The sequence below is a fragment of the Drosophila santomea genome, chromosome 3R (genome assembly GCF_016746245.2).
Source record: "Drosophila santomea strain STO CAGO 1482 chromosome 3R, Prin_Dsan_1.1, whole genome shotgun sequence".
NCBI lineage: Eukaryota > Metazoa > Arthropoda > Insecta > Diptera > Drosophilidae > Drosophila > Drosophila santomea.
This window is the reverse complement of record NC_053019.2, coordinates 22,620,309-22,734,789: the sequence shown is the minus strand read 5'-3', so window position 1 is coordinate 22,734,789 and position 114,481 is coordinate 22,620,309. Positions and strand designations below refer to the sequence as shown.

General features: G+C 43.8%; 1 protein-coding gene across 5 annotated transcripts; it reads left to right on the top strand.

Annotated features, from left to right (window-relative positions):
- Nucleotides 1-39,002: 39,002 nt before the first annotated feature.
- Nucleotides 39,003-95,798, top strand: LOC120452216 (RNA-binding protein 208). Of its 5 annotated transcripts, none has more exons than XM_039636342.2 (9): nt 39,003-39,740; nt 52,077-52,260; nt 79,978-80,065; nt 82,600-82,675; nt 83,028-83,124; nt 87,602-87,791; nt 87,948-88,340; nt 89,243-89,396; nt 91,723-95,798. In XM_039636342.2, the coding sequence occupies exons 1-9, from the start codon at nt 39,018-39,020 to the stop codon at nt 91,762-91,764; spliced, it is 1,947 nt and encodes a 648-aa protein (XP_039492276.1). In that variant the 5' UTR covers nt 39,003-39,017; the 3' UTR covers nt 91,765-95,798. The 5 variants fall into 5 exon arrangements, with proteins under 5 accessions (XP_039492276.1, XP_039492275.1, XP_039492272.1 ...); XM_039636341.2 differs by having other exon boundaries at nt 90,236-95,798; XM_039636338.1 differs by lacking the exons at nt 39,003-39,740; nt 52,077-52,260 and adding exons at nt 56,226-56,358; nt 57,954-58,954.
- Nucleotides 95,799-114,481: the final 18,683 nt, after the last annotated feature.

Below are 114,481 nucleotides of genomic sequence, written 5' to 3'. Positions count from 1 at the left end.
TCTTTGGATGGTGTCAACGGAAGCCGTCGCTGTGTTTGTTAGGTGGCTGCCATCGAAATTCCGGGCTCAACAGCAAAGTAACCAAAATGCAATTGTTTTGCAATTGGCATTTTGACCACATTCTGACACCCCACACACACACACACACACACACAGATACAAGCACTAATACATACGGACGGCGAGTGGCAGTGGCAGCCACTGTAAATTGCGAAAAACTAAATATGCACAGACATGACCAAATGTATGTGCGAAGTTTGGCGTAATTTAGTTAGCATTTCAAATGTTTTTCCATTGCCGGGCATTAGGAGACATAGGACATTTTCTGTCGATATGCCGAAAAATTCTTAATTGAAAATGAATTTGGTTTTTCGGCCAAGTGCGGCGTGCCCCATGCCCCATGCTGCACTTTTGGCCAAATCTTTTTTCCAATGCCTTGTTTTGCATTCGACTAATTCGGGGATTGTTTTGTGTGTGTTATCTGCATGTGATGGCCGTTCGCACAGATCGAGGGTCTGCTCCACGATGGGATACAATGGGGCATATATCGATGTGGATTGTGCAGTTTTTGGGGGTCTGTTGGCTGACATTTGCATATTTTTCGAGCCTGCCAGCCGACGAGTGCTGTTATCCTTTGGCACAGCTGCGCTGCTGTTTACTTAGTGTCGCTGAATCTGTATCAGAATCCGAGTCCAAATCGGGCTGGAGGTATCCTCTCCTCTTTTAACCGAAATGGCACCAACAACACTCACACACACACACACACGAGCTGGGCAAATACAAAAATTGTAGTCTACATATTTGAATTCGAAAATGAACGAAGCAAATGCCTCTGTTCTGTCTCTGAATTTGATGAATGTGGAAACGGACATCGCATCGAGGCACTCTCCTTCTCAACTGCCTGCGGATATTTACACTGTGATATGGAAAACAATGCTACAAAGTAGCAGTTCAATTTACAGCAAATCAAATTCGACAATTTATATATTTTAAATACATATTCTAAGGGGTTTATAAACAATTGTTGCAGTACTGAAAATCCCAGATAAATGCCATAAAATTGGACTAGTTTTCCACAGTGTAGCTGGATCTGTGTATTTGTTGTGGATATAATAGATGGGCTTGCCAGTTATATAGACGGACAGCTGGAAATCTGGACAGGCCGGAGGCTTCATCTGGCTGTTGGCCATATTTGCCGTTATGCATGCAAATTGCACTAATGAGCGTCACAAAATTTTGCATAGACAAATGCTTGAAAGTGCAGCGAAACCGGGGAGGGGAAGGGGCCAAGCACTTGCCCATTGCGCTGCTTGGCTAAAAGGTTTTGAGTTCTTGGCCCTTAAATGAGGTCGACCTCCGAGAAAACAGGACCGAGACCACAAAAGCTACCCCCCATTCGCCAGCTGGAGGGCAGTTTTCACGCACGGTTTCCCTCGTTCACGGAGCTGTGACAGTTTTTTGCCACTGCATCTGGAGCTGGAGCTACTCTTGCTGCTGCTGGTGCCATTTTTGCTCATTAGAGTAAATGCACTTAATTAGAGCATACCAGCCATCGGGGGATACAGCCAAAAAAAAACAAAAAAAAATAAATAAAAATAGAAGGGCACTAAGAGGAGCAGCAAGAGGAGCTGAGCGGAGCCAACGGCTATGATTACGCCGTTCTTAATAACAATGATGCAAACAACAGGGGTTGTGGATAAAAAACAATGCAGTTTACACTTTAAATGAGTGCAAATAAATAAATGGCTAAGCGAAATGCGACAAATAGCTGGGAAATGGCAAAAATGGCTTACAAAGTTGCGCATTTCAGTGGCCACCGGTCACTGGCCACTGGTCACTGGCCACTCTTCATTTACCATTCTCCACGGGCTCTCCACTGACCAGTAATTTGTGTGCGACAGGACCCCGACTTATTTGCATTTCCCGGCAATTGTTGCTGGGCATCATTAGCGCACGAGTAGTGTAGTGTGTGGTTCCGGCAGATAAAGAGTACTGTGAAAAATAATTTGCAATCTTGCAGCGTCGCAGGTGTGAGTCCAAGTTAAAATTTACTATATGCAAGCAGGGGTTCTTAATTGGAAGTAGGTAAGTTCATGGCTTAAAAAGTAATTCAACGGCTTACATGTTTTTATGGAAGGAATAATGGTTAAGCATTTTTCTCTCTGTTTTCTGCAAGGACCTTTAGGCCTTGATTGCAATTGCAGGCAATTGCTCATTAAAAACCATTAAAATTGATTGCAGCGGATGGGTTTCTTTCTTTATGCCGCTGCAACTTTGTGGCAGTCATAAGGATCGCAGCAGGAGCTTACAAGCCAATCCAATTGTACAGTCAACATACATATGTACTATATACTATAAAACGATATGAATTGGAATGATTTTTGAATTTCGGACAAAAGAAATGACTGGTGTGTTAGCTTTAGTGACTAACTGCCGATGCAGCTCGAGGTCCTGTCTCTGCGTCCAATTGCGTGAGTGGGGCAAAAGCGCTGGGGGCAGTGGCAAAGCCAAATGGTGCAATGTGCGAGGGGAAATTGTTTGCCTTTTGCTTGTCTTTGTCGTTTAATTAACTAAAAAATTGCTTTTTAAATAGTTTCCAGCTGAAAGTCAGCCAGAAACGCAGACACAAGGGCCAAGGGCCGAAGGACGATGAACGATGAACGCAGGACGAAGGATGATGGGGGGCATTTCCGCTGGGGCGAGTCTCCATTAAAGAAACGCTTGAATAATTTCAGCCTTAGGCCAATGGGGAGCAGCCATTGGAATATTATGCTTGCCATTTGCTTTGACGCTCGCTTTTAGCTTATTAGATGTTCTGTGCCTGCCTGACTGCCTGACTGCCTGCTCTGGTGCCCTGTCCCACATTCCGCATTTCACATCCCGTGCGCTTGCCCCAATCTAGTCGTTATGCAATATTTATTAAAGTGAAATAAAACACTGAGCTCTGCTCTAGTGGCTGTTGTTGATTGCTTAAGTATTCTCTTTTGGTTACCTCCGAGCGTGCCATTTTTTCACACATCCCTACACATTCCCTACTCTGCAGCCCCTGCGCTCATCAACAAGTAGTAGTTGTAATCCAGCGCATATCTCCATTAAATATTCGCAATGTAAATACATAAATACTTAAGTAAGACGCTTAACCAGCGCACACTCATTCCTCAGATCTCCCACACACAAACGCACACATACACCCACACACCTACACACACTCACACATTCCAAGTGCCTAGCTTAGCGTAGGCTTTGTCCCGCCCCCAAAACTCCTTGTTTGCGTATACGTATCTACTTAGCATTAGTGCATGTACTTGGGCTTTGTATTAATTTAACTGAACAGACACGAATCGTGGGCCAGCGATAGTCTATGGCAAGGCTTCCATGTGGTTGGGGAGCAGCAGGACCGATTTTCCGGCCACCCAAGCTATCGGGAGCCCCAAGTGGGGGGCGAGAGCCGATTGGGGCGATTTCGAGTGACGCACATAATAATTAAATTTCAAGCTCCGAAGCCAATTTGCGGGCGCGATTTGAAATGCTGAAGCTTGTTTGATTGAAGGTCGATAGCGAGTGGATTTATGGGCAAGGACAATGATGTTCCTCAGACTTATTAAGAACTCTTGTATTGTAGCTACTTGGGTGGAATCAGTGTACTTGAAGCTGTTAAATGTATTTGAGGAACGTCTGATGAGGAGAAGGATAATATTTTGAGAGATATAAACATTTTTGAAACCTACAGGACATTGAAAACACCTCGGACATGGCGCCCGAGCAGGAACCATCATATTTAGAATTTATCTGTTTGTGTAGTACTTATATCCTAAATTCTAACACTTAGGATTAAATTTAAATGGTTTTCTCTCAAGTTCGGTTGCATTTTTTTTCGAGCACTTGGCCTAATTAGCAAACCGCCAGGTGGTCGTCTTAATTGCTTGGGGCTCTGGGGGCCTTCAGACTCCTACTTGGGCAGCAGTTGAAGTATCCGTACTTGGCCTATAAATAAATATATTTCCAGCAATTTCCGCTGCAGTGCTAGGGGCGTGTCCACTTGGCACCGGGGTAATGAAGTGCCCCAATGCCCGTACACATGCATGCACTCACTCTCACCTATGACGTCTACAAATTGCGTCACTGTAACTTCTCATTTTGGCCATTATTTTGCCGGCCGTTCAGTGTTCGCCGCGTTTTTTTTTTGTTTTTTTATTCTGGCCAGCTTTTCCTCTTTTAACGACTTTGGCCGGGGTGGCTGGCAAAACGCAAATTTTTCGGTGCATAAATTAAAATGCAAATCCTCCGCATGGAAAATCCCCCTGTAATTAACATACATTAGCACGAGGAAATGCAAAACTTTTCTTGCCATTCCTTTTTCGCTCTTCGCCGTTTTCCTTTTGCCTGCCTTTTTCCCCATTTTTTTCGCTATTTTTGCATTTTTGCTCTCGCCATTCCCTGTGTGTTTGTGTATATATTTTCGTTAATTTCTGGACAATGACAGTTAGGCGCGGGCAACGGGGGCAGGGGGCAGGGGGCAGGAGGTCCTTTAGGTGTCTGTGTGCTAATATAAAAATACGGCGAACCTGCGGCAGAAGGTCCTTTCATGCATATGCAGTATGTAAAATGAGCAGCACTCTCGCACACACTTACGTAATGCACATAAGGTTGGCGTACTCTCTAGTATAATGAGTGAATTACACAATCGCCTCTGTCCAAAATTTTTGGGTGGCGCGCCTCACTTGACTTTCTTTTATTTTTCGACTCTCTCTCTGTTTTGGGTCTTCAGCCAATGGCTCTTTTTTCGTCCTATTTTAATTTTCAGCTCGATTTTTTGTGCTTGAAAATTTTTCCACATGGAAAATTATTTGATTTATTTCCACTTGGACACACTGGCACTGCAATAAATCTTCGTTCAATATGCCAGAGTAGCGCAGCGGGTACGGGGGCCTTTTCCATATGTGTGTGTGTTAGTGTGTGTGTGTTAGAGCGCCCAAGGACATGCGTGCGTATATGTGTGTGCGTGCGTGTGTGTTTGCTCTCACGCAGTTGAGAACTGAAATTTTATTTAGTGTTTAGTGCGCCTCCTCTGACAGCTGCAAGGCAACAACAATTGCAAAACTTCGGCACAAGAATTCCAGTTTTGGCCAAAAACCGTACAATAGCAACGGGCCACAGTAATGCTTTCAATTTTCTTCTTCTGTAAAATTCGGGCCACATTTTCTGCTGCCGCTGCTGATGTTGTTGCAGCTGCAGCTGGAAAAGCGGGTTAGGGAAAATTCGAGGGTATGCGGCAGGAGTCTGATGGGCACGAGTTATGCTTTTGAGGCTGCGGCTGCGACTGCGGCTCTGGCGTCGCCAAAAGCTGCCCAGACGTGCTGGCAGGTCTATAAAATGAAACTTTATTACACATCACACTCAGGACCCCACACACACACACACACACTCAGCACACACACATACACACAATACATGGGCGCAGCCATTTTGCAACGTAATTGAATTGTTTCTGGCTTCCTTCCGGGCAACATATGTGCATGGGTCAAAGATGAACCGAAAAACGGAGGTAAGGTGGCTCAACGCTTTTCTCTGGTGAATTTCACACATGCCACGCCCACCCAAAATACCACATTTTTTAACCACTCGTCTTCATTTGCCTGCCAGCGAAAATTTGCCTATGCCCTATGCCCTGCTGCTCACTGGATTTTTTTCCCTTTGCTCCCTGGTAGTTTAATGAAATTTTATTATTATGAACAGGCCCATTAAAGTTTATTATGGTGAGTGTGTGGGTGTGTTTGTGTGTGTGTGTGCGAGTCCTTTGGCTATTTGCTTGGGTTTGGTGGTGTTTTGTCCCAGGTTAACCGCCGAAAGTTAGTGCATAGCTCAAGGCGTCGCTTGTGCAGCATTAAAAGAATATCTGAGAATCATTTGACCATGAGCTCAAAGGAATTCCCAGTAGCATCAGGATCAGCAGCCGCAGGAGCAGGAGCATCTGCCACGGGACTCGAGTGGATGGGGCGGCAAGCAACCTGCCGCTTTTGAAGTGGGTTGTAACACAAGGGCGTTGGAGCATTAAAATAAATACAAATTAAAATATTTCCCCCGATATATGTGAGTGTGTGTGCTCTTCAACTCGTAGACCAGAAATTGTTCGAATGAAATGGCTCGGAAATGTTTCTTTGTGGCTGCTGAAGTAGTTGACGTACAGGATTAAAACATGGCCGGATTTTGTTGTGGAATTCAGAAGGCATTCAGGTGAATACGTACATTAATGAATAATACCATACTTTACTTTAAAATGTCTAGGCTTATGTTTAAAAGGTAAATGCTCGTGAATCATTAATGCGATAAGGCCCAGCTGAGCTGTTGGATCTACATCAAATATGCCAAAATACAACTGTTAAATACATATAGGAATTAATGTTTTAATTTCACGCTCAGCTTAGCATTTAATATTTTGATTTGGGACAGGTTCTTGGGGTGGTTGGCTTTGTTTACTTATTTGGGGCCAGATTGGCTGGGCGAAAATGAGTGACAGCCAGTTGCAACCTCTGCCTTATCGAACACCAGCAATCATACAATAGACCCACACTTCGGGCACAATTTCTGTGATAGAAGCTACCAATGTGAGACGAGACCAAAGGAAAGTGGCCTAAGGAGCAAACCGTTGCGTAATGAGAAAAGGGCCATTTAGGGTGCACTCGAAAAAACATTTAAGGTTTTCCAAAAAAAAGTAACTTTGGTTATTCATTATATTAAAAACGTGCTTGAACATATATATTTAATTGGCTAGAATACAGTATTTCTAAGAAAATGAAATGAATATGCTTTAAGAAGCTTTCAAGTGTACCAGCTCATCAAATGATTACAAGTCGCCCAACCACACAATGCCACCAATGCCACCGCCCATTCCCATGGCCAGGCCCATTGCGAATCCCATTTCGAATCCCATTTCGACAATCCCACTTCCAGTTGCCACTCTACCGCAATCAAGGGGTGCGGCAAGAATATTCAAACCTGTGCCCCTCTAGCGCTCGTCCTGGTCTCCTTTTGGATCCTTTGGCACGTCTCTGAAGTTGAGTTGAGTTTCATTTTGCCTTTTGTTGCGCTCGACTTGAGCACAAATACCGGAAATTGTTGTCAAGATAATTATTGTTATTTGTTTTTCAACAGGGGGCACACAATATGAAGCAACATCGAAGCAGGAGTTGGGTTCCTGTTTTCCTCCAGCGACGCCTTGTGGCTTGTCCTTGTCCTGGCCCTCAACTCCATTTTCATGCTGCTGCTCCTGCTCCGGCTCCGTCTCCGGCTTCCTTCCACTCGAAACCTTGTTTTTGGGTATATGTTCATCAATCTGGCAAAAACATCAAAATTCGCCAGGACTTGCTGCGGCATATCCTTGGCCAGGGCAACGTGCAATTTGCGGTTTTCCGACGGCCAGTGATAGTGGCTCGAGGGCATCCGGGTGTAACTGGCGGACAAAGGGTGCTCCGTTGGCGTCTCCTTGTGGCTGTGGCATCAAACTTTAAGAGTGGATGGAAGTACTTGAACGGGCAACTGATTAAAATTTGAACACTTGATTGATTCTGAATCTGGCCGACGACGAGCTAGTTGGCTTGGTAGTGCTCGAAAATGTAATAACCGAGGCAAAAATATTTACCTTTTGGCAACCGGAGCATGGAGCATGGAGGATGGAGCATGGTGAATGTTGAATGAAACTGATGGTGTATGGTGCACTTCATCGACATGGCCGCCGACATTGCCCATCGAAACTGGGAAAGTGTTGTCCTTGCGGCGCACTTAAGATGGAGTCTCGTTTACATGCTCCCGTTGTCAATCACAAGGCTCATTCACTCCACAGGTCCTTGGTCCTTGGTCCTTGGTCCTTTGTATCGGCAGCGGAGTGCACTTGACATTTGAACTGCAACTGTCAAAGTGGCGGCGATATGGGCCTGCAAAACGAGCCTGTCTCCCAAGCCCAAAGTACTGCACATCCTGTGTGCCATGTAATCACCGGCTGAAAGACTGTAAGACTGAAAGTTTTACGGCTTTTAATTAACCCTCGGCACATGGAGCATACGTTCCCAGCACGAACATCAAGATTATTGGGTCTTCATCAGCGGAATGGGGAGCCAGCGAAATAAAACTTTAGTAATTAGCAAAGGGAGTTAACTGATTTTGCAGAAGGCCAGTGGCACAGTAACTGCAAATGAAGCATGCCTTAAAAAAAGCACACACACACAAAAACAACCAAGACACGAAACGTAATGAGGCGAAAGGAATAAACTGCAGAGAGAAATAATATTGCGATTGTTTACGAAACAAAAGATGCATTACAAAATGTCAAAGTGCTTTTTTTTTATTGATTATTTAAACATTAATTAAAAATCGGCAGTACTGCAGTTATGGATAGTTCGCATATAAATTATATTAAAACAAAAAAATCACTTGAATTTCCCGCTGTGTAGCGAAAAAGAAGTGAAAACAGTAAACAGCAGGGGACGCTGGCAAAAGTCTCAGAAAACAGAAAGCATTTAGCGCATTGCGGAGGATCGCCACTCGCTGTGTCTAGATGAAAATATAACGAAATTAAATTAATTACAATCATTATCGCCCCGTGCACACCTGCTGAAGGTGGGCAAGTTGGGAAGGTGGTATAAAGTGACTACGGCGACGGAGTTAGCTGATAATTTTGCTTCATTAGCGGCTAGGATACGACACTGCCTTATATATATATATGTATATGTATGCAGTCGCAACTAAACCAGAAGCGGTAAAGTTAATTTGTTTCCGATCCTGGAACCTCTGGCAATCTCTGTTTGTTGGACTCGAAAGTAATTAAAGCAGTATGTTTGATGCATTTTTGCTGGAAAAGTAACGCAAAGGCAAGGAATTTCAATAACGGGGACCATCATATTTCATTTGCCAGCATAAAGCGAAGTTCAATTGGTTGGGGGCAGTAGGTACTAAAAATTATTATTTGTTGTTTAATTAAAACTGCAAATGTCATTGAAAAATCCAGGACATTGCTGGGAGGCCATGAGACGAAGACAAAGATCGAAGGACAAAAGGCGAAGTGCTTGGCAAACAAATGCCCTGTGGCCATGACAGGTTTTTCGGAAGAGTTGTAAATAAATATTTATGACCAGCAGCAATGGAATTAATCGCATGCATGTAAAAGACAATTGTAATTTACTGATAATAAATATTAGATGTCCTGGCCTCCGTTTCAGATTCAGATTCTGATTCCGATTCCGAGGACTAAGCCTCGAAAGCTTGAGTCCTGGCACGATATGTTTTTGTACATTTGCCTCACTAATTACGACCTGCATTATGCATAAACTACATACGGCTGGCCGCATAAATCAAGTGCGGGCTGAAAACTAAAAGTTGTACTTTAGTACGAACGCAAAGTGCAAACCGAAAGTCCTATTGCCACCTGCATTTGTTACTGGTCCTGTTTTCGTTGCATTTGCCGGCCGTGTGTTTGCTATTAATTAAGTTGAAAATAGCTACACGCAAAAGCACTCTTAGGCGACTATTTTTGGGCCCCAGCATGCATGACGGCCAGCGAAAAGCAATTAAAATGGCGCACTCGCATTCCGAATGGGCAAAAAAAAAATGAGAATCGAGCTGGCCCCGCTCGCCTAATGGCCGCCCAAAACAGTTACAGCTTGTTATCGACGAGGGCGAAATGTGTTAAATGCCTGCCACGCCCCTCCAAAAAGAAGAAGAAGAAAAAAAAGAAACCAGATGGGCGGCTATAAAGCGAACTGCGGCCCGCTTCACGCTTAATTTACAAAGCTCATGCAAGTGCAAGCGGTGCACGCGGCGTATGCGCAATGCGCCCGTGTACATGTGATATGTATTTTTAAAAAATATTTGCACGCACTCACACCGAAACTGAGCGAGTGTGTGTCTGTGTGTGTGTGTAAATACAGCAATTTTAATTACAGTGTAATTAGCGACACGAAATGCTTAAAGTAAGGAGCGTGAAAAAGACTGAGTGGGCTGGTCGGCAGAGAAATAAAGGGGGCGTGCTGCACAAATTACACGACAATGAATTCAAATCAAACAATGTCTGCCAGAATTGCGACATTATGTGGGCACAGACAGACTTTATTCAAACAGAAAGCAGAGCCACGCAGCAAGCCAAGTCAAAGAAAAAAGCAGGAGGTGGGATTTCAAAAGGAACTCGAAGGATGCCTGGGAAATACCCTTTCAAAGGAAATACTAATTACCTGAATCACATTAGATATGATTTATTTTCTAAAAATCTTTTTCTGGATTTTTTGTTTTAATCAGTGATGTTACTAGCACTCCATTAGATTCATTAACAAGCGCAATAATAGGTCTGAAAATATTTATATATTTATGGCAGAGCTGAGAGCCATTTAAGCGCAACGAAGGTGACGCCAACAATCGAGCCAGCAGCTGTTCATCCGGCAAACAAAGCCTGCAGTGAAGCATGCTCATTGAGTGCTCGTCCTGGGTCCTTCGTCCTTCGTCCTGGGTCTTTGGGTCCCTTCAGTCTCCTTTTACCAGTCTCCCATCTCCATGAAGCTGGTGTTGCTGCTGCTGCTGCTGCTGCTGCTGCTCCTGGCATCCCTGCCGAGCGTCCTGTGTGTGTGCGGAGCGACGCGACAATCTGCTGAATCTCGAGTACTTTGGCATGTCATTCGCATTTTAGAGCAGCTAAGCTCCAGTGATAAGCAGCGAAATTAGATTGAATGAAGGTGCAGCAACGTCTCGGGGAGAAAAGGACTTGGCGTGAGGTTAACAAGCATCCTGGCTTGTTGTTGTCACAATTGGCAGGGCATGGCAGGGCAGGTTTGGGCATCGCAGGACGTGCCAGGACATCTTGGGCCACACGCAGCCACCCCCGGGTGTAAAAGTCGCAACCCTCCCTCACTTATTTCAATTATTTCGCTTTGCTGCTGCGCTTTAAATATTTATCAATCACAGGAGTTGGTTAGCTTTCACCCCAAAAAGCAGCACAGGCAGGAAAAATTTGCTGCCTTCGTGTGCTTTCAATTTGCCTTCCCGGCATCTGACTCCTGATCCCGCACGACTTTTTTGCTGGTACGTAAATCAGCCTAACCGTGTATCCTGGTGGCGGTGTTGCCCCGAAATTCCCGGCTTATTGTTTTTCCGCAAACTCCAAGTCCTTGCTCCATCGGCAGCAGAGGCTTAGTTGTCAGTCCTGTGGCCTTGGGGCTAAGCCACCACCCGTTCCGCCTTGGAGCTGCTCCCCCGCAGACAGAATACCTCATTTCCCACTCATTAATAAATTTATGCAGTTCACTCGGCGACTCCCGCATTGCGGACTCCGGCGCTATGTTTATTAGCCACATGAAATATGATGTTCTTCAACCCCCCAGCTTTGTCTGTCCTTTGTGTTCATATGGCATACCTTATGGCGTAGCGCACACGCCCCCATAATGAAGTTACAGGTACGCGGAGGGGCGGGGTGCGTAGGGTATTCAAGGAACTGAAAAGTGCAGTGAGGGCATATCTGTTGCTGGGAAAAGCTTGAAAAATACCACAATCTCTATGTAGTTTGTTGATGATATTTATTTCTTTATAATAATGTTTCTTCTTTAATGTAAATGCACAATCAGTTTTATAATACTTATATATTTTGAGAGTGTTTAAAGACTTTAAATCTGTGTTCTTTGTAGTGAATTCAGATTCCGCATGGCAGGTCCTGTGATGATGCCTCCTTTGAAGAGTCCTGACTGACTGTTGCTCGCTGATATACGAAGTGGGCGACGAAGTTGGGCGAAGGGGCGGTTCCGAGCGCACTTTTACTTCAGTTTGAACTTAAGCACTTCCTGTTTGATCGGAAGCGCCTCTGGGGAAATTGAAAAAGGCACTTCAGAGCCGGCGTCGGTGAAAAAATTAAGTACAATATGGAGCACAGAGCACGGCGCATGGAGCACGAAGCCACACAGAAGAGGACAGCACAGGACAAGACGGCTTGTTAGCCAGGTAGCTAACCATTCAGGTGTGCAGACCTGGCAGGATGAGGCCTCCTTCAAAATTATATGTAATACGCCCCTGCGAGTGTGTGTGTGTGTGTTGGTGTGCGTAGTTCATTTTGGAAGGACTCGAAGGAGCTGAAATTTAGCCTGCTATTTGTCCGTCTTTCGCTCTAAATGTGCACGTGGGTGGATGTGGACTTTGATGCCTTCTTGTTTTACATTTTTGCCTAAGGAAGTATTAAGTTTGCTGAGCAGGAAGCTTGTAAGGAAGCGCAGGTGATTTGCCAAATAACCATCAACAGCCCACCCATCCACATGGCCTAAATGGCCACGAAAACAAGGCAACAAAATACAGCGATAATAATATCAACCACAAATGGGGGACCATAAAAAATAAATCTCAGCCATTATGTCTTTATTAACTGGCACATCCAGATGCCTCCAATCCCGATCCCCATTCGAGATTCCTATTCCAAACCGTGTCAACTATTCCGCACACATGGCGCACACGCACACGGTTATTAAAAAGATTTGTCCCTTTGACTTTTCGGACATGGTCAGCAATTTGGCAGCGTCTTAATGGCCGCAATTGTGACAACTGTCTGCCGTTGTTTGTTGTATGCTGTTTGTTGTATGCTGTTAGCTGTTTGTTGTTTGTTGTTTATTGTTTGTTCTTTGCATTACGCTTGACACTTGACGGAGCTTAGGCCCAATTGCTGTGACAGGAGGTTTGGGGTCAAGGGGCAGCCATGTGTGGCATAAATGTATTTAATGGTCGGCAAATATGATGTTAACGGCTTACTGGCAACGGCGTAATTAAGACTGAAAGCCAGGGGGATTACTGAGCCTTCATGCCAAATATGCAGCTTTAAACAAATCAGTGAAATTTATATTTTATATTGTACTCTCAAATTAAAGGAAAAGTAAAAGTATAGATATTTTTTAACACGATTTCATAAGCACTCGTTATTCTTATTAGATAAACAAAAGTGATTTGCTAAACAGCAGCTGCAAAGTTCCCACTCTATTTGGTGATTTATTATCTTGCATTTACTCTTCGTGGAATTTATTTTATTATTACTGCGACCAAGGACTCACCTTGCGTCTTGCGTTCGCCGCATATTCAAATTCCATTTAAGTTTTTTCATTACAAGCCGCGAAAGGAGTCTGCCGCCTAAGGATTTGCATTGCTTTCAATTTACTGGCCGGGATTCCAAAGGCTGAATGAGGAGAGGGGGCGGTTGACAGGACCATTTCAATTCTTGTTTTCATTTCCGTTCTTAATTTAAGAATAATACAAATTTATATTCGCATTTTATATTTTCTCCGGCAGCCGCAAACGATGCAACAAAGTTTTCGCTACCTCGAAGTCACCGCTTTTCCCTGTGTCTCAGAGCTCGGGCTCTGATAATTGTGTTCTGTTACGTTTTTCCGCTGCGCTACAGTCGCATTTACTCGCATTTTCCGCATTCTTTATGCAAATGCGCATCAAATTACATGGGAGGCAAGTTTGGAAAGCTCCTAAGGCGACCAGTGTCGCCCTTTATGCGTTTTTATGGCATGTGACGCAGTTGCTCGCCTTGACTTGTTGCCAAGGACCAAAGAGAGCTAGACCAGGCACATGGACCCCAGGATCCATGGATCCGCCTCAAAGTGCCTCCAACCGGCTGCAATTGGCATGCAAATGTACGACATCGATTAAAATTTTATTACACGCCATGTTGCAAACGGTTGGCCTGACATGCTAGGGCAATAAATCAAGCCGAGTTTACAGGTAAAGCCAAAGAAAATTGTCAGCTGACAGTGGGAGGAGGTGCTGGGTGGTGTTCCCCCTTTTCCACCACATCCACAACTACATCCACATCCACATCCTTGCAGCAGACAGTCAACGAAATGCGACAGCAAGGAGCTGTTCTAAGCACATCAAATGTGGGATTTAACATGCCAAACACAGCAGAAACAACAACTGCAACAAGGGGTCCTGCACTCACACTCCTGATCCTTCACTTGGGAAAAAGTTATATTAAAAAGGCTTATAAATAATATCCTTGCTATAAAGGTGGTTCATTAAGATAATGAAGGTAGCCCATAGAATATTACATTACCTTAAAATACCAAATTATATAAATACGAATATAAGTTATAACAATTATAAATAAATCTTAAAATCTACTTATCCAACAATTTTCTTTTGGTGTATCAGCTGGGTTCCACGAGGTCCTCGTCCTGTTCGTCCTGCTTTGAAGCAGACACTTGATGGCGGCACTCTTAAGGTAATTGAATTGAGTGAAATGTTGTCGCTCCTGTTGTTGCACTTCTTTGTTTTTGTTGCCGTCGATGAGACGGATATTTAGAAGGCGATAGGACAGGACAAGATTGCAGAGGACAGGATGGCAAAGGGGGGGCGAATGGAGGGGACACAGCGAGGACATCGCTCCGTCGTCGCCGGCAAGGACAAATATTTAATAGCTGCTCGTAAAGGTTGCCCCTGGCTGGATGCAACATTATGGCCAGCATATTTTTACAATATTCAATTTAATTTTGTCAATGTGAAATCGAGCAGCCGAGGCAACAGCGCAGCAGGTGAAATAGACTGGGATCTCCGTTTTTTCCCCAGATGGGATTTTGTTTACTTTGTATGCGGATCAGCGATAGGGATTTGAATGCATCTCGGTTCGGATTGCCTGGAGGATAGAAATAGCCGGATGGTGGGGTCAGTGATTGGATGGATTCCGGTAAGGAGATGGTGAAAATCTTGCTGGCTTTCATTCTTCACTATTTATTCGACTTCCGGAAATCAGCTTCAGCTTTGATGAAGAAGGTAAATTGAAAAATGCCATTAAAATTGGCCATACCCCTAATCATTTGATACATCATTTTTCATCTTTGTGAAGCACTAACGACGGCTGAAATAATAACCACATCTTGTGCTACATAATGAGAGCAATAGAGTGCAAGCCGGAGCAATAATAAATATGGAACAATAAACAAGCGCATAAACAAGCCGGATCGGACCAATCAGATGGGTAATTGAAGGAGGTCATGTATGAGCCTCCCGCCGGGTAACTTCAGTCCCCCGCTGATAAATAAAACATGGATGCGGATATGTGAGCAGGAACAGGATGTCTCACCCCCACCAAAGTCAAAAACAACAATGAATGAAACAACAAAAAAAGCATTGCGCCAGAGGACATGTGGCCATGCCGGAATACTCGGATACTGGGATACAGGGATACTTGGATACTTGGGTTTTCTGGTCTGAGCCGGGCACATGTTGGCCATGTTCACCAATTATACGGGTTATTATTTTGCCTGTACCCAGTACCAGGACGAGGGTGAAACATTTTTCGGCCCCGGGGCTAAAGATTTTCAATTTTTGCTAATCTCAAATGAATATACAAGACCGTGGCCGGCGGCGGCGAGTGCCAGGCAAGCCAAGCGATTGTTGGCCCGAATCGTACAAGATTTGTGGACGAAGACACACATACACACCCCAGTACATTCGTACGTTCCGGCATTCCAATAATTTCAATATTCCGGCAGTCGAACACATCCATGGACAGTTGCCGTAAAATGACAAAACAATTTATGCCACATGCATGGCGAAAATCGAATTTAATTAGAAAATTGTTGTGGCCAAGCTTGGCGAGGACTGCAGTTGAAGGCGAGCAGGATATGCACGTATCACAGGATGTGTTTCGGTATTGGCCGTACACACCCCTCGCACACCCAAATTGTAGACCCCCCCTCTGTGATCGAATCGGAAAAATGAGAAATATAAAATATCTTCAATTTATTTTGACAACAAGGACGAGGGCAAATAAAACAAAAATATTGCAGTAAAATGAAATTAGAGCGACGCATCAAAGCCATATGCCAAAAAATATATAATTTTAATGGATTTAGTGGCCAAAGAAAAATGTCAAAAATGCAATGAAACTATTTCGAATATCTAGCATATATATCCGCACAACAAAAAAATGCCCACCGAAAACTATTTGTGTTGTCACGTACACGTGGGGAGCTCGAAAAGATTTTCAACCCAAACAATTTTCCTACGTGACCATGCCGAAGAATGGCTCTATCTTTGCTACTGTGTGTGTGTGAGAAGGACGTGCTGTGCGCCTGTGTGTTGGTTTGTTGCAATGAGTGGTCAGCATCGCGCTCAATTGCACGAAATGAAAAAGCCACAAATTGAAAGGAAATAATGCAGAGCGATTAGCGAAAAGTAATCATAAGCAGCGCTGTGAGAAATACGTTCCTGAATTTACAATGCCCCCCCCCCCCAGGCGAGTTGGCTAAAAGGAGTCGGATATGCTGGTTGGCAAAATAATTGCCAGCACGATCTTAATTTCAGCTTCCTGTTTAACGTGGGTGCATGTTTTTGAGATATATATAAGTGTGTGCTTCGCTTCGCACAGAACACACGCAATTGTACTGAATTAGGTTTTAGTTTCCTATTCTTACTGATACAAGTTAAAAGTCCTTAGAAATCTCCTATAACCTCTACCCAAATGCTCAACGCTTTGGCATTAATCTAAATCAAGGCTTAGCCCCATATTTATAGTTGAAAAGGCATAAACCCAGGGCGGAGCAGTAAAACGCAGCAAAAATAAGTTATGTCAGATGGGCATCCCACTGCAGATGAACCCCTTCGCTGAGGGGGCGGGCAATGGCAGTTTGTTAATACTGCTAAGCTCTCACGGCAGCGGAAATTGCTTTGTGCCTTTCACTCCAAATGCTGCAATAAACATCGAAAGCCGTCCGAATGCCAAACGGAGTCGAGCCAGAAGCCATGGTTATATGGTGGCTGTCAGCTCTTGGCTCCCAGCTCACGGCAACCAGGACTCCCTGTTCCCAGCTCCCAGCGCCAAGCTCCCAGTTCTGTCCAGTTGGCGTCGGCATCGCCGAAGGACCCAGGAGGGTCAGGGCAGCAGCAAGGACCAAACAGGAGTGGCCGCACGCTGAGCCACTGACTTTGGGCCAGAACAATGGGAAACAACACGGCGGAAGCGCACAATAAATTGCTTATTTATGGCTCTGCTTTTGGCCATAAGAAACACGCTGCTTTTATTGTTTTTAATCAACTCGAAAAGATTTGGCAAAGCTTATAAAATAGACGCAGTGCACACGGCGATGGATGAGCTTCCGGTTCTAGTTGCTGTTGTTGTGCTGACTTTTTTCCTTTCGGAACAGGAAATAATTTTAGTATTCCTCCTTTTGGACCGCCCCTCCCCCCCAAACCCTTTGTATTGGCCACTAATGCCTGGTCCTTGTCGCCGAGTATTTAAATTTATGACTGTTTTAAAGTTGCGAGGACAGCTGGAAGCCTTGCTGGCTCTTCCCTACCTTTGAGTTCCCTTTGCCAACTTTGTGGCTTTGTTAGTCCTGCAAACTGTGTCTACAACAAGAACATCTGAGGTACGCGCGTCAAAGGCAGCCATTGTCCTGCGGTGCTAGCATGTGTGCGTGAGAGTTTGTTTACACATTTATGCATTTTATTCAGTTAGTTATTTATCTGCGGAGCCTGGGACAAAGTTGTGCCGCACTCGACAAACAAAGGGGCGCCCAGCAAGATGGGCGTGGCCGCAGGACCTGCTAGCTAATCGCCATTTTGTAGGATGCACCTCCGCTCCGCCCATTTCAAAGGACTAGAAGCACTGGGAAAAAATTCTATACAACTTTGATATACAAAAAATTCGGAATTATATACAAAATCATCGAAAGAGTGATTTTTTCTATTTTCTATGTAATAGATGGTGTATTATCCTGTGGAACATATTTAAAATATGCTATTATTTGATATTTTCTTTTCTGTGTAAGTAGTTCTGCTGGCAAGAGCAACCTCACAAATGATTAATTAAAGCACCGCAGGGCGCTTTCTTTTCCCTCAGCCTGCCAGCCATGCAAATGGCAGCCGAAATGAAGTGACTGCAGCAGACACAGATAGCAAAAAGGGGTGGATCAGGAAGAGGCGTATTTATTTACTTTGCATTGCGGAGTGCAAACAATTTACGAAATAATTTAACGCTTAATAAAAGGGCAAATCTAATAAACCTTTGAGCTTTTGGCAGCAGCAGCCATTCGAGTCACTCGAGTTACCCAAAAGTGTGCGCACAGCGATGTAATTGCATTTTGCTTGGCTTCCACAATTGTTTTGGCTGTAAATGTTGGTTAATTTAACTTTCGTGAATTATGCATCCTTGGTGTGCATTGTTCTTGGCTCATGGCACGTTGTTGGCTGGGAAATTTCATTTCTGGCCAACCGGAGAGCAACAATAGTGCATTGGCCGTGACTAATTTAGTGCTAATTTTGCACGCATTATGCGCAATTAGATTATTAATGGAAACATTTGTTCGACAATTATCAGCAAGCACGCGAAAATTTTAATTAAAATACTTCACATTTTTTGCCCCCCCGGAAATTACATTTTGGTGCATTGATTAGCTCATTAGACTGCTGATTAAAATCGCTGCCAATAAAACAACCGAAATAATTTTAATTACCCAGCGATAAGTGATATTAAAAATTGAAAAGCGCCATAAAATGCGGCCTGCATCCACACGTTTTAATTAAATAGCTCGTTTTCATTACGAAAAAGAAGGCCATTAAAATCACAAAAGAAACTTTCGGCAGTGCCATTAATCGCGCAAACACGGTAAGGGCGTCAGATGGCCATTATCAAAAGTCGGCCCACTCATTAGCAGCCAGAAAAATACACATTCGAAGGTCCTGCGAGCTGTTGCATTGCCAAGTAAGCATCTGTGTGTGTGTGTGGGGATGCAGCAAATTCCGGCGCACAGGTGACCGGCACCTGCCAGCAGTTACATAAGATTCGCTAATTAAACAGACAAACCGTGGGCCAAGAGTGCCAGCTGCATTAACAGCCCGCGGCGGAAGCAAATCCATTCAGCACAGGCATCTCTAAAAGTAGGAGACGAAAGCGTTGCCTACTTTGGGGCGCAACCAGTTCATGTGCAGAATGGTCAAAAGGAGACTACGAATTACTCTTACTTTGGATTACTGCACTTTGATAAATATTTGATAATGATTATAATACCAGTATTGACTTCGGTAGCTTTCTTCAAATTGATATATTTATTCATTTATAGAAAGAGTATTTGCCGAGTCGTAGTGCATAGAAATCACGGCCCACGCTGAGTGTCCACTTTCGGGCAGCTTCAACAATGCGAAAATCCTGTGCTGTTCTTTTCCCGCTGCAACTGTACGTTTTTGTCTAATGGTTTCCGGTGCACGCACACAGCCGCACTCGCACTCGCACTCGCACACGCACACACACACACATTTATGCCCATTCACACGCATTCACGCACGAATGCTCAGCGCCGCGAATCTTTGTTTTCAGCAACAACTGCGCGCACATCCGTTTTAGTTTCTGGTCCGCGCTCCTTTTTGTATCTGTATCTATAGCTGTATCCGTGTATCTGTGCACTTGCAGCGATTTTTGCTTTCGCCCCTGGCTTTTTCTGTGGTTGTTGCTGGCCTTCGTGCCGCTGACGGCCTTTCACAATTTCCCAAAAACTTATCCGCGCTGGCGTCGCAGTTTTTCTTGCACCATCGCATTGTTCGGAGGAGCACACATAATGGACAGCCAGCGAGACGTGGCTGCACTCGCAACTAAGAGCCTTTGCACGCTTTTCCCAGCGCCCGCAGCTCATTGGGCTTTGAGCTGCCTTTGTTTTCCGATTTTCCCGCTTTTCCGCTCCCCAAGTGGCAGCACTCGCTTTTGCCTTGCCATAGTTCTCAATAGTTCTACAGTTGACCGATGTCATGGCGAATGCGTGTGTTTGGGTGCCCAAGTGCCTCCTTTTTTTTTTTGTTGACAGCCATTTGGTTTGCCGAGTAAACTTTTGTCTCTCGCTGGGCATTCGAAATTGTCAAAACTTCGTTTTTGAAAAAAAACTACATTTCAAATGAATGCTTTATTTCAAAGCTAGCACGCAAGCTCTTTTTTTTTTAATATTTAGTACATTTTAACTATTAAAAGTAGTTGTTGATTGCAGATGCGACAGGTGTAGCTTATTAATAATTATTTTTAAGTTAATTGAGCAAAATGTAAGTTTTTTGAACCACGTTTCAAATTTAAAGCCTTTTGTAGACTTAAAGGGAATCTTTCAAAGAACTTCGAGGAACACTCCAGTTCATTCAACTGCGCCATTTAATCAATTTTATTGCCAGGAAAAAAAAGACTCAACCAGCCCCGGGTAAGTTACTTTTTTTTTTTTTGTATTTTTGCTATTATTACATTTGCTTTTGTTGTTTAAAAATGCAAATTTATACATAACCCAGCCAGGGCAAGTGGTGCCCCGTAGACATTTGCTTGATTTATGCGCCAGCTGATGACGCTTCAATGGAGCAGCAAGCGAGTCCATAATCAATTAGCAAGTGCCACGGGTTTGGGAGACCGCTGAATGTCCTGGTAACTGGTTCCTGGATTGCTGTTTCCCTGCGGTCAGGATGATGATGTGACGAGGATGAGTATGACTCGCACTCTGGCCTTTTGTCTTTGAACCGAGTCACCGGCGCAGACACATTAACTATAAATCCACGTTAATTTAGCTCGGGCAGATTTGTATCCACGGATTGGGCCATAAAGAGCCACCTCACGCCCGTTCAGCTGGCACGTGCAGTTGCATAAGTTTATCAAATGCGGCCAAAAACAGTCGGCAAGTCGCTGGTGCAGAGGGCGTCGAGTGCTTAACGCTAGAGATAAACTGCGCACGGGGCACAAATAATGTCTGGAGATGAAATTAAGCCGCAAAAGTAAATCACGGAGCGCGATGCGCACGAAATGTAAATAAGCCATGGCCGTGGAGATTTTCGGTTAAATGTACTGCAAATAAAAGTGAGCATACAATAAAAAGCTTAGTTATATTTATGAGTATAAATATTTTATAAATTAAATAACTGGAAATGATTTAAGTCATTGAAGTTTTCTTAGTTTGCATGCTGTATTTCTCGTCTTATTTCTAAATCAACTTATGATTTTTCCTCAGTGCAAGCTGACGCCTCTGATGTTGGTGATGGGCCGTGCTCAATAATTTAGAGGAACTGCAAAACCACCAGCGGCCCACCTTGCAGGGTGTTTGGGTATTTGGGTGCTTGGGCCTGTTTTGGGAGACCGCCGCCTCTGAAATATTTATGAGCCCGGCAACAGACACAACACCATCACAACCATCGCAGCACCAACACCAATAGGGAAAAATAAGAACGGTGGCAGGAGTGAGTGGCTCCGGAACTTTAGTGATTATTACTGACGTGGTTACGTGACTGTTTTGGAAAGTGTCGAAAATGCGGCACGCGGGACTTTCCCCTGGCCAGCTGCACACATTATTAACAAGTTTTGTGTCTCGACTCTGATTTCTGCTGCCTGGCCGTTCGTTTTAAGAAGGGAGTCATAAAAATAAATCCACTAGCAAAATATTTATGAACCCGCGAACCGCTTGCCGTTGTCCAAAAATTTAATGCGAAATTGCTGTAAAGTGCCATCAGCGCTATCAGCGTGGCATTAAACACTAATTCATAATAAGATGTCGTTGACAGTTAACCCTGGTTTGCAACCAGGCCGAGCTGACAATGAAAATTTTACGCGTTATCCTGTCCTCGTCCTTGCCGCTGTCTTCTGGCGCTGTCCTGCCGAAAAAGTGATGAAGGCAGCTGCTCGCCAAAAGTTTGTAACCCGGCTAGCAGAGGCCCCAGAATTTTTCTATATTTTTTTTATGGCTCCTCACCTCTTTGTGTGCTGCGGTTCTTTTTGGCTTTCAGTTTTCAGTTTTTCGGTTTTTCGGTTTTCGGTTATGTCCTTTGGCTTTTTGTCGCGTCCCTGGACGTTTGTTTTATGCTGTCTGTCTATGTGCTGCCGCCTCATTTTAAGAGTCCTTCGGGCTGTGGCTTGTGCTGCGGAAAGCTGTCATAAGCAGATAAGCTGCCGCAATGAGCCTGAGCCGGGATATATTTGCTCTGATTTACGAGACTCGCTTTTGCATATGGTAATCACACGGTTAACCAGAAGCAGTCACAATGGAATGGAGGGAAAGTCGTTCAATGAACCTGCAAATGTGGTGAAAGTGGAGTCACTTTTGCGTGGCATCCTACTAGTGTTTGTCTTACTGAATAGTATCTTTGTTGATGCTCTGTATAGGGAAAATCATATCCTTACTAGAAAAACCCAGTTTTATAACATTATATTCTTTCATATGAGTTTTAAAGTAGGTAATGACTTTTTTTAGTTCCCTGATATAATCAACTCTTTTTCATTCCACGAAAGCAAGTTACTACACATTGTACCTAAAATGAAACGCACAAAGGAATGTTTGTATGAAGCCATCTCATTGTCCAATTGTTACAGCATATTTACCACAACTTTTCGGCAGTCTTAATGCACCGACAATGTTACAGATCCACCATTATCTTTTCATTTCTCGCTTGACTTTTGGCCATTCCCGCTGAAACTGTGAAAAGCTGCGAAAAGCGACTAAGCCAAAAGTCTCCCGGTTTCCTTGGCATTGTCCTCGCAGTTGATGTTGCCGTTTTTGTTGTTCCTGTCAGCGTTAGCGCAAAAATTAAATTTAGATTTAATAGCCTGCAACGGAGGGTGAGGGGCGAGGAGCTACAAGGGGGGGATGCCAGGACCCGTCGGGTTGTGTTCGCATTTTGGAGCGGTGTTTGGAGCTGCACTCGATGCGCCAAAAGGTGGAGCCAAGCATGAAATTTAATCAACAAAGTGCAGCAAGTTTTTATTATTTTTTACTCGCTTTTTGTTTTAGCTTTTGTTTTTAGTGCCGTGCGCTGCGAAATTGTGTTTGCCGCTGATGTTGCCTTTTTGTGTGGCGTTGTTGCGACCTTAAATATATGTGTCGCCGACGTGCTTTGTTCTAATACGGGTTTTGTTTAAGCATATTGTGCATATCCCGACTGCTGGCAGCCAATTTATTTATTAAAGTCCCGCTCGAATCCGCACCGACACTTCTGGTTGCCGTGGCGCCGCGGCATTCGAGCACATTTCACATCTCCATTTACATTTGCCGGAAAGTGGAATGGTTGGGTGGGGGTAAAATGGAGAGCTTGATTCCGGAATCCTGATCCCTGCTCCTTGCTGCCAATTAAATTGGATTAAAAATTCCATTTTCGCGTGCCATATGGGTGCGAATGTTTGCGCCAATCGCCATTGAATAACCCGAAGCTCTTCGACGAGCGCGGTCTAATCAAAAAAAAGGGTAACTGCATGGCATTTTCGCGTCCATAAACAAATCCTGCGAAAAGGGGTTGCCTCCAAGGAGCACGCGCTTGCCAGCTCCGGGCTTTCGGATCTGACAAGCAGAAAAATGACTGACGACGCCCAGGAGTTGCTGGCAACTATTTCCAGGAGCCCACAAGCTCCTGGAGTCCTGGCAGGACGACTCGAGGGTCGGTGGTGTGTGCAGCGCCGAGTTTTGTTGGTTTTTAATTAACTTTTGGCTGCAGGATACAACATATTGTGGAAATTAACGTTCACACATACCCTTGCCCGCAAACACAAACATATGCATGTGCCAGTTTGTGTGTACGAGTGTGTGTGTGTGTGTGTTACTTGCCTTGACACGCCCAAGCGCCCACAAATGGCTAAAAGTCATATATACACACGCACTGTACACATAAAAAAATCAAGTCACTGGCACTAATTGTTCCACCTTTTTTAATAAATCAATGAAAAATATTTGTGATATATTATATTTGCATAAAACAGCTTACGTTAGTTAAAAATATATGTTGTGATTATTAAATATAATTCAAATACATAATTGATGTTCGTTGTAGAAAAAGTAGTTGGAAATAATGAAGTCTCTTTGATTGATTAAGTTTCTTTCCATGGTCATTTTGGTAAAATATTGTCACGAGATTTTCATATCTGTTAACAATATTATACAATTATTTTGTGAATACGAGTGGAAATATTAATTAATAAATTAATTATATCATAAAATCAGATAGTTATTTTTTGGAATATCCATTTAAAATGCATCGTCTTATTTGCCTTATTTTTTAAAAGTGTAGGTATATGTGTACTACAAGTAAAGTTTAAAGTGAGTTTTGTTATTTTGGCCAGTTTTTGCCTAAGAAAAACAAAAGTATAAATTGAGTTTTGTGCACTGCAGCTCATGGTTCATTGGGCGAGTCAAGTGATTGGAAATCAAAACTATTAACCCATGGCATGTGAAGGTTCCGCAGTAAATCGAATTCAATTACCATGGTGGATGGTTGGGAAAACAAATGTCATTACCTCGAAATTAATTGCAAATTCCTACAGTTACACATGCTGGCAATCAAAACTTTTAAATTATTTTCGCCGCACAAATATGTCAAAGTTTTCTTCAATTTTTTTGTACATTCTTATTTTTTTTGTTTTATATTTTTGTTTTTTTTGTTTTTGCCCTTCACTGCTGGCAATGGCAGTTGCTGTGCGTTGTTGGCTGTTAACTTTTGATGTTTTAATACACTGCAATTAGGGAGTACAAGCCGTGGCAGTGAACAAATTGTAACAGAAACTGCAATAATTTTTAACAACATGCAATGCGCGGCGCTGGAACAAAAGCGCCAAAGGGCGGCGATGATGAACGGCGGCCGGTTCACGGGGCGTATGAGCAATGGCCGGGCATTAAAGCGCGTCCATGGGGCGTATACGCGTCCTTCGACTGAACAGAAAATGAACAGAAGAAAAACAACCGCAGAGTGCCACAAATTTCGCACTGATTTCCTGCGGTCTTTTGCTGACGGAAATGTTTTAGTTTTTCAAATTGTTTTCAGTAGCTGACCGCGTTGCATTTGCTTCTCTGCATGATTCCTCTCATGTTTGCCTTGTTTTGGCCATTTTGTTAATTTTATTCTATTTTTTATTTGCTACAACAAAATATTTTTATTAGTTATTGTTATTGTTTCGCCGGCCCTTGCTTGCCATTTATTTGTTGTGTTGCTGCTTTTATGCTCGCGAGTTTCATGTTTGTATTATAGTTGCCGTCGTTGTGCAACAAAAGTTAATTAATTGAGTTTTACAAACTTTTGGCTATAACATAAATTTAAATTGTACAACATAGTCGGAGCTCTGATTTCGCCCGGGTATGCGTGACTTGGCTTTCGCAGAGGGTTTTCCACATCTGTGCAGGGTATTAACACCGACGACTTCCTTTTCGTGGCCTGCCATCTGGCGAATTTATGCCCTCTGTTTATAAAATTGCAATTTCCGTACTCAAACTGTAGTGCAACTGCAGTCATTTACAGGATACTTGATGGGCTATTATTCTCATTTGCTGGGCGCAGAAGTTTTTGGGGGCCAAGGAGTTATCGCACTTGCGGTGTATATTTTATGAGGCGTTGGCTCTTATAAGCACTTGACCACAACAGCGCCACCATCGACAAAAAGCTGAGCAAATCCGCAAACAAATTTGCGTTAACCGCATAATCATTGCGTCTTTCTGTGCCACTTGTGACATTGCTCATACGCCCCATCTGCCCGTCACCGGAAATCCTTATTTATAGCTTTCAATAAGTCGCCGCAGGCATGTCGCAGGCAAAGAATGGGGTTTGCTCGCAATGCAAAAACCATTAAAGGCATTACGCGACTGCCATTTTTTTTCTCAGCCCCGCCAACAGCCGACTCCTTTCAATATTTCGCTCTTGTTTTTATTTACTAGCCTCCTCTATGATTTTTTTTCGTCTCTTTGCGCTTGCGGCAAATTAAAAACGATAAATTTGCACCGCGCATACGAGTGCATCTCCCCAAGCTGCGACTTCCGGCTGCCATAGACAAATCCACGCGCATCAAGATCCGGCATACGGATCCCGAGGTCCTGCACTCGAAACAAACTGCAGTCCTTTCAGATGGAAGTGTATATATCGCTGCAGAAAATTGTATTCAAAGTGTGCTATTTTGTGTTTTATCGAAGACAAAACATTTCCCATAAATGGTTAAACATAATTAGAGAAACTCCTGGTTTATTTAAAACTTTTTTATAGACCCTATCTTTACCACTCGCCAATTAGCATTTTTCTGGTAATATTAGGGTTAAGTTTTTACGAGTGTGAGCTTGGCATGTGAGGTTGGTTGGAGGTTTCACAAACAAATGGCCAAATAAAAGCGAAGCCCCAGCGGCGGAAATTGCTTTGCATTGTCATGGCTGTCGGTGTTACACGGCCTCGAGTTTCGAAGTCCTGCTCCTGTTTTGGGGGTCCTGGAAAGCCTGAGCGACAAATTTTTAAGTCATGACTGCACAATAACAATAAAACAAACGATGGCCGCCGGCGGACAAAGTATTCTTAAGCCCGTCGTTCGTTCGACCAAAACGGTTAGTGGTCAGCGAATGCGGGACATAAATTCGCGCGACTTTTGGGCCGACAAGTGCCACATAAATTCTAAATGCATCCGCCCGGGCCCAAGGAATTTCCGGCAAGTTCGAGGCCTTGCTCTGCGGAATTCCAATCGTACAAAAACTGAACTGGCAAATTATTTTATTTTGGGGGCGACTTCAAGCCGGCAAATTACACATCTTTATCCAATTTATATTCATATTTCCTTAATTGCCCGATTGCGGCTGGCAATAGATTTTTATGCCGGCCATAAGCAAGGCTTATCGCCCTGAGAGACCGAAAGTCGAGGCGTACGAGTATTTCCGCCGTTCGTATTTCCATTTCCATGTATTTGTAATTCCCTTATTGCATGGCACTGTGCAAATATTGATATATAAAAACATGGCTCATGGCATAGATTTAGCTAAAACCCCGGCCAGGCCGCAAAAAACGAAGCCAAATGCGTTGCCAACATGGCAATAACAACATGAACAAAAAAAAACAAAAAAGACAACAGGCCAAACAAGGCAATTACAAAGTGCCAAAATGGCACAAGCCATAACAGTCTAAGCTCGCCCCCTCCCCGCCAACCAAAACCCAAACCCCTGGCCTCCTTCAAAAACCCAAAAACAAATAGCCAAAGCCATTTCAATGTATTTAGCCAGGGTCGGTCCACATATGCATACCCATACCCATACTCATACCCATTGCCATTGCCATCGACATCGACCCATGGACCCATGAACCCAGGGACCCATGGAAGCTGCTGCTGCGGCTTTTGCAACTGACTCTGGCAAACTGTCATCAATTTGGCGACTCGCCGTCGCTGCAACTGTGTGCGTGTGTGCCGTGGTGTGTGTGCAGAGAGAGAAATATTTAAATATCCATTTATGGAGGAAGAAAGAGTCTTTGATTCGAAGATGTTGCTGAAAGAAAGAATCTTTGAATCAATGATATAAAAATGCTTGAATATAGGAGCTTCGTGTATAACAGCTTACAGTTTAATTTAACGATTCCGCTTTCCACTTTGAATAGTAATGCCTTTATTTGAATCACAACTATAAACCTAGTATACATTTTATTAGGTTTTTTTGCTTTAATTGTGGATATTATGATGCTTGCCAAATACATCTATAGTTAAGTGAGCTGTGCCTAATAATTCAGTAATATTGTGTGCTGATTTTTGCAGTGTGTTGGCCAATGGCCATATTGACAATATGTATTGAAACTCACTCAAGCTATTAATGCTGAAAGCTTTTACGGCCACTTCAGGCAGTCAGGCAGCCAGTGGCAACCATGGATCGCCCGAGGGGAATGAAGGGGGGCGGTGATCCTCCCCCTCGAGGACGACCGCAGGCAGGGACCAGCTGGTGTCAAACTCAAAAGTGGTTTGCTCTCCTTTTTTTTCTCAGCTACTTTTTCTATTATTTTGTCCAGCACACTCGACTGCTCGACTAGAAAAAAAACATTAGCCAAAATATAAACATGAACTTTACATTTGAAATATGAGCGTGTCGTGCATTTTGCGAGTGCTGGCTGCGAGATGTCGACAATCGCTTGAATTTTAAAGGACAATTTGTCCAGCCGTGTTTAAGTCAGCACAGGACGACACGGCGGACTGGCGGAGATAAGGCACGCAGCGAAAGGAACTGTCTACACAGGACGCACAGCTGGCGAAATAAGCGGAAAACTGCGGCAGACACGAGATTATGGGTCGACAGTGGTTTGGAGGGGGTAGGGTGTAGGGGGGAGGGGCTTTTGCAATTGCAAAGTTAACGTGTCAATGGCAACCATTGAAGCGTTTCACCCCGCTCCGCCTTACAACCCATACAGTTCCAGATCCCAGATCCCCACTTCAGCACAGATAAAGGCACGAAAAGAAAGGCGGCAGCAGCGTCTGGGAAAACTTCTTGAGAAAGTTTCACTTTAACTTGAACAATTGACTTTTTTCGCCAGGACCTTTGTGGGTGTGTGGTGTGTTGTGCCTGGACCCACGCCCAAAACACTTGACTTGCGGCCAAAGACAACCGGTTGCTCCAACAACCCCGGAAAACTCCTTTCCACTTTTGCACGCTGAAAAAAATAACACATACACTTACTGCGCTCTCTTACTTATTGCAAACGATTTAATAGCAAGGAAATAGTCAGTTCTACTTTCCAACTGGCAAGATTTTTTGCAGTGCACAGATCTCATCCATCTATCTACTCTTTTGCTGCCCCGGCAATTGGAACGTGGCTGAATCTTGGTATTGAAATGTTTGCAGCCAAGTTATTGTTATTGTTATGCGAATTGCTGCCACCGATGGTGGTTTTTTGGTAGTGGGTTAGGGCCATGGTGGTGCTGCTGGCAGTTCGACGTCTTTGCCACTGAAGTGAAGCGATTGTTGCCCCGTGCTCATGAAACTGTAAGCGAAAAGTTTGCTTTACTTTTGTGTCACGCTCTGTTGCTTCCCGCGCCGCCAAAGAACGAGAACTCAAATTGAAAATGTTCTCATAATTTCAGGCCGTAAAAGATTTCAATCGTGAATCGCAAAACTTTGTGGGCCGCCAATTCGAGTTTACTTTTTTACTGATTTCTCAATTGATTTTAATACACACTTACACAGCGGCGTAAAAAGTTGTTGAGATCCTGTCGATTCAATCGTGCAACTAATTGAAATTTTTGCTAATGAAATTGTTTGGCAAAATGCGTATTAATTCCTGGTTTATTCATTTCAAGCGCCTTTTTGTTTAGCATAATGTAAGCAAAGTCGTAAATGGCCAAAGCAAATTCTGACATTTCCACTTAATCTACCGGAATCATGTCGGTCATGCGGTCAGAGGTGACAGCGCAAAAACAAAGGCGAGACCCTAATAAAGTCATGTCGCTGGCAGTCAAGCTGTGATTTCAATCCAAATCTGGGTAGCCCAAACCCAAACTTATCATACTTAGAGAACAAAATTGTTCTGCGTGTGCCAAAGCTCACTGCAAAACTGGCTAATGAAGAGCCCTCAAAGTTCGTGGCATGGCAGTGTCACAGCATTTGGCGCTAAACTCCTGGAAAATGCTCTGATTAGCCACCATTTGGGTTGACAATTCAAGTGTCTGACAATGTGAGCAGGCGTGCGACATTCTGGCCCAAAACAGCCAACTGCCAACAGCCAACAGGCAACTGGCAACCGCTGATGAGCTCGGCTTTCGAACAATAAAACAGTGAGATTTTCGGGTATTTATGATGTTTTCCGTCTGTCGAGCCTTTTGTTTTGGCCGCACATTCCCCGCAGTTTGTCCTTTCTTGCGATTTGTTTGCCCATCGTCGTTGTTGTTTCTTTTGCATGCAGACAATCAAACGACCGCCGTTACTCATACGCCATGCTGTCCGCTCGTTAGCCGGTTACTCCGATTGCCTACTGCCTACTGCCATTTGCCATTTGCCATTGTTGTTGCACAGGTCCCGACCACCCGCCCGCCTGTAACAATATTTATTCATGTTAATTAAATTGTGTGAATATCACAATTTTCCATATGACTGCGCACATTTATTGTCTTTCAATTTGCGGCTGTGGTTTCAGTTGCGCTCTAAGCGTTGCCGTTCGAATACCTCGTTATTGTGAGCGAATTGGTGATTCGGAATAAAGGATCTGTGGTCTACTTGTAATTATAAAATGAATAATAAATAATGCTAACAAAGAAGTTTAAGAATATAAAGGGAAATAATTCTATATTTATGAGCATTTGATGTTTTGTATCTGTAGATACTTTACAGGGTAATAAAGGGCTTCCCCTATTGATAGTTGAGGCTGGCGCCGTGGCATACCTAACACTCGCTCGGTTTTGATTTGGTTTACCCATGAGCACGGGCTTTCATTAGAGCTGGTTCCGCCCGGACAGAGACTACGGCCGTATGATTTCCCTCGCTCGACTTTTATTACTGTAATCCGGCGAGCGGCGAACCTGCAACGCATGCAGAAATAAGCAATAATAATCTGTGTTCAATTTCCACTCGCCTTTGCCGCAAATTGCACGCAAGTGACGACTGCGGACCGGAAACGAAGTGGAATTCTCGAACTGGAGACCCATCGCCACCACGTTTCCGCAGCTGACAAAATAATTTGAAAGCAATTTTGAGCCCCGGAGGAAGCCAAAAAAAAAAAGGAAAGAAAAATATCCAAATGGGGGGGACAACAAAAAAAATTGTCAAATTCGCACTTTGCCGGAAAGCGAATTTTTTTTTGGGGCGCACTGCAATAATATTTCAATATGTAATTTGGCAAATTCAAATTTTTGGCCAGCAACTGCAACCGAAGTCGAAGTCTCTGGCCCTCCGACAGCGATAATTTCCCACAAGAATGCAGCATTAACACGAGACACAGATGGCCAAAGGGCCAGCCAAGGAGTGGATTAGATCGGAGTGCTCAGGGAGGAGATCTGGATGGGGATTGGTTTTGGGATTGGGATTGGAAAGGGTTATTCCGGGCAATATAGCCGGGCTCGTACTCTGTGTGTTTGTCATATTTGCATGCGCAACTAGAAAGGTTTCTGGCTGCTGGCAAATTGATCCCAGCTCACTGGCTTATGAAGGACACGGCCAGTACTATTGTCTGGCTTTCCTTCGAAGGATGCGGATGCGGATACGGTTGCGGATGCGAATGCGAGTGCGGAGTGGGGCTGTGCGGATAATAAACGTTGCCGGAGCAAAAGAAGCTGAAGCTGCTCGAGCTGTAGAGCAGCCAGGCGAGCCACGCAAAAAGCCAACTCTCAAAGGACCTGTGACAGGATAATGCATGCTTGCATTTTAGATGACAATAATGCATTTTTGTTTTAAGGGTAATTTTGCAGAATGTTTTGCTGGCGGCATCCCATCGCTGTGGGATTTCATTATGCGCAAAAATATAAAGAACTTTTGTTTATACTTTGCGATTTGCAAATGTCTCTTCAACTTTCGGTTAAGTACCGCCATCAAACGGTGGGCCCAACTCGTCCTTGCACAACACTTTAAAAATGTATTAAACTCGGCGAGAGTGAAAAGTACTTGAAACTTTTGGAGCCAATTAAATCTGTGAACATCGTCTTTACGCCGCTTACATATTTTATGGCCCAATAATTTTTCAATTAGAGCCAAAAACATCTTGTCTCCTCCTCAAAGCAATAAATGAAGTATTGGGGACCCAAATTAACAGACATTTTTGAGTTGATGCTTTTAAGTATCTGCAAATTATGCCTTTCAAAGGGTAACAAAAATCTGTATATGAGATCCCCACTTCATAAATCATAAAGAATATTAATCTATAAACTTCAAAGACTTTATTCCAAACCTTTATAGATCTACGGAAAATATGATTAACAATTTTTGGAATTATGTATTTCCAATCGGAATTATCGTATAACTTGGCCAAAAATGACCGCATTACTAAAATAAAGACTATTTTGTGCTGACAATTAACATATCTAACTATGTCTATCCCAACTTTTTCGGTTTTCGAAAAAAAAAATTTGACAAATTTTTGCATTTTTGATAAGGGGTACCATCATCAAAATTTGCGAAAAATTAGCATTACAATGTATGTACATGGATCGATAGGGAATTTTGTTACGAATTCAACGAGGTATGGAATTCCACATTTGGACAACAATTTTTCCTGCTATGGAAAAAAAACGGATTATTTTTATCAAAAAATCGAAAACAAATTTTTTTGTAAAAAATCGGATATTTTCAATCGGCGTTTTTGCCATAACTTGGCCAAAAATGACCGCATAACTAAAATAAAGACTGTTTTGTGCTGCTAATTAACATATCTAACAATGTCTATCCCAACTTTTTTGATTTTCGAAAAACAAAAATTTGACAAATTTTTGCATTTTCGATAAGGGGTGTACCATCATCAAATTTTGCGAAAAATGGCCAAAAATCAGCATTTCAATGTATGTACATGGATCGATAGGGAATTTTGTTACGAATTCAACGAGGTATGGAATTCCACATTTGGACAACTATTTTTACTGCTATCGAAAAAAAATGTTGTAAAAAATCGGATATTTTCAATCGGTGTTAACGACGTAAAGTCGTCGGTCCCTTGAACGTCGCTACAGTCGGATTCTACTGAACAATATATTCTAGACTGTTCAGTTCAAGAAAACATCTCGCCCTTTAAGAGCTCATGAAATATTCAAGACCAACTTGTGGTCGTACATCATGCCAGCAGACTTTAGTTAAAGCCATTTTAAAGCCTTCCACTTGGCAGTTAATCGATTGGCGTTAGGTCTGTGTTATGCTTCTGTGGGGGATTAAGTGAAAAAGTCTATAAAAATACGCCGGAGTGGGCCGTGTCTGTTGTGCGTTTCCGCCGGACACGGTGACGGTGCTCGGCAGCTGCCGTGTCTGGGAGGCTAATCCTCGACAGAAGCACGTCCTCGTGCTCAACGGAAATCGCCATTCAAAAATTACGGGGGTTGGCCCGCTCACATGCCGCCAAATGTGGCACGGCGGCAGCGGCAGAAGCTTTGTTTACTTTTCATTTCCTTCAAGCAGATGCCACATGCTCCTCATTCCGGTTGTTCGATGGGTAAATAAACGACGAACTCTGGGATTTCCCGCATCATCTCTGGGGTTCGCATTTTTTCGTCACTGGCGTTCTAATTTGCAAGACAATTAGAAGGTCTCTGGGTCCGAACCAGACGACGGTCGCTAATGAAAGCGCGCGATAAGAAAACTTAACAAATGTCAAATGGCCAAAAAGAGCCAAAAGGAGCCAAAGGAGCGATGGAGATTGCAAGTCGGAGGTTTAAGCGCCGCCGGGCCACGCTGTCTGCGCTGAAAAGTAAAGTAAATGTTTACTTGGGAAATCTGAAATTTGCATAATTTGCCAAAGAAGCAGTGGGCAGGAGACTGTCTGCCACCGATAAAGTCGTAGTAATATTCATGGCTTTCTCGCCGGGATGGATGACAAAGTTTTGGGCCAACGATGCCATCGTTCGATAGCGTCACACATGTGCTCCTCTGACCATTGGGAGATAGTGTCCGGAATGTGTCAAACTGGACGCCGGTTTGACCATCGGGCTGCCAGGATGTCGTCGATGTCGGCGATGCCGGCTAGCAGGTGTCAGGTGCACTTGCCGAGTCCTGTCAGCTGATTCCTTCTCGGAAAAGGCTCAACAGGATGCCACGTGCTCATACTCCCTGCAGTTGTTGCTGGCTTGTATCGCAGTTTTGCAGCCGAGAGCGAGCCGAGGAAAATTGCGATACAAGGAGCAGTCACTTTCGCTCTCGGTGAGCGACTCTTCGTGACTTGTATCGCATTTTCGCCGCCAGCCTGTTGTTGTATTGCATCCCGTCCGCAAAACAACTCGTAAACAAAGCGCAGAGGCGTCGTTTTACCTGGGGGTTTTCACCGGAAATGATCGTTTTCGAATATTTTTACACGCAAATTATCCGCCATTTTGTCTTTTCTGAGGAAAACTAAAGCTAGAGAGCGACTATATACTCTTGTTCAATGGCGCCTCCCCTTTGGATACATAAGCCTTTGTGGCTTTTACATGACCAGCGTTCAGACTCCGCCTCTGTGTCGTACATGCATTTCCACTGGACTGCGAGTGCATTGGTATTGGTGAGAATCCTTGCAGCATGCGGAGAGTTGAGAGAGCTAACGAAAACGTGGTGCTGCTCCTCGGTGGTGGATGCAGCCGAAGGACTTCGACGAATTCGAGAAGTGCGCTACAGTCAGTAAAATATGAAACTTGATAATAAGTTATAAACTTAAAAAAATGGTGGTGAATGGTGAAATCCTTTAAGTGCTAAAGATTCGAAATAAGGTTCTGTTTTAACTTCAAAGGGACATGAAAAATCATTTGTAAACTACTTTATATTATTTTAATAGTATCTCGACCTATGCTAGCAGAAAATCCTGCTTAAAGTTCTCGTTTTAAGCTCTAAATAATTAATGGAATCGCAGAGTGTGTCGTGTCCATATGACAAAGTGCAGCTCATCAGGCAACTTAACCTGCTGCCACTCAGGACTCAAAACTCGGGCGCGCTGAAGAGCCATCATAACAGAGATACTCGTGAGCCACTTGGCCAGGAGCGAGGCAGCAGGACGAAGGAGCTGACGATGAGCCGGCCTCGTTCAGCAGATGGCCACACTCGCACCTTTGCGTCCCGGTGGTGGATGTCCTTGCTCTCTCTCTCACTCTCTCCTTTAATCTAGCTCTCTCTCTATGAATATGTGCAAATTAGCATATCAAATGCCATAAATGGCGCTAAGGCAGATAGCTGAGTGTTAGTGGCTGTGTGTGTGTGTGAGCCACTCTCCATTGTTACCCATACGCCGCGTTGCACGAGCGAATGAGCGCACGAAGGGCGGTGCAAAAAGGACGAGGGGTGGGTGCACCTGCAGCTGTGTGTGTGTGTGTTTGTGTGTGTGCGTGTGATTTAGTTGCATGCGATAATGTCAACCACAGGGCAGAGCCGTTCGCCTTTATTCCGTTGCTTGGGTTGGCTCGCCTTGCGTGCACTGTATTGGTGGCACACGTGTGTGTGTATGTGTGTGTGTGATGGGTCGCCTTCTTCTTCTTTATTTTTTTTTGGTGGTGGTGCAGCGCTGCCACTTGAAAGGCAACTGAAACTGCTGGACGCCGACTTTGGCTACTTGGCGACTGGGCTCTTCAGTGTCAATTCGTCGACACGAGGCGCTGCTTTTCGCTCAGAACTAATCGTTAATGTCTTGGAAAGGATATCCTTCCTGACTTCCCGGTTTTCACGGCTACCACGTGCTCGTCCGCCCCTCCGTTTATCCCCATTCTCGTCCCGATTCGTTTTCCTGCCCCCGCCGAGTCGCGAGTTTTGTTGTGCGGAAGTATACAAAAATTCGATACAAGCCATCGAAAAGTGGGCCATTCGGGCGGTGTCCTGCCAGGACCTGCACTAGTGTGAGTGAGCACTGCACTTCGACGGGAGAGATAGAGAGAGTGTGAGTAGAAGGACCTCTGCAGGCCGCTCTCTTTGTTGTGTTACGTGTTTTGGCATACGTGTTCTGACCTTGTTTACAATTTTTTTTGAGTAGCCGCAAAGGAAAACAGCGGCTTAAATGAGTGCGCATGTGTACAAGAAAGCAGATCCTTAAGTCAAATAAAAATCTTGAGTCATTCTGTGGTGCTGTTACTCTGAAACATTCTGTTTTGACAGCTTTTTCACAAAATTGTAAAAATGAATAAAGTTTTATTTTTTAAGTCCTTTAAAGCAGATCAGCTATGCTACCACAAGTGCTATTACTTTTGTAAAATTAAAAAAAAATTTTTTTTTGTTCCAAAAAATTTGAAACAAAATGTATTAAAAAGGGATTATTTTAAAAATCCCTCTTCACTGAAATGTATTTTAATTACTGTAACGTAAACCTTACTATTTCCAAATTGTAATGGCAGTTCAATGGAATTTGAAAAGAATTTCAAATTTTCCATGCCATTCTAATGCATTTATAATCAGCCAAGGATTACACATTTAAATACCAGATTTAAATCACAACCCTTTCCTCAAAAGCCCTCGCACATAATTTATGTAAAAACTTTATAATCCAGGAGAGGTTTTTTGTTGCAATGGCGCTTCATTAATTTATGAATATCAAATTGCATTTTGACATTTGCCAACAAAAACTATTTAAAACTTGTCCCGGTCTGTGCCTGGCGCACAATAGCCTTGGTCCCTGTCCCAGGACCTTTTTCAGGACCCCCATCCTGGCCATTTCTTCGCCTTCCTCCCCCCCGCCATTGGCGATTCGGTTTGATTGAAGCGCCCGCATGTACGGAACATTTTAAATATTTACAAAGATATTTCAAAAAACGCTTTTGGCATGTTTTGTTTTTGTTTCCAGTTCCCTTTATAATTGTTGTTGCTGTTCTGCTGCTTGTTGTTGCTCTGTTTGCGTATGTGTGTCCCTGTGTGTGTGTGTGTCCAGAGGTCCTCGGAGTTTCCCCGCCCGGTTGGTCGAGTGTTTTGCTCACTTTTCGGTTGCTGGGAAAAAAGGGAAAACCGAACTTCAAATGTGGCATGAGGGCGGCTCTTGAGTTGGTGTGTGTGTCTGTGTGTGAATGTGTGTTTGTGGGCGGGGCACTTGAGGGCGCGTGTGTCCTTTTAGGAAAGTGTCAAAAACCGTTGGTCAAAAAAGCGTATGGCAATTATTCAACACAATTGAATATGAAGTGTGGCGATGGCAAGGGCGGGCATGTGGGTGGGGAGCAGAAAAAAGTTGCAGCGCTGGGCAAATAATGAAAAATACACCCACATCAGTATTTTTCGGCTGTCTGCACTCAGGCACACACCCATCCACCCATCCGCCCACCCACACATTTGCACCCTTTTCATGTCCTGCTGCTCCTGCCGCCGTTGCTGCTGTTGTTGTTGCGCAGTTGCTGCCGCCTGGCAATTTTTCGGTGATAAAATATTTAAATTTAATTAAGGCCACCGATGAGCAGCACGATTGCCGGGGCACCGGGGCACCGGGGCCAGCGGCCAAAAGGGAAGATGAAGTGGTGCCGGTCCTGGCCGGACCTTTGACCCTGCATTCCCGTTCCCAGGAAACGGGGGGGGGAGGGTCCAGGTCCTTTTTGCGCCTTTTGCATTTGCGTATGGTGCGTTTTGCAGGCTTACGGCACTGCTGCCCGGCAAGAAATTCATTAAAAATTTTTGCTTTGATGCTACCAAATTCTTTTTGTAAGTTTCTTTGTACTTTCAGCTTTGTATATCTCACGGACAACACAGGGCCACAAAACATACTTTCAAAGGACTCCGGCGGTCGGTCTGTGTCCTTGCCAGTGATTCTGCGACCGTACTAAACCCCTTTCGGGTTTTTGTAATTAAGCTCCGAGAGCCACAATAGTTGCATATGCACGCGTATCTTACCCAGTTACTCGTATTGTGCACACAAATTGAACACGATTACAGCTGAAAATTGTTGGCCAAAATGGAAACTTTCCATATGCTGGCAACTTAATCGCCGGCAAGAAAAGTCAGAAAGTTGCTGTCTTGCTTGTCTAAACCCTGAAACTAAACTATTCCAGCACTGCCACCAAACTTTTGATCTTGAGTTGTGCAAATATTTTTCATTATGCGGGCCAAGTATTTATGGAATTATGGAAATTTGTTTTCAAGATATTTGCTTTCGTTTCCCGCAAAACGGGAAGTTAAAACCTGTCAGATTCAAAAGCGGATTTTAGTAAAGAATCTTGGTCGTTTTGTTTTCATTATCATTTATTTTGAATAAATATAAATAATGAATATTTTAACAATTTAACACTTGATTACTGCTGCGATTTACGAACTCGAACCTCTGTTTTAGATCATTATAAACTGCTTCGAAACTGTTCACATCATTGATTGATTGCCAAGCCTGTGGAATGATCCCAGTATTCATTTCAGATCTGCAATCTTAGGAGTCCTCTGTCAAGTAGCCCTATTGACTGCTGATTGATACTGCACGTATGTTGTAAAATTGGGATTTATGGCCAGCAGCCAGTCTGACAATTAACCATGGCCCATGGCCAATGGCCAACTGGCTGAGGCGAATGCATAGCTCCCAGCTTAGAAATTTTGGCTACAGGCAGTTGCTACAATGGCTGGACACGTGCACCTGTTTTGTCACATCTAATATTCCATTGTTTGGTCTGTGGCAAGGACTCGTTTCTGGCCAAAATGCGTTTTGGAACATTCCAAGAAGCGAAGCCAACGGAGTCAACAATGCTCTGTGGACAGAGCCATGCAAATTGGCCAGGAAAAGGGAATGCAATGAGAGCTGGCCAAAAGGAAAAAGGTAGAAGGGAACAGGGCCGACCAATTTTTCTTGCATTTGCCTTCGAGTTTTTCGGTTTTTCCCGTGTTATTGTTACCCCTGCCCGTCCTGTTTGTCCAAGTTGCCATTTCAAGCGTGTTGCAATGAAAAGCAAACTTTCCATCGCACACGCACAGTTCGGGGTTAGGCATTCGGTCTCATGTTTTCGGTCTCTGGGCTGTTGGGCTGTTGGGCTGCTGGACTCCACAGGCGAACACGGGGCGTATACGAAATTAAAATGCACTCAGCTGAAAAATTGGTTTTCTCGTTCTTGACAAACTTTGAGTGATTTCTGAAAGCCTCCAACGGATGCCAGCCCATTGAGGGCGAATCGGTAGACGAGGCGCCAAAAAATCCCGCCCACAACAAGATACTTTTTGAACAGCCAGCGCCTCCTTACCTTGTTGTTCTCAAAGATGTTTTAATAAGGCGTACATTTTAATCAAGCGTGCCGAAAATAACTCATAAATTATGAAAAGCCAAAGTAAGCAGTTGCCGAGGACAAGGCAAAGGAATGATAACAAGTAGCCCGAAAATTGCTCGACTCATTAAAAATATATATGATTTGGTATTTAAAGCCCTCTTCTGAACTTCCAAACTTCGCTGGCTGTTGGCCACTAAATGGCTGATTGATAATTTCATTGTTTGAAAGTACGCCTTTGGTTCTTTTTTGTTAAATTATCTTACTTATTAAATGGCCGCCTTTAAATATAGTCTTTAATATTGGTATTTAATTTTCAGGTAAATATAAGGAGGAGCCAAAAATAGCGAACCTGTCGACCGGAGTACCGACCAGTCCCGCCGCGGGACTGGGATTGGTGGGCATCCTGCCCTGCTCCCTCCATTGGCAGCCGCCGGGCAAGGCGCCCAAGCTGCTGAGTTACTCCACCGCTGCCCATGCCACCAGTCAGCCCTATGCGATGCCCGCGTCCGGGAACAGCGGCTGCTGCCAGGACTGCCAGGACTACGAGCACCTGCCCGTTCCGCGATTGCTGCATCAACAGCCGCCGCCACCGCTTAACCGAAATCCGCAGCAGAAGCAGGAGCATCAACTAGGCAGCTGCAGCACCACCTTGCAGCAGACAACAACAACTGCAACCAACTGTTTGTACGGCAGCTGTCTGATGCCAGCAACTGCAACAACGAGCACCTACATGAGCAGCATTGCCACAGAGCAGCCGCTGCTGACCATGCAACATTGTCATTCGCATTGCAACATGCAACAGTGCAACAACACCGGCGGCAGCAACAAGGCACCTGCTATTTACAATAACATACCTGCCCAGTCGATGATCTTTGTGCCCTTGATGTTGCCCATGCAACAGCAACATCCCCAGCAGCAGCAGCAGCAGCAGCAGCAACAGCATAATTTGCATGTGCAACCTCCTCTGCCGCCGCCGGAGGATTGCAAGCCTTTGTTGCAGGCGAAGAGCGTTCCACCGCCGCCACAGCCACCGCCTATGCTCACCCACTTCCAGGCGCTGATGCAACCACCACCACTACCACCTTCACCGATGATGCCTCCACAACGCTTTCGTTGCCCCACGCCCAGCAGGACATCTGCCACGCCCCCCCTGCCGGCAACATACAGAGTTCAGAGCCTCAAGTCCGCGGCGGCAGCGGCTGTCAGTGCTTACCAGCGGGTAAGTGCAAATTTAAAATATATCTAAAAACTTAGATTTACTTGTTACGGTTAATTATTCATGCAATACTTAAATATTTAACACATTAGTAAGGAAGGTTTCCAATTGACAACTTCAACTTTGGTTAAAAAGCCTGTGAGGTGTCAGACATTTAAACAAAGTGGCTGGCTGTAAACGTAGAATATTTATAGTACATCAGCGGCACTTAGTCAATGGATGCAAATCCTCCTGGGCTACTAAAATGTTGCAATTTGCGAAGCACAGCACAGGCAGGGACAATGCCACGTATACTTAATATTTATGGGTGTGCTGCTGCTGCTGCTGTTGCTGTTGCTGCCAAACTTCAATTTACATAAACATAAAAGACAAGCAACATCGGAGGAGCTTCATTTCACCCCTTTCTCCGTAGAATCTGCATGCATGTTGCTGGTGCAGATTTAGCGCAGCGACAGGACACAAAAAATCAAAGCTACAAGGGGGTGGTGGGGGAAGGTGGTGCAAATGCAAATCGGAACGAGCGGAAGTGAAAGCGCAGATATGGAAAGGAATATGGTGGGGGGTTAAGAGAGGGGTTAAGGCGGACTTACGGCGAGCACGAAAAACTAATGCATAACCTAGTAAGATCATCAACACGAAATTTTACAGCAAACTCATGTCCAAGGATGCGGAAATAAACTAGTTGTTTTTGTTACCAGGTTCGCTACCTCTGCCACTTCCTCGCCACCTTGCCCCTTCCTTTAAGTTCCCCCCCGCCTCAGTGTTGTCGTGCGCTCAATGACTTTTGCATTTAATATGAGTAAGGAAGCGCAGGACAACAAGAGAAACAGGCAGCAGATAAATACACAATAAAAACTCCGAGTGACTTTGTTCATAAGAGCTTTGAATTGTATTATATAAGATATACTAATATGTATACGAATTTGTAAATCTAACTTTTAAAATGTTTTTCATCATTGTGCTTATTAAGTCTGTCTGTCATATATTTTCATCTGTTGTTATAAATTTCTTTCTCTGTGCAGCGGTGGGCTAAAAGCTGAGCTGGACTTGAGCCTTGGGCTTCGGCCCTTTACGGCGGGTTGAGTCCTGGCCAGCGACATGCAAAACGTGCTTCTTAAATTACGTTCCTGCCGGCAGATTTCTGATTTCGGATTTCGGGTGGGGCCGCCGCTTGCAAGGACAAGCGCAGATAGTGTCTGCTGTCCGTCCATTCGGCTACTGAGCTTCTCAGCTCCACAGCTCCACAGCTCCTTCCTTTCCAATGCTTGGCCGTGTCCGACGATTCGTTTATTTGATAGCCTTGCTGTTGATGCTCCTGCATAGCGGATAAGTTTGTCCTGATTAAGAATCTGCAACAGAAATAAAAGAAAAATCGCAGCGTCAATGGTTCGCTGGTGGTCACCTAGCCATGTCCTGTTAAAACGTAGAAAAATGCATCGATTCGCTGCTAGCAGTTTGCTATTCACATTTTTGCTACTTCGAGTGAAATTTATTTTACAGGCGAATTAAACATGAGAAAAATGCACATCATAGTCCTGCATCCTTAATGCTGTTCATTCACATGTGCTTAAGTAGTTTTATTTAGAAGCAGCACACTTGCACACTCGCACACTGAGTACTCTGGACTCTATCTGCACATTTGAATGTTAAATCTTTTATGAAATGCCATTTTTTTCGACAGTCCGTCTGTCTGTCCGTTTTGCCCATACATCTAATACATCCAGCAAATGCTCATGTGTGAGTGCACTTCCATATCTATGTGTTCGTCGGTTTGTTGTGGTCTTTCTGCAACTTAACAATACCTTTTGCTCACATTTTCCAGCTTTTCTACCGCCTTCCGCCGGCACACGCTTTCGTTTGTTTTTGCATTTCCTTCCCCTGCTTCTGGAAAACTGGGCGCGCTATCATGCACAAAGAAAGCATTTTATGTGCTGCCTTTAATGTTTGCACTAGCCCACTGTTATAATGTACTCTCACCCAGACTTGTACGGCTGCATATAGTACATGTGCGACTGCATGGAAGACCATAAATGGGCACTTGAAGAAATATCTATCCACTCCTCAAAAAAAAGTTGTAATTTATATCGCAACGAAACTTAGCTTTTGTTAATATTCCCTCTTATTAACATGAAACCTGAAACCTATAAAAGTGTATATCAAGATTATATTATGATGAATTATAATTATGTTTTTTGTGCACTTGCACCCACAATGATTTTGGTTTCGTGGGCTCCCTGCATTAGAAAGTTTTCCAGTATCTGTGGTGCATTCGGATTCGGCATCACTTGAAGCCTGGGAATCGTCTGCTTGTCTTTGCCCGCCCACTTGACCCCGCCCCCAACTGCCGGCATTGTGTTGGAAAAACAGTTGGTTTCCATCTAATAATTGTTCTACTCATATTCCATATGCACTTGCGGAGTATTTCAAAGCGGATTTGGTTGTTGGGTTTTACTTGTCTTTATTTTCCTTGCTTTTTTTGTGTGCTGTTTTGCTATGCTGTGAGCTATTCCATGTTGTTTATTTGGCCTGTAGAAATTTCTTAGTTAATTCAGCACCCTGGAAATGTTTTGGGGTAAGCGTTACTAAGTACTTATATCATAAATAGAAATACGGCCCAAAAAAACAATTAATGCTAAATGAATGGTAATGAAGCAGAGAGTTTTTATCGTGGCGGGCTAGTGCGCAGTTTACTAAGAGGATTTGGGTAAGCCCACAATTATGCTCCGGATATTAGGCTGCGGTTGTTCCTCCTTTCACAACTCCAGTAAATGAGATAGGAAAAGAGTATATGTATATAACGCTTTAATTCAGATCGACGCGACGGCACTTTAAGCAGCCAGTGGTAAAAAAGTGTTAATTGAGAAAGAGTCACAGCTTCATCCATTTGGATACTCGCCTACAAGAGTGCAGTAGTGCAAAAAAGAAAAGGATATGATGTAGAGGGGCACTCCAAAAAGGGAATCCTTCAGCCAACAGTAGGAACAGAAGCTGGACCAGGAGCAGGAGCAGGAGCAGGAGCAATGGTGACTTAATGGCCTCGAAGGGTCGCGAGTGATGCGTAAGTGAATCCATATTTCATATGCCGCGTTAACGGGCCAGCAAAAAGCAGACACACAAAGTGAGGAACATATTTCGAGGACTGCCGCCAGAGAATGCGTTCACTTTATTGGAAGAAATCCAAGGAAAAAGTTGAAGATACCAACCAACGAGGCTGTCATTATTCTGCTCTCAGCAGTGGCAAAATGAAACTGAAACAAAACGAAATAAAAGCAGTGAAATAAGGCCAGCGGAGGAAAGACAGGCAGTGTCCTTCCTGCTGTTGCTTAAGTATAAGAAATTTGATAGCTGCGCCAAAGGATGCGATATCAAAGGATTGCCTTGTGGCCAACGAGTGACAAACGGCGAGAGAAAGTCGAAGGAAACAGTTGACAGCCAAACAGCCAAACAGCCAAACTGGTAAATTGGACAAGCGCTAGACAGGACGAAAAGAAAGGACCCTGCGGGGTTACCCACAAAAAACGCACCCAAAAGCGCAAATCCGAATCAGAACTTGGCCTTAAGGCCAGTTGTAGTTTCCATTCGCTGCCAAACAGCCACGTTGCGGCATTAACAGAATGTGGTGACTTTCTCGCCTTTCACAGAGCCTGTAAATGCGCTCCATTGCTCTCCAGAGGATGTGGCATCCGCATCCCCAACACCGGAATGGGAACTCTATGCCGATCTCACCATGAGAATCTTGGCTCCACTGTTAATTCAATCTGCTGGCTGACTGGCCGCGAGATGGCGCCCCAAAGTGCCAGCCACTGCTGTTGAGTGGCCCGAATCTCACCGCATTTGATTGTGTGGGTGTCCGCCGCCTCGTCCTTCGTCCTTGGTCCTTCGTCGTTTCTCTTGTGCGCGCCTGTGTGTGCGAGTGTGTCGCGCACTGGCTTGCCACAAGGCGCTTAACCCATTATGAGCAGCATGGTTTAGACGTACGAAACTGTATCTGAAAACCATGAAAAAAACTACAACTCTTGTTTTTAATTCAAATTATAAGGCTTATACTTTTTATTTGGAAACAAAAATGGAGAAATAAAAATCACTTCATATAAATGGAATAATAGATAAAGCCAACAGTATTCTGTCCGAAAAAATGTTCTTTGCCATTCAATGAATTGAAAAACTCGTTTGAATGCTGAAAAATCGGTCAAAAGCTGAATGGCTGTGGCCAAAAAATGAAAATGGGTTAATCATCGCGAAGCAGATAAAAAGGACGCGGGCGTCAGGAGCAGCATCTGCTCCTTCTTGTTGTTGCTGCTGCCACTTGAAAGCTTTTACCACAATGCTTGTGTATTAGTGCGTGTGTCCGTGTATCCCTGTGTGTGTGTGTGTGTCTGTGAGTGTGCTCATCAAGTGCTTCTTTGTTTCTCGCTGTGTGTGCGAGGGCGCCAAATTTCAAAAGCAACCGTGCAAAAGCTTTTTTCGCTGCCAAGCGGTTTATTTTGCACGACACTCGACATGGCACGCATCCTTTGAAAGTGTAAACGCCGTCAGCAGCTTCACTTTCAATGGCAGCCCATGCGGCGTATACTTGATACTGGCTGCTACAGTTGAGGCGCCCTCTCAAACGCCGTCTCTTAAACCCTGTCCAGTCCTAATTTAATTTAGTGTAAATTCAGTTTTTCCCTCAACCACATCCACTTCCAGTTTTTGTTTTTATGTTTTGCTGTTGTGTGGCTCGAAAAGGTCAAACCGCCAGGAACAGGGCGAATTAAATGCAATTGACAGTTGCAATTTCCAGCTGGCTGACAGCCCAAATCCCAGAGAAACTGCATTCGAAACAAGGGAGTGGAGCGGTGCTAAGTCCAAACTCGCAGTAACACAATAAAATGCAACCTCAACTGACACAAAGAAAATGTTTTACCAAATGTGAGCCAAGAAGTCGCTCGTGCAGCGACGTGGGCGGGTTCAGGTCCAAGGGGGCGTGGCTAAAAAACACAAAAGAAACAAAAAAAAAATAGACATCACGTAAGCGCAAAAAAAAACCAATGCCAGGCCAAGCCAAACCGCCGCGGCTGTCAAATTAGAGGCACTGAGGCAGGCACCTCGGAAACTTTGTAGGAATTTCCCATCAACTAGTCGTAGCTTTTCTTTCCAAATCCCACCTACATATGTGTTGTCATTTCGCTTGGACAAATGAGGTGATAGCCAGAGAATTTTCCACATGAGACATGCATAACTCGGATTGCAAGTGAGAAAATCACTGAAATGTATTCACAGCTTATTGAATCAATCATTTTGGTTAGGTAAGCAATTTGCACCAAGGGCGTTGATTCAAATGCTGAAATGCTGCATAGTCCATGACCACTGTGTGATTCCACTGCTGGCACTGGCTCACATGTAATCATAATTGAAATACCCCGGCATTGTTCAAATTAAAGTTTTTGGCCAGCACTCGGCCTGAATCGTAATTTAGTTTCATTGCTCGACAGAAACAATAATGACCGTCGAAGTTGTTGTCACAAATTTGCCTGCAGTAATGAATAGGCTGACATGTCCTTACACCGATCGAAACGAAGTCCTTAATCAGGACTGACACAGTCTCAATTGTATTTTATTTTTCCTGGGGGAAAAGAAACATTTCAGGTCACTTAAATTCAAGAAATTATGACCTAGTATTTTATTGCCCAACGGTAAAACTAATATTTGTTTTAACGCACATGAAGTGATTAATTGTTGAAATATTAACAATATTTTCAAATGTATTAGATATCATACATATTATTATCTTATCGAATTCAGCTCAGCATGATAAATTTTCGTTTCCAGTGCATGGAATGTGAAACAACTATCGATATCTGTCTCAGTTTAGTGTTTGTAAAATGCTTTCCGAATTTCTGCCCAAGCTTAGAATAAAATTTATTTAATGGCAAATATTTGCCGGGAAATTACCTGAGTTGAAATGAATGCGAGCGTAGGTAAATTAGAATGCATACACAGGCTGGTACTTTAAATTTCGTCTAATGACTGAATGCATGTGAGTTGTTTGTTTCATCTCGATGCATTTTGTTGGTCAATTAATTTGCATGTCGTTGGTGGCCGTAACTAAGGATAACAGGACACTGAAAATGTTCAAGTGAACACGTCGGCCACTCCCAGGTGGTATTTCTTCATTAAATTAGTGTATGTGCGGTGACTTTGACAAAACGGCTGTCTGTCTGTCTTTCAGTTAACTCATACCCTGCTTATTTTTTACCCCTCGTAGTATCCTTGCAGATGGTTCGTTTAGGTTGGAAGTCCAGGAATGTGGCCATCCAGGACGATGGCCTTGTTTTGTTTGTCTTTTGCAACGTGTTCGGGCATCTTTATTTTCAATAACAAATAAAAATGGCCAAGTAGAACGTAAAATAAATTGCAGCCACGAGCCTGTTTGCCGTTTGCTGTTTGCTGTTTGGGGCATCAGTTTTGCAGACTGTCCTGGATTCCAGTCCATTATGTGTTTCCTCGCATTTCCTTTGCTTTTCGGCATTTAATTGGCCGTATAATTGATTGGAGTTGTTGCTGCTGCTGTTTGTTGTTGTGGCCACTTCCCGGCATTCGATCCCCTCATCTAACTCATTATTTGTGTGTGAACTGTGTGTGTGTGAGCTGTGTGTGTGTGTGTGTGCGGTGTGTTTGCAGCAAAACATTTCAAAATATACCAGCCCAAGTGGCAAAAGTTTTCTTTGGCCAACTATTGAATTGGCTCGTGGCACGAGCCTTTGATAGACTTCACAGACCCTTGCCCCATTTTGCTGACTGGGCATACGACCGCTCCGACTGCCTCTATAAATTTGTATTGTGCCGGCTTGTTCTCTGCGGTGCGTAATTAATTATATTTGCTTCAGCCTCAAAATGTCAGTCGGCCTCTAATTATTATTATGCCAATAGGGGGAGAATGGCCATTGGCCTACAGCCCCTCCCAAAAGCGATGCCAAGTCTGCATATCTTTTTCGGCCCGGCTCTCACAGGTTGTTTGACATTAATTGATTTATTTGCCTTTTACATAAATTAGGCGCTGAATATCTGGATTCGTTGGTTGGGGTGAGTGCTGCTCAATGGGATCTGATTTCACTTGGCTTAAGCATTAAATTATTTGCCATAGTACAGCAATTATTTATTAAAACAACAACTAATTTGAAAATATATATAGTAATATATGTATAAATCAAACTCGAATGATAAATTTAATCAAATTTAGAGTTGTAATTTCTTAAAGGCATAATTAGGCGGCATAATCACCATTGTAAGCCCACCTAATAAGGAAACACATTGTAAAGCAGAATGTGGCCAACACAATTGTTGTATCAAACTTTTGGCATTATGCCAGTTAGCTTCGTGTAGCTGCCGCTTTCGAGCAGACCAAAGTCCGTCGCTTTTTGGCGTTCGATGAGCTGGAAAACGCGATCGTGGCTGGAAAAGAGCGGGGGTGGCGGAAAAAGGGAAAAACTTTTTTGACAGCGCAACATGCAAAAACAAATTACCAAACAGTCAAACTGTCAATTACGGGGCAATTAGTTGGCTTCGATTAAATGGCAGTCGCCGTTGTAGTTGTAGTTGTAGTTGTAGTTGCTGTCGTCGCTTAAGCCGTTTTGGCCCCGTTTACAATGGCAGCACGTCGTCCGCACTGCCACTACCACTACCACAAGCAAGTGCCCAACTTGGTAACTCCCCCAGCTGGGAAGCAGTGTGCAAATATTTGTGGCTGAAAATTAATGTCCGACAAGCCAGCGGCATGGACAACTTTCTGTGATAATTGGCCCATTGCACTGGGCCCGCTTAAGTGGCCAGCCGCCCAGCCAGCAGTTTGATTTATTCCCGCTCCCTGGGCTGAGACTCTGGCACTGTGGCACTCGATAGCCAGGTGCACGGATCGGATGCATCCCCGGTGGCCACTCAAACGGCAAATACACAACATTTACAACTGTGCCGGCCAAGGATCCGGCCAGTTGCACAATGCACTTTCGGGCCTGGCAACTGATAAGAAGATAAATGAGTCCGTTCGGTCGCCAGGAGTTAAGTCCTGCACTCAGAGAAGGATATGCCATGACTTATCGAATTTCGCAAGCAATAAACTTTTTGAAGGCACTGCCAAATGTGAAGGATGTTCGAAGGACTTTGCTTGCATTAATAAGTCGTTTCATTACTTTCCATGGAGAAAATTATCATTGTTTTATGAAAAAACCCAAAAACGCATTGTCTTTTACAGCTAATAAACAATGCTAACACAATTATGGAAAATTAAATTTACAAAATTTGAATGCAAGTTGATTGTGAATTTAATTACGAGCTTAATGAGGTATGACATTCCACATTTGTACCATTATTTCCCATATTTTGATAAAGAATCTGATTATTTTCTTGTTGAAAAGTTTTTAATTATGAGCTAAAATAATAACATTTTTGCTGAGCACATTCATAATATATTTATTAAATTACAAACTAAAGTTTTGCTTGGAGTGTATAGCTAATAAATTCATTCAGATGGCAATAAGAAATGGCATTTGAAAGTTTTATGATCGTATAAAACAGCGGAGGGCTGTCGCCCATTTAAGCAGCACATTTCTGCTGCTCCAGCACAGGATATGCAAAGTGGAGCCGAGACGGTGTCCTTCCAAAAAGTTGCCACTCCTCTATCTTTGTTTGTTGGCTCAGACTGCCGTAGGCTGGCTGGCATATGCGAACTGCAAATTATGAGCGATAGCATGGCCCGTGCGTCTGAACGGAGTCTTGGGCTATATACCCCGATACGGCTTTGGATCTGGCTAGTCTCCCGTGCGACGGCACATTTGGCATTGCTCATACGACGTGTGGTCGCAATATGCACTGTTGCGTGTCCTTCCGGAAACAGCTGTCAGTACACTGGAATATGCAACTATTTTGCAGCTGAACTATATATAGTGAATTATATTCCTTATATGAATTTCTGTGAAATCTGAGCTGATTTAAAAATGTTACTGATAGTGGTTGAGATCCATTTAATCGTAGAAAATAATTTGTTAACCAACTCTGTTAACATTTTTTCTCTGCACTGGATGTATGGAAGTGCATGCTGCGAGTATCTACGGCACTGCACTTTTGCCGATTGATGCCTTTGGCATGCTTTTGTGTTTGGCTCCAGCTGCAGTTTCATCTGCATCCTCAGTTCCATCCTCATCCTCATCCGCATCCGCATCCCCATCCTCATCGGCATCTCCATCTCTTGCCAATGCCGCAGCCTGAGTGATGTGGGGCCTAATTTATGGCCCGGTTTGCCTGCTGGCTCGTTCTGCATACCGAAATGGCAAACGGCCACTGTCAAAGCAGGAAAGCAACAGAAACTGCAGCGGCAACTGCAGAAAATTGCATGGCATTAGATCGACGATTACCCCCGCAACTGGGCTCCTATAAATTGCATTTCATACCTCGCCGCGCTCCTAATTATGCAACCCAACTCGATCCAATCCAATCCGATCCGTTCCGTTCCGCTGCGGTTCCTGGAGAGCCAGCTGCTGGCCTCATAAATATGCATTACAGCATATACTTTCACCTGTCGCTGGACGCGACATCAATCAACGTCCATTAGGCCGAAGAAGTGCAACAGGAAGCGGAAGTGTGGCACACATACGCAGGTGCCACTTAAAGACACGCATAGGGGAAATCAAAACAGGAAAGCGAGGAAGTTTTGTTGGTAGTACTTGCATACCAAAGAATAAAACAATTAAAAGTATTTATTCCTTTATTTTAGACCTTTAAAACAGTTGATAATCAATCGAAAAGGAAATCGAGGAAGTTTTATTGGTGGCACTTACTTACCAAACACAAAACAATTAAAATTATTTATTCCTTTGTATTAGGCATTTGAAACTGTTGATAATCAGTACATCAGTAAGTTTTTCCTATTAAATATTCTTCGATTTCAAAGCCTTTTCAGCTCATTTGGCATGAAGCCATTTTCACTGAAATAAAAACGTAGCATATTTAACATGTCTGCTGGTCATCAACTAACAAACAATCTGGCTCCGTTTCCTTGGGCTGCCCAGGAAGGCAGCCTGTCAACTGAGTCTCTGCTTTCAGCCTTCGAGTGAAAAGCGCACACACACACATATATACACACACACACATATCGTCGTCCTGTCAGCGGCAACAACAAATGATAAAATGTTTGCGTCCAGCCAGCGACTTTCTCTTGCTTTCATCTCCATGCGGAGAGAGGGTGTGGAAAGCGAAATAATTTAATTTCGCCTGCCATGTTCGCCGCAGGCCGTCGCCCGCTGAATTTGTTTTATTAAAAACTGTGCACTATACTGGCTGGCAAATGAAAGAAATGAAATCAAATACTCAAAAATGAGCAAATAAGGCGAAACGAAGGCGGCGAAAACGCAACGCAACGCAACGCAAACCAAAAAAATACAGAAACAGAGGCAAAAATGTACAATATACAAAATATGTACTCGCGATGGGGCTTGGCAATGTTGTAATTTCTTGGGGTAAGTCGCGAAACGCTTTGTTTTGCAGATTTCCTTTGACGGTTTGACGGTTATTTAATTTGCTCTTTCCCCCAAAGAAATTGGGCCACAAAATCTACGTAATCCCCAGTGCCAGTGCCAGTGCCATGACAAAATGTTAATGCTAATGCTATAAATGCTCGACCATCATTTGTCTTCATTCATCTTTGCCAATTGTCCACCCATCCGAGTTTCGAACGCCACTCGAAATCATTAATTTCAAATATTATCCTCGACTGGCAAAAACCCCACCACGGTGAATGGTAAATTGTAATGCGAGCGGCATATTCATAAATATACAATAACTTCGGTGCCATTTAGCGGCAAATAATTTGCAAGAGACACGCCCACTTTTTAGTGTGGGCAAGTGTTGCTACACAGGGAAAAAAAACATGCTCATGTTCTGACTGGCTGTGGTATAGAAGCAAACCCTGTGAATTATATATATTCCTTCAGAGAAATGAATTCTTTAAACTAAATGTAATCAATAAAAGTAATATGTTTAGTATTTCTGTAGTTTTTCTTATAGTGCCTGGTCCTTTTTTCATATTTATCGCCGCCTCTGCCAGTTCTTTATTAAGCAAACTAATCATGACCCTTTGTGGCCGACACGTGGCTGATAAAAGCGGACCCGGGGACGGCAAATAATGTGCGCTCTGATGGTTGGAATGGACCCAGGATGGGATCCTTGGCAACAGCTTCCACATTCTGCTTCGGCATTCCCATAACGCCGAGCATATTCAAGGTTCGCCCAGGCAAATCCTTTAAGTGTCATTCGGTGGCCCTTGAATTTGGTTGCAACGTTTGCTCTAGTTTTTCTCCCTTTTGCCCAGCATTTTTGGGCGAGTTGTTTGCACACTTTTTATGCGTTTGGATTTGCACATTTGGACACTAGTTAATTATGTTCTTAGTCCCTTTTATGTCACAATTTTCATTTGGCAACATCAAATAAACTAAATGTCCGGCAGGGGCTCGGCCGGAAAATGCCGCCCGTTTTCGGGGGGGAGGGAAAACTGTCTACCGCAATTGTCGTGGCAAGGTAAACAAATATGCGTGTATGGCTGGCTGGCTAACTACATTGCCCATTGGCTGCAGTCCTGATCCTGGGGGTTCCAGGAGGGGTTCCTCGTGGTACCAAGTGGGGTGGCTTGGGATGGCTTTGGGGTGGAACAAATGTGCCTATTTGTAGCTGGTGTGGGGTCTTTGGTGCGGTCGTCTGCTATAAAATTCTGTGCGGAATGGACATTCGGACTTTTAATATGCTCGAGTAATGTCTGCATTAACAGAATTCATTTGCAGGACATGGCCAGCAGCCAGGACAACCCCATTCATGTGTGCTTGTGTGTGTGTGTGTGTGTGTGTGTGCCTCTGTGTGTGTGCGTTCGCATGTTGTGTGTTGGTGTGGAGAAAACAAATTTATGTCGTGCTACTTGCTGAAATTGGATTTCTGGCCGCTGCTCCCCTTGGTTGTTATTGTTGTCGTCACATCGTTGCTTTTTAGTCACCGAAATGAGAGGGAAAACCCAAGGAGAAATACCAAAAACTTAACCCACAGGAGGACAATGGTTGGGGTATGAAGTTTGTTTCCATTCTTGGTTTTAGTACGTGTAATCCTTTTTCATGCACGCCACTTCGGAGGACATTTGTCGGCCTTGGCATTAGTCTCAGGTTAGTCGTTTGTCCTCACAGTCGTAATCAAGTTGAATGCCTCAATTAGGTTGCTGTCGAGTCTCCAACTCGAAATTGGAATGACCTGGCACGTGTTTTTATTTTCATCTTTATCTATTTATTGTCTAATTTTAATGGTCCATCGCTTCGCTCTCGGTTGCAGAATGGCAAATTGCCCAGGAACCTGCCCGCCCTGTGTGCCATGGAAATGGCGTTGCGTACCAACTCCTTTGCCACGCCCACACCTCCTGCCCATCCCCCTCTGCCTCACGCAGCGAGGACCGAAGGAGGCGGACAGGACATGGAGGACTCTGACGAGGAAATGGAGTACATGCCGCCGCTGCACAGTGAGTACAGTTGCACTGCCGCAAAATTTATATAAAAAAAAATAAGTACGATTATAATATTGTACTATTAAAATAATTTTTTTTGCAATTAATAATAACAAATAAAAAGCTATCTCATAAGAAATTTGACTTTGGGTCATGCCACTAATATTGACATATAAGATAACACCTTAAAGCCAGCCATGTCGCAACCATTTTTCGCGGTGTAAGAGCACCTTTCCCCGTCCAGTGGCAAATTCAATTAAAAATTTTTGAAACTGCTCCACCTGCACGTGCGTGACGAGCTTCTGACGTCCGGCAATGATGGTCGGGAGCAGCAGCACCTGGCAACCCTGGCCATCCTGGCTATCCCGGCTATCCCGCCATCCAACCATTCATTGGTCCTTTGGTCCAGTGGCTCAGTGGTTCAGTGCTCCGTTGTCAGAGGCGCACTGTCAGGCGTTTCAATTTACTTTTATGTCTCGCAGCCTTATCGCGGCGCAAATTGAAATGAAATCTTGACACAATCAGCATGCCCATGCCACCGGCAGCTCGGATTCCCACATACAATTAAGTTAAACGCTGACCATCAATTATGGGACGAGGCTGTAAGGCAGCTGGGTGCCGGTGTGTCCCGCAATGGGCAAAAGTTTGCTGCCCAAATATATATCTTTGTATATTTATCCCAGGGTGGTAAATAGACAAGCAGGACAGGAACAACACAACACAAAAAAAAAAAAAACACCCAGGGGAAGGCCAAGTCAAAGCGACAAAAAATTGTCAACTTATGAGAAAGTCCCTGCCCTTTCTCGTCCCACATTCCGGTATGTTCCGCTATAGATAATATCAAAAACTTTTGCTCGGCAAACAAAAGCCTCGGTAGCACTGGCAAATGGTCTCGAAATCTCCTCCAAACTCGCCTGTTTATTTATATTAATATTTTTATCATTTTATGACGACTCTACAAATGTGAAAGACGCCATTCTGACCACCTTGAGCCGGGATTGTGGCCGAAACTTTTCTGCAACTTAAATTCACTTTATTTGCTCGTTGTGTTGAGCAACCGTATTAATCCGCTGCCAGAGCAACATTTACATTTCATTTGTGCGCCACGCCCGTAAATATGATAGAATAATGAATATATAAATCAAACGAAACTTTCTCCGTTACGCCTTGGTGTATTTAGTTGGTGTTTAGCATTTTGTGTAATAAATCAATAGTGGGATTTTTGTGTGCAAGATTATTTGGTTTTGGTTTTGGAGCGGGCTTAAGTTAACTCATTTCTAGGATGGGATGAAAAAGGATTAATGTGTATTTTGGGTATAAGAATAAAATATTACGATTACCTAGGGACTTCAAAATGCTGCATACATTCAGAAAGCATGCTTAATCTAGTTGTAAGCACTTTTCATACTGTTCTAGCCACTAATGATTTGGGTCACTCCGAAGCTAGAGTTTAACCTTCTATTAGAACCGTATAAATATAGTTAAACAAATGCATTGTGTTTGCATTGCGATCAAATTAAGAGGGCTCAAATTCAAGGGGAAATTAACAGCAGCTGGCTTTCGTCTTCTCCTATTTTTGCCTCCTTTAAAAAGCCCGCGGCAGCAGCTGTAAGTGCTTCGCTTTGCAGCTGTTCCAATTTTTAGTGTAAATAACCCCGGTAGCAGCAGCAGCCTTGTTTTTGTCCCCTGCTTGAGTTTTCCCAGCGCAACCCACCCCATCGCCTTCCGCCCACCCATTTTCCACTTTCCACGCTTTCCCTCTTCGGCACACTTGTCAATATGAAAATGTTGCCGCTGCTGCTGGGCCGCTGATGTTGCCGGTGGCGCTGCTGTTGCTGCCGTTGCTGCTGCATTTTTTCGCTCACCTGAATGTTTGTTCAGTCAGAAAGTTTTGATTTATTTACGGCGCAAGTTTTACATTTTACACGACACTCGCCTCCAATTACACGCCGCTGCCACTGGCACAGCCAGCAACCCTTCCAACTGAACTCATTTGCACCTCAGCAACCCTCGGCTGCAGCGCTAAAAAAAAAAAAAAGAAAAAGTACTAAATAAAAGAGTAAAACTGAAATGCTTTCCTTCAGATTTTAATCGCTCACGTGAGTCCTGCGAGTGTGTGAGTGTGAGCGCGCAGTTGCTGTTTGTGTTCTTACATATTTAGTCGCAGGATAATATGTCGCCAAGCTGCTATCGCTATCGCTGTTGCTGTATTACTTTCTGATTTTCCTGCTCATGTTGCCGCTGCCGCTAACTTTCCATCATTGTCGTCACGGCGAACTTGGTCATTTGCATATTGCAGCAGCTAGGGTTCCAGTCGGACCTGAAATAGGTCTATGCTAATCCAGCACTCACTGGCATATATACATAATATAATAAATTATACTTAAAAAATTAATTATGTCATATAAAAGTATTGCATTTATATAAAATTAAATCAATTTATTTATTTACTATAATACGCCCTGCTTATAAAGGTTATTTATACCGCTTAAGTTATGCGTGCGACAAGTTCCTTACATTTCAGTCACTTTTCCTCAGCTTAACCCCTTCTTTGACGTGGTTTTTTTCGCTGGTGTTGCATGCAACGCAAGCGATATCTGTTACACCATCGACGTCATTTCGTCCTCGTTTGTGCTTGTGTGTGTTTGTGCCTGGCCCATGAATATGCAACGCAGAGTTTTCCTCGTTATTCCCCGCCTTGCAAGATTGGAATGGGTATCTGTATCCGTTTCCGCTTTGCGGGAAATCGATCAAGGGCCGCTTTGAGATACCAAAGAGTAGATTGTCACTTTGGAGGCTCAACTCGAAACTACAGGAAAACATACTTAAATCGAACCAAGGCTGTATATTTATAGTCTTACAAAATCCGTATTATTTTTAGTATCTATGAGCTACGAAAATAATGTAACTACTACTGTCTGCTTAATATGGAAATGCAGGACTTTCCGTTTGCCTTATGAACTTAAGAAGTTCTCCCTTTTTCATGGTCCTAAGTGACCTTGAAGTAGGTGGAAAGGAATATTTCTGCGGCAGACTCCTTGCCTTTCGCCTGGCCCAAAAAACCAGAGCCATTTGCTACTTAGACTACTAGATCTTGGCCACTTTTCCCTCCACATGGCCGCAAAACGCCGCCCAGAGTTTTGGGCCCAACATCTTTGGAGGTCTGCGTCTAATACGCTCTCGGCGAAGAGTAACAGTTGCTAAAATGTTTTCCATTGTTTTCACGCTCAACAAAAGGCAGACAATTAGTTTTCTTAAACGACAAATCAAGTAGAAATTAAGTGGTGGCGGGCAAGGGCAAAACCAAAAGCAAAAGCAGCCGCAACGCGCTGAGTGCTGCGGGTGGTTGGGTGGTGGGTGGCTTAGTGGGTGGTTTACTGGGCGGTTTGCCGGGTGGCTGGAGAGTGATAACAAAACAAAAGTGGATTATTGGCTCTCGAGCACATAAACAATGGCATGTGGGCCTGTGTGTTTCTGGCCCTTTGTTTGTTTGCCCAGTGTAAAGCGTTTAAGAACACTCCACTCACGACTGTGCGGCTTTTGCATAATGACTAAAAAGGCGCTAATGTAATCGGCACTCGAAACGGCTGTTAGAACTAGACCTTATTAAGAAATATGATAAGGCGGATTAACAGAGTGGCTATGTATAACACACAAGTATGCCATAATATCCAGGAAAAGTAGGGAAATTTTCCTGAGAGTTAGCACAAAGAAAATTGTGGAAAACCTTTAGTGAATGCAGCAACCTTTTCGAGATTTCAAATGCGCATGCCTGAGAGAAAGATTTTCCCAGCAGGACTTCGGCCGCCGCTCGGGACTTTTCCTTTTGGCCAGCACGAATGGAAAACATTCGGCAAGGATGAAAGATTTTCGGAGCGGCAGCGACGCCGGCAGAATAACGGTAAACGACCGGAGCGGTACGATGTGTTGACTATTTGTGAGGCGGACGAAGGCGCTTCGCTTTCAGTTTGAATTGTGTCCTCGTTAAGAAAGGATATTCGTTACATTGTTGTTAAGTTGTTATTATAATTTCACAAACAAACCAACCAACCAACCAAAAGCAAACCGAAAGCCAACTGCTCGCTAAAGAGAATTCAAAATAAAAACCGAAAAGTAAGAAAAAGCGAGAAAAAAGGAAAATCCCAGCAATCGACGAAGTGATACAAACGAAAGCCGAACAAATGAAAAACTAACTCAGAATTCAACTAAATATAAATCTGCAAAAATAAATATTAAAGCTTGGAAAATAAAAGAAAATATTTATAAATCAGTTATATTTTTATTAAGTTTAGTTTTTCAGTTTTATTTTACACACTGAGTGCTAGCTGTTTAAGTGTTTGAAAAAGATATTTGGTTTGGTGCTACTTTTCAAAAGACTTTTGTTGCATAAACTTTCCAAGTGTTTCGAACTGCAAGATGTGTGAATCGAACTTTATTAAGTGCCATTTAAAGTTAGAATTTTTTTTATAGCGTTTAAAAATTTTCTTAGACTTTGGATAGAATTCTTTTAGAAAATCGATTCAAGTTGTGAATTTTTGAAAACGCCTAACCCGTTTCGAGTTTCTTGGCTCCGTTGTCAACCAGGCGAGCATCGATTTTGGCCATATTTACATAGTCAGCCAGAACGCTTTTTGCGTGCATGTATTTTGTTGTGCCTGTTGTGTTTTTGGCCATATCCACATTATGTACAACTACAGGCGTCTGGCACTTCGGCTTGTGGGCCACATAAACCGACAACGAGCAGCCAATAAATGCTGCCTGCCGACTGGGTTTCTATATAAAAAGGACACTGCAGCTGTGTGTGATTCATACTCTCATTCTCCGGCAAACACACTCGCACACACTCGTACATACACTCGCCTGAAAAAAAAGAGGGAATGCTGAGTGCCGTATGTATTTTGTATTTTTGGTGTGGCCCTTGCACTCGTCCTGGTTTTTTCTTCGTTTTATCCTTGCGGCCGCGAGTGCTTCCGTGTGTCCTGGGCCCCCAAATAAACATAAAAATATAAGTTTATATTTATATTTATACATAGCATTTGTCCGTCTGTCTGTCCTCCGTCGTGCGCGAGATATAAAAACCGGAAGCGTCTGATCCTGACACTTGCCAACACTTGTGGCGTACAGGGTGTCAGGACTCGCTTTGTTTGGGCTGCTGGGAATGCCATCTTTCGGGGTCCTGTCGTAAAAGCCCGGCACGGTTCCTTGTGCGTGTTTTTTGGCACTTGTATTCCGCTGCTTTTATTATTATTGTTATAATTTTTTTTTTTCTTTTTTTTTTGTTGGCTTGGAAGCTGACTGAGCTCGCTGAGCTGTCTGTTTCTGCGTTTCTGCTTTTGGCACTTAGACATTGCGTTACGCGCATAACTTTTTATTTTTTGTTGGCTCATGTTTCGCTTTGTATGCGTATGCCGGAGCACACAAATCGTAAAATATTAAATTTAATTTTTCAAATGATGTGTGAATGGCTTAGTCTTGATATATATATGATAATGGCTGTGCGCGGTGCCAATAAAAACGAGAAAAGTCGTCAGTTTTATTTACTTTTCTTATGGTTCGAAGGACTTTGATCACACTAGCAGCCAGGCGTAGTTAATTATCCCTGTTTGTTCGTTTGTACTCATAATTTACAGCTTGCGGAATAATTTCCATTTTTTGTTTCGCAAATATTTCGTCAAGCTAAAGAATTATGTGCTTTAATATTTCCATAGAAAAATATAACCAAGGGAATCCACTTGCCTTGAGTGCTGGGGATTCTGCCTGGAAACATAATTCAAAAAACCAAATGAACTTTTCGAAAACAAAATTCATTGGTCTGTGATAAGTGAAGGTCTAGCAAAGAGGAAATTTTTTATAAAAACTAAAACCAACCACAAACAACACGAAGCGGAACAAACGTCAAGGAAAACCACAAAAAACGGCAGCATTTCCCAAATTAGCAAAATTGTAGAAATTATTTAATGCATCAAATCGTTTGATCAAACAACAAGCAGCAGCATCACCACCAGCAACAAAAACGGTGCGGTTTCACACAAAAAAGGCGGCCATTCAAAATAAAAAAAAAAACCGCGAACCTAGCCAAATTATAACACAATTTATTTATATCATCAACTGCAAGGCGCCAGGCACTTCATTAAGCATTAAAGCGAGCTGCGTTTAACCGCAGAACGTGCAAATTTCGCACCGCAAAAGTACCAGCACCACTGAGCCACCAGCCGGAAAATGTTGGCCATGCCCACGCTGATGATGCCAGCCACCGCCCAGATGACGCTCAGCGCCGCCCACGGAAAACCCTACGAGACAAAGCTGCTGGCCATCCACCAGACGCATCTCCAGCAGCAGCAGCAACAGGCTTCCGCTCCCCCGCAGCAGCAGCAGCAGTCGCAGCAGCAGCCACCCAACGGCAAACAGCAGTCGCAGCAGATGACCATTGTCACCACCCAGCAGCAGCAGCAGCAACAACAGCAGCAGCAGCAGCATCCCCAGTCGCAGTCGCCGCATCAGCAGCAGCAGTCGCAACAGCAGGCCGCCGCAGCAGCAGCCGCTGCAGCCGCAGCAGCCCACCATCAGCAGCAGCAGGCGGTGGCCGCAGCAGTCTGTGCCGCCCAGCAGCAGGCTGTGGTGGTGCAACAGCAGCAGCAGCAGTACCAGATCCACTCGCAGCAGCAGTCGCCGCAGCAGCAGCAGGTGCTCTGCATCTCGCCCAAGCAGGGTAAGCTTAAGAAACAGTACTATATAGTTACTATATAAGGACTTTCGAATACCTCAAAGGGAATCTACAACCATCATTATGTTGCAAGGCTTATTGGCAACATTAATATTCGAGTTTTCCTTTGCGTAATTGTCATAATCGATATGTTGATGGGCCAGCTAATAAAATTCGTAACCCAAACTGGGTAGCTCCCTTGACGATTCGCTGATGGATGAGCGTTACCCATTGAGGTGTGGGCTCGGCCCATTTGTTTACAAGGACCTCCAACACTTTGGGCACTTATCGATTGGCTTTTATTGCCTGCCTACGCCTATGGCTATACTTCAGTTCCAGTTCCGAGTCGCAGGTCCATACAAATTTCACGAGTTTTACGAGCAGCTTGAGCAGCAGTTCAAGTAATGCTTTTTATGGTCTCGTCGTAAAAGTCGGCCAAGCCTCTAATAGCTGTCTAATGATATTTGGCCCCCAGAACGATGGCCGCGTGCTTGTCAAAGTTTACGTTTTCACTTTGCCTCTAAATATATAAAAAGAAGAAAATAGCCCACACACATCACCTATCACGTATCAGTATCACAATTATAGAAGCAAAGGTGTCGTCTGCCTTTGTTACCCTGCTAAATCAAATAGAAATCAATTTGAAATTATTGACAATTTCCACAGTGACATTGGCTCAGTCAATCGACTCGCCTCGATTCCATTCGATTCGATTTTGATTTGGACTCCCTGATTCTTCGATTTTGTCATAGTTGGCATTCTGACTAAACGAAAGGCAAACACACTCGTGGCAAAAGCAAACAGACGGCGTGGGTGGCAATGTAAATACCAGGAGAAATGGGCATTGGGAATGGGGCGTGGCACTTGTCTGTCTGCTGCTGCTCTTGTTTTGTTTCTTCGCTTTTTTGTGTGCGATCCACAGGCGGAGTAAAAAGTGCAAGACAAGACGAGCCAGTGAAGTGCGGCGGACAACGCGGGGTATACGTAACATTTAAACGCACGTCCACACTTGACCAGCTTTTCCTAGACAGGGAATTGAAAATCGAACTGGAGATGGAACCGTGGAGCTGTGGAGCTGTGGAGCTGTAGTAGAACTGTGGAAAGAAAGAAAAGTTTCTTTCGCAAGTTTACTGGCGTTGCTTTGCGGCAAATTTGTTTTTAAATTTGCCGAGTGTCTGCCGAAATTTTCAATTGAATCCGTTTGTAGAAGATGCAGAAACAAATTGCCAAAAGCGAACGACACAAGAATGTGCAACTCGAAAGTTGTAAGCAAACAGACAAAGGCAGCCGTTGAATTTGGCTTATAAAGAGGCAACTCTTTTTGTCTGAGTGTCGCAACCGGCAAATGTCGTCCTTTGTTAAGGACGGTAAGGACGTTGACTGATGCGTTGGCACAGCTGCCAAGTAGCCTGGCCATTGTTGTGCTCCCAGTTTTCCTTTTTTCTTTTTTTTTTTCATTTTTCCTATTGGCTTGGTTGGTCCAACTTTAAACAGGTGATCGATTTTTCACTTTGTCGCCATGGCGCTTTACGCGTTGGCCGAGCGAAAATTTAATAAAATGTGGCGGGTCGGAATTTAATCCGCTTGCAGGCGGCTTGCGACACCTATCGTATATTAAAAATGGCATATTTAAATTATAAAATAAAGTGAAATAAAATTGAGCGCGCAGAGCTGTGCAGATTATGGCTGAGTTTGTAGCCCATTTAGCTGTAGCTGCTGCCATAATGCAAATTATTTATATTATTTTATCTATACATTTTTTTGCCTAGCTCTCTCCAACGATTTGCATATTCATGTTTCTGGCTGCAGCGATAGTTTTTGCACTGTGCTTGAATGTAATTGAATAAATAAGCATATTAAATGTTTACCGACAGCCAACATACATTTTTTATAATTACAGCTTAGGCTGGGCGGCCCTTTTTGCAGGACAAACCCTGAATATATATGGGAAAACACTAAAAATTCTGTTGGAGAAGCCATTAAGAGCCCTATAATTGGACTGATGAATTCAGAGACGTAGTTCGGAATAACAATTGGCGAGTGGGAGAAGCTGCCTTAAAAGTGGAGTATAAATTCAATTCGGCGTCTGCTGCTGAGTTAATGCATTTTCCGCTTCCATTGGCACACACAAAGACCGATTCGTGTGCGAAAGTCGAATGTCCTTTGGCTGCACCTGCTGCTAACGCTGCTCCCTAATGATAATGATAATGATGATGATGATTACGATTATTATTGGCAGGCAATGGCATTGCATGCCGAGTGCATTTTGTCAACCTGCTCAATGCTCATTGCTCACTACTGTTCACTGCTCGCTAACTCATCGCCCATTATCGTCATTATTGTGGCCGTTAAGTACGTTTGCCGCCATTATCATTCCGCCATGTCCTGGCGTGTCCTTGCTCCCTTGCAGTTATTATGCTTTAAATATGCCAGCTGCGTGCTACCCTTTGCTATATCTTGGGCATTTTTTCCGCCACAACGCCTTGCCTCGCCTCGTTGTTGCAGCTGCTCAATGGTTTTTAAAATTGAAAACTATATATCAATTGTGCCTAGGCCAAGGGGATAGTTTGTCGTCTGGTCCGGAGGCATTGGCATCGCCATCTCGTCCTTTGTCTGGCTGCGCTTTTTTTCTCCACCCAGCTGCTCTGCTTTCTCCTTATGGGCTTTCATTTATTTGCTATTAACCTGTCATTGTTCATTTTTATTATTGTGTGGTTTTTATGCTCGCTTTTTGCGCTTTGTCCTCGCCATTTGTTGTTGTTGCAATCGTGTCTCGCGGCATTTTCTTACACGTGTGTGTGTGTGTTGCTATATGTGTGTGTGCAATAAATTGTTATTATCGCCGAGTTGCAGCATGTCGTCGTCGTCCTTTTGGCAGGACTTCGCCTTGTCCTCCGCAGACCATGCCGAAAGATTTATAACTTTTATTATTATTGAAGCTTATTTGCCGCTTTATCTGGCGCCCCCGACTTTGGCTCACAGCTCAGCCATAGTTTACGACTGGAAAATCAATCATACGCCATGTTTGACGCCCCAGCCAAGTCAGCCGACCATCACCTGCCAGCTTGCAAAAGGAAATGGAGTCCCCAGTGGGAACCCTTTTGTTTTTTGTTTTCCCCGGGTTGTCAACGTCGTTTTGTATTAATTTTTCACCGCCACCCGACACTCATTGATGTTGGCTGTCATTAATGTCTTTGCCCTGCTGTCCATTCGCTGTCCACTTTGGCAGCGACTTTGTCTGGCTGCCAGCAAGGTGCTGGAATGCAGCAAAGAATACCCAATACCCAAAGGATGCACTCGCAAAAATTGCACTTCACTTTACGATGATCGATTCGAATGAATGAAAAGTTTATCTATAAAAATTGGTCAGACGGTTGGCTGCAGCTGAAAAGTTTGCACATTCATTTAATTAGTTTGGAGTCTTTTTATGTTAGTATATGATGATCCATATAGTTAAGTATTCTCCACGTGTGACAGGATATAGAATACAACATATGGCATCCCATATATGCTGCAGAATGGGGCATTTCTTTACAGGCTGCCCTCTTAATTCAGTGGGCGGTGCAAGTGGGCAATGGATTAGTATGCCAAGTGACGTCCAGCGGCTGATGCCTTGTTATTAAGTGGACGCTGCAGTTCCTCCACTACCACTTGCTGCTGCCGCTGGCTGGACAGAGGGAAAACTTTTTACAAACGTCACTCCTGTCCAGAGCTGCCTGGCATTCCGCCTGATTTTCCGCCCGTTTTCCTCGTCCTTTCTTGGGCTGCCTTTCTTTTGTTTTTTTGCTAAATGCCAGCAAACAACAAAAGCAGCATAAGGCAGTTTGGACAGCCGGGATGAGCATACAACTACGTAGCTAATACTTTAGCAGCCGGATTAGGTTCAATTGGAGCGGGCAGCGGGCTAAAGAGGAGAAGGGCGTAAAAAAAGAGACATCCCGGCTGGAAAAAAAATCTCAAGCCCACACATACACACACACACAAAGACACACACACAAACACACAGCAACACTCACATGCAACAAGGACTGAAAGAGAAAAGGAGGAAGGAATAAAAACTGTTGTAGCAGGCATTAAAGTTTAAACGTTGGTAAATTCCTACAGCTTCCGCTTTGTTGGACTTCCTGACAGTCACAGCGGGGACAATGGACCGCTTGACTGGACAAGGCCAGGTGGAGGCGGTGAAGACGGTGGGGGGGTACTACAGAGGAGGTCCTGTGGTCTGGTCAGGTGCGTTGTGTGCGTGATGGGTGCAAATTAAAGGACGATTACAAATATCGATCAAGTAGCCTTTGAAGACGAGCCAAGGCAGTAAGTCGAATATCGTGTAACATCTCTGTCTTCTCTTGTGTGCTGAGAATGATTAAAAGCTTTATGTTCTTTAGTTTGAGCTATAGAGGGAGACCATATAAAAGTAATTAAAAATGTATAATATTATAGAGAATATCTTGATTTCTTTTGGTATGACGCTTAGGTTTCTGACTGGAACATAACTGGGTTTCTACTGATGTCGATATTCAATTTATTATATTTTATTCCGATATCCAAAACTTTAAAGACCTTCGCAGATGAGTCTGCCAAAAAGCATATAAAACGTGAATACTTTCCCCAGGAGCGGCGTTGCATACTTTTGTGCGCAGCGTTGGCAGATAAAAATGTTTGGCGGGCCATCATAACACGCACATGCACATATACAAATACAAATACAAATACAAATACAAATGCATATGGTGGCAGCATTGTGCTTGTTATCCTGCGGGCACAGCATCCACATGCGGATCCCAGTGCTCGTAATTTCGCAATCGTCAATCATGATCAATGTTTTATACACAGCATTTTAAATGTCAGCCAGACTCGCATGCAAAATGTCTGGTCCTCTTCCTGTTGGAAAAATCGATGCCGTTCAGCCGTTCCGTCTGGCAGCGGCTTTAAAGTCCACTTTTGGGTTGGGGTTGGGGTTTGGGGTTGGGGTTTGGGGGCTGAGGTCAGCCGGGGGTCAGCTGGGCAGCCATTTTGCCGTACGGGTAGGTGGGCGCCTTTGCCTTTGTCTTTGGCGCCTGTTTGGAGGCTGTCGCAGCCACAGGAACTGGACGCAGCAACAGAAACAGGCCATGTCCGTGGCACCGGGCACAATGCAGTCGGCAGTCAACGCATTTGACAATGTCAGCCAAAGGGTGGCCATGGTTACCATTCAGTGTTGGCTTAAGTTCGCTTCCCTTGGGGATCCACAGAGAGATTAGTGGTGCTGCACATGGAGGTGAAAGTTCAATGGGCGTTTATGCATTTCTCCTTTTTTTCCCTCTATTTCTAGTTACCACAATTTAGAAACTTAAATTCATTTTGTTTAAGCTTTCTCTTGCCAACTTAACCAGCACGTATGTATGTAAATCCCCTTGGAAACAAACCCCCCATCACTACACCCCTGTTTGCCTACGGCTGCTGCCTGTGTTGGCCATGCGATGGCGCTATCTTGGTCATCCTCCGGCCATGACCATCGTCAACAGGATCCTCCTCGAATGACTAACAGCAGCTGCGGTGCCTGCCGTCAACTGAGGCAGAGACAAAAGCAGCAGCAGCAGCAGCAGCGACCGCACAAAAAGCCACAAAGCCACATCCGTCTGTGCGCCGCTTGGGTCACTCGCTGCTCTGCTCTGCTCCTGGGTCGTGGCATGGCCTTTTGTTCTGCAGCTGCCGCGTGACCAGCCAAACAAGCAGCACCACCCAAGCACCACCTTCACCACCACCCACTGCTCCTCCATGCTCCCCTGACTTTGTGGCAACCGCGACACTTCCCCGTTCGCTGATTTGTATATTTCGTGGCAGCATAATTTATTGATTGAGTGTTTGGCCAGTCCACAGCAGCCACCCTGTGCCCTTACAATCACTAAAACCACACACCACCCAACCACCCAACCACCCAGACACCCATGACCCTGCACCACCTTGCACAACCACCCACTTTCAATTCCGACTTTCAATTGTCATTGCGAATATTTCAGCTCGTTCTTTTTGCAGCGTTTTGTTTTGCTGGCCCTGTCGGTTTGATTTTGTCAGCTACGCTTTGTTGCGCTTTTCGCCAGCTCCGTCTGTCCCGCTTTTCCCGCTTTTCCTGATTTTCCACGCTTTTCCCCATCTTCATTCCCGTTAACTGTGTTTTTGCATCCAAACTAACACCGACCGCCGATCCACCGACTTTGCTGAAAATTTAAATTGGTTTGTTTTGTACTGCGGCGGCTTCTGGTGCACTGGCAGAAAAAGGGCCAACACTTTAACACATTAATATAATTATAAGCATGTTTCATTTCATATTTATAACTGTCCAAATATTTACTGCTACGCAGTTTCGTTTCTTGATAACATGATGTATTCAGTTGTATGGTTTTAATTATAAATTGCACATATTTGATGTTAAGGGAATACATTTAGTTCGTTTAATGGCATTTGCATAATTGACATAAAAGGACACTTTTCCCAGTGTCGTACTGCCACTGTTTCCAGAGCAGCGCTGCCATAAAATTGCAAATTGCAATTCGCTGGCAGGTCTTGGTCTTTTTCCACTTTCCCTCAACCCCACCCGGACTTTTCCGCCCGCTTTTCCCCCTCACTCAAGATGTCTGGCAGACATCAGCGTCATGTTGCGCATCGTTGACAAAGTTACGAGAAACTGTGGTAAATTTTATTTGAATTTCCAATGCATCTGCTGCCGCTTTCCTGCTTTTCCCTGCTTTTCTCCGCTTTTCTCCGCTTTTCTCCGCTTTTCTCTGCTTTTCCCCTAGCCCCAAAGCAGCAGCTGCTCGTTGCGGTTGGCAAGCGTTGATGAATGGAATGCAGTTAGCACCCGAAAAGCATGAAGCTTTCTTTTGATTATGGTATACTCCTCCCTTTATCATCACTGCTCCGTATTTTAGCCACCAATTAATCATGGCCCTGGGCAATCACTTTCTGCTTCATTAATGATCGCAGCCAGCCGCAAAAGATAAGCCCTGGCAGAGCAATTTTTAATCATAATGGGATCTCGCATCCGAGGGATCTCATCCCCACCTCAGTGCCATGTCAAACTTGTTGAGGCCGCCTCGAGGAGCCAGCCCGCATCATTGGCGGAATTGGAGGCCCAGGGCCAAGACAAAGACAACATGTCAAACAAGATGGGATGTGGCACGCTTTAATGATAACAATAAAACAGCTCACACAACGCGCGCAGACATCAATGTCACACATGCGGAGCGGGAAATGCGGCAAAGCACCAGCACAACTTTCAACTTTTACAGCAGGGGCAACAAAAATAAAAGTATGAGGGTGTTTCTTTTTTTTTTTTTTTTTTTTTGAAAAATTGCCAGAGCAGCTTCTGCGTTAAATCAAAAAATTATATAGTCATATAGCCGGGCGCACACACATCGTGTTTGCGCCATAACCAACACATGGCCCGGAACAGGAGCAACATGCTCGGCATTTGGGTGCGGGCCCACTGCGAGTGATAAAGGCGATAAGGATGGCAAGGAAAAGCCACGGCTGGCAAAAATTAATTTATAATAGGCATCCTTAACGAGATGACAAGCCTGCCGAATGAGATAATGGCATCAAAAGGCGTGGCTCGTCGTCGGGATTTGTGGGCCGACCCCGTCGCATGTTTGGCAAATAACGAAATTACTTAACGTAGGAAAATAGGATGGCGCTTGTAAGCTGTTGCTAATAAATATTTCAAAATGGGAAAATGTGATTTCCAGCAGTGCAAGAGAGAGAGAGAGAGAAATAGGAGAAGAACTTTCCTATTAAACCGGTAATTAATTATGCAAGTCGAGACGCGGGCAAATGACGTTGGTCGAAAGGTTGGTCAGTGAACCCAGGAGCGCCTAATTTGGGTTTTATACCTGTCTCGTCTGACGCTATCTCCCCCGCATATCCTGTCATTAACTGTCGCTCATCGGCATTAGCTCACTGGAGCTGCACAAACGCCATGAATCCTTGAATCCTTGAATCCGAACTGATGGCTGATACAGGGCGCGCGCAATAAAGTGTATTTTATGGGCAAATTATGTTTATTAGTGTGTCAAAATGTCAGCCTTATGCACGACAAACACACATATTAAAAAGCACATATAAAAATGAAATATGAAGCCTCAGACACACAGGGTCATAAAAGTATGGCTTTTTCGGCAGCCAATTTCGGAGAGTAAGGTAATTTCGGAGCACCAGCTTAAAAGAAGGACCGCAAGCCACACACAACAAAGTGGCGGTCAAAGGGCAGCAAAGGCCGAAGGGCGAAGGGCGAAAAAGGACGAGATGCAGGACGAGATGCGGGATGAGATGCAGGACGAGGCTGCAGGACGAGGCTGCAGGACGAGATGCAGGACGAGATGCAGGACGAGATGCAGGACGAGGCTGCAGGCATTGTAAAGCGGCCTTGTCCGTTGTCTACATTGTGGCAGCAGATATAATTCGATTTGCAAGCTATTCCCAACCCGCACACGAGCACACGATTCGAATATGAAAATGAAAATCATCGTAAAATTTCTTGAAGTGAAAAACCTTGAGCGATCACTGAAAGCAAAGTGCAGCAACGTTAAGGAATTACTTGGGAAGTTGACCAAGCACTTATATATTCTAACAATGTTTCAAAAATGTTAACCAAAGTGTGCTTTGGTTTTATTATTCTTATGATAATCGGGAAACTTTAATTGGCAGACGCTTGCTTAGCTTTTTTCCAAGTGTAAGCCAACGAACCGGGCAGCAACAAACAAATTACAACAATGGGCGGGCAACATTGTTGCATCAGAGAACGCGCCGCGATGCATGCTAAAAGTAATGCACAATGACAAACGCTCGTCCCAAACCACCACCATTACCACCACTATCACCGCTACCACCACTGCCACCACTACCACCACTGCACTGGCACCGTGGCACCACCGAATCCGGCTGAAAAAACCCCGGGGGCGAGTGCCACAAAGACTGGGCCAGCATATAAAAATAGTGGCTGGCAAGATGGAGGAGGAGCGAGTGCCTTTGCCATTGCTTTTGCCCCTGCGATTGCGATTGCAGCCCACGCAGGATGGCCAACGCGCATGACGCGCTCCTCCAACCGCCGCAAACTCACTGGCTGTTCCGCTGACCCACCGCCCCACCAGGAGCCACCGAGAAGCACCGAGCAGCACTCAAACCACCCAGACGCCCACTAGCGGAAGCTGACGAAATGTTGCCGATGAGCATTGCTAACGATGTGGGCAAGAACAACACAACGCCTACGAGGACGAAGCGATGACGATGACGAGGACATAGCCAGGACGAAAGCAGGACGAAAGCAGGACGAAGTCGGCAGCAACAAAATTGCAGCTAGCCACTTTCTTCCTGGGCGGGAATTGCATTATCTGCGCGCGTGTGTGTGTTTGTGTGTGCCTGTGTTTGTTGCGTTTTTATTTGCCGTCTATGTCTTTGTGTCTTTGTTGCTATTTTTTTTTTTCTATTTTCCAGCTTCGGCTGCCTTCATTTGCCGCCCACTTTTTGTTTTTGGCCCGCTCGTTGCTCCTCGTCGGCGGTTGGGCGTAAAACTTTTAAATTAGAAATTTTTGTTAGTTGCAGAAATCGAGGATTGGGGAAGGGCAAAAGTGAAGTGTTGGGACGCCAGCACTCAATAGTTTTTTACACTTTGTTAGTCGGTTAGTTTTTGTTGTGCAGTTTTTGTTGTTCTTTTTATTTTGTATTTTTTTTTGTTGTGTTTCTAGTTGTGCGCTGCATTGTGGTTTCCATTGGCACTCGACAGTTGCTATTAATTTTTAATTTTTTCTTTTGGCTTTGCGCTCCTATTTTTTACCCCTTTCCTGTGAGGTCAAAGTTTTAATGCAATTTCGGCGAGAGTGTTGAATAAGAAACAGCCTAAATGATTTGAAAACAATCAAAGGCTTATGGGTATATGATGATTTTAAAAGGAGAGATTGCGGATTTTATTTCGGATTTTATTTCTTTCTATTACCTCTTTTTTTTTTTGCTCACAATAAAACCCATTAACATTGTGCGCCCACAAAAGTAGGCAACACTTTTCGTGGGCTTCCTTTGTGCGCCGTGTCCCGTCAACTTGTTATTGCCTATTTGGCCAGGTCTGGAGTTGAACAAAAGATGAGGTGATTGAAATTTCGCTTCACAAAAGAGAAAAGGCAAGAAAGCCAGAGATAATTTCAGCAATAGGCGTCACCTAATGGCATTCCGCAAATTGTTTGTTGAATTCACAGGCAAGGGCAAACGCCTGTCAAAACGACTGAGATTCAGGACTTCGGGACTTACTTCCTCTCTTTCCCCCGAGCTCCTTGTCCTAAAGGAATGGCATAAAAAAAAGGTTGTCATGCTGCCAAGAAGCGGCGAAGACGATGACAAAAAACAACAACTTAATACCCAGCTGATGCCTATTAAGCACAGCATTTGTGGCACCACCAACACCCACCAACACCCACCAACACCCACCAACACCCACCATTCACCAGCCAGCACCCATCCACCCAATACCACCCACTGTGCAGCGCTGCGTGTGTCTTGCCCTGATTTTGTGGCTGTGATATTTTCATTTGCTTGATTTGTTTTGGCATAATTCTGCCGTCTTTTCGACTTTTTTCCTTTCGGCTGGGCTATTGGTAAATTATTGGGAATCTCGTTGTGGTTGCGGAACTCGCATCGTTTGGGCATTGCCAAACCGCAAATCAGCAGTTTTCTGTTTTTTTTTTTGTTTTTTTTCCTCCCCCATTTTTCCCCTTAGCCTCGCATATTAAGCATTCGCCATGGTGGCCCGGGCTCCACTAATTTGGGCATGCCAAGTGACGATGCACACGTAGCAGCAATAATTTCGGCTAATTGCTCTCTGAACAGCAATTTAAATGCGAAATGAATTCAGTGTTTGCCATACGCCCACAGAAAGAGGGCCAGAAAATAGTTTCATTTGAAACTACTGCTGCAGTTGTAATAATATTACGCATACGCCGGGTGTGTGTGTGTGCGCCCACTGCAGGCTGCATATTAAAAACGAGTTTTGCCGTTTTTGGCCAGACTAGACCGGACTAGACCGGACCACGACGAGCCACTGGAATCCGGAATATGGATATCTAGTCTCGTCATACATACATGTCGAGTATGACTTTCATTGCAATTCATATCTGAGCGCAGACATCGCTCGGAAAATGGCAGAAATTAAATTCGTCTCTCGACTGACAAATGTCCCCCGAGTGGGCAAAACCAGAAAAGTACTTGACGATACGTAAAAGTCAAGTCAAATTGCAGGCAACTTCCCCTTCCCGAACGCCACCCCTTTTTCCATAAGTCAGCTTGTAATGTTGTTAACCATCCAAAGATACTGTCAGTGTAGTGGCCACAGAATGCAAGGGGAATGGGGGATGGGGCGGGGAATGTCCTGTGGGGCACGACTCTTCTGGCTGTATCTGCAGCATTGTATCTTTAGTGCTGCCGCCGGAGTCGGCAACTTCAACTTGCTCCGGGTTTTTGCTGCTCCTGCTGGTCGTCGCTTTGGCTTGGTTTCACTGGGTTTCACTCTGGGTTGGGTTTGGCTTGGTTTGGGTGGCTGAAGAGCAGCTGATGTTGATGATGATACACACTCAAGTGCGCTTTGGGTACAGCAGTTGAGTAAATACACAAACAGGACACACACACACACACGTGGGCAAGTGAGAGGACACCCACACTCACACACAAACACACACACGGGCACACACGGGCACACGCGTCGTATGCGCAATATGGCGACGTCTAAGTTGACTTTGGCGCTGTTGCCGCTCTTACTTATTTATGCCAATTTTTGGCCTGCGTGTGCGAGAGTGCGATGTGCCTGCCGGATTGTGGCTCGTTTGTTATTGTTGATTTTCGGCCGGCTTTGCTTCTATTTAAGCATTTAAAGCAAGATGCTACGTGAGCTGAATGCCGTGCTTTGAACACCCCCAACCTACACTGCGAAAAGTCTGCACTAATTTGGGCATTAAGCAGTTAAAGAGATCATGTAAGATAGAAAGAAAAGCGTACAGTAATAATATGTTTTAAAGACTGATACTTACTTAGCACATAAATAGCCCGAATAAGTTTAATTTCACATTCAATGCAGATTATTTATTTATAATTTGCTCGATTTAAAAGCTGTCTAACTTGTTCATTTTGAAATCCTCACCGCTGCGTTACAGTAATCCCCCTTATGAGCCAACCAACATGACCCACTCCCACCAACTGGGATATGTTTAAATTCCACCCCTTAACCCACTGACATCCCCAGGGACATTAAAGACCTCCAAACCAAACCAAACGAAACCGAATACGAATCCAAATCCAGTCAACCAACGAACCAAGCAGCCGGCACAAATTTAACCAACTGAAGCCACTTGGGAATCGCTCTGACATCGCTCGCGCATTGGTTTTATTTCATTAGTTCTGCGCCAATTTAAATATTTAACGAACATTGCGAGTTGATAGCATTTGCCGGCAGCTTTAAATTGACAAAAGCGAAACAGAGCGAGATCGAAAAAAGAAGTGGGCAAATGAACGCGACTGTGGCATAGATTAAATTTCCGCTCTTATGAATGCGCGTAGCTAATAGAAACGGTGGTGCAGGCTGGGTGGTGCTGGCCAGTTGGGTGGTTCGATGGTGGTTGGGTGGTTAGGTGGCTGCGACAGCATGGTAGCTGCATATATTTTGAGTTAGGTCCCTGCTGATGCCGCACATCCGTGGTCCCCGCTCGTCGTTCGTCAGTTTCAAATGTCCGAAAAAAGAAATCCAATTTGCCCGGCGCTGCCTCGCTTTGGCAATGCCCCATGGACATGCGTTAATAAAAAAGAAAAAAAAAAAAGAGAGCGCTCACAAAAAAAAAATAAGATGGAAAACGTCGGGCCAAAACAACAGAGGCAGGAAAAAAACGGGCCAACTGGCGACGACTGCAGCCGGGCACCCAAACTGAAATCCAAAACTGGGGGCCACGGCCATGGGAACGTGTAGAAAATAAAAATTTCTATTTAAATGGCAAAAATCAACAAATGCAACGCAAAACAATCTAAAACACAAATCGAAATTAAATGACCGCACTTGCAAACAAAAGCGGGCTTCACAGAAAACAGAAAGCGGCCAAGCACACAGGCACACACCAACACACACACACACACAGAGGTACATGTGCACAGTGAAAAAAGTGGGGGAACATGGCAAAAACAAGCCACTCGTGGCCAACAAAAAAAGAGCGAGAGTTTCGAAAAAAATGGAAAGCAAGTGACTGAAATAAAGTGCAGCAGCTGCGCAGCTTTCTATAAAAAAAAGGTAACAAGGTTTGTAAGAGTGTGCAGGCTGTGGAGCAGGGAAAGGGATGGTGAAGAGGGGAGGGGTGTCGGTCAGCTTGCCGGCCGATTTTCCATGTATGTGTTAGCCAAATGCTAGACGCGGGTTGTGCAATTTCAACATTTCATTCAGCGACGATTTTTGAATTTCCAGCTCGTCGTCTTGTGCGCTTTTCCGCCTGCGATGCATTTATTACTTTTTAACATGGTTAATGCCTCAGCAGAGCTGGGATTTTAGTCTGAATTTAAGGAATTATTAAATAAATAGTACATACATCTGTTTGTACCTTTTTAATGAAATTCAAGCTTATGGCTATTATACATTAATTTGCTTATAAAGCCGCCCCTAGAAATGATCTCATTCGGCAGCCATTTGAACACCTTTCTGTGTCTTTTCGGCCAGATTAATTAACTGCAAACGTGCGAGACTAAATGAAGTCACTTGCCCGGCTTTTCCATAAAAAGGAGCCGCATACACTTTACAATTAACACTCCAACGCTCATTGAACCCCATCCCAGCCTAACCCATATGTACAAGTCATGTTGGGGAGTTGGGCCAAAAAAAAGGAAAAAAAAGGAGTATCACTGCCACTATTACGATACTATAACCACGACAGAGATTCGGGCCAACGGACTAACGAGTGACACTACGAAATAAAGGGAAATGCCCCGTAAGTGTGGATATATCAACACCTACTGTTTACTCCTATATACAAGCCGCCCACAGCACAAACAAAAATTGGAACTGGCCAAGTGTAATGGAAGCGGAAAAGAGACGAAAGACCGGTAACGGCGGAAAATAAAAACGGTAACCGCAATTTGACCCAGGTTTTTACTTGCTTTACATTTTCGTGGCGCCCGACAAATATGCAGATTGGCGGGGGACTCCCTCCCCTCCCTTACCGCACCTGCGACGCGTTTACCTCTAACATGTGCTACCAACGACGACAGATACATTTTCCGGGTGCTGGTTTGGTTTGGTTTGGTTTGTGTTTCCATCCCCCAGCCCAACCCGTTCCACCCCCTTTGACAAACGCTTACAGCAGCGTTAAATGTTCACCAGGGGTTGTGGGGCGGGGGGCGTGGGGCGGGGGGCGGTCATGTTGTCTATAGCCATGCTGTGCGTTTGTGTGCGTGGGTTATAACTAACCCGGACCCAAATGCAAACACATGGGCTTCGAAACAGCACGGATAGAAAATTATTTCGAATATTTATAACAAGAGTAGATAGAATTTTGAAATCAATAATATCAAACATACATGATTTGGGTAATTATAACTCGTTGAAACTAGCTCATAATGGTGAAATTAAAAGCCAAATATCTCTTTGCAACTTACTCATAATGGTGGGATTAAAAGATAAATATCTCGTTGAAACTTGCTCATTATGGTGAAATTAATAGAGAAATTATGTATCCATACATAGTCTACCCATTTTAAAGTGATATTAATCATACTTAGTTACTGATTGTGTAACAATATTTTTATAAAATATAAACCACTAAGCTGGTAACCTCTAGCTGTTCAGCAAGTGGTCAAATTTCCTGCCAGTGTACCGCCTGGTTTCTTTAAGCCAAGTTTGTTTTGTTTCGGCCAGCGCTGCTTTTGTTGTTTCTAGGCCGGAACACACGCAATTTCCATTTCGCAGTGGCTCTGTGTGTAGAGATTGCCAAGTTAAAAGGCAACATGTTCTTGGCACTCGGCACTCAGGACTCCGGACTTTGGACTTTGGACTCCCGGACTCAACCTTGCTGCATTTCTTGGCCTGTCCTGCCTTTTTTCGATTCCTGGCTACGCAAATTCGTTGTCGTCTACGGGTTTTCCAAGTGCTACTACTGCTGCTGCTGCATTGTGAGCTTCACACGATTGTCAAACCCCATGAAGTTGGAAAATCGAAAAATATCCGTTGTAGGCAGTAGGCTACTGGCATTTAAATGCGAATTTTGCACGCGATCTGCAAACGGAATGTGGGAGCCTGCCACATTTAAATCAAATTATTGACATTTGCTTAAAGGCCGGGCGCTTGAGTCGCATACAAATGATTTAAGTTTCGGTCGGCACTTAAAGTCAAGCACTCCGCACAGTCAGCACTAAAAAGGACTCGAGTTGGAGGTCCTCTGATAAGAGAGTCGGCAATTGCTGGGGTTGCTGATGATTCCGGTGGTTGGGTGGTGGAACTGGGTTTTTGTGGCCCCGGGGGCAGCAACCCTTTTGCCGCATTTGCGTTTGCCTTTGCTTCTGTCATGTTTTGTTTTTAATAGTTACTGAATCTCATTAGAATTTAGATGAGTCTTAATGAGTCATTGTTTTACACGTTAGACGAGCGCAGAAGACGCCGACGCCGCCGCCGGTGGCAACACAAACAACAATACGACGGTAGTGCACTGCTCCCAAAAGTTTGCAAAGCCAGTCACGAAAAACATGAAAAGGTGGCGAATTTCCGCGCAAATTTTACTTAGAACACCCGCGAAAACACAGAAACAAAGTCACAGGAAAAGCGAGTCACAACACAATGAAATTTTCATTTGATCTGCGCGACGCGACGACTTGATGAGGCAGCACCACCCAAGCCACCCACTCTCCTTTTTTCCAAAGCAATGATGTTGCTACCTGAATTATGCAGAGAAAAAAATACTTGAAGCTTATACCTTTATAACTTTTAAACAACTCCTACTCTCTGTTTATGTAGGAAATAAGTTATTCAACATTTTTAGAGAAGCTCCTTTCATTTCTGAATTTTCATGATTGTGCTGAATATGTAACTCCTTTATTTTCTCAGTGCTCTTACACAATACAAGCGACTGGGACTCATTTAAGTGGCAACTTAAATGCCACGCACACTTGCGGAAATGATGCTGACTACGAGAGCTCGGTTATCAAAGATTCGTGGCGAGAATGGGCACAAAATGGTGGCAAAGGATTGCGGCCTGCCAGCTTGTGGTAATCAGCATTAAAAATCAGCATTATCATCGGCAAGTCTAATGGCGTCAAAAGAGACAGCGGGCTGGAAGTTCGCAATCCTTAAAGTGACTGGCGTTTCATTAGCGAGTCAAGTTGATTGGCTTTCGAGTTGGGAGTTGGCTTTCGAGTTGCAAGTTTGCTGCACAAACAGGCGCTTGCAGCTGCAACGTCGAGGACGTAATCAAGATGAAATTAAAGCGCAAAGTTTGCTTTAAGTCGACTCGTGCAGTGGCCAACGCTAATTAGATTTTTTAGTTCCACTTAGCAGTTGGCCAGGGCCCACTGCTTTCGAGCTTTCTTTGCTCGCCATTTCATGCAAATGAATGAAATTAAAAGCACATTATACTTTATAATGCGCCCTGATTTGCCCCCCAAGCAAATTTAATTTAAAGATTTGCTGAGCCATCCCATACAAATGTATATGTATGTATAGATGTACACTTAGCAGAACTTGGACAGCCCCAAGATAACCGCAGTGCCAAATTGTGGGCATAAGTGACTCTCGAGAGCACATAAATGCGGCAGGGAGCCGAGCCCATTGATTGGGTTTTAGGGGACGGCCTTGATCAAAGTCATAAGTCAGCGGCATACAAATCTCCATGTAAATATCCTTTCACAGTTGAGTTGTCCTTTTCGGACATCCCGGGATGGCGCAGCACGTCTAAGCAACTGGATTATTAACATTTCAATATAATTTGTGGGCCTGCCTTCATATTCACAGGACGAAGGATGGGAATGGGGAATGGGGAAGGGCAGCCCTAACTTTTCCTGCTGACGTCTGGGAAAATTAACGCGCCTCAGGACTTTGATCCTTTTTTTATACATGTATATGTACACTACATGACAGAGAGAACCCGCTGCGTGTTTGGGCCCCGTATTTGCTTACATATTCATCAATTTTTGGGTTAAGTTGTGGGCGGGTATCCAGGGTATCCGGGTATGCGGGCATCCGGGTTGGGTTCATATGTATCTCAATGTGAATGTGAATGTGAATGTAAATGTGAATGGATGCTGGGGCGGCCAGCACGTTTTGCGGTTGTTGGCGTCAAATTGTTTTGCTTGTTTGGGGCTTTCACTGTCACAGCGGGATGATATCAGTGCGCAGTCGGTCAGCTGGTGGTTTTTTGACCGCCGGCTAAACGCTTTTAGCTTTAATGCACTGCCCACTTAGTTTTGGGCCAGTTCATAATTGCCATTACGCATACGCCGCGTGGTCGCTTACAAAGTGAATTGCGAAATGAGATTGCCGGGCCGGTCAATAAAACATTATGGTGGGGCCCACGGATCGATGCGACTGGGACACATACATCTTGGCAAGGCCGTGGGCAGAAACTCCTCGCTCCCTGGGGGCTGATCAACCAGCCAGTCAGCCAGTCAGCCATCCAGCAAGGCAGCCAACCACATCCTGGTTGAGGCCGGAATCGTGTCCTCGATGGGGTTGCGTGTAATTAAGCGCTGCAGCTTATGTAAGACAAACAGGAAATAAGGTTTAGCACAAACGCATAAATAACAACGGCAAATCAGTAAAGCAAGGCGGCAGCAGGCAGTGGGTAACATAAATAAAGGCATACAAACAATGAAAGCGGATAACATAAAATTTACAACAACTAAAGCCAACAAAACAGGAGCAGCCCAAGCAGCCAAGTCAAGTAAAAGTGGATAGTTATGCACTGGGAGAAATAAATATAAGATCTATTCACCAAATCATACAATGAATTAAGATTTTCATACATCGGCTTTCTGGGCAAAGAAGTTAAACGCTAATGAAGCTAATCAAACTGCGAAAGACATTTTTATCAGTGTTCCAATGGCGCACACACACATGGCCGCTGGTATACGCCCTGAGTAGCTTCCGTCTTTAATCAAATGGCAAAAAGGAGGTGTGGCAGGAGGCACTGCTGACACACTTAGTCCAAAGGCGACTCCCAGTCCCCGCCAGCTGAATCACCTGGCTGACGACGATGTTAACGCTATCGCCCAGAAAGTCAGGGAGGTTGATAGGTGAAGTGAGGCAGGGCAGTCAGGTGAACGGAAAGGGACAGGTGCGTCCTCGGCAAATATACAAAACACTTGTAACTGCCGTGCAGCTAGCAAGGATTTATGATTAATTTATGGGCACGTGTGTGAAAGACAACGGCAACGACAACGGCAACGACAGTGGGCGACTGTAACGATGGCAAAAACTTAATTAACTCATTACATACGCACCGTTTTAATCAGCAAACGAGTCGAGCAAAGAAATGAAAAGCTGCCATCGCGCCTGACATGCTGACACCGAAGGCGGCTGACAGCTTGGGGGCGTGGCAGTGGCAGTGGGAGGCCAAGAACTGCCAATCGAGCCCGCGGCTCAGTGCAAATTTAAAGCGGCCCTTTGACTGCAATTAGTGGCTGCCACGTTTGTCTGTCTCACACACATGCACATTCACACACACACAGCACACGGCGAACGTATCTCACGGATACGGGCGAGTGCTACGTTACGTTACGTTACGTTATGTTACATACACTTGGCAAGTGGCGTGCCAGTGTTTTTGCGCCTTTTTGGCCAACCACGCGAAAGCATTTCACCTTTTGAGCCAGCCGTGTGCAAAGGGCCACGATTGATTTACAATAACCCCAACTACTAGAGCCGAGTCAAGTCGCCTCAATGTACTAAGCCGCGCTCGGCGTCGCCACTGCGATTACAATGGGCTCATTAACGGTGGCGTATACGCAATTCGCAATTAAATAAAAAGTGGCCACGCACACACAAACGCAAGCACTGCGCGAAAACGCTGTATGATTTGATCGCTTTTAGAAGAGTTACTTTAAAATGTTAGAAGGGTTTTAAAACCTTTGCCCTCTTTTTGTTCCAACGACAACTGATTAAACATAATTTGAGCAATTTCTCTCAGTGCTCCCTGCTTGGTATATTTGTACACGTGAACACGCAGAGATTTACTCGTTTGGTTTGTGTTTTTAAAAGGCCAACAGGCCGCAGTCAGAACGAATCAACTTATTCAGCCCGCCCAGTAAACCGCGCCTTAACGTTTTCACCATCAGTTCCGCTGGCTCTGGGAAATTCCTTTTAATATTTATTTAACACAAAAGCCTTCCGCATTTCGCATTTTGCCTTCGCTGCGGCCGCCGCGTCGACGACGTTGCCGTTAATTTTTCGCTTTGCTTTTCATTTTCGCAAAATTACCGGAAATGTTAATTTCTGCACGTGCAGCAGACAAGGCCGTTGGGTGGTGGGCGTTGGGCGTTGGGCGGTGGGCGTTGGGTGATGGGTGGGCCACGCCCAGCGGCGTTGTCAGCCTCGAATGTTGTCGTCGTCGCAGTCGCAGTCGCAGTCATCAGTGGGCCCCAGCTGAATAGTGCTAATTATTTAGGGTAAGAATTCACAGTGTGTGTGTGTGTTTTGTGTTTGTACAAATGGGAAGGGGCGTTGTTGGGCTGACCCCCGAAAAAAATGCCACCGTTGCATTGGCCCTTAACCCATTACCACCCCACGTGCGTCGCCTTTCGCCAAGTCTTGGCTGCAAGTTTCGGATCTGAGCGCTGAGCTGGGCTCAACCAAACTGAGCTGACACAAGAGCGCACGAAGGACAACGGCAACGACAACGACAACGACAACGAGCACCACCAGAACCACCAGGACTTGCTAAGCCACCCAGTAGTAAACCCACTCAGCCTTTGGATTTGCCATTCGCCTACTTTCCTTCGCATTCGCGACTTTTTTCTGTGCCAAAGAGACAAAGCACACAAAAATAATAATAAATGATTGCGATTCGTGCTAGTGTGCGTGTGTTTGCTTTGCATGTGAGCTTCTTATTGTATAAGCGTACACTCTAAACTATCTTCTTCTGCATTCGATAGCAAAAGAAATCCTCAACAAATTTATGGAATATCTTTATAAGGATGTGAGATATTTAATATCTTTTGGCATATTTATTCCTTGAATTAATCCATGCAGTTTTCTTTGAAATAAATATAATCTATAAGAGATCGTAAAAAGTTGTTCAATGCCCAAAGTTTCTTGTCTGCTAGATCCTTAAGCTCTCTGCAGTGAATGGTGGTTGGCAGGCGGATAGGTGGTTGTTGGGTGGTGGGTGGTGGGTGGTGGCACCACCCACTGCACTTGTGTTTGTGCAGCCTGCATGACAGCGAATGGCTTTGAGTTTGTGCATGTGTACACGATGTTTGGCCTGATGATGGGGCCAGAAGATTCGAGCGTGGAAAGTTTACTTAGATGAATGGGTTAATTAGTATTAATGGGTACGTTCTTCGGGGCAGGGGCGAGTGGGCGTGGCAGCATAAGAGATACACACAGTGGGCAAAAAGTTTTCCGCGACGCATCTGAAAAACTAATACAGCGTGGGTGGCCGTGGCAACTCGGCAACTTTTGTCATCATTTTCGCCCAGCCATTTGAACCCATCAATCTGCGCGGCTCCTTTGTGATTTCAATTAACTTATCTCTGCTTATGCAGCATAAAATTATACATGAGAAAGTTCTGCTTCTTAGAGATTTTTGCGTACGTTCTTTTTTTTATGAATATGCATTAAAGTGAAGCGTCAGCGTTGGCAATAAATTGCGAAATAAAAGCGCATGACTTGAGTTTCTCTTTTGATTTGCGTTTTTATCTGGTGCATATTTTGTGCGATTCACGATGCGCCAACGGCAGCCAACCCTTTTACCAAAAAGTCCCAGTGAAAATCTGTGAAAATCTGCGTAAAAAACCCGATACTCAACTTGACACACTCTCCCACTCTTTTTTTGCAGAACAATTCCACATCTTTGTCGGCGACTTGAGCTCAGAAATTGAAACTCAGCAATTGCGCGAAGCATTCACACCATTCGGCGAAATCTCGTAAGTATTAAAATGCAAATTTTCCATTTGCCAGTTAACTTGGAATTGCCTTTTTCCCATTTTCCCAATTCTGCAGCTTTTATTTCGCCTTTTCCCCCTTTTCTTTTTTTTGTGCGACAATTTCTCTGTCACACATTCTCTGATTATTGGCAGGCGCGTGTGGAGGAGGCTCACAATTCGCAACTCGCTACTCTATAAAAAATTCATAACTGAATGGCAAAAAAAATGAATTTATGCAAATGCCACTTTGGCCGAACTCTTTTTCGCTGTCTGTAAGTGTCGCCTCGAAGAGCCAGTTGAGAGAGATGGAGAGTGAGGCAAAAAGTCGGGGCATTCAAATATTTAAGTTGCTATTTTTCGGCATGAAAAGGCAAAGTCACTAGCCACCCACAACCACTTACCACCCATGACCCGCAATCCACCTCCTCTCCCGTGGCAACGACAGCATCAAAAACTTGGCTTAATTAACTTCTGTTTAATCGCAAAGTTTCGAGTCAAAATGTTAGTCCGTCTCCTGGGAAGAGCTGCTCCTCCTCTGTGTCCTCCTCCACCTCCTCTTCCGCCCACAAAGGGAGGCCCTGCGGCGGCTTATCAAAAATTACGCCTAAGTATTTGATTTTCGGATTTGCCGCTTGTTTGAACCGCGAAACGAAGGATTCAGTCAGCCGGTCTGTCTATCAGCAATCTGCTCTGCTCATCTACCAGCCGATGGCCAATTTAAATTTTAATAATTACAAAATCATTCTAATGACTCTGGCCTTGATTTTGGGTTAAGGGGTTCTCTGATTCGCTAACGAGCTGGTCATGTCTTTCATCAAATGCTCTCGAAAGTGTCGTGTAGCATCAGTTAAATATGATATTTTGGGAGGTGTCTAGAAGTAGGCAATAATATTTATAATAATTCGAATTCCGAGTAAGCCCGCTTATTGCATGCTCTTGGGCACCTTTAAATAGAACAAACACAACACATTTACAAGCTAACCTCAGTCAGGAATAGAAAAGCGATACCACTCCAATCACCACGCCTGTTGACAACCGTATCGATGGCTACGCATTTCAGTGCCATTGAACAATCGTTTGGCACCTTTGTGATAGCTATCGCTGACATCATTATCGCCGATACTCCTCCAAAAACTCAACCCACATCGCCAGCTGATTATCCTCGCAGGATGTTGGAGGAAGAGGAGCTGAGTTGGTATGGGACCGGCTTAAAGAACTTTATTTCTTATGGCTTATACTTGGGACCCGGACCCGAACCCGAACCCGGAGCCGGAGTCGATCTGCTAGCCAACATGTCAAAACGCTTAACGCACAAAGTCGCCGGGATTCGGTCGTGCGGCTCCCAAGGATCAAGATGTCCCCTCTCCGGCTGTCAAAACTTTTATGCGTGCCTGGCGTTGTTTGCCCTTTTTTTTGGCTTTGTTTTTCTGGGTTTTTTTTTTCGCTTTGCGGCGCATTGTTGCCCGGCTTGGTGTTGCCTGGTTTTGGCATTATATTCTTTTTTTTTTTTTTTTGGTCGGAGGTCCCAGCGCATTTTGTTTCGTTTTGTTAAATGCGCGGCGCGTGTGAATATTTAATAAGACCTGGCAACAAGCCCCCAGAAGCCAAAGCCCACAGCCCAGAGCCCAAAACAAAAGTCAAAGCTCGGCCAAAATGCCCGACGGGTTCGTTCGCTAGCTGGGCGTTTTACTTATAATAATCATAAAAGAAAAAAAAAAAAAGTTGCCGGCCAGCGTCGCCAACTTCGCCGCCGCTGTGGTTTATGCTTCATAAATGAAAAGTAAACTGCCGGACCGGGGGTAATTGCCAAAGTTTCCTGGCAGCCCGCTTTAGTGCGGTGTCGAGGCCCCAATTGTCCAAATGAGAAGTCGTACAGCCGCTGGGGGAAATCAATTTGGAACCCCCACCGCCCACCGAAGTCGGAAGTTGGCCAATTGGCACAAGTGTGCCGGGTCACTAGTGTAAGTGACCAAAACGAGCAGGTCCTTTTATCCCGCAACTGTAATGAGCGCAGTTCGATTTCGCAAAAGGGAAACCTAAAGATTGGGGGAGCAAATCACGGTTCGGAAGGCAGAAATTCATCAAAAACTTTATCGTTATCTTAAAGCCCAGCGATGAGATGACCGTGCTGGCTTCTTGGCCGCTCAAAGCCGAACGCTTTCCTTCGCAAACTGCAAGATAAATAAAAAGTTTCCAGCATGAGGTCAGATTTCTAATTTCCGAATTACAAGAAGCCACGCCCACTCCAACGCCCACGCCCACGCCGGCAAACACAGACTGAATATATTTGTATTTTGTACTCGAACGGAAATATTTGAACACGTCGGCCAGCCGGAGACGCAGGCGGAGTTCTCGAGAGATGTCTTTATTAGGAATTTGCATAAATTTTAAAGTTTGCCAGGACTTCCGTTCGGCTGAAATGCAGAGGCAGACTCCCCTGCACAGAAATATATATATTTAAGACTTAGTGAACTCGGTTTTTGGCACTTTAATGTTTACATTTCGTGTTATTTTCCCTCTTTTATTTTTTGCAGCGACTGTCGCGTGGTGCGCGATCCACAAACCTTGAAGTCGAAGGGCTATGGCTTTGTGTCCTTCATCAAGAAATCGGTAAGAGCCGCCAGTGGCATTAGCATATTTAAGTGCATATTTATGCAGTCGTGCGCAGGCTCTTTATTTTGAATTCGACAATGCACGCGCACAAAAATATATTAAAATATTACAAAAAAAATTACACAAATAATGGTGAAGAAATCTCATGTAGATTTTTTATTATTTATAAAAACATGACTAAGACTTTTCGCTTTAATTTACCTACTTCTTTACATAGATTTCTTTATGAACCCCTGAGTTTAAGATTACTTTGAAAAAATCTTATTTATTTGATTGAGATTTCTCACCGTGTCCTCCTTACTGCGAATCTGCTTCTGACCGTGTCTCTGTCTTCATTATCGCCCCGCAGGAAGCCGAAAGCGCCATTACGGCCATGAATGGCCAGTGGCTTGGCTCCCGCTCAATTCGCACGAATTGGGCCACACGGAAACCGCCGGCGAGTAAAGGTAAGGAAATCATGAGTGTCACTCCACTCGGCAGGCCAACAAAGTTTCCGGTGTGCGTACACCCCGGACTTTCGACTACGGACTACGGACTTGGGACCCCGGACTCGAACTCGAACACAAACTGAAACTCGAACCGAAACGCCGGGTCGAACTGAGAGCCAGACGACGCGTCGTTCTTATTACAGGAAATTATGGCAATGAATGCCAAAGGTAGGGCGACACAGGCACAATGCCAGGGCCAAATGTGATGCTGGGAAATGGCTGGGAAAATCGGGGGAAAAGACGACGGAAAACCGCTTGCTATTTATAAACGTCGCACAAAATTTTCTGCCAGATTATGTTTTCTTAATATTTTTGTCCTTTCTGAACCGCACGCGTTTAATTTCCGTAATGGCCTGTACCCAATTTGGTTTTAACTTTTTCAATTAGTCGACCCCAAAATAAGTATAGGCGCTACTAAGCAAGACAAAAAACCAAAACAAACAAAAAAAAAAAAAAACCCCATTCAATTAGGCCCGGCAAATCAATTTTCATTTGGGACCAGCGACACGCCCCCCAATTTATGGCCACGGATCGTTGTCAACCGCACAGAACTTGCCAGGACCTTAACCGTAACTATATCCTTAGGCCGGGGCGTAATCATTATTAACAGCGGACAAACATGCGCGGGGTTGCCCCACCCTTTTCGACTTTCATAAATCAAAACTTAACGCATATTTGCATGTTTTAACATAATTTTTATTTGTTAGACATACATACGCCGTGAGTGGCGGAGAGTCGGAGGGAATCAGATAAATAAATTTTGCCAACACGAAACTATTATCATAAAAGACCTCCCACACACACACACACACACACACACACACAAGGCAAACAGGGTTACACAACGAATATTTGGGGGAAAATAGTTGGAGTCAAGGTGGAATTTATCGTGCAAAGGCCCGAAAACTGTTGAAGGGTTCGGAAAATGTAAAGGAAAAGGAAGAGAAGAGCGGGCGGGACTTTCCCGAATATAATATTTTCCCTTTGCATTTATATTGTTGTCATAAAAAACGCCTATGAAAGCTTAAGCGTATTTTTATTGGTCTCATTGTTTATTTGACTCTGTCACGGTTTTGTCTGCTCCTCGCTATCTATTTGCTGCTCTATGGGGGTGAAGTGGAGTAAAGCTAAATTACCGAGCGGTTGTTTGGGTAGTTGAGGGGATGCCCCCTGTAATACAAGTTATTATTAGCAATTTGACAGCGAAATAATTTTGATTTTTTGATCGCCTCGATGGGCTGAGTCGACAGAAGAATTGAGAGTAGCATACGCGATACACAATCGCTAAAGGCTTTTTATGTCCCGCTCACATATGCAAGGGTTGAATGAAGAAAATGTTATATGGATGTATGGGTATAGGTTTTTATGGTCCGCCTAGCGACTGCTGGCGAAACTTTACGATTTGTAGCACTCAACTCATTTCGCATTTGGCATTCGCATTACTTCATGTTTTACGCAGCCACTTTGCCCAATTCTTTTGGCAATCCCATCCAGTTGGCCCGGCATTTTTATGTTTTAAGCAGGCTGCACATTTCACGTCCAACCGTCCGTTCGTCCGCCTGTTCGCGTTTAGTGGGCCACTCATGTGTCTGCCCCATTGTTGCTAAAGATTTACGATCCGGCGCAATTGCGCATTTTACAGTTGTGACAATTTTGGCGACGCTTTGCAATTTCATCCTGGCTAAGAGTTTCTCAACCCCTTCCCCCACCCCTTTTCTACCTACACTGAGTTTACAACAAACGCATTTGCCGCGAACCTTTTTTATGGCCCTGCCTTGCGAGAAAAAAAAAAAAGGGAAAGTTGCCGCAAAGTTTTTACCTTTGTCAAACAAGACCCAAGACTCTATTCCGCTGCATGCCCATAAATAAGAACCGAAATACCTGCAAGCTCATTATGGTAATAACTTAATTAACCAGAAACAATATGCCGACGACAAAAGACGACTGCGCTGTCGTATGACAAATTTCTTTGCCCAAACTATTTGGCTTTTGACCCGGCTGTGTGTGGCCGTGGGTGTGGGTGGTAGTTTATTGGCCAACTGGCAGGAAAATATTTGCAAAAGTTGGAGTTACGTGAACTCGTTACCGGCAGTCGCCAGTTGACGCAATAAATCAACATTTTATGCAGAGTTGCGCACAATTAAGTAAAAGTTTAAATGCCTCAATGCGTTCGAGCAGGGGACCGAAATATAGATAAGTTAAGTATATTTGCTTAAAGTAGCAGAAGGTGAACCTTGCCTTTAAGCGGTAATACTTGATATGAATTATTTCAAATATCGATTAAGTATTTCTTTTTGGTGGAAACCAAAGTGCGTTCCAATTAGCATACTGCCACGCCCATGCCAGACGCCCCTTGGCAGCACCCTAAAAAAAATAAAAAACGAGAATTTCCATGCATATTAATTACTTTTGAATGTGCTCAAGTGCTTGCCACGTCCTCCAGGCTCGTGTTGTTTTTGCCGGCGTGTAAAAATGTGAATTATTTATGTTAATGATTCGGTGATTATTTCATGATTTAGTTTTACATGCCTATAATTGCTCATTAAAATTTCAAATAGCCGGCAGCAGAAATGGGAGCACCTGCCGGCTCGCCGTTGGCACTCGCATTTTGGCTATTTTGGTCCCATAATGGCCATTGCACTGAGCAGACTCCAATTATTTGTGTCTGCCCCACGACGCCCACGGATTGAAAATGCGAAATTGGGAAATTGGGCAATGGGGGGGGGGGGGGGGGGGGGAAATGGGAATGCACATGGTCTGTCGTAGACAAAAATGTGCGATAATTATGGCCATGCTGGCGCTGAAAGTGCTTTAATTTGCTGCAGACATGAAACTTGGCCAAGTTAACTCCACGCCAAGGCACCGGTCACGAGGCTCGTTGACTGAAGTTTTTCAAAATTTAATTACACCTATTTAAAAGCGTAAAAAAGAAATTAGAGAAAACAAAAAGTGGAAATAGTACGAAACGAAATGCAGGCGCACACAAACACACAGCCAAGTGCAAATTAGTGAAACATGACGCTCTAAAGTATGCAATGTTTCGTATACTGAGTGCCCACTGAGAACAATTGGAAGTCACTTTTCAATCTCATAGAGCAATATTTCCCAGATAAAGCGTAAAGAAACAAGCTGCGCTAGCTCATTAAATATTTAAAATAAAATGTTTAAATACCTACACAGAGAAGAGTTAATTTTTTCCAGTGCTCTTGCTCTGATTTGCGTGTGTGTGCGTGGCCAAAGCGCATACGATTTTGAAAGTATTTGCGAGCTTGTTAGTTTTCCATGTTTTTCGGCTGCACCCTCGCCTTGGAGCTGTGATTGTTGTTGTTGTTGTTGTGCGGTGGCGTGTGTGTGCAGCAATCCTGTTGCATGTCATTGAGCCATATTTTTGTGTGTTTCTTCGGCATGTTCGCTGCGCAGTCGAAGGCAACACAAAAAACCAGTCGCTAACACATACACACACACACACACAACATCCTGCAATGGCATTTTGAGTGGTCGAAATGGAGGGAGTTGGCCAGCAGTTGCCCTGCCATTAACAGACCATGTTAAGTAGGCCTGGATCCCGAAGGTCCTTGCAACAAGCTCTCCACTCGCAAACACAGCTCCATATCCAAATGCCAAACCCTTCGATCTGTGCGAGTGTCCTTAGGGCTATAGTCCCTATATGGTCACAATAGAATGCGTGGAAATCGCAACGAAAAACTAAACAAAGACATAAACACGCAAGGCAGGCATTATTTTTAAAAGTGCAAATTTAGTTTTAACCTCAAAGGAAGTAATTAGTGTAGCTTTTGCATACAAATACGTGCATTCATGGCGCATACGGAACAACAATCAGGGCAACGACAACGACAACGACAATGTGGGGTTGTTTCATACCATTACAATACATATGTATATATGTACATATATACAGGGCGTACAGTGAGTGCAAAAAGCATGGCGACAATAAAACGGCATACGAAAAATGTATATCCACAAAATACGTATAATAAAAAATGCAATAACAACCGCAACAATTTTAAATATGCACCGGCAACAACAAGAAGGCAACGATAAATGGTGTTGCAGCACCGCCCCCTTAAGCCCACACTCACACACATGGACTCACACACACGCATTCGCCGAGTGTAGCACATGCATATAGGAACCGCACACACACAAGCATATTGACTAAGTGCATGCGGTTATTTTAATTACCAAAACGTTGCCGAGGCTGCTCTTTCGTTGCGTTGCTGCCGTTGTTGCGGGTAAATCCGTTAATTAATTTGAATATTAATCATGCAGCTGGCGAATAAAAAACCGACTCGTACAGAAAAAACCAGCCTTCCATAAATTGTCGTTCGAGGTGGCAACATTAAAACCAGATCCATCATACCCAACACACGACGAGTAACACCTTGCAACGCCATTTCTCCATTTCTACCCGCAGAGAACATCAAGCCGTTGACCTTCGACGAGGTCTACAATCAGAGCAGTCCCTCCAATTGCACCGTTTACGTGGGCGGCGTCAACAGCGCCCTCACCGCCCTCAGCGAGGAGGTCCTGCAGAAGACCTTTGCCCCCTACGGCGCGATACAGGAGATCCGCGTCTTCAAGGACAAGGGATACGCTTTCGTGCGGTAAGTCCAGTCTGCTTAATACGCAAGAAATTTCCTCTTTTAAGTGTTTCATCATTATCATGCTTTTATTTTCAAAAACATATTTTAAACAATTATCATTTAATTTAAGTTTTTCCGTAGCAATATCTTATTAATTTTCTCGCATTTCTCCAACAGCTTCTCCACCAAGGAGGCAGCCACCCACGCCATCGTGGGCGTGCACAACACAGAGATCAACGCCCAGCCGGTGAAGTGTTCGTGGGGCAAGGAGAGTGGTGACCCCAACAATGCGCAGACCATCGCCACCCAGGCGCTGAACAGTGCCGCCGCCGCTGCCGCCGGCTTCCCGTACGGTGTGGGCGCGGCCGCCGCCGCCGCCGCCTACGGACAACAGTTGGCCGCCACGGGCTGCTGGTACTCGCCCACGCCCACCTATCCGGCATCCTCGGCCACGGCCGCAGCGGTGACCCCGGCGGCGGCCAGTGCAGCCGCCGTGCAGAACCAGTTCCTGCAGGGCATCCAGGGCTATCACTTTGGCCAGTACGGCGGCTATCAGCAGGGATACATGGGGTGAGTGCGAGTGGTGGAAGGTTGGGGATTGGGATTAGGGGCTCAATAGGGGTGGCATCCATTGTCATATGAATTTGCGCGCGATAATTTTATTGGCTGATTCCATGCCCCGTAAAGTTCCATGGAGAGAAACAAATAACATGTTGTGATACCAAATAAATTTAAAAATTCGCATAAATTAAGGTTTATAGTGGCGATTCAAACTAATCGCGCAATCTTTCATTCCAAATAATTTGCTCAGCCAGAGATTTATCTATGAAAGTGCGCATATTTTCTCTGCGTGCGCGGATGCAAATCCAAAAGCTGCCCGTTCCATCTGTGTACTTTGTGCAATGATTGAACCGCCACCAGGGATTGGGAAAAAAACAACAACAACAAGAACAGTAAGAGCCACGGAGACGACACCAACAGCAACAACGACAACATGACGGATGGGTGAATTCATTTGCTAATTGCGAAAGTTTTTCATTTGCACCCTCCTCGGTCTGCGGCCGTATGAAATACATTTCCGCGCTCGCGTCCGTCGGGCTGTCAACATAACGTGCTATTTGCATCGCAGTCGCGTAAATTTTGTTTTCCGCCGCCCCGCCCCCCCAACTTGCCGCCCTTTTGGTTGCGAATCCCTTTGCCATCCGGCGACTACGCTACCCGCGATAATTGTGGCGCACACCACGCTCCGGGGACTTTAACCAGCGGATCAGCAAGTGCAGCAGCTCTGCACTGTGAGAAAATGTTGTGGAACCTCAATGATGAAGAAATATTTACTTAACTTTAAGCTTTCACTAAGAACTCTCTATGGACTCTAGAACTTATTTCTAAGAGGGAATAACCTTACTGGAACTGATCTATTTACCATTTCTCTGCGTGTACTCATGTTTGCAAACTACCAACTCTCGTTGCAGCATGGGAGTGCAGATTCCGGCCACCTGGCAAGGCGTCACCCAGGCGCAGATCTCACCTGCCCAGCAGCTGGCAACGGGCGTGGCCGGCACCGCCATTCCGCAGGCCGCCGGCGTGGTGGCCTATCCGATACAGCAGTTCCAAGTGAGCCCCCAGGTAGGTGCCTCCCACTCAGATACAGATACATGAAACAGATACACACATAGATACACTCGTTGCCCGCCCGACACACTGAAACATTTTTCGTGCATCTCTAGTACGTTTGTTGAAAGTTCTGAATGTGTTCTGGATGCCATTGTAGTTCGCTCGGTTTAATTCGATACGATTCAACTCGATTCGATTCGACTCGATTCGATTCGGTGCGATTGAATTCGATGCGATTCGATGGGATTCGTTCGGTTCGTTAGGGTGTGCGATGGGTTGTTTGCTCGGCAGCTGTGTGTGCACTCGAAATGCGTACATATTTCTGGCTGCTATCAAAATATACCATCGCCATTCGAATGCCTTTGCCTGCTAATGTTATTCTTTTGCATTTGAATATCGAATGTGGACAGAGACAATTGTAATCTGTCAATATGCATGCATGCTTTTGATGAAACAACATAATACCAAATATAGGAGAGGGTGTAAAACAATTGAACACAAAGTATATTGAATATTAAAATAAACATTTGGATAATAAATATTAGAGCCGTTTGTAGTGAAATATGTATAGTACTGTATTTTGCATGTATTGCTTAGTAATCTTGCCATAAACCATTTGTGGCACTAGTGCTATCTATTTTACGTGTAATATATATATTTGCCAATTAGCCTGTACGCTTTATTTGTTTATCTCGTGATCACGAATATTTCAAACAATTTCTTAGAATTATTTATGCATCTGAAATTTGTGTGTTGTATTGAGAAATAAGCCACGTTTTTGCATTACAATTACTTTTATTCCGTCTACTACTTTTTTCCAATTCTTACTAACACCCATATTATTTTTTAAGGTTTATCCTCTACTCTTGCAGGCACAGTAAACGCCAAAAGCCAAAAAAAACCGAAAATCCAAGCAAAATTTTTAAGTACAGCCGCAATTTTCTGAGCAGAAACAAAACCAAACTGAGCTGTAAATAAAATGCGAAGCGCAGAACACACAAATTACAAAACAATTGATGGCATCTTGAAGTTTGGCGATTTTAGAGAGCTGCACCCCAGAAACAAAAAGCAAGCGCGAATGCAAAATCCGAAATCCCACACCCACATAAATATATATCTTTATATATATATAAAACTAGAGCATAATTATCTGTCAACGCCCGTTGAAAAAGCTTCGGCGGAAGCAAACAATTATTATGTATATGCAAACAAAAAAAAAAAAAAAAAGAAAATGAAAATGAAAAGAAAGCGAGCATATTTTTAACCCTAGTTGCTTACACCACGACACACACAAACACACCTCGAACCACATATTTAATGCTTTATGTAATTGTGTTGGAGCACGGCGCGTATAAAAAAAAAAAACAACAACAATTATTAATTTAATAAGGCAGCGGGAGAAATTGCGGGCCACGATTACAATTTGGTCGAAGGAAAACATAAATCGAGTGGGTTGTTGCAGCCTAAATCAAACATAGTCGCAGCATTAAATTAAAATAAACATAATTAAAAATGCGTTAAAATTAATTACGCGCACACAGGCAGGCCGGCACATGTATTCAAGCAAATATGTATGTGTGTGCGTGTATGCAAACAATCCTTAACCCCCCATCATCCCTCCTCTCACAGCAGGATCCGCATCATTTTGCATTGCCTACTTTTGTGCGCAGTTTGGTTTTAGCTTAGCACAGACACACACTTGTACACTACCTTCACGGGGCGAGTGAAAGTCGTTTCTCATTCATCCAACTTTTGCACACTATCAATTGATTAGTGTGTGAAATTAAAATGGTAAAATAGAAAGAAAATTTGAGGAAGCGCAACTTTCACTCACCCGCACACACTTAGCACTAGTGCCTATAAACTATGATAGATGATACTGCTTAGAAATAACTGCCAGTTATCGGGCCAAGTGCAGTTGATTGGCCAACTAGCTCGTCATGTCCTGCTATCATTTCCTATATAGAATGCAACTGAAAGTTCACGCACTCACACCGATTTGTGATCGATCAGCAATCGAAAGACAGGTTCCTACACACGCACACTCACACGGTCTCACCAGCACTCGCAGTTTGAAGTATCTGAATATATAAAATAATCATTAAAAAAAAGTACAGGAACGTCCAGCCCAGCCAGCCCAGACCAGTCCATAAATTGCTTAAAAGTTCACAACCTAATTCATTATGACTTTTCGCTTCACTTTCAACAAGCGCTTCAGGAGAGCCATGTACAAAGCAGCCGCAAAAATGTTTCAAACTCCCTCCAAAACAACTTACTCTTGAAAACACGCCAGTACTAATCCATGTTTGTACATGTTACGTTTATGGTTTTATTTCAGTTGCCAGATGAGGAGTGGCTAGCTGCAAATTTGTTGTGTTAGTTCTCTGTTGTTTAGGCCAAACGAAAGCGATAAGGAAACCCAAAGCAAACCAAGTCAAATCAAATCAAATCAAACCAAACAAAACCAAACCAAACCAAACCAAACCAAACCAAACCGAAACCAAAACGAAACCAAAACCGAACCGATAACCAAACAGAATATCCAAGTAGCTAAAAATATGTATGTGGTATGAGTACGAGTAAAATATATAGAGAAAGAGAGATAGAGAGAGCAGAACTCCCCTAAACAAGTAAAATATATTGAAAACAATCAAAGTATGCCATCGAATGATATTAATTGATATTAGCTAATCGAGCATAGCCGTAATAAAGTAGATATTATCGCCTAATCATATAAGCCAATAAACACACACTTGCAGCCCAAAAACCGAGACAGCTGCGCAGGACATAGGACAAGATATCCCAAAGGCAAGCATTAATCAACTTAAAGACAACACGACACACTCACACAAAAAGCTATAGGGATCGAGATTACATAGCATAACATGAATGTGAAACATAAGAATAGTCATATGGTAAATACAACTAAAAGTGTAGAGTATATTAATGTAAAGTGGTAAAGTGTAGTCTTAGAGTTGGTTGATAAGTACATAGAGTATACAGCATATGCATTAAACAAACATGCTTATATAACATATATATATATATATATATTTATACATATATATATATACAAGCCGTATAGAAAACACTCACACAGAAACATGCATACACTCACACGGTGTTTTACATATAGAGAAGAAAAACTAGATGCGAGCAACGTATGGTAAATGATATTTATTGTTTATTGTGTTGTGTGCGTTGGATGATAAATCACAAATAGATGTTCAAAATGAAAACCAATTAAAGCGATGACAACAAGAACAACAGGCAGAAATCCCAAGTACTAGAAATAGCAATACGCATACGTAACGTAATCGCAATCGCATTCGCATTCGCATCGTATCGCCATACGTATCGGACAATTAAGCTGCAAAGGACGACAGGACGAAGGGACGAAAGGACGAGGCTTGATTTGCATTTGACACGCCCCAATCCCCAGTGAATTGCAGCGTGGAATTTGTTATGTCATTTTTTAGTGGAATTTTTGCATCAAACGCAGCCGAGCATTTAGTTACACACACGGGTGTGGCCCTAGCACCATTAAATGTCTATCGATAATAACCACACACAAACACACACGGACACAAATACCAAATACGGATGTGTATCCGTTGGATGCGCTCACTCAGTACGAATAGAAGGGTCGGGGATTTTAGCCAAGGATCTGAGGATCAGCAGGACACACACACAGTCCCATGGGGCAATCGTACTGTATATTTAAATGTTTTTAGCACTAGAATCTAGAGAAACTACGAGGCGCATGGCATGCGACTTAGATGTAGATGTGATTTTAAAGTGGTCGGGATTGGGCCGGATTAATAATGCAAGCAGAGTGAAGCTGACAAATGCATTTTTTGTTGTTATTTTATTTTCTAGAATTTTGTTAAGTATAACGAAAATGCGAGAACAGAAAAATTTTGAAATGTTGTTGACCAAACGAAAAATAAAATAATCTTAAAAAAACAGTTTTGCAGAAAACCAAAATTTGGCTAGGAAAACAAAGAAATTAAAAAACATTTATAAGTGAACAAGTTTATAGTTAAGACAAAAAAAAAACCCAAAAAAAAAAATATTATCGGTTTGTTTGTTAATGTTTGCGCTACATATCAGTAAAGAGTTAAAATGGGTAGTTGGCACGTAGAAATAGTGAAGAGTTGGAAACTAAATAAGAATTAACTGTGGATGGTAAAAAGCATAAAAGAAGCTGACAAAGACGACGAACTAAATAATATACAAATATAAAAGATAAATGAAAAGCATTAAAATATATTAATAACAGCTGTAACTGTATGTATTTATGTTGTGTAACTATAAACTGTGCTAAGTCATTTATATACGTCTATATATATATATATATGAACATATACAAAGTATTTATACACATGGCAGCCCACGTCACATATACAGCAGAGAGGTACTAATCCTGGCAGAAGGATTTGCCCATCCCAAAAACAGAAATAAAAACAAAAGCCAGGGCACTACAAGGATACTGTGTAGTGTGTGCACTATATTGCCGGATGATGATGATTATTATTATTATTATTCATCGACTCAGGTTCTGTTCCGATCATAGTCCGTTTCCACCATTAGTCAAGCGTAATTCAATTCCGAGTCCTTCGCTTTGAGTTACTAATTCGGTTTGGGTTCAAAGCCAACTACACACTGAAACGATTGCAGTTATTAACCATAAACTACAATTACCAATTAGTCAATTCAAAGTGTAATTAACTGGAGTGCTGAAACAGGAGCAGTTAGCGAAATTTACCACACACGCAACGCGAAAAGCAACAGCATGCGATGCAAATGGAAGCACATAGCATAAATTAAACTAAACGGGGGGAGAACAAATTTTAACGAGATCCAATTGCAGCAACGCGAAACCGAAAATCAATCAAATAAAAGTATTATCTAAGCTACAAACAATTATATATATTTACATGCTGGCAGACCCTTCAACGTGAATGGCACTGCATACTAGTATTCCCAGTTCTGAGTATGTGTGTGTGTTTTCGTAAGTTTAATTACACACCAGCAAGGATATGGCAGGAGAATATGATTTGCAAATGCAAATACAATTCAGAAATATTATAGTAAACGTACTAGCCACGATAGCCGTTGGAACCAAATCAAATTCAGCATCTACTGAGCAGGCAAACAGGATATTTTTGTGCAATAAACCAGGCGAAAGGAATGAAGGGCATGTTATGCAATTAAAATTACACTAATATTGTAAACAAATCAAATGCAAATGTAGAAAAAAATCAAACGATGAGCAAACAACCAAAAGCTGCTAACAAAACAAACATCAAAAGGAAAACAAAAGCTAAAACCAAAAAAGTTTTGAAAGCCATTCGACACAAGGACAGAACACACTCACAGATACAGATACAGATACAAATACAGATACAAATACAGATACAAATACAGATACAGATACAAACTCAAACATAGATATCGATATTATACGAACAATATATATATATATATACATATATATATACAGACGTAAAATATGATAAGTAAATAGCAAATAACTAAAGTAAACAAAGTATAGATATCGACTGCAGTATTGCAAATATTTTGTAGAAATTTAAGCATGTTTGAGTGTGTTTTAGGACAAGGAAAACACAAAGGCGTAGGGCAAACAGGATGAAAAAATCGAGAACATTGTAGCGGAATAAAAGGGCCGAAAACATAAGCAAACAACCAAAACAACCAAACCAAACAAAACAAGAACAAGAACAAAGCCGAAAATTGAAAACCTAATGCATAAGCTAAGTATTAAATATACACTAAAACAGAAATATATATACAATTTAAATACGGCATCACCAGTCACACAGACATACACACATAAAAACGGCATTTGCATAAGAAAACACACACAAGTGAAACAACGTAACGAATATTAAAAGAGTTAATCAAATTAAGCATAACAAGAAATTCAAAAGAAAAATATTTATAGTTGAAAACAAAACAAACAAATAAAAAAAAAAAAACGGGCAATTTGGTTGCGTATTTGTATACCAACGCGCCAAAGAAACCCAAATAACCCGGCAGCAAAATGCAAGCAAAATATTTTACAACAATGTCAGCGCAGCGTGGAGGTCACCACCTCATCGAGATGGTCTCGCAGCAGAGGTGACCCCGACCGGTTGGGGGAAGGTTTTAGAGCTAGACGCTGGATGGCCATAAGAGGCGAAATGCATAGAGAAATTATACTTAGGTGACAGCAAACAAGAGATAAAAAACAAACACAAAAATAACACAGAAACAAGAGTGTAATAACAGGCGAGATGGAAAACAAAGAACAACTGCAACATAGAAATGATGAAAATAAGTAAATATACCGAATAAACAACAAAAATTATATTATGTATACATAAATATATTGAAAGAAAACAAATAAAAACGAACAAAAAAATTTTGTAAAAATAAAACATCTGGCCTGCGTTCTTATTTCTTAGAGAATAATTCAGCAAAGATTTGTTTTTGAGTTTATTATTAAATTTATAGTTTCTATATTATTTTGAAAATCAATGTTTCCAACATATAGCATATTTCACTTATTTAAAGCCCACGTTTGAGCTATCGGTTTGCAGAGCACTTTGTACTGCCATAAAATTCAGTCGAAATGATTTTGCATTATGTTGTTATTCTGCCTTATGATCTCTGCATATGGCAGTTTCCCTGGCTGGTTGCTCATTTCCCCCGAGGCTTTTGCTGTTGTTTTTCATCTTCCCTGCTTTTCTGCCCCGTCGAGGAGCGCTGCTTTTCCATTTACACAGGTGACATGAAGAAGACGTTCTGCTACTTATGCGTATGCCTCACAGGTGAGTTCGTTAAAAACATTTATGTCCCGGATGGGGCACACACACACACACACAGAGGGATTCGTGGCAGCTGCTTCGCAGTTGGGCCGCCAAGGATGGATTGGCATAACAAAGGCAAAGGACAACACGTGCAACAATAACAAATCAAAAATTTACAAAAACAGAACAACGACAAAATGCTGAAGGGAATGTGAAAAACTGCGGAAAGGGATGGCGGAAAATGCAAAGCGGAGAAAAATGTTTAAAACATATTTTTGCGCCAATTCTTTTTGTTGTTTGCTCTTCCTTTTTTTTTTTTTTTTTTTTTTGGATGTCGCGACTGCTGGCTCTTGTTTCACATTTTTGCCGCAGGTTAAAACCAGCAGACTCACACTCACGCACACGAGCCCCCATTTATATTTATTGCGTGCGTGTGAGTGTGTCTATTATCACAAAGATTTCACACACACACACACACACAGACAAGGACGCTGAGATGGCTGCATTTTTAAGCAACATATGCGTTACTTTCACTTTCGCCCGACTTGCGTGTGTGTGTGAGCTCGCAGAAAGTAATGGCGCTATGTTTGATTTGCATTGCAAATCGGCGTAATTTTGCAAAATGTCTTCCTATAAGAGAAACAATATGTTTTATTTACTTACATTTGACTTTGATTTCACTGTGTCATCCGCAACCCTCGTCCTGTATTCCTTTCGCTGGCGTGCAAATGTTGGCCCAAGTTGCCTTTGTCTAAAAAAATACATGAGCATAAAAAGTGAAATCCAAGCCATTGCTTATTTCAAGTTGGCTCAGGATGTAAATGGTGGCGAAGGGAAGAATAGATTGTTTTACTAGGAAATGCTGTGTACATACGGATAAGTACATTTCGCTGGCAAAGTTTTTCCATGGATATATTTAGACTCGTACGAAAAATAGCAGCTGTATTTTAGAAGCGCTCTGCTTATTTGCCGACTTGAATTAGGAAATAATATTGCTTAAATTCTGGCAAATTGCGGCTAACCGTGGAAAGATGAGAGCGTAGGCAGCATCAATAAACAGAAACAAGTATTGTATATAAGAAGGATATCGGTAACATAGCTGGATTTTCAAGCATAGAAATCTATACAAGTGTAAAGCTAGCGCATATTATGAATATGAGGTTACAAGCTCGGTTGCGAAATGCCACAGCTTAGCCTTCCACGCCTCTCGAAGGCATGTTTAGTTAATAATTCCCATGGCTGAAAGCCTGTCGCCTCCACTAAGACGACACGGCAGCAAGAAGCATTTTCTGCATAACAGGATATTTGCAGAATATAAAGAATGTATCAGCAGCAGCTGCAGTCGGTTGGCAGGACGAGGGGGGGAGGAAGGGCTCAAGAGGACGTGCAGCTGTGCGACGGAAACCGGAAATGCGCAAATAGCAGGGCACTGAGGATTTTTACGCTCAGCACGATTCCGCACGGCATTGGAGCTGTGGCCGCATGCAGAGCTCAATGCCAGCTGAGTGGCTCCATCTACATCTCCATCTCCATTTCCATCTACATGGCATATATCCCTATATCCTTGTGCCAGCAGATTAGACACTCAACAGGACGAACGGGAGCGGAGCAACAATGCAGCTGGCAGGCGACAATGCCACTTGACATCAGATATGCATTTGTGTTTTGTCTCCGCTCAAATGTCGTGACACATCCTGCCAACCAAAGTATGCCAGCCTTTAATTGGGTCACTCGCAAAACGATTGCCCGGCGCCGAAGAGTGTGCGAAAAGTTTGCCAATGCACGAAATGATTAACATATACCCAGAACCCTGTAATTTATGGCCAAGAAGTTTTTTCTTTTGTTGGCATATTACCGGACGTTTATGACTGCTAACTGATACAGATGCCACCCCAAGGAAAATGAAAACACGTGCCCTCATCTGCGTCCAACGGACAACCACGACATACCACCACGGGCCATAATGAAGCAAACAGTTTTCGCACAGGATGCGAAGCAGGTCCTGCCCACCAATGTCCTGCAACGGTACAAAGTAGCCGAATATCCTCGGCTCATAACACAAAACAGAACAGAACAGAACGGAACAGAACAAATGTCCTCTGCTGATAAAGCCTCATAATAAATGTCGACCTTTCGTTTTTCCATTTATATTATCAACTCAAGGGGAACGACGAAACGAGGACTTTTCGGACAGCCACAAGGATAAAAAGCGGCAGAGCCTTGGTGTTTGCCGCCCCCTCTCCCCTCCCCACTCACTGTCTGGCCGCAGTGGGAAAGGGGGCGTGGTCTCATTGTGTCTGCTACTGCTGCCGTGATACCTGCAACATATATAATACATATATACTTAGTATATTAAAATTTATAACAAACAATGCGACCTGCAAAAAATAAACAAGCAGACCAGCTGAACTTCGGCCACAAACTTTTGTATACCCTAAAAATAAAATGATTAACTGGCACTTACCTTAGATTGCTTGTTTGGAAAAATAGTAGAATTCAATAATTTATTTATAAATTTAAAAAAATATGTCATTATTATGATCGTTAAGCTGGTGATATTTAGTAAGAAATAATTTGTATAAGAGAATTGGAAGAACGGCGTACACTCGTCCACCTTTTAGAGCTGCTCTTTTTATCGACCCTGGGCAAATCAAAGCCCCTCAACCCGAAGGACACACGCAGAGGGAACGGCGGTGCAATTTATGTTATTTCCCCATTTGCCGCCATATCAGATGAGCTAATAAAAAATATTATAATTACATATATATCTGACGGCGGTGCGGTGACCATCGCACGGCGATGCGGAATGGTCCGCAGCGCCTTGGGTCCTGCGCAGCTGGAGCGAAGTAAGCCATAAGGACAATTTAGACTTTGAAGTGCCATTGCCATGCGAACTTATTTTAATTAGACGCGCGCACATAAATGCTTAACGCCCTCGCCGCAGAGCAGTTTCACCTGGGAGACAATGCGACCGCCACATAAAAACAGGTGCCCATCTCCCTCGAGGGGTGAAAGGTGAATGGGTGGGAGTGGGGTGGTGGGTTGGAAAGGTGTGCGGCAAGTGCCGTGTCGTGTAACTCACATTAACCGATGCCATGCAATGCTGCCATAATAAGAGGCGAGCGCAAGTTTAATTAGTGCACCCAGTGAGGCCAACGGAAAGCGGAAGCCTGTGGCCACCGTTGCGTATGAGCGATGTGTGTTCGTGTGATAAAACGGTACGGCCGCATCAAGGTCCCCGTGTCTGTGGGCTCTTTTTATTGCTGTCATCCATCTGAGGAGTAAAACTCTTATGGCCATAAAACTCTAGAACGCACAGGGCCAAAACAAAGCCAAACCCAACCGAAAACGGGTAACCGACAAAAAAAAAAAAAAAACACAAAAACCAGAGCGGAGCCACCGCAAAAAAATGCCAGAGTGCTGAACTAATAATGGCACCTGTCAAAATTCGTTAGCCCCAAGCGGGACAGAGGGGGGCAGGGGTGCTGGATGGAAACTGGGGGGTATCCCCAATGATGTCTCATAGAGTTTTGGGGGGAGGGAACAACTTTGGTCCGAATGACGAAACTCAAGCGACATTCATAGTGATTTGGTTTGGCAGTTTTGTGTCATTTGTTAGATCAACCGATGGCACACATGACTGCAACTGTACAGTGAAACAAAGGCTTAGGTATTTAACATATAGAGAATCTTAGAAAAATATAGGTATAATATATGGTTATATTTAACTAGCTCTGCCTTTTATTGTATAGATGTGGTTATATTATCATTATTTCCTTTGACTTCTTTTCATTTCACTATTATTTATGGTTTTGTATGTTTTCTATGTTATGCAGATTGGTGCGCAGTTTCAAAGAATTTTTTCACTGTGCACCATACCAAATCCTGACCTGCTGATGATGCCGAGGCGAGGGCCTCAAGTCGCTCACTCGGATAGCTCCTGCTGATATGGCTTGAAGGACGCAGATGAATGGGAAAAAAACGGGTATCATATAGCAGAAGCATCAGAAGCAGCAGTAGCGACACCAGCACTAGCGAAGACAATGAAATTTATCACCCGACCGCAAAGCCACAAAACTACGGATGCAACAACAACCACGTGACATCTAATGAAGGCCACGAGATGAAGAAAGGGGTTTCTGGCGAGGAAGGCAGGCAACACACCATTGTGCACCTATGAATGCGAAGTGTAAGACTGCGCTTTAGTTATGCATTTTATGAGGGACCTTGCAGCAATTTGATGGACCTCGGTGGCCGTGTTCACCGCCTCCCCGTTGGGATTATGGTCGTAATGCGTGGCATAAAAACCAGCCCGACCCTGGCCACTGCCGTATATCTGTAATGCTGATGATCATCGGACCTTTTCGGTTTCTCGAAAAAGTTTAATCGCTCCCGGTGACCGTCCTCCATCAGTTTACGTTGATGTCGCTGTTGTCCGACAAAGCCGCAAACACTTCATGAAACTCAACAACATGCAGCTGGAAAGGAACGGCAGTGGCAGTACTGCAGCAGGAGCAGCAGAAGGAGCAGGAGCTGGAACAGCAGCAGGCGTCGCAGGAGGAGCTCCTGGTGCTGGACACGACATGTGTGGCATGTGCCACACGCATGCGTTGCATGCCAATGCTGCCTGCCATATAAACAGAATAAGAAACTGCACAGAATTTGCCATGGCAAGGGGAAAAGTGGAGCAGGACAGAAGGGAAGCGGCTGCACTGGGAGAAAATAAGGAACCTTTAATTATGTGTGAAACTATTTAATTCGTACTGGGTCTATATTAAGTGTATCTCTTGCAGGATATTAATAAATCGAGCGATTAATTTAATTCATTTTACTTTGGGCTTAATTATTTATGTTTGCAGTGTACGAAAGTCAAGCGGCAGCTGGCCAAAGTCGAAGGAAGTTGGTTGGCTGCCATGTCAACGGCTAAATGACACTGGCACTGGGAATGGGAATGGGAATGGAAATAGGAATAGGAATGGTCTAAGTATTGGAACTGAGTGTGCCACTGTTTGTGTGTGTGCTGGTGTGCGAGTGTGCTGTGCGGTTGTGTGCCACTTCCGGTGACAATGTGCAACCGTGGCAAAAGGAATGAATACGACGACGTGCAAGTGAACGAGCCGGATGAATGGTCAGTGGCAATGCACAAAGGCCGGCGACTCGATTTGGGATTGCAACAGGAATAGGAATACGAGTGCGGACAGGAATAGGGATTGGGATTGGGCTATGGCCGGGATTCGGAGCAAGAATGGGCCAGGGACTTGGTTGGTATACGGAGTCGCAATGTTTGCCGTTGCAGCCGAAACACTTGCAGTGCAGCCAATACCAAAAGTGGATGTGCATTCGAGTATTCCCCAGCTTCTTTATCCGCCCAAAATTCATATCTGTCCCTGCGATATGATTTATGACGAAGGGACATGTGTAATTTAAAGCTCATAAATTTATCGTTGAACTGTGAAAATAACTGTCAACCGTTGTCCAAGTTGCTGTCCTGCCAACTTTTAATCAAGCCATGTGCAATTTCCTAAAAAATATCTGCATGTCACTGTAAAATCCACTATTTACCTATTTTTCCCTACAAGTATAATATAATATTATATTATACACCATTCACAGATTACAATCTGCTCAATGCCAAAGTTTCGCTTGTGTCTTTTTTGGGTGTGGAATAAAGTTTAGGGCCCCTAACTGCAGCGATAAATTCAATTAATTGCATTTTATTTCGATTATCCCGCAGTCGCAGGCCGCTTTGCCACATAAATGTCAATTGCGGTCATTGAATGCTTGAGTGGTGGTATCTGTATCTGCTCTTCACGCAGCTAATGTCTAATTTTTGCTCATTAATTCCATTCAACATTTTTATGCACTGTCATAAAATTCATTTTACGAGAGCCAGGCATTTCATATGTGTAGTATATGTATGGGTATATCCTTCGATGTTTGTTGTGCGCCTAATTAGATTAGTTAGTTGCGCATTCTTTTGGGGCAAAGATTCGACTTGTCATGGAAGGATGATCCTGGTTTTTCTGTTGTCTGGAGATTGACTTTGGCTCGAATGGCAGGCCCTAATTGGTTGGTTTTGTGTGGGCTTTATTTGGCAAACTTTCTTCGTTTAATTGCTGCATTTTGCAAGCTGCATTTTGCCGAAACTTTTTTCGATAAATTCGGAATGCTTTGTTAATTAATTAAATGGCAACAGCAGAGGGTCTGTGTCTGTTGTTTGTGCTCGTTAAACGAGGCAGGCATTCTGTGATATCATTGTAAGCCAGTCGCATCTAAGGGAGCTGCTAGCTGATATCTGCAAGTTGAAATCAAACCCACACGTCAATCCACTCCACACCTATGCAATTGCCATGGAGGCAGGAATTTTTGCATTTGCAACTGCAGCAACCGAGATATTTTCACTCTCGAACTTTGTTCTGCTCGAAAAGCAGTGGAACACACTGAAGAGAAATGTGCTAGAATGGCATGCGTATACTTGATTTTTATACGCACACTTAAGCAAATAACTACGGGCATTATTTCAAAATTCGAAAATTAAAAGCAAACAAATGAGAAAGAGAAAGCAGAATGCAGAGCTTTCGCAGATGGCCGTAAGAAAAATACACACACACACACACATACACTTGGAGAAAGAAAAATGGGAGAAAGGTGGGGCAGAGTTTTGATATAGAGTGATGCGAAATGTTTTCCTTGCGATTCTACCTTTATGCATTTATGAATATGTAAGCACAATCGAGGGAACCCTGTGTGTGTGTGTGAGTGCGTGTGTGTGAGTGCACTCGAGTGGCACAGGCACATGCACACACTGATTAATAAAACGCATTTGGCTAAGAAGTTTTGCGCTCTGCCAAAAAGCATTCGCATTGCTCAGCCCCAAGACATTTCGTCATGCGAAAGGAGGCAACATGAAATATTTATGGTTTAATGTTTTATTTAGCCCGTACAGCCTGAGCATGAAACTGGGCTCAAAAAGTACAACAAACACTAACTGAAATTGTCTGGCCATGTGCGAAATAGCGTATTTTGAAATGCAAGCGCAAATTTTCATTTTGACCCCAGGAGCTGGTGTGTGTGTGTGTGTGTGTTGTTGTGGCCAAGGATTTAATTTGGGTGATTTTTTTTTGGTTTTTGTTTTGTTTTCTGGTAAACAGATTGTTGACTTGTTTACCATGTATTTACATGCGGATAACTATGCGGATTCGGATTTGGCATGCAAGTGAACTTTGGCCAGTCGAAAACAATTTCAAATCAAAGTTAATCAATTACGAGCCCAGTCACAAAGTGTCATGAATTTAACATGACAGCAATGTCGAATTGTCTGCACGAAACACGCTCGTTCGCCTCCCCCCCTTCCAAAAAACAGAAAAACAATCATACCAAAAAGCCCTCGGCCACGCCCACATGTTCCACAATTAGCGTGACAATTTGAGAATGCCGAAACGAACGGAACCTCTGAAAAGCCACCTTTGTCGAGCGCGTCAATCAATCCCATTTTTGTGACCAATATTTGCGGCTATTAAATTGCGTATACGCGACGTAGGCGTGCCAGTCTTTAACGCGGCACAAGGAACCCTTTTTATGGGCCGACGTCACTTACTCATTACGCAAACGGCGCCCCCCCCCGAGAGAAATTCTATATCAGTTTTACCGACTGTAAAACGTTTCGTAGCCGGGCTCGTAAAACAAATAAACTTTCTCGTTGACATTTCTTTACGACAATCAATTTATGGCATTTATGATAGGCAAATGGCACGCGCTAATCAATGCGTCGTCAACTCGCTGCTACGCCACCCACATCGTCTTTGGCATTTTGGTTTTATTTTTTGTTTTTTTTGGCAGGACGACAAACTTCCGTTACGCACTGTTTGCCAGGACAATGGGACACTGGCACTCGTCGTTACACTCGTTACATTGGCTAATAGTCATTTGCCACGATATGGAAAGTCGGAGTCGTGTTGAAAAATTAAACGAGCAACGAGACAATTGCCAAACAAGTGGAAAAAAAAAGTTTATGGACAATTTTACGACCGACACAGCCCTCGGCCCTCGGATCAGTCAACTTTTATTGGGTGAAGGCAGTAATCAATTTTCGGGAGACTGTGAAATGACACAACCATTAAATTCAAATAGTTTATGAAATCATGTCTATTTACGTAGCAGCCATGGATGATTACCGCACGAGAATATGCCACCGAAATTAGTTCAATCTTATTCAAAGTCCATTAAACTCGGGAAAACTTGTGAGTTTTATTGCTTGCCTCTTATTGGTATGCAAATTACTTGTTAAAATAGTGTATGGCTTTTTGGGGCCGATCAAGTAACTATCAAATCTGTAATAATATTTTAAATGGTAGTAGTCCGTTTTTCTATATAAATGAAAGGTGCAGAAGCGATTTTTGATTTTAATTTTTTTATATTCCCCCATAAGGGATAATAGCAATCATAGTGCCCTATGCGGACTTGCTGATTGTTTATTCTTTGCGTGAATCAACAGAAATATGAGTCCCCTTAGCGAATCTAATAGCAACAATATCCATAAGCGCCGAGAGCACTGTTACACGCACTTCAACTGCAATTAAAGGAAGTAAAAGCGAGGAAATTCCGATGCATATACAGGATACAGAATACAGGGGCGTGTGTATGTGGTGTGCGTAGTCCATAAATAAATTAGAAAGTGGCAAAAGCGAAAAACGTTGAAATGTCAGCCAAGTCGACGGAGCAGCTTTCATTCTCGAGCTCGTTTTCACTATATGGGCAATATAGTGGGCACGAATATGGGGCGAGTGAAAACAACAACGATGCCGACGCACTGCGACATAATGGCGTCCACTTTGCGTTTTTATGCTTAATTTACTTAAAAGGACGGCCTGCAACTCGCAACTCGGAGCCAAAGTGCACTGATACATGGCTGTTTCTGGGGGGGCACATAGGAAATGGCGGAGGAAACGTTCAGGACGACGCACCCCAAAACAGTTATGACTTAGGCATAAGGATGGGGCGACTCTCGATCCGACCAGGACACGCACGCAATGCAATGGCAGGATAAGTACGAGTATATGGATAGGATATATGGCAAGCGAGGGGGCAACTGTCCGAGCCTTTGGATGGTGTATTTTACATTTCACGCACAATTTTCCATGGCACGCAATTTGCCGCTTATGGCAGCGTGGCAGCGGCGTTTTACTATTTTAAAACGTTCCCTAACAGCCCCCCCGTTCACTGTGAGCAAGTACAGTGGCCCCTCATCACACATGCACGGCGACACATGCAGGCGACAGCTTAGCGAGAGCGCTAAGCAAGTCCTCGTCATAGTCGCACATATTACATATTACATATTACATCACTCGCCGAGTGACTGAACCCAATCCAGTTCATCCCACTTGCCCTTTTCTTCAGCCATGTCACGTTGTTGTTAGCATTCCCAATGTGCGAGGGCTGGGGCAGCTGCACTGTGCGAAAAACTATGCCAAATCGATCACTGCCTTGTCTTCTATTTAAAGTGCTTTCTTTATTTAATTTGAAATAAGAAATGGGTTCAAATAAGCGCCTTGCATATCTGTAGTAGGGTAGAAACGAGCTATATGATTTGAATATTTATATTTTGGTTATCAGCTTTTCGCTGTGGAAAAGCGGTTGGCTTTGAAGACTTGTGCGTGGCAAAATAGTTGAAATAGTTGATGCGCACTTTTCAGCGGTTTCGTATTGGGCTTGGCCTCTGAACCCCGCCCAAAGTCATTTCTTTTCTATGCAGGGGTTGAGATGGCCCCGTTGAATTGTTAATAACATTTTGGGACTCACGCATTTAAATGAGGCTCACGTACGCGGACGATTTGTCACAAAATAATTTTTACGACTTTGCGACTTCATTGCCAGTGACCAAGCGCTCCCTCTCTATCAAAAGAAGCCCCCATTTTTTTCGCCGGATAATTGTTGTTATTTGGCCAACTGCGAAAAACGTGGCATCATTCGATTGCCGCTAAAAGTGTCGCACACTTTTCTGCGCCACGGGCGGTGTCCTCAAGGTTGGCGGCGTGTCGTCCCCACTTAAACCCTTAGCGTCATTTCCCACGGCATTAGGTGGCAAGTGTTGATCATTATCATTATACCAGCACATAGAGGGGACTCGCACTCAGAAGTTGTTTGTGCCCAGCTTATGCCTGATTGCATTTACTCTGATGGCACGAGGATGGCTCAGCGCCTTGTCGCCAGTCTCAGTCTCAATAACAACTGCAAATGGAACGGGCCAACTTCGCCCCAGTCGAGTCAAATCAACCGGACACGATTGGCGGCTGCCTCGACTGCTTTTTATGGTAGCTGCTGGTTTGGGGCTTGGAGCTGGCTTGGAGTTGGCTTGGAACTGTGGTTGCCAAGCAGCCAGAGCCGCAAATGAAATTAAACGCATTGCCACCACCGCAGCTGTCGATGTCTTATCCGCGGGCGGGATACACAAGTACAGTGAACTCAATACAAATATATATCAAATAAAATATATAAATAACATAAAAATAATGAAACATATCCAAACATCTGGAATAAACCTCCAAAAACAAGAGCGTTTCTTAAATAATTATGAGAGTGCTTACAGTTCATTTGAGGTCAATTGGAATAAAGATCAGATTCTTACTATATAAGTATGTACTTGCAGACACCTTCCTAGCTTATTTACCAGTTCTATTTATTATGCAAGCAGCTTGCACATTGCGAGTGCTCACTGTACCGCAATACACTGACAATGTCGAATTTAAATGACGTGCGAAACAAGAATTTAATTTTCTACTTGTGCTAGCAACATGAAAGCCTCCCGGAACTTGCAACCCAAAACCGAACCCCTGAACCCCTGAACCCCGGAACCCACAATGCCCCGCCAATGTCAGGCTGTTCCGCTCGCTATTCAATTTTTATTTGCTTCCCGTTCTGGTAGTTGGTTTTGGTTCTCAGCTGATTTTTTCTTTTTTTTTTTTGGTTTTTCCGGCCTGAGTCGGCTGCTAAAACTCGTCCTCGTCGATGTCGTCGGTTACTAACTCACATCGCCTAGACGTTTGGCAAAATGACAAATTTGCAGCGCATGTTGTCTCTCACAAGGGGCGGCGATGGCATGAGGAATGCCAGAGGAAGGGGGAGGGATCCGGGGCGTAGGCCGTGGAGGGTAAGGACACCAGGACACCAGGACATCAGGACATCAGCCAATGGCGCGGCAGTGGGTTTTAGTTTCAGTTACCCTCCGTTTGTGTGCCAAAATGCGTTGCCTACTTTCCTGGGCCTGGCATAATGAAATTCCAACTTTTGACTTATTGACGACGACAGCGACAACGAGGACGAAAAACGGAACAAGGACACCGCCTGCTCCGCTTGTTGTGGTTACCGCTGCCACATCGTCACAGCGTCACAGCGACGCTTGCGCCATGTCCTATCCCCAGCTACTATGGCAACATTCTTGCCAATCATTGCAAATCATTCAGCCGGCTCACACCAAGCGTAAGTGTGCGCAATCTCTGACATCTACACCTGCGAATATCTTAAATCGTTTAAAGCTGAGCTCAAAAAGAACTTCTCTATATATATGCAGAAGTAGTAGCTTTCAGAAATGTCGCGCTCATCAGGCTGGCGTGGAGTTTTAATTACAAGCGGATTGGTGAGCAAACGGTAAAGAGCTTATTAGTTAGCATAATGCTATCATTTGCACAAAAGGCAACTGGAGCGCCAGTCGAGATGAAAATTCCATCGATACTTGTCAGATCCAACTGAACCGTGAACAAAAGTGGCAGCGAGGCAGCGAGGCATCGAGGCAGCTGGGCGCTCGCCTTTCAAACGAAACTCAAAACTGAGTCTCCATGATCCAGTTGCATGTTAATTAAGTACATTTTTCCGGTGCAGACCGAGCGGGGTGGTGGGCGGTGGGGAAAAGCCAACAACAAAGGGTTGACACAACAACAAGAGACCCGAAGCAGAGCCATGCTGATAATTAAGGCCTGAAGAAGTCCCCTTTGTCTACGCCAAATTAGTTGCATTTACAAATAACTTTAAATTGGCCAGGGCCAAAAAGCGAACTCTGGCCATGTTCAACTCAGAATCAGACTCAGAATCAGATTCACATTCACATTCAGACTCGTTTCGTTTCCTTTCCGCTTTTGGCTTAGTCGGTGTAAGCGGCTCAGCACTGCAGTAATAATAACTGGCTGTGCAACTAATTTGGTTGCGATTCCCCAATGTCCTGCTGGCCAGGACTCGACTTTTAATGAATGTGCGAGAGCGATAGATAGAGTGAGTGAGTGAGTGCGAGAGTATTGTGCATAGATTCGTGTTTCTCGTATCTGCAGGCGCAGGAAATTGCGCAATTTTCTAGATGTTTTCACCCAGAAATTTTTCCGAATTTTCCTTTTTTGCATCTCCTTTTTGGGCTCTTTTGTCTTGCAGTCCACGGGCAGCAGGACTTACGCCTCAGTGCGTCTCACCTCCGACGCGCTTGGCATTCAATGAAAATTAATTTTAATTGACTTTCGCTGAGCGAGTGGGCGCTGGTGGATGGGGAACGAGTGCGGGGGCTGGTGGCTCTGGGCCATGTCAATATTTACATGCCACGCATAAATTATCTACACATTTAGGCACACGCATTAGCCACCACAATGGCCAATTTCCGAGGCGAGCTGCCGACTGACCCGCTGCCCGGGCCAGGAGTATATACGATATAGTTGGCCAGCTTATTAACAGGCCAACACGCACGCACATTCGAAGTGGCCAAAAAGCGCAGGCAATCAAAATTATCCCAAACACCCACCTCGCAGGACCACGCCCACTTTGCCAGGGCAGAGCCATCGAACTTTTACGCATTGTTTATGTTAACAAAATGTAAATAAATGAGCCGTACAAACGACAACGACGAAAGCGACAACAAAGGGCAATTAAATTGCGGGCCAAGCAGGACGATGTCGCAAAGTAGCTCGCTAAGGACAACAACAGGTGTTCAGGTTTACAGGGTTGGCTTGCCCAACAAAAGCAGCAATAACAAAATAAAAACCTAAACGTACAAAACAAAAAAAAAAAACAAACTAAAGAGAAAACGAAAAGGAAAAAAAACAAAATCAAATAAATCAAACCGAAGGCAGACAGGCGAGCTCACGCACTGCCCCAAACCGCCAGCATAATCCGCAGGAATTTTGTGTGAGTAAGTAGCCCAGTAGCCCAGGACTCGCAGGACATTGTGTATCGAACGTTTTATCGCTTATGCAGCCACTTGGTCGTCGCCGTCGCCATTGCCATCACCATCGCCATCGCCATCGCCATTGCTGCTGTTTGCTCAAGTGGCTCGCGTGTTAATTGTCGGGGAATGTGCATAACACGGCGATAACAATGAACTCCTCGAGCTACTTTTCCACCCTGAACCACACTGAACCACCCGCTGTGAGTCCAGGCGATTCGAGGCTAACGTGCTCGGTGACAATTCAAAATTAACTGTCCAAGTGGCTCGGAAAAGCAGCGCATAATGAAACGGAGCGGCAAACGCATAAATAAGGCCAAAAAGCCGCTGGCAAAAGCGAGCCACCGGAAGTGCGACTTTGCCACGCAGCGACCCTAAGGAAATTTCGCAATAAGTTTGTTAATTATTATTGATAAAGCTGTTTTTTCAGATATAGCAGAATGCAGTTAGATATGCATTTTGTACCCAAATAAACCACTTAAAAAATATATGTTAATATTATGCATTTAGATATGTATTTTGTACCCAAATAAACCACTTACGAAACTTATATCATTATTATGCATAATAGTAAGTCTAATATTTTGCTTAATAGGTTTTTGAAGCTAATTGTATGCAAAAGTATATATGTGTAGGAAATATATATATTTTCTGTAATTTTCAGAAACATCATCGTAAAGACTTAAAGCGTACTTTATTTTAAAATTCCCTCTAAAGCATTTTTTATGACTTATCTTAGCGACAGTCCACTAAATGCCCAGCGCCATTAAAGTCGCTTTCCTTTATTTTTATCGCTTTTAATTGCATTTATTTTCGCCCGTCGCTCCTTGGGCATTGTCTATTTTCCATTTAACTTGCGCCCGTTTTGCGGTTTGCTCATTTGTCGCCGTGTGTTTGCTCGTTTATTTTATTTCGCAATTTATTTCACACATTGCCATTTCCCTAGCGGTCGCTTCGTCTTGTGGTGGTTACTGTTTTTAATTTTTGGCCATTATGAGCGAACGGCCGTAAGGAGATCGAGAAGCTATGCCCTCCGTATCCGGTATTCTGATGGTGCTGGGGCTTATAGTACCAATTTCAGTCCCTGGCTGGCGGCAGGCAGTTCAAAATTATGGCCACACATATAAATTGTCAAGCGACCATTCATCTTGCAGAATAAATGTTGCAATTTGTTGGCTTTTGCTCGGTGTACCCGGCGTACCCCAATGAAGATGGCCCCCACCAGATAGCCCAATCGCACGCCGAGCATAAAGTCCGCTTTGCCCCCACTCCTCGCTACGCACAACAGTATGCTACGTTTTTTATTCGGCTTGCCCATCCGCTCGAGTTTATGTATGTGTCGCACCTTTGCAAAGCTTTGCTGACCGCGGGTCGTCGGGGCTGCGACCCCAAAACGAGGGCTGTAAATTCTATTGCTCTCTATGTGCATGTGTGTGTATGGGTGTGTGTGTTTCGGGGCGACACAAATAACTCACAGTTTGTACTGGCCGCGCTGTAGTGGCGCCCGAACAGGGACCTTTCATTAGACGGAAATGGAAGTGGCAGTGGAACTGAAACTGACTTTGGCCTGCCTCCGCTGACCATTTGCGGGCATATATTTGCGCACAATTAATTATTATAAATGTCGTGGTCGCCGGGAAACACAAGCCGGAATTCGTAGAGTCAGCGGAGGAAGCAAGAGTCGGACTGCAGGCAAGTAAAATTGTTTATGAAAATTTATGATTACAATATTAGTATGTCGCAGTGAATCTTTTCTCCCCTTCCCCCCCGTCCGATGGCCATGGCCTTTGTCTTTTAAATTATGGTTGCATGCATTTTATTTATTCGTTTGCCGGATTCCCTTCTGCAATTGCATTCCATGCAGCCCACAGAAGCACTGGGAAAATTCTGCAAATACCCAATGGCAAATGGCAGGTGGTACACCTTTTGGTTGCCCAAACACATACAAATTCCTGTGTGTGTGTGTGTGTGTGTGTGTGTGGCAAGCTGATTATGATTATCGCCTCTTTATCCCGTCACTGTTTGCCAGCAAAACACATGTGGTACGGGTACGAGTGTTTGGTTTGGTATTGATACCCTGTTTACAATTGATTTCACACGACTTCATTCACGTTTATTCACAAGAAAAACTTTTTAATGCCTTCAAGTGCAAACAAACGAGCGATGAAAGCACACAGACACCCCCAAACACACACAGATACATATACGTATACGCATACTTATACAGTTGACAACAACAAAGGTCGCAACATTTTTTCTTTTTCCTTTTTTTTTATTCCGTTTTCCTTTCACCGATTGCGCCCGCTCTCTGATTTGTATTTGCTTAAATGATTTTTTATTTATTTACTTAACGATTTCTGATTTATTTATTCGTTTCCCTGTTGCGACTCTGGTGTGGCAATTGGCGAGGTGTGGGATAACTTAATGGGTATTCGGTTGCTTTAAGAAATGAGGCTTCCTCTGAAATGCTAATTCCCCAGCAGCAACAGCAGAAGTAGGAACATTATTTCCACATTTATCATCGCAGACATTTTTCTCTCGAACACTAATTTGGCCACCTCGACTTCGTCCTAGCCCCTCTGTCAAACTTCATGCAGCTAATTATGCGCTAAGTAGACACAGCGTAACACACAGAATACAGCAACAACACAAGTTGCGGGAATTTGAGGGGGATAGTCGTAATTTATGGCCGCGATTGCAGCCAAAAATCCTTTGTCGAAAAGTTGCAAATACCTGGAACTTAATGTTGGACTTTGAACTGGCGCGTAACGTTGCAGCAGGCATCCACGAATTTGATAAATGTTGTGCGGAAGCTGGCGACCGACAAACCAACAGACAGGCACAGGCAGCACCCCCCCCCCATCCCAACCCATTCCATCCCATCCCCAACCACCTTAACCCCAGGATGGCCAAGTGGGCAATGTCGATACGCGAATATGCGAGCCATCGGCGAATGGCGGCGGAATTTCGCTAGTGTTGCAATTGCGGAATCTATGGGCCAGGATTTTGCCATCTCGGCCACTGGCATTGTGCGTGTGCTAATGCAGCAGATAAACACTGCCAAATGCCATGAAAATCTTCGGTTATTTGTCACAACGGGTTGCCGCAGCATGTGTGTGCCTGTGTGGGTGGTAAATTAAAGACGCGCCTGCAGCGGCGAAATTGAATCATAATGAGCCTGGCATGCAGCTATCCAGCCAGCAGTCGTTACTTGGTTTTGGGCTGCTTTTCACACGCTGCCAAAACGTTTCCGCTTCCGCCGGCAGTCTCAACAGCAACTTTGTGTGGACACACATATCCTTGTTTTTTTTTTTTTTCTTTTTTTGAAGGACTGAAAAGTTTTCACGCTCGCCCAGAAGCGTTGACATTTCGGCGACTGGCCAGAAACAGAAATCTCGCGACTGGCGTAATGCAACTTTCGCTGGCAGTTCAGCCAGCAAACAACATCCTGCAGCCAGGACAAACAAGCCGGAAACAGGCAGCCACACCGCAGTTTCACTCCGCAGCAGGAGCTGTACTATCGAATATTATAAAAAATAAATAACTGGTATAACAAAATATTACGAATTAATTTACGACTTCCGTGCTCAATTTATTTTGTATATTACTCGCAGACATTTTAATTGCTTAGCTGTGTTGCCACTTAAATTAATTTGAAGAAAAGAAAGTTTTGGGTGCACTTAAAACTTCACCTTTTGATTTTTTGAACGCAAAACCCTGCTAACGACTTATTAACCCTTTTCGGATTTGAGCGTATCATCCCTTTTGCAACCTTTGGCCTCAATCAAAAGAAATGTATTTAATTACATTTAATTGACATTTTTTCCTTGACAGCTTGAAGGAGTATTAACTTCTTGCTTTGATATTCCAGTCGTTGTGGGGCTGACACACATTTTAAGAATCACACTTTTGCGGGCCACTCCTCCACATTGCCACATTGCCACATTATCTCGCGGTTGTCGTGGTGGCAAAGTTCGGAATTTGCCTGCAAAATATGCACTCGGCACGAACCTTTCTGCGATCCCAACTCGCTCAGACATTCGTGCTACTCGAACTCATTTGGCACTTTTTTTTCTAATTACTTTAGGGATTAATTTGGAACAGCCTGAAAAGTGCACACACATACATACACACACACAGAGACGGGCACTCACACTCTAGCAGATATTTACATGTATTACGTGCAACACGTTTCTTTACTTTTAATTTCAATTACTTTCATTACGCGCGGCAAATGCGTTCAAATGAAGCAAAACAGGCGAGGGGAAGGTAACAAAATATGAAAAAAGTGAAAATATAAATATTCCCCGGAATATTATAGGTACATATACACACTTTCGTACTTTTACACATGAGCGCAATAAAAAATGTACTAAGGGAAGAGTCGGGCGTAGAAAAAGTTAACTTATTAATTTTCATAAGAGTAATTTTGTGTATTTTATGTTTGATGTGTGCGTGTGACTGTGTGTGTTTGTAAGTGTGAGCCTGCGAGTCGGGCCAAGACAAACAAACAAAAATACAAAAAATACAAAAATACGTACGAGGAGCAACCGCAGCAATAAATGATGCGTTGGTGTGGGTGAGCCGGGCGCCGTTAAACGGTTAAGGACATGCAAAAAGGGCGCGCTCTGATGAGTTGATGAAGTGTTCAACGCCTGGCTGGCTCCACGGGACACACAGAATGGGCGGCAGTGGGTTAAGGGGCCACCGGTTAGGGGTTAAAGGGGTGGCGAGGTGCTGCAAGGGGGGACAACCCGCGGCGCAAATAAAAAGTCAGGTTTTTAACTAAATGACTTTTTGTTGTTGTGCACACGCATTGCTACACACAAACGCACTCAGTGCGGCAACAACATGCATGTCGAGCCCTGTATCGTAATTATTTTGATGGCGGCAACCTTTTTTATACACAAACATTCATACACAATTAGGGGTACTACAAAAAATCTACACCTTAAGTATAAACAAAAAAGCATAAACAATTTATGTTTAAGATAGACATTAGATCTTAATGTAGTAAAGTGAAACAATGTGTTATTGTGTATCTTTCTATTATTTAATCTAATTGTTAGTAAAAATTCCTAGTTGAT

Bases quoted from the DNA above. Each gene is read 5' to 3' on its own strand.
- LOC120452216 (XM_039636342.2), top strand. From the start codon at position 39,018: ATGCCCGCGTCCGGGAACAGCGGCTGCTGCCAGGACTGCCAGGACTAC. The intron at 39,741-52,076 runs GTAAGTGCAAAT...TCTCGGTTGCAG, and splicing joins CTGTCAGTGCTTACCAGCGG to AATGGCAAATTGCCCAGGAA. The intron at 52,261-79,977 runs GTGAGTACAGTT...CTTTTTTTGCAG, and splicing joins GTACATGCCGCCGCTGCACA to AACAATTCCACATCTTTGTC.